General features: G+C 41.7%; 1 protein-coding gene across 3 annotated transcripts; it reads left to right on the top strand.

Annotated features, from left to right (window-relative positions):
• The first annotated feature begins 23,878 nt into the window (after nt 1–23,878).
• Nucleotides 23,879–122,686, top strand: LOC124553811. 3 transcript variants are annotated; one of them, XM_047127794.1, is made up of 8 exons: nt 23,879–23,934; nt 34,294–34,355; nt 51,146–52,830; nt 54,496–54,624; nt 72,158–72,301; nt 105,475–105,723; nt 111,350–111,431; nt 122,458–122,686. In XM_047127794.1, the coding sequence occupies exons 2-8, from the start codon at nt 34,302–34,304 to the stop codon at nt 122,572–122,574; spliced, it is 2,460 nt and encodes an 819-aa protein (XP_046983750.1). In that variant the 5' UTR covers nt 23,879–23,934; nt 34,294–34,301; the 3' UTR covers nt 122,575–122,686. The 3 variants fall into 3 exon arrangements, with proteins under 3 accessions (XP_046983750.1, XP_046983751.1, XP_046983749.1); XM_047127793.1 differs by lacking the exon at nt 23,879–23,934 and adding an exon at nt 24,214–24,445; XM_047127795.1 differs by lacking the exons at nt 23,879–23,934; nt 111,350–111,431 and adding an exon at nt 24,212–24,445.
• Nucleotides 122,687–144,179: the final 21,493 nt, after the last annotated feature.

The following is a 144,179-nucleotide window of genomic DNA, read 5'->3' as shown; positions in this document are numbered from 1 at the left end:
ACACCCAGTGACAGGATGCGGTCTGTTCACAACACGTAAAAACAGGATGCACAATGCTGTCACATCACTGAAACACCGCACTATGAAGAAGACAAGAAAGCAGATCTAGAAAGGGGGGTGGGGGCAGGCAGACAGCAGAGGGGGTAAAGGGGGAGAGGAGAGGAAAAGCAAAAGGGGGAGCCGATGGAGGAAGAGGACACAGAAAAAAAGGGGGCAGGGCAAAGGCGACAAGGAGTGGGGAAGGCAGTGGAGGGAAAAGCAAAAGGATTTGAGGGGCGAGAAAAGGAATCAAAAAGAGGGTAGGTGGGAGAAAACAAACAGGATAGAAGGGGGGAGTAGGAGCTCGGGAAAAGGACAGAGGGAGGGATGGGGAAGCGAGGATCAGAGTTGACAGGGATAAATTGAGGGAGAGAGGGCATCATCTGGGAGGGGGAGTTGACAAGCCACCTTGGGAAAGGAGATGAAGGGTGTAGAGGTGGAGGGTAAGAGGGACACAACAGTGAAGGCAAGGCAGCGAGCGGGCGTCAGAAAGGAGAGGAGCAGTGAGGGGGGGGGGGGGGGGGGGGGATCGAGTCGGCCGGAGGTTTAGAGGACTCAGATATGCTTGAGGAAAAGGAGCAGATTGGGGATAGGATTCAGGTCATAGAGGATCTACTGGGGTAAAGGAGGAATAAACGAAAGGCAAGGTAGACTGCATGGCACTCAAGGATCAGCGGGGACATATAAAATTTGGGGGGGAGGGGGGGGGGGCGCAGATATCCAGGTGGGACTGGCATAACAGAGAATGGGCCAGAACGAGGATTTGTAAGTGTGTAATATGGTAGAGAGAGGCAACCCCAACGTCTGGCCCGAGAGGAGTTTATGCAGATGGAGGCAGTTGTGCGCTCTGGATTGGATAAAGCAGAGATGAGGGATCCAGGTGAGGTGATGGTCAATGGTGAGTCCATGGTAGGTGAGTGTGGGAGAGAGGCAAACAAGATGTTCACAAATGCTCACAGAAAAATCATGGAGCCAGAAGGAGCTAGTGGTACAATCTACGATGATTGCCTGGGTCTTGGAAGAATTGATTCTGAGGACCCACTGGTTACACCATGTGGCAAAAAGTTCAAGGTGATTATGGAGAAGCCATTCATTCCATTGCAGGGTAGGAGGGAGGGCAAGGAAGGCGGTGTTATCGGCATATGCACGAGGTGGACTGGAGGGGAGGGTTTGGGCATATCTACTGTGTACAGGAGATAGAGGAGGGGGGTGTTGGGGGAGGGGAACCTGGTCTGCGTGGAGGGTGGTGATAGACTAATGCCACTGCTGGGGTTCAGCAGGAGCACGGCTGTAGACATTGAGGTCTGCGACAATCACACAGGTGGAGAAGGTGTACTCAGTGTGGGCCAGAATATTATATGGGATGGGGGTATGAGGGTGGATGTAGATGGTGGCAAATGTGACGGAAATGGTGGGTGAGATGCTCAGCTGAGAAGAGTTTGCGGCCAAACAGGGAAGTGCTTGAGGTGAGGAAGGTTTCATTTAGGATGAAGTGATGCACATTGCGTCGATTGAGGGTGTGGAGGAAGAGGAGTTTGTGTGTGGTCAGGGAGCGGATATTATGGTAAACGATACTGTACTGTTGTCACGCCATGGTAGGGGAGATTTAGACGAGGGTAGTCAGACAGGTGATGGTGAAGTGGGACTGGTTGTGAGAGTAGGTGCCATAGGTGGTGAGGTGGAAGACAGAATGGGCAGCGAGGGTGATTTGGGAAAGGGTGTGGGGGCTCTGGAAGGCATGGTAGTTTTGGGAGACAATGGTGACAAAACGGATGATGTCTTCTGCAGTAGGAGGAGGGCGGAGCGAGTTGTTGGGGTGGATGGGGTCGTCGACGGGGCAGACAGGGATGGTGAGCTCTGAGATGGCGGGAGGAGGTTTTGCTTTACATTTAGAGGAGTAGGTAGGATGGGGTTCATTACAGGTGTTACAGGAGGGGAGAGAGGGGAGGTTGGAGTTCTTCGAGTAGTGGGAATCTTTGCAGTGGGGACAGGGAGAGGGGATTTTGCAGGCAACAGTGACGTGGTCATTGTACTTAAGGCAGCGTTAGCAGAGGTAGGATTGGAGAGGGAATGGGAGGGGTCAACTTTGTGACATATATTGTAGATGAGGGCTTCCTCTGTAAGGAGACCGTCAATAGAGGAGGATTCTGTAAATAGGTGCATAAGGTAAGTCTGACTGGGATCATGAAAGATGTGACAGGCTGAGTGGATTTCAATGTCGGGATGGGAATTTAGTTCTGCCAACACCTCAGCCTCCATGATCACGGGGCTAAGCTTCATGATTATGGCGGTGAAGGTCAGTGGATGTTGGGGAGTTTGAGGCTGAGAGGAGACAACTGGGTGTGGCAGGGGGTAAGGGTTGCTCATGGGCCAAATTGGATTCATGGGATTTTGGAGGGGAGATCGGTGTGGAAGGAAGCATTGGGGGATTTAATAAGAATAGAGTGTTTTCAAAGAATGAGAATGGAGATAGGGGCACTTGGGAAGTATTTACAGATTGCAAGGGTGAGGGTGTGGGTGTCGAGGAATTGAGGATCAAGATTGCAGAGGATGAAGGTGTGGATGGAAAGGTTTGTCAGGGGTGGGGCCAGAGTCGCGTGCATGGGGGTGGGTGGGTCGCAGTGATCAGGGGTTTTCTTTGTGGATAGGGTGGGTACAGGGTCAACATTAGGGCATTTAGTAGGTTTCTTGGACAGGACAGGGTAGGAAGAGGGCTGAGGGATCAGTTGCAGGGGAAGGTGGCAGGGTGCAAGTCCTCACTGAGGGGCAGGTGATGCAGGGGCCGATGGCACAGGCATCGCAGAGACTGCGGCACTGTGGGTGGAAATCTGTGCAGGCTGGGAACTGTCATAGCTGATGCAGTGAGTGGTGGGAAGTCTGAAGTTGGCGATGGGGCGACAGCTAAAGGTGAGGGAGAGTCGTGGGAAGTGACAGCCAAAAACGGCACAGGAGTGGGGGGGACGGAGGGAAGGGAGGACGGTGATGGAGTCTGTGGATGAGTTTCATGTGATGGTGGTTGGATTAGCTTAGGGGGAGGTGAAAATGATGGAGTTTGACACATGGTTGTGGTCTGCTAGTGAGGGGTGATGATGGTGAAGGTGCTGACGGCAATGGCAGCAGTGACGAGAAACAGCAGTGGCAGCAAGGACAGTGGTGGTGGCGAAGGACTGCAGCAATGGTGGCAGGAGCAGCGGCGGTGGCGACAAGGGTTCCAAGGCGGGGGGGGGGGGGGGGGGGGGGGGAGGCAGTGATGACTCTAACAGGCAGTGAAGGTGGTCCAGCAAATCCCTCCAGGCAGCGGCTGGACAACAGTGGCAAATGTGGTAGCACAGTATCCTCAGCTGGGGGGCAGTACCAGTGTCGGCGGCAAGCACCGGGTGGTGGCGGTTGACGGACGGACAGACGGACGGCGGCGGCAGCAGTAACTGCCAGCACACGGACAGCGGCAGCAGCCGGGGCAGGGGGCTCTTCCAAATGCTTGATTCCCCCACGAGTGTAGCCCTGGCAGCATAATCTTCTCACTTGGACTCGAGGGGATCAATCCTCAAGAATCCGTATTTCTGTTGGGCAGACTGTTACTTACAGCATCTATCACTTCGGGAGAGCTGAGGAACATAGTGTTAAAAGCACATCACTTTTGGTTTAGCGAACACAAAATTTACCAAAATACATCACAGCTCCGATTTTTAAATGAGCAAAGTATAAGACTCGTGTGGCTACAAATATTCTGGTACTACCAATTGCCAAGTGCTGTAAGCAAAGAGAAGGAGAGAGCCACTACACTTCCTCAGCCAGCATGTCAGGCTGCCATCTGTTGGCTCTGGGGCTTCACACTAAACAATTCGATTTCGCTTTGCAATTAGTTGGAAGTAATAAACACCTCCTTTGCTCCAACTATTTTTAGTCTGCTGCTATAAACGCATATATCTTCCAGTTATTTACAACGATGATACTTAACAGCTAGCAATGTTTGTGGTAGAGTCTTCTATATGTACGACTACTTATCACATTTCCTTTCAACTCCGAATGGCCCAGATTCGAGGGTTGGATCCCCTCAGGTCCAAGTTGAAGAATTATGTTGCCTGGGCTGCACTCAGGGTGTAATTGTCACTTTGGAAGAGCCCCCAGCCATTGCCATCTGTCTGTCTGCCTGCCACTGCCATCCTTCTGTCCGTCTGCTCACCGTTGCTGCTGCTCACCGCCCGGTGCTCGCCACTGCCACCACCACTGCCACCACCACCTGGTCGTCGCCAAGATCACCTCCCGGTGCTCACTGCATCCCAGTGCTTGCCACCACCATCTCCGTCGCCGCCTGATGCTCGCTGTTGCCACCGCCACCCAGTGCCTGCCACCGCCGCTGCCATCCAGTGCCCAACATTGCCACCACTACCCAGTGCCTGTTGTCACCGATGCTATCCAGTGCTTTCCAGCGCCGCACCTCCCAGTGCTCGCTGTCACAACCGCCACCTGGTGCTCGCTGCTGCCGCCTGATGCTCGCCACCTGCATCACCGCATCACTGCTCATCGCTGCAGCCACTGCCGCCAATGCTGCCCCCCGGAGATCGCCACTTCCCAGTGCTCACCGCCGTCGGCCCCTGATTTAGTTCCTTTCCCTCTTCGGCAACTCCTGTCACCAGTGGACACCGCATTCAATAATTGATGCCCTTACTACCACCGTCACCAACACTTCCACTTCCCTTTCACTCACTGTGCCCTCGTGGAGTGCTTCCTCTGAGCTTAACCCATCTACTCCACCTCCCCTCCTCACAGTCTCCTCCCCTTTCATCTCCTCCTCATCCCTGTCGTCCCACCTCTATGTTGCTCCTTCCCCTACTTCTTCCCCTGCTCCTATTCCTCTTCCTTCTCCTGTCCGTTCTCTTGGCCCCCCAACTACAATTGCCCGACAAGATGACTTTGCCCCCCTTCCCACCTGCCCCACTACAACTCTTCCTACTTCACCCACCAAAGGCAATGCCTGCCATGCCACAGTTGCCAACACAGAGAGCCCCACTTCCATTCCTAGTGCCGCCGCCTTCCAAGAGGGGCCTGCCTCCCACCACCTCCTCATCCACTCAGTCCCTCACCCCTCTTCCCAGGCCACACCCACAAAAAAACTCCCAAGTGTCCTAATGCCGACATCATCTCTAACCCCTCCTCCAAAAGAACACTGCTTGCCCCACTTCCCTCTGATCCCGCCATGGATACTAGCCCTTCACCCATTTCCCCAGCCCCAACCCTGTACACTTTCATCGTTGCCAACCCTGATCCGAAATTCCTAGATGTCCGCACATTCACTCTTGAAATCCGAAAATACATCCCCAGTGCCCCATTACCCAACTTACCCCTGGCATAGACTCTGTTCTCATCAAGTACTCCTGTCCCTCTTTCCATACTTATCTTCCCAGTATCATCTTGGCTCCCCATGCGTCTCTCATCCCTCTCATTACATCCTCCTCTCCTCGTCAGCTCCAACCCCCTCATCGTCTTCCAACCCTCACCACCGTGATCACCAAACTCAGCCCTGTGATCACGGAGGCGGAGGTGTTGGCGGAGCTGAATGCCCATCCTGTCCTGGAAATCCGCTCGGCCCGCCATATTTACAACTCCTCTGGCCCTTCCATCCTCATGCATATCTTTACTGTGTCCGCCTCCTCCATCAATCACCTCCTCATACAGGGAGCCCTGATTTTCAACTGCTGCCACCCTGTTGACCAGTCCCATTCCTCTCATCAATCCTACTGTTGCGAGTGCTGTCTCCTGTACAACAACAACCTCACCCAAAACTGCAAGAATCCTCCCACCTGCCCCTATTGTAAAGCCTCCCACTTCCTTAAACAGTGTCCTAATCTCGCCTCTCTCCCTGTTGACAGATTATCCTCGTGCTGTCACGTTCAGTTTGGTGGATCTGCTTACCGCTTAGTACTTGAAGACCCTACTGTGTTAAAAGCACTTGGCTCAGTGATTAGACGGTGTGGTTACTCAAAAGTGGATTAATATTGCAGTAAAGAGATTTGTTTAATTTCGGCCAACCTGCAATGAACCCCACCCCACCTACTCCTCCAAATGCAAAGCCAAATCCTCTCCAACCAACCCTGAGCTCACTGTGCCCATTCACCCCACTGAAGAGCACACCCACCCAACAATTCCATCTGTCCTCCCCTTATGGCTGAAGACATCATATGGTTACTGACCATTTTCCTGCAGAACTTCCACCCCTTCCAACACCCCCACGCCCTCCAGCAGATTTCCCTTTCCGCCTGCTCTGTTTTCCATTTAAATACCTGTGCCACCTACTGCCACAACCAGGCCCACTTTACCATCACCCACCAAGACACCATCGTTTAAGCCCCTCTCTCCTCGTCCCACTTCCTTCCCCACTCCCACCTCCTGGGATGTCAACTGTATCGTCTCCTCTACCTAAACATCCACTACCTCCCTGCCAACAAATACCTCTTCATGCATACCCTATCCCAGCACCAGGTCGACTCCTTCATCCTTAATGAAACCTTCCTCCAGCCTCACCATGTTGTCCACACCTCTCCCTATCTCCTTCATTGCACTGACAATCCCCTCCCCCTCCCCTGAGGCAGGGTCACTATTGGCCACCTCAAGCATTTCCCTTCCCAGCCACATCCCCTCCTCAATGACCTGACTGAAGACCTTCTCATCATCTTTTTTCCCTCCCTCACAATCACCTGTGCCACTATCTATGTTCATCCCGCAGCTCCTCTCCCCTACGACTTCATTTCCCAAGTTGACCGTACCTTCTCCACCTATGTGATCACTACTGACCTCAACATCCACACCCTGCCACCCTTTAGCAGTGGCATTAGTACCTTGCCATCCTTCCTGGTGATCTCGTTCCTCTCCCACAACACACACGTCCTGAAAGTAACCCTACCCTGGATGTTATCCTCGCTTCCCCCAACCGCTTTGGTCATATCATGGTGGATGTCCTCGATCCTATTGGCAGTGACCACCTCCCCGTCCTTATCGCCCTCTCCTCTGCCCATGGACCCCTGCAGCCTTCCGAGCACCTGCCCCTCCAAAGTCCATCCACCTCTTCCCTGACAACCTCAGTAAAGCTAACCATTTAGCTTCCCACCTATCCAAGGTCTTCTACATTCTTGACGATCCCCATTTTGATTAATCCCTCTGCCCACCATCCTTGACAGTATTCATACCTCTGTCCTGCCACTTGCCCCTAGTTTCCAGTATTTGGATCAATTACCCCCTCTGACACCAACACTCCCATCACCGCACACATCACCACACTCATCCAGCTCCTTAACCTTACCCATCTACCCAACATTACTCCCGCCACTTTGGTATCTTTGTTTTCATTGACCTCCAGAACACTTACGACCATGTCTGGCATCTTAGGCTCCCCTTCAAACTCCAGACCTATGATCTCCCCATCAATTTCGTCCATTTCATTGCTTCCTTCTCCTCCCGTCATCCCTCTTATGTCACTATCCACAATTCCAACTCCCATACTTTCTATCCGTCTGCTGGCGTGCCCCAAGGCTCCATCCTTTCCCCTCTCCTCTGTCTCCCCCTCCTCGCCTTCCATATCCACCTTCTGTCACCCACACACATACTCTATGACCTCACCACCTTCCCACACCTTCTCCTTTTCCTTGAATACATCCGCATCCTGTATATCGTTTGCCAACTCGATGCCCCTCACCCCCTGGTGTCCCCCTTCCTCTCCATCCCCAGCCTGTTGCTGCACATTTACTATTGGGCCCCGCCCTCTCTTCATCTTCACACCCTCCATCTCCTACCCCAACGCAACTTCGAGCACCTACCCCTCCCAGATGATGAGCTTTGAACTGACATCTACCCCACCTACCAACTCTAGCCCAACCTTCCTCCCCTATTCCTCAGGGCTCTCTCTCCCCTCCCTTCCCCTTCGCCTGTGCAGTTTTCCACCTCCCCCACCATCTCCCTCTCCCATGCCCTCCAACCCCCCTTCTGTGTCTCTGTGCTCCCTCCTGCATTATCTTCCCTCTTCATTTGCCACACCACCCATCTCCTGCCTCTTGGTGCACCTCCTGCCCACCCTTTATTTCCTCTTCCTCCTGCCCCGCCCCAGCCCCCCTCCCCCCCCCACACACACCTGTTCCTACTCTCCTAGTCCCTCAGCAGTCCCTACCAGCGGTATTTATTCTTCATAAGTGCTCTATCATTTCCAGTGGTTTTTTTTATGTGTTCTACACTAAGTGATTTTAATCATGTGGCTGACTTTTAACTTGTGTTTGCCTCCAGAGTTTTTTAAGTGCACTTTGAATTTCCACCTATGTTCTTTTAAATTTATGTTGACTTTTTAACTGTCCCCCAGTACATGTCCCTGTATTAGTGTATATTTTACCTCCCATCATCTCCATTTACTGTGTTTTTTATGTCCCCCTTTCTCTCCCCCTTCTTACGCAAGAGTCTTCATTTCTGAATTTATTGTAAAGCCATTTGGCTGAAGAGCAGTGAACTGTACCACTGCCAGCCCTCTCCTGCCCATATGGGGCAAAGGACTGAAATTACAATAAAGAAAAAATTTTAAAAAACTGCATATGGCATTCCAGTACTCTCTTTAAACTCCTCACTTACACTGCATATATGCCCAAGCCAGCCCAACTTGTCCACCTCCTGCAATATGCTGATGACATCACCTTCCTGGCTCTCTATCTTAACCTTTAACGGTCCCAACGCACCGTCCAAGCGCACCTTGACAATTTCACCACTTAGTGCAACCAGTGTTTCTTTTGTATCGACCCCTCCAAAACCCTTGAAATCCATAAATACATCCCCAGTGCCACCATCACCCAGCTTATCCCCTGCAGAGACTCTGTTCTCATCAAATCTCCCTCTCCCTCTGTGACATGCCGGGGTGAAGAAGAGTTTGTACCTCTTTAATTCTGGCGAATTTTGCATCAGAACAGGACACACACTCAACCCCCTCCTTACCTACCACCTAATCGATTATGTGCACAACAGTAAAGAAAGGAACTGATAGTGAACCCTGCTAGTTGGTAAAGTAAGAAGTGTACACTCACAATAATTCAATAAAAATAATTATCCACTCAGTAAAGAAAATGGGAATTTTATCATAACGGATGACAGGAAATGGGATTCTACATCTATCTATGAAATGGTATGTGGATTAAATATTACAATGTGATTTATTATAAATCAGAACACAAAGGTACTTGATTGTCAATACAAACTGTACGCTAAAGGTTAGGTCATACTGAACTATTATGAGAATAAGAGTTGGCACGAGAACAAAGGGCCCCTACTCTCTGTGATGTAATAGATTGACAATAATGACTAGAGGTCCTAATGAATCAAATATTACTTCCCCAACTATGTTGCAGTATCACGATTAGTAGTGAGAGCTCAAATGGGATCACATGGAGAAACAAGCAAGGTGGACTTGTAGCAAATCAGGCGCACGTGCTGTTGAGGACTTCAGTATAAAATTGATAGGTCCTACAATGCCAGAGCAGCAAAATACTTTACCAGTCCTGAAATCTGCAGCATGTCATTGGTATGCAGTGTTCTGATGATGTAGGCACTGACTACTGCTGTGCAGCAACTCTGTTTCAAATCCTGGCCTCAAACGCTGTCCGAGAATTCTAAGTTCTGCCGAAAAAGTGTGACTATGTCGCAAGGCCGTCTGACTCCAATGAAGATCAGATCCTAAGAGCCCTGTGCCCACACAATGCAAGAGCGAAGCCAATGTTACTCAACTCCCCACTACCCTCGAAGAACTGCGAATCAGCATTCACTGCTCACTATCTCACACTATCTCAGGATATCATTCACACCAATAGCAACCATTCCGTCCAATTTATGGCTGTGTGCGCCGCCATATTGGCTGTTGACCTTGAACGAGTTTCGCTCTGCCGCCGCTAGGGCTCGGCGGATCGCGCTCTAGTTCTAACTTAGCGTGATCCGCACGAAAAAGGCGCTTCCGGCGCCGCCATTGCGGTTTATCATTGTGCTACTTCCTGCCGCGCCCATTCTTATCAGTGTGTTAATGCGGTATACAGGCAGCTGCACACTCATTTCACTCGAGGCAGCCGCACTAAGCACACAGCCATGCCGTACAGGAGGAGGAGATATACAAGAAGATCAAGAATGCCTGTCTACAAGACTGTTGATACTTTTTCTATGACACCTAAAAATGTTGCCCAAGAAGAACTACTCTCTGGCCCAATTACTTTTTTTGGAGCGAAGATTAATTTTTCTTGTACTACAACAGAAGTTGTTACTGGTAATGGTTGGTTAACTATTGCCATTGTAAGAGGTAGTGATAAACCATTAGAGGGCTTGGAGGCTTATTATGACAGAGACATTGTTGCCTATCGTACCTTCTCTATTGGAGTTAAGGGTGATAGGAATTATGGTACAGCTGTTGTATTAATAGACAAGCCATAAAGGTACTTGATTGTCAATACAAACTGTGCGCTAAAGATTAGGTCATACTGAACTATTATGAGAATAAGAGTTGGCTTGAGAACAAAGGGCTCCTACTCTCTGTGATGTAAGAGATTGACAATAATGACTAGAGGTCCTGCTGAATCAAATATTACTTCCCCGACTATATTGCAGTATCGCAATTAGTAGTGAGAGCTCAAATGGGATCACATGGGGAAACAAGCAAGGTGGACTTGTAGCAAATCAGGCTACCATTATTAGAGCACGCCTTCATCCTCCGGCACCTCTTCTGCATTGGAATCCCCATTTCTGCATCACCGCTGAGCAGTGCCGTGCTGTCTCCTCAGCCAGCCACTAACAGCTTCGCCCATCTCGGTGGCATTCCAAGTGTTGTGTCTGCCCTCAGCTGATCCAGAGCTGTCCACCAGCTGTGCTGCCGCCTTACTTTCACTGCACTGAACAGGTAGGCGGCACACACCTCTGAGTCCTCTGGTGGAGGGAGGATGTTTTGTGACTGACAATTGCCTCCCTCAGGCTTATCCCTGCTGCTCAGGCCCATTTACTCCACACTGACCTCCCTGTAGCATCAGTTCTCGTCCAGCAGTCACTGGTTGTTCCCAGCACCTGCAGAATTAATCAGATGTGGAACAAATGGGAGTTCCCATCTCAGTGACGAGAAACTGGGTAAGAATCCCCTAACAGTGGACATTTACTGTCCAGTGAGACTTACCGGCGTTCTTTGTAAGTTCCTTGAATGAATGGTGAGCAAATGGCTGTGTTAGCCCATTGAGTCTTGGGGCCATTTGGTTGATCTCAGGGCTGTTTTCGCAAAGGCCATTCCACTGTCGATTTGGTTCCTCTGGAGGTCATTGTCCAGATGGCCTTTGTAGGTCACCAGTATCTATCTCATTGTTGTCTTTTTTGACCTACAGAAGGCTTATAACATGACATGGCATCACCACATCCTTACTACGTTACAAAAGTGGTGTCTCCAGGGTCCACTCTCAATTTTTCTCAAGAACTTGTTGTCACGTACATTCTGTGTTCCAGAAGGTGCTTCAGTCAGTACCCCTCCATATCCAAGAAAACAGGGTCATACAGGCCTCTGTCCTGAGCTCCCCCTCTTTCTGGTGGCCATCAGTGCTCTAGCAGTGGCTGTGGGATCTTTGGTGTTGCCCTCCTTATATGCTGTATATACTGATGATTTTTGTTTTTTATTGTTGCTCCTCTAGTATGGGTATTGCTGAGCATCATTTGTAGGTCAACTGCCAAGACTTGTATCATGCTCTCTTGTCACTGACCACCCACACCCAGATCTTTGCCTAACTGAGATGCATTGCTTTTTGGAACTGGTCTTTGATCACTGGCTGATGTGGCTTCCCCACCCAACTTAATTGAAAGTCCTAGCAACAACTCAATACACTTCACTGCCTCAGTAACACTAGCTGGTGTGCAGATCGCTCTACCCTTTTGCATCTCTACAAAGCCCCGATTCTGTCCCGTCTCGACTGTAGGAGTCTTACAGTCTTGCATATAATTCAGGATCACCCTCAGCATTGCCAATACTGGATCCCATTCATCACTGTGCAGTCTGACTTGTGACACGAGCCTTCCAAACTAGCCCTGGGGACAGCTTATAAGTTGAGGCTGGAGTTCCTCCATTACTCATCAGGTGCCAACAACAGCTGCTGAATTACACTATATGTATTTGCAGCTTCCCCGAACATCTCAGCTACTGAGTCCTTTTCCCTGGAAGGAATCTCCATATCCCACAACAAGGAGAACTGAGTTTACAACTGCTGCATGCCTCCAGTGTCTCTGTTCAAACTTCAACTTCCTCCACTGTCACGTGGGGTCTGGGAGACACCGCATCTGGCCCACGGCTTGGGCCCCAACCTAAGATTTGTCTCAGAGTCTCCTTTGGTCCAAAACACTCTGCTGACCCCATGATTTTTCACCAACTGTTCCTGGCTGTCCTTGAGATGTATCCAGGTTCAGAAGTGATAGTCACCAATGGCTCAACACCTGATGGGCGAACAGACTTTGCATACACACATGCATGGTGCAGTGAACTCCACTCACTGCCAAACAGCTGCAGTGTCTTCACTGATGAATTGATGGCCATTAAACTAGTCCTTAGCCATGTTTGTTCTTGGACTGGTAAAAGTATCCTAATCTGCAGTGACTCCCTTAGTAGCCTTCAGCTAATAGACCAGTGCTACTCTCCTCATCCACTGTTTATGGCTGTCCAGCATCTCACCTCTGACCTCCATCAAGCTGGATGGTAAGTCATTTTCACTTGGACTCCCATTCATGTTAGGATTTCGGGAAAAAGAGAGTCCCAGAACCAGACCTTTGTTTATTTATATGTCATCAGTTGTTGGAAGTCTGGAACTCAGAATAGTCTGCATTGGTCCCCCCCCAAAAATTGAGGACACTTAAGAAGTCATGACCATGTGGCAGTCTTTCCCAGCACGCTTCTTGCAGGGAATCCACCGTCCTCTGTTGACTTCACATTGGCCACACTGAGCTGACCTGTGGGTACATTCCACTTACTTATTGACTGCCCTAATTTGGCTGTTTTGAGGTGGCCTCTTAATCTTCCTGACACACTAGCTTTGGTGTTAGCAAATGACACCAAAGCAGCTGACCTGGTGTTACGATTTGCCCCGTGAAGGTGGTTTCTATTCATCCCTGTAAGATGGGGCTTTTTGGCCTCATTGATTGCCTGAGGGTCAATGGTCCCCTGGGAGTTCTTGCTTGGTGGCCCAGGCTGGCCTTTACCCTTCCCACCTTTCTTTTCTCTTTATTATTTCTCATTTCTTGGTTTTAATGCCTTGTATTAACTGATCATTTAATGAATTGTCTGTGCTGTTTTTCTCTGGGCTTTTATCTTTTTATTTTTATGTATTTATTTTTTGAGCTAGTTCCACTAAGGCTGCCCAGGATTTGCATTTCACCTTGTTTAGCACTTAACTGATGAAAGGACTGATGGTCTAGCAATTTAGTCCCTTTCACTCCAAACCACCCAGCCACATTGTGTGATGAAAATTGGTTTTGCACTAACAGGGGTGACCACCATTGCTGAGTATGGTGGGACCTAGGCAGAACCCATTCCTCCAATGCTTAGGAGAGCCACAGCATTTAGCTGAGCCACAGCAGTGTTACACTTCGAATAATATAGTGGGAAGCCATCGGTTCTGACTTCAGGCCGAGGCTAGTAGTGACTGACAGAACTCTGATGGCACAACAGACATCCTGCATCCACATGTGTCATCTCTCATGTAACAGTATAGTAGTGCCATTTATCAACAGGATATGTTCACCCACACATGGCACATGCCTCTGTAACCTGTTTTCTCAATGTTGAGGTACTTCTGTGGACAGCAAAATCCCGAGATCTGTTTGTGAAAGAACATGTATGGGACCAGCTTGGACATCAACTCCACCCCAGTGCCAGTATCCGTGATAATGAGTACTGTTTCCACATTTGTGTGTCATGATGCCTCAGGAGAGGATAAAACACCTGTATGACACACTTCCCAACTGTATCACTGCAGGCATCCAGGCCTGAGGGAGTGCAAATGATCCATGGAACAAGAACCCAACAAACAAATAATTTCCATATACACACTACTGGCCATTAAAATTGCTACACCAAGAAGAAATGCAGATGATAAATGGGTATTGATTGGACAAATATATTATACTAGAACTGACATGTGATTACATTTTTGCACAATTTGGGTGCATAGATCCTCAGAAATCACTACCCAGAACAACCACCTCTGGCCATAATAATGGCCTTGATACGCCTGGGCATTGAGTCAAACAGAGCTTGGATGGCGTGTACAGGTACAGCTGCCCATGCAGCTTCAACATGATACCACAGTTCATCAAGAGTATTGACTGGTGTAATGTGACGAGCCAGTTGCTCGGCCACCATTGACCAGACATTTTCAATTGGTGAGAGATCTGGAGAATGTGCTGGCCAGGGCAGCAGTCGAACATTTTCTGAACCCAGAAAGGCGCGAACAGGACCTCCAACATGTGGTCGTGCATTATCCTGCTGAAATGTAGGGTTTCGCAGGGATCGAATGAAGGGTAGAGCCACGTGTCGTAACACATCTGAAATGTAATGTCCACTGTTCAAAGTGCCGTCAATGCAAACAGAAGGTGACCAAGACGTGTAAACAATGGCACCCCATACCATCACGCTGGGTGATACGCCAGTATGGCGAAGACGATTACACGCTTTCAATGTGCGTTCACCAAGATGCCGCCAAACACGGATGTGACCATCACGATGCTGTAAACAGAACCTGAATTCATCCAAAAAAATTATGTTTTGCCATTCGTGCACCAAGGTTAGTCATGGAGTACACCATCGCAGGCGCTCCTGTCTGTGATGCAGCGTCAAGGGTAACCGCAGCCACGGTCTCTGAGCTTATAGTCCGTGCTGCTTCAGATGTCATCGAACTGTTCGTGCAGATGGTTGTTGTCTTGCAAATGTTCCCATCTGTTGACTCGAGATCAAGACGTGGCTGTACAATCCGTTACAGCCATGCGGTTAAGATACCTGTCATCTGGACTGCTAGTAATATGAGGTCGTCGGGATCCAGCACGGCATTCCGTATTACCCTCCTGAACCCACCGATTCCATATTCTGCTGACAGTCATCGGATCTCGACCAACACGAGCAGCAATGTCATGATACGATAAACCAAAATCGTGATAGGCTACAATTTGACCTTTATCAAAGTCAGAAATGTGATGGTACGCACTTCTCCTCCTAGCACGAGGCATCACAACAACGTTTCACCAGCCAACGCCAGTCAACTGCTGTTTGTGTATGAGGAATCGGTTGGAAACTTTCCTCGTGTCAGCACGTTGTAGGTGTTGCCACCAGCGCCAACCTTGTGTGAATGCTCTGAAAAGCTAATCATTTGTATATCACAGCATCTTATTCCTGTCGGTTAAATTTCACACCTGTAGCACGTCATCTTCGTGGTGTAGTATTTTTAATGGCCAGTAGCGTATTATAAAATCAACTTAAAATACACATCTGTTTTAGTTATTAGCAAAAATTTCTTGGCAGTACATGTAGTTTTGGAGGAAATACCTATTTATGATTCCTAATCAACAAATTTCTGCTTGGTATCATTTGGGAGGAGTTGTAGGGGGAGAGTATTTCCTTCTCATCCTGTCCGGTAGGTCTCCCCTGGCCCGGGGTTATTTTCTGAACTGCACCCCTTCCCCTAAACCTCTGCAGTCCTCATCCTTCACCCCTCTTCCTTCACTTTCAACTCTTCTGCAAGAAGAAGGAGCCACAGGCTCCAAAAGCTTGTAAAAGTTGAACCCTTTTGTGTGCATTTTCCCCTGTGGCCAGTTGGTGAGTAGACTTTTTTATCCATCCGTTTATATTACGTTATCAATAATTGATTATTTTCGTTGTTACACTAAATAGTTAGGTGCTTATTAATTACATTTGCAATAGAAGTACTTCAAAGTGGTGAAGTGTTATAATTTTTTAAATAATATTCTGTTTTTTTTTTAGGAAAGAATGTTTTTTAAAGTTGAAATGGTCATTGCAACTGTTCACTTGAGAACACTACGATAAACCAAAATCGCAGTTGTTAATAAATGCTGTGCAGACAGAATTGTTGACATTTCTAAAGTTGACCGATGACCACGCTGTCTGGTCTCCTTCCCCAAACCAACCAACCAACCTATTTCTAAAGTTAAGAGGTTAATAGGTTAATTGCAGCAATCAGTATATTGTTTGGAAACTGTGACAATAATTTAGGTAATCTGGGTAAGTAGTATTTCCGTAAGGAACTGTGATGTTAAACTGTATCATGGAACAAGTCATACTTGCCATTATCCCTTAGCTGATGAGATGGCTTCATGACCAGTGTGCAGAAGTTGGAGACTATTGTTTCCTGTATACACTTCATCCAAGTCTGGTTTGCCAATACCCATGAAATAGTATGTATTTATATATAAAAACAAAGATGAGGTGACTTACCGAACAAAAGCGCTGGCAGGTCGATAGACACACAAACAAACACAAACACACACACAAAATTCAAGCTTTCGCAACAAACTGTTGCCTCATCAGGAAAGAGGGAAGGAGAGGGGAAGACGAAAGGAAGTGGGTTTTAAGGGAGAGGGTAAGGAGTCATTCCAATCCCGGGAGCGGAAAGACTTACCTTAGGGGGAAAAAAGGACAGGTATACACTCGCACACACGCACATATCCATCAACACATACAGACACAAGCAGACATAGTATGTATTTATATGTTTTGAGAAGATTCCTTTGCAGGCTTGCAGTTTTGTGTTATTTCTGAAGCCAGAGTTTAGCTCCATTATCTGAAAGTAACGACGTGATGGCCGAGATCATTTATTAATTTTCAATTTTATTAGTTTATTTATTTATTGCTTCTTTCCTTGTGGACTCCAGCTAGCTGAGAGTAAGGGCATCACAAGATGTTTCACAGTTTGTTGCTAAGATAAGTAACTGATTATATTTTCCCCATTAGTATGTTTGATGTATGTGCATTACTTTCTATTCACCATGTGTAACTGCATAACATGACAGCATTTCCTTTGACTCCCATGGTAATAAGGTGTCTTCCATTAGGTCATAATGATTCATGCAGTCAGGCACCTTTGACAGGTCCTTCAATATCCCACACAAATTCTATTGCTGTCAAGGGAGCTCAGAACTAAGGCCCGGCAATTCTATTCTTTGTTATCAATTCAGAGTGTTTTGTAGAAGTGATAATAAATGATATTGGCCTGCATTTTCTTTAAGTCACATCTGTTGATTTCCTTAAATTACTTGATTTTACTGATTCTGAAAAAATGCTTTTCTCTATTGTAGCATTCAATAAAGATGTTGAGTCTTTTGGTAGACTTTCCTGCATTCCTTTATGAGAAATGGTGTAACACCACCTAAGCCAGAAAAATGTTTGGCTTTTAGTTGGTTTATTGTGTTCGAAACCTCTGTGTCAATGTTATTAATGCAATGGTAGAATTTTTGCCTCTGTATTCTCTCTGTCTGTTATATGTGGTCTTATTTTATCTGTTACAGTTACAATATATATGTTGAAGGTGTCTGCTATTTCAGGAGGCTCTATTTCACTTTCATTACCTTTCAGTGGGCAGATGTCCTCTGTACTATTTCTTCTCTCCTCATTTTTATTTACCCTGTTAATTTCAGTAAGTAACACATGTGATGTAAGACTGATACTGAATCTTTGGTTTGGTACCCTTGTGGAAGAATCCTCCAGTGGATGTATGCCTGACTACCTATAACCTGACTCAACCTACATGGTTAAATGTGCTCTCTCATGATGGGGTTTGGGGGACATAATGTGTGGGGCATCAAACTGTAACAGATTTTCAGTCAGTTCTCACTATTTCTCCAGCGTCACATGCTTAATTTGAAGTGCACTATTCATTTCATTCTCAAGTACCTACATTGGTGTTGCATCTTTCACAATATTTACCTCAAAATCAGCATTCTTTCAACGGTCAGTCTGAGTTATCATCATTCGAACCTAACCTAACAAATTTGTTTTCTTTGAAACCAATTTATGATAGTGCATCTGAACTGTGAAACTGCAGGTAAGTTAATTAAGAATGTGTACATATTGTAATATTTGTACCATTAGAAATGTATCCATTCAACATGGTGCTGGACTGTTTCAGTGAGTCATCTTTTATTGTACACCTACTGTCTTGGACCTAGAAGTAATCTGTGCAACTGTTTTTATTCTTTCCTCATTTAATGCCCTCAAGATGATTATTGTCCCATTCTCTCAGAGTTTAATTTTCTATGTTTAGTGTAGACTGCACGGTTCCATGTCACCATGCTGGGAGCTCCACAGTATTGCTGCTCCTGATGACAGCCTGGCCTCAAACTGTGTTTTGTGGAGACATTGTCTAGTTTCTGTTCAGTCCTCCCTGCACAGGGGGCTTGTGAGGATGTACCGGGCATCATTCATGTGCCCCTCAAGGAGTTCCCACTTGTTATTTGAGTGAGTTTCCTTACTGTAACACTGTTCTGGACCAGACCTGATGGAGGAAAACATCAGAATTCCACAGACATGTAGTAACATTATTTCACCTTTGCTTTGAGTTGCTACCTACGTCTGTTCACTGGTTGATGTAAGATCCATTTTTACAACTTTCCCTTTTTTTCAGAACACTGACAATTTGTATCATTGTTTAGACTTCACAGTGAAACTATGCCCCCAGTCACTACCAGTACATTGATCCTGTGGCTTTTGATCTCTTACAACAGTGGAGACAGCAAAGAAATCCTTTACTTTTAATTTTTTCCGCAGTGCTAATAGTCTTGGAAATCTAAAATTCAGAGATTTTGTAAGTGTCATTAAAAATGGGCAATTTTGTTAACCAGGAGAACAACGACTCTGTCCCTAGAAAAGGATGCAGTTGGCATTATTTGAAACTGATTTGTATCATTTGCTGTTTATTTTAAATAAATTAAGCTTGCTGATGTGCGCTGAAATCAAATTTTACTCAAAGAAGGAAAGAAGATTATGGTTTAACACCTTGGAGATAATGAAGTCATTAGAGATATAATGCAAACTCTGATTGCACAAGGAGAATTGCCATGTGCTGTTCTTGGGAGTGGTCTCGGTGTTTGCTCCAACTCACTTGAGGAAACTGTGGGAAACCTCAACCCGCATGATCAGACACTTTTCCTGGTCCAGATGCCTCTGCGTGGCAGTCATCTGCCAACTCTACAAATTATTCTCATTGTTTATTTGCGTGCATTAAAAACTGAGATACTAATACATGTGAGGAGGTATTTTTTGTACTTAACAGCACTCAGAAATCTGCAAAATTGTCTTTTTTTGGGATGGGACGGGGGAGGGGGTGTTGACTGCTTTAGGAGTTTTGTGTTCAGGAACTCAACTCTAGACCCTGTAAGTATGGAGATTACCTGAGAGGACCAGTCAGTAGGGAGTTCTTGTTCAGTTGCTCTCATACTGTACTACAAGGTTGTGTAAGCCTCTTTTGTTGCCATAAATGCTTCATCTTACTTTATCATTTAAGTTTGCATGAGCAAGTCACCAAGCAGAGTGTACCATAAATGAAGATGCTCTTAATACCTTCACTCTCTAAACACTGTGAATGTGGCACAAGCATGAGACCCAATGTCTCTATGTTAAGATATACATCTTGACATGTCAGATACCTAACAAACCTGTCCACATGATTTACTGTGTTAGAGGTAGTGAAATCGTTGCAGTAACTGTTTCTTAAACAGATGTAGAGGAATGTTTGATGAGTCGTCGCCTTTGACCTGTGACATAAGAAGCATGCAATGAACACCATTAACAATGTGGTGACTATAACATGATGTTATTGGCAATTTTTTCAAAAACTACAATCAGGATTTTTTAGTGTCACATTCACTGTCTTTGCCAATGCACAACCAAATTTTCACCTTCCAACCCAACTGACACATTGGACACAGCTATAGATCAATCTGTCACCATAGCCACATATTTTTATTATCAAATTCATTAACTTCACCTGCTCACAAGCTACAGATCATTGTGCCACCAATACCAGTTATTTTTCTTTTTTTCCAAATTAGTTGACTTTGCCAACAAACAACGAAAGTGTGAATTCATACACCAAAAGGTGGCATGACAGCAGCCATTAACAGTACATCACTGGCCAGAGCTGATGACTCATGTCGAACACTCTTCTTGACGCTCTTAAACACCCAGTGCTGGCTGTCGAGAGAGCAATGTCTGTTTCTTTCAATGAGTATCATAGCAGTATATTGCCAGGTGATCTTTCACAGAACTAAAAGGAATTCTGGTTGTATGTAAATGCTGTTAGTGGCACCAAGGCTAGTGTCCAGTACCTAGTGAATGAGACAGGAACTGAAGCTGAGGGTAGAAAGCAAAAGCTGAAATGTGTAACTCTGTTTTCAAATGTTGCTTTACAACAGAAAACCCAGAACTGCCCCAATTTAATCCTTGTACCACTCAAAAGATGAATGAAATAAGTATCAGTATCAATGGTATTGAGAAACAGTTGAAATCATTAAAGCTGAACAAAGCTCTTGGGCATGAAAGTATTTCTGTCAGATTCTATACTGAATTTGTGACTGTGTTAGACCCTCTTCTTACTATAACCTATCATACACCCCTTGAACAAAAAACAGTGCCCAATTCTTGGAAAAAGACACAGATCACACTCATTTACAACAAGGGTAGAAGTTATGATCCACAAAACTGCCATCCAATATCCTTGACATTAATTTGTTGCAGAATCTTAGCACATATTCTGAGTTCAAACATAATGAATTATCTTGAACAGAATGACCCCTAAATGCCAACCAGTATGATTTTTTGAAACATCAATCATGTGAAACCCAACTTGCACTTTTCTCACGAAATATTGAAAGCCTGTATTAGTTGATTTCCAAAAAACATTTGACTCAGTACCATGCACACGCTTATTGTCAACATTATGATCATAAGGGTATCAAGTGAAATTTGTGACTGGGTTGATGACTTTTTGGTAGGGATGACACAACATGTTATCGTTGTTGGAGAGTCATGGTCAGATGTACCAGTAACTTCAGGTATACCTCAGGAAAGTGTGTTGGGTCCATTGCTGTTCATGTTGTACATCAATGACCTTGCAGACGACATTAATACTGACAGCAGACTTTTTACAGATGATGCACCAATCTATAGTGAAGAACTATCTGAAAGAAGCTGCATAAATATTCAGTCAGATCTTGATAAGATTTCAAAGTGGTGCAGAGATTGGCAACTTGCTTTAAATGTTCAGCAATGTAAGACACTGCACTTCAAAAAATTAATATCCTATGACTATAATATCCATGAGTCACTGTTGGAAGCAGCCAACTCATACAAATACCTGGTTGATTGGTTGATTTGGGGGAGTGGACCAAACAGCAAGGCCTTTGGTCCTACAAGATTAGAGAAGGAAGTCGCCTGCACCCCTTCAAAGGAACCATACTGGCATTTGTTTAAAGTGACTTGGGGAAATGAGGTAAAATCTATAGCAGGATAGCTGTATGCTAATTTGAACCACCATCCTCCCAAATGCGAGTCCAGTGTGCTAATAACTGCGCCACCTCACTCGGTACAAATACACTTTGTAGGGATATTTATTTATTTATCTTCTGTCCATATAACAAAAAGTTTTCGGAGATTGTCAGGGAAATTTAGACTACATTACACATATACAGTAAAATATTTACATTCTTTCATAACAACATATGGATCAGACACATGTCTGTACACATTATTTTTCAAAAGGGCACTACAAGTAGATTCCTCTATAGTGTAACACAATTTAGCTTATATTTATGATAGTACAGTGCACATTATACAGTGTATAATTACATTCTTTCATACCACTGATAGATTGGAGACATTGTCTATATACATTGTTTTCCAAGATGGCACTACAACTTAAAGTCCTCTATAGAGTAACAACACTTCTCTATTCATAATTGCTTCGGTCTACTCATTAGCATATTTAGATTATAAAATGGCATGATCACATCGGTTCAGTCATGGGCAAAGCAGGTGGTATATTAGAGTTTATTGGAAGAATACTGGGGAAGTGCAGTCTATCTACAAAGGAGATTGCTCACAAATCACTCATGCAGCCCATTCCAGAATATGCTGAAGTGTGTGGGACCCGTACCACATGGGCCTAACGGGGGTTTACTGAACGTATACAGAGAAGGCAGCATGAATGATCACGCATTTGTTTAATCCATGGGTGAGTGTCACAGATATACTGAAGGAACTGAACTGGAAGACTCTTGAAGATTGAAGTAAACTATTCCTAGTCTATTAACAATGTTTCAATAACTAGTCTTAAATGACTGCTCTAGGAATATCCTATAGCCCCTACGTATTGCTCACACAGATGTCATGAAGATAAGGTTAGAATAATTACTGCACGCATAGAGGCATTCAGTCAATCATTCTTGCTGTGCTTCAGATGTGAATGGAACTGGAAGAAACCCTTGTAATTGGTATAATGGGACATACCCTCTCACATGAATCTCACAGTGGTTTGCTGAGTATTAATGTAGATAATATTTCACTCTTTGGATGTTATAGATCGTCATAAAGAATCTCCACACTGGAAAGTGGTTCCAAAAGGGCACGTGTACTTTGTTTCCTAAGTGTCATAAAACAATCCTACAGTGTTCTTCTAGTCTTGGAAAGATAAAATCATAAGTGTGCGAAGTACACTTGATTGTTAATAACTGGCAATACTTGCTACATTGTGTTGTCATGCCTACCTTGTATGTCGTTTGTCACTGGTAGAAATTATGGAGACATCGGTAGCTACAATTAAGTCGTGCGACTGTAATTTACGAATAATTGATGTATTTTTGCCCATGTTGTATAATAAATAACACACTACAGACTTATTACATGAAGTTCAACGAAGAATTTATGCTGAATAATGTACGTAAAAAACATATATTTTTGCTAAAGATTTATCTAATTTTCCTTGAATAAAGCATTCTCAGATGTTTTCTTTGCCATCAAAAGGCCACATTTTACATTATCCAACATTTTTCTGTAATTCCAAACGATACATTTTCAGACTAAATCTTGCACATCTGTCCATTAATTAGAATCGTACGTTATGGCTGCTTAGGAAATACACTTGAGACTTTATTAGTAACCAATATTATTTATTTAATACTGAAACCAATTCAACTCTTCACAACTTTCCAGTGTAGGGGCCAATTGGTGGAAGAACATAGCCATTATTACAAAAATTTTATAACACTTCTCGGACGCTTACAATAAACTACCTTTGTCCTGCATATATTGCTTCCGATTTACAGACGTGCAAGCTCTCTAACCTTTCTCGTTCATTGTAGATCGTCGTTTCACACACTCTTTAAAAGAATGGAGCGAACCATGTTAACTAGGCAGTCTAACCTTCACGATAGTATCAGCAGGGATAAAATTGAAACAATAAAGTTGATGTGTGCCAGACGCGAAATACTTTATAAAACAGCCATAAAAACATTAATGCAGAAAATTAACAGCATTAAGCAAAGAAAAGCTAAAACAAAACTCTCGGAAAATATTATGTTATTTACAACGTGTATCATAAACATTAATAGTAATAATAAATTGCAAACTAATGTCTCCACCGTTTTTCAACAGATAGGCGAGAGTAGAAGTTTAAATCGAAAGCTTTATTTAGTTCCTAAAATTACTGTGCACAACTCCAGCTGCGGCCAAAAAACAAATGAGTACTGAACTAGTGGCAGTTTCGCACGATAGTAAACTGCCAACATCGAAACATCAAAAAGTTTCAGAGACGCTATAAAAATGGAATTTTCCACATTGGCATCTAATAATTAGGACTCTGGATGTTTGAGGTGATAAACTCGTTTTATATCCGGTTAATATCAATTGATGTTATAATATAATGACGATAAGTTATTATTATTTTTAATTAGGTGGGACGTATGTGTGAATGCCTTTCTCCATATGAATTAAATTTCTCCGATATAAGTTTCTCTAGCTACTATTTTGTATAATAATCATTACGTGATTGTGTACACTGAAAATATTTTACGGACTTTTCATTTTCAAATGCTTCTTTGTTGGCAATGGAATGGTGGTGTACTGTGGTGTGTTAACATGTTTGGCGCGTTAATTTTAGTGTTTGAATTGGATTTGGTTATTAAAACAAATAATACTGTAGCTCTCTTTAATAACAGTAATACAACAAGTTTTTGGTTGTCATAATAAAGTAATCGGTGTGCTGCAAGAACAAATATTGTTACGTAACGTGCAGTTGTTCGACATCCGTCTATCGTTTCAGAAGTGCGCCGAAGATATATAAATCTGTGTTAGAATTTTATTTATATTTATAAGAAGCCCCAGGTAAGAATGAGGAACTATGAAATTTCGCATATCCATAACTGTTTGAAGCTGTTGGAAGACAGTAATAATTTCAAATTGCTGCATATTTTTTATGTTGAGAGAATAAGTAGTGATGTTGCCAAATTAATTTTGGTAACTACTTTGTTATAAACACGAGTTCTTCGAGTGCAGGGGGTTATTTGCTAACAGTTTAATGATGCAAATATTCTTTCCTTTTGTTTTAAGCTCTACGGACAGGAAAGTTATCCCAGCGCTCGATAATTGTGTTTACGTGTATATAATATTATACAACAATTAATGAAAATTTCGGGAACTTCTTCTTGTTGAGTATTTGACAAGTTTTTCGGTGCATGTTGCAGTGTTGTTCTTCTTAGTTAAAACGACGTTAGATGGGACGAAAATAGTCTGTTTAATTTTGCCGTTATTTGAATCTTACTCCCAGCACTCCTCCCAAATGACACCAAGGAGATATTTGTTGCTTAGGAGTCATAAATAGGTGTTTGCTCTAAAACTACCCGTACTGCCAAGAGGTGTATGTGCATTTTAAGTTGATTTTATAATATATATGCATGTTATTTGTTTGCTTGCTGGGTTCCTGCTCCATGGTTCCTTTGTACCATAAATCATAATGATGTGGAACGATTAATTTTACAAGCGCACCATAACTTAATTTTTAAAGAGCTGTTTTTCTCTTTTTTTTTTTAATATATTGAGATTGAGTTATTAACTCCTAGCCACCACCCTTTACAAATTATGTTGGCAGAGATAGTTATACACAGTAGCAGGAGGTGTCAAGGAGAAACGGTTTGTTATCGAGAATTAAAATATATTGGTGCCATGGCCATTGCCCTTTTTTAAATTGTATTGGACTAAAGAATTTCATGGTTCTCTCATCTGTGTAACTATCAGTAGGAATTAGTCCAGAAAGAAGAAAGTTGGGGACTCTGTCTAGTGGCAGCCTGCATTTATTTATATTTCCACCTGACTGTTATTTTCCAACTAACGTAAACCCCAGGCCATATGACAGACCTGTCAGTCATCAGAGCCAAGGTTTTGAGGCAGAACACTATCATACTCAAGCCATTATGCATTTTCTTGTGCAATGTTTGTTAATGATATTACAATATAGGCTAGTTGCACTTTTAAGGTGTCCAGATGTGTCTAAAAAAATGTGCTGACTGTCTTAGAATTTCTGGTATGAGGATACATGGATCTGCTCAGGATTGGACAGCACTTCTGCTACTGCTGTAGGCCCTAAGTGGAATATGTTGGCTGTGAAGCCTTTGATCCCTGTAGTGGCTGTCTGAGTGAGAGTTGTACTCAGCAGAGTTGGGACAAGAGATCTCAGGCACTTTGATCTCGGGTGGGTTGCTGGAGTAGAACACACTTATATTCTCTTTCGGAGTAATCCTTTATGTTACTCATAGACCACAGATCCTGTGGAGAGGTGTCTCAAGAGCTGTGGAAAGAAGTCAAAGGTGCATGTATTATCTAAGTTAAATGCAAAATATTGTTAAGACATTATGTTAGAAATGACTGTAGTTTTGCAATGCCAATTCTCGAATGATCAAAAATATTGTATTCGGTATTTTCTGTGACAAATATCTTCAGTGGAGTATAAGGAGTTGCCCAACAGAAACTTCTTTAAATCAGTTTAAACTCAATCACCTTATCGACCCGACATTTAATGTGCCTTGGTAGGTTTTTTAATACTTGAAAACCTGTGTGTGTGTGTGTGTGTGTGGGCGCGCACGCTATTTGTATGCAGTGTCAAGGGTTTGCATTAAATTTGTTTAAATCTGTCACTGCCATAGGTGACACCTCATACCATTTGTTGCTCACATGACAGCTGGTAGGTGCTCCCATTTCTTAGCCAGCTGTGACATTCTACTCTCTGCCTCTGTTGTAAATGTGAAAACGTGTAGAATGTAGTGACAAATCAAAGATTTTTGTACTGGAGGCGCATCAAATTACTTAAAAAAAAAGCTAATAATAATTAACATATTTAAGCAGACATTTCTGAATTTTCAGACATGAACATTTTAACAAGAACATATATAACACTTATGGTCATTTTGCAGCTTGCAATACAATAAATACGATATATTAACAATTTATTATACAATACGTAATCTTTATTGTTTCTTTTATTTTCAAATTGCCAAAGTGTCCTGCATTAATTCTTCGATTGAATAACAACATTTTTCCATTAGTGTATTAAATAACAATGTTTTTAGTGGGTCCAACTCCATATTTAACAGATTTGTGTTATTTAGTTTATTGTAAATTTTTAAGCCCTTGTACAGTGGTCTTTGAGTGTAAAGTTGTAAATTATGAGAGGGAAGGGTGATACTGTGTCTGTGACGAGTACTGTAATTGTGGTTAAAATGAAAATTGTCAAGTGAGTTTTGATTTTTATGTATGAAAATAAAAATTTCGTATATGTACAGAGAAGGAATGTTGAATATTTTTAATTTTTTAAATAATGGGCGATACAATGTTCTTTTTTGAACTAAACCCATGTTTCTTATAATTCTCTTATGAAGTGTAATGGAGAACAGCTCTCATCCACCCTATCCACAAGAAAGGTTTGAAGACAGACCCCAACAATTACAGACTATCACTGCTGGATATAACGTACAAGATTCTTTCTAAAGTCCTTTTGAACAGGGCAGAGCCGCAATTGGATCCACAAATCGGGGAATACCAGGGAGGTTTTAGAAAGGGTAGATCATGTTCGGAACAAATACTAAACCTCAAAAACATCATGGCTTACCAAAAATCAAGGGCAAAGACATACGTAATCTCCTTCATTGATTTCAAAAAAGCATATGATTCGATTGATAGAGAATCTCTGTTATCAGTCCTGGAAGAAATGGGTTTGGATAAGAAAACAACTAATATTATAAAAGCGACCCTTACAAATACATTTTCGAAAGTTAAATTTATGGGCGAACTATCGGAACCCTTTGAAATAAAAACGGGAGTGCGACAGGGTGATGGGCTCTCACCGTTGCTGTTCAATTGTGCTCTTGAGAAAGTAGTCAGAGAATGGAACACAAATATTGAGAGTGGTATAAGACTGGGTTGCAAAAAGAAGAACCTTAAAGTAAATTGCATTGCTTTTGCAGATGATATGGCCCTGTTTGCTGAAACAATGGAAGAAGCACGGGAGCAAATCCTTGAACTAAAGAAACAAGCAGCTAAAATTGGTCTTCACATCTCCTCTGAAAAAACTAAGATATTGACAAACATCAAGCACTCATGTAAATACATCAAAGCTCAAGAACAGAAGATTGAAATAGTAAAAGAATTCAAATATCTCGGAGAATGGATTACTTGGAATGCTGGGGAAAGCAAAGCAATGGAATCCAGAAAAAATAAACATGAATTGGCCTTCCAACTAACAAAAAATACATACAACAAAAAATCCCTTTCATGGGGGTCCAAAATTACACATTACAAGACAGTGATTAAGCCAGAAGCACTGTATGCAGCAGAAACACTTAACATGAATTTCAAAGGCCAAATGGAGAAACTTGAGATAAAGGAAAGAAAAATTTTAAGAAAAATCATTGGGCCAAAATTTCAAGACAATAAGATTATATACATTAAAAATGAAACTATCTACAAGAAAATTGAAAAACTTTCAGATTCTATGCGAAAAAGGAGAATAAATTTTTATGGTCATCTTCTCAGAATGAATTCCAACAGATTAACTAAACAAATCTTTGACTTCTTCCGTAACCGAAAAACGAAGCCCAACTGGTTTAAAGAAACTGAGAAAGACCTAGTGGAATTAAATATTTCAGAAAATTCACTTATTGATCGAACTGCTAAATTAATTACTAAAGATGAAAACATAAGGTTCCAAGACAAATCCACACAAAAGTCCAAATCCTTCATCTCGGAAGAAGAGAGGAGAAGAAGATCAGAAAGAATGAAGAAATACTGGGCCCTAAGAAAAGAACAACGCACAAAGAAATGATTGATCCAGCGTACCCCAAAGAGGGTGAAACGAAAGAAGAAGAAGTAGTGTAATTAATCTTGGGCTGTTCGCAGACTTCCTCAGAAAATTATTCCATATCGAATTATATCCGTACTCTTAAAGTAGCTGTGGTAGACTATGTTCCTGGTATCCATAAGGGTGGAACCAGATAAAATGTTCATCGCATTAGGTAGGCTGTTTAGTTTGTTTGCTAAGAAGTCTGCATGTGCTGTCCAGTTTAAATTTTTGTCAAGATTTGGACCTAGAAATTTTACATAACTTGCTTCAGTCATTTCCTGATTGCTGTGCACTTTTTTCATGGGAGATGCTGATGATGCTTTAGCACTGAACTGCACTGATTGTGTTTTTGTGACTTAAGTTTTAATCCATTTTACTGAAACCATCGGTCTAGGTTTCCCATTATTTTATCCCCAGTATCGTGAATTTGTTCAAAATTGTTATTTTCTATTAAAACTGAGGTATCATCTGTGAATAAACCGGAGTGAACATCAATGCTTAAAGGTAAATCATTTATGTACAGCAGAAAAAGATAAGGCTAAAAAATTAAGGCCTTTGAGACCACTGTACAAATCTTTTTCCAGTCCGAGACCGAGCGAGGTGGCGCAGTGGTTAGCACACTGGACTCGCATTCGGGAGGACGACGGTTCAATCCCGTCTCCAGCCATCCTGATTTAGGTTTTCCGTGATTTCCCTAAATCGTTTCAGGCAAATGCCGGGATGGTTCCTTTCAAAGGGCATGGCCGATTTCCTTCCCCATCCTTCCCTAACCCGAGCTAGCGCTCCATCTCTAATGACCTTGTTGTCGACGGGATGTTAAACAACACTAACCTAACCTAACCCAGTCTGAGAATGATATTTTCCTGTTTGAATTTAGTATAAGTCCCTGGTTTTTTTTTCTGACCAATAAGATTTGAACCACTGTAATGCCCTGTCCACGGTCCCATCTCTCTCTAACTTGTGTAGAAATAGCAAGTAACTGACAGAGTCAAAACCTTTGGTCAAATCACAAAAAATATCTGTGACCTTTTTACCCTTGTCTAAAGCAGAGCTTGTCTTTTCAGTGATTTCCCTGATAGTGTTTATTGTATTTTTCCCTTTTGGAAATCCAAATTGATTTTTAAGTATAACGTCATTTTATATAAGAAAGTTTTCAAGATGTTTTGCAATAATCCTTTCTATCACCTTAGCAGAAACTGGCATCAGGGAAATAGTGCAGCAGTTTCCCATGTCATCTGTTGAGCCTTTCTTGAACAATGGTCTTATTTCAGCATATTTTAACACATCTGGGAAATATCCTGCCTCAAATGTCTGATTAATAATTTCAGCCAATGGATAAGAAATGATGTTATAAACAGCCTTGACTACAGTGGTTGGAATTTCATCCCACCCAGCTGATTTCTTGTTTTTTAAAGGCACTGCAGCATCTTCTACATCTTTTGGGATAATTCTTTTGAATGTTTTAACAGATTTGACAACATCTGAAATAGGCCTTGATTTATTTTCATGTTTACTAATAAACAGGTTGTTATCCAATTTTCTTGCTGCCTGTACAACTTTTTTGAATGTATTCTTATATCTCTTTAGTCAGAATTTTTGTCATGTTTTAACTCATTGTGAAGTTGTCTTTTCCTGGCACTAGAAACTTTTATTCCTTGTGTAATCCAGTTTATTTTGTTGGCCACTCTTTGTTGCCAGGCTTGAGGGGGAAAGTTTAGTTGAAAAATCTAGGAAACCATTTAGGAATGTTTTGAAATTTTTTTCACTTGACACACTATTATCTAGAAGCCTGTTTATAGTTTTTTAGAAAATATATTTACATTCTCTTTCCTTTCAAAACATGTTTTCACACGGTTTGGTTTTCCTATTTTTGGAAACTGATAATATGTGTTTCAGAGTGGCTATTTCTTCTAGTACTTTAAGTGAAATTTAAATTAAAAGCATGTTTCTGAATTAAGTGACAAAGATTTACAATGTCATTATTCTGATTTAATACATTTATATTAAAGTTGGCTGCAATTACTATTTTTTTCTTTCTTTCTGGTTTTCGGAAGTCTTTCTAATAGACATTGAAATTTAGATAAAAAGAATTTTGTTACAGCATTTCCAGGAATTCTGTAAAGAGATACAGTATTTAAATCAATTCGTTCCACAGCACAACTTTCAAAATTACCTTCCTCATTCAAACAATTGAACTCACTGTCTTTAAAATTTATTGAGTCATTTAGAAGCATGCAGCAGCCCCCATGAGACCTTTTACCTCCACAAAAACTACTGACAAGTGTAAAATGTTCAATTTTGTTTAGAATTTCTATACTGCCTTTGTCAGCCAATGTTTAAATTTGAACATTCTGAAAGTAAAACTTGGAAGTTCATCAGTTTTAGAATACTTGGGTTACAACAAATCTGAGGCTATACCATTTATATTTGAATACATTAGAAAATGTTTATCACTGTTTTGAAAGCTTTTAAGTAAATCATATGTTCGAATATATCTACATTTTTTATTTGCAGTTGATTCTTTTGTTTTTAACATCCATTCCACACACTGTCAGTTTCCCTGATAATTGATGATTTTGCAAATGTCGAAAAACATTTTACTCAGTCACTGAGAATAGCCTATTTAGATGTACACAATCTACACCCAGACATTTGTTACTTACAAATTTCTTTGGGTTTATAAATACCACGCCAAGCTGATCACACTGGTCCCATCTACGTAAGAGACAGAGTGCCAATAATAATGGGACAGGAATAATGTGTAATCCACACATTGAGAAGTTAACGGTACAAATTGAAAATGAAGTCACACTTTCTGTCTGTGATGTTTTGTAGTTAATGAAAGTTTGACAGTGAAAGAAGTAAATGGAATAGTGAACATATTCTGTTGTGCTTTCACTGAACTAAATATGGTTTTTGAAACTAAGCTTCTGGTGCATCCGAAATGAAAAGTTTGCATTGGTTGGTCACATTCTGCAGATCTTGTCGAGAAAGAGAATCTTTAGGACAGAAACATGTCGAGGCATACCGGTAAATTTTACCAAAATGGAGGTGAGTCAAAGAAACTTAATGTGTATACTTTGCTAACAATAAACTATCCCTATACTAAACACTGTTCATATTAATACCACCTGACTTTAATCCAAGGCACTGGAACGAAAGCTGCTATTTTGGAAGAAGCTGCTACTTCCTAATTTTTAATATGTAGCTTTGGCTTTCGGCAGCTTACTATTCATTATTATCATTACTATTACAAAGCATTTTTCAAAGAAAATATTTTTACATCCATAAATACTGAGTGTTATTTATAGTACAGTATTACTTGTCATACAGCTTTATCACAAACACTAATATTTACTATATGGCTAACATATCACTGAACCTAGATATTCAGATAGTTGAAAGAGTAGTTAATGAGGTATGTTTTTAATTTTCTTTTGAATTGCCAGGGATTACCAGTTTCTTTCTTTATGTTAGATTGGAATTTGTTGAATATCTTCCATCATAGTACACAACCAGGCAAAGTCTAGATGAAAATTGTTGTCATGTCTTTATTGTGACTGTGTAAGAAACATTTCAGCTAAATCTGATTTTTATTGTCAGCAACAACAACCATTTGGGAGTAAACGTATTGGGAATTGAGTGTCAAGCCTTGTGTAAGATGTACAGTTATCTAATTTATTCAGTAGTTATACTACTTGCTGTTGTACAAACATTTTGCTTAATTACTGTAGGTGCACTCCCCCAGTGTATATAGTAAGTCCACAAGACAACAGGTAGTGACAGTGGGAAAATGAGAAAACACTCTTGTCTTCAGAACAACACAGTGAGAGATGAGAGATGCTTCTAATGATGAAACGCTTTGAACTGAGCTGCTTAATTAGTTTATCTGTGTTTCTTTTTTCTTTTCTGTAATATTTAGCCTGCCTAGTATGGGGTCCACTTTTTCAGGGTTTGGCAAATTTTACTTTGACAAATTTTATTTCCATGTGCTTTATCTTGTAGACAAGAAAAAAAATCATTCTTATTTAGATGTACCAAACATATTTTGCCTATTCATGCTGGACGTCCTCAATGGTATTCATTTTTATGTCCTTGTCACATATCCATACATTCTTTTGCATGTGCTAGGTGCACATAGTAGAGATTTCTTCCTTTTTTTTTTAGGCTGCATTTAAACACTGCACTGCCCATAATATATACTTTGGCACACTGAAAGTGCTCTTACTTATTTAGTACACACAAATAAAACATTCAGTTGCAAAAGACTGATTTTTCATATGTATACAGGGTGTTACAAAAAGGTACGGCCAGACTTTCAGGAAACATTCCTCACACACAAATAAAGAAAAGATGTTATGTGGACTTGTGTCCGGAAATGCTTAATTTCCGTGTTAGAGCTCATTTTAGTTTGTTCTCCCACCTACGCTCAATGGAGCACGTTATCATGATTTAATACAGGATACTCTACCTGTGCTGCTAGAACATGTGCCTTTACAAGTATGACACAACACGTGGTTCGTGCACGATGGAGCTCCTGCACATTTCAGTCGAAGTGTTCGTACGCTTCTCAACAACAGATTCGGTGACCGACCGATTGGTAGAGGCGGACCAATTCCGTGGCCTGCACGCTCTCCTGACCTCAACCCTCTTGACTTTCATTTATGGGGGCATTTGAAAGCTCTTGACTACGCAAACCCGGTACCAAATGTAGAGACTCTTCGTGCTCGTATTGTGGACGGCTGTGATACAATACGCCATTCTTGAGGGCTGCATCAGCGCATCAGGGATTCTGTGCGACGCAGGGTGGATGCACGTATCCTCGCTAATGGAGGACATTTTGAACATTTCCTGTAACAAAGTGTTTGAAGTCACGCTGGTACATTCTGTTGCTGTGTGTTTCCATTCCATGATTAATGTGATTTGAAGAGAACTAATAAAATGAGCTGTAACATGGAAAGTAAGCATTTCCGGACACATGTCCACATAACATATTTTCTTTCTTTGTGTGTGAGGAATGTTTCCTGAAAGTTTGGCCGTACCTTTTTGTAACAGCCTGTATAATGAAGCATAACTGAAGTAGCAACTGAGAAAAAATGGCTGCAGATATAAAGAATATTTTATCTCTGTAGGGGTAAGGGAGACAACTCACTGAAGAAGAACAGCCTTGAGTCATTGACAGACAAACCGAAAATGAAGGAAAACATGCTAGCTTTTGGAATAAATCCTTTTGTTCAGCTGTATTGCACCACCACTCCCCCTCCTCCCGTTCTGTCCCCACGCCCCACCCCTCCCTCCCCCAGTTGCAAGGCTTTGTGAGAGCCACAGTATGCACCAACAGCCTAATTTTTCTTGCTTAGCTCTGCCAGCTCTTCACTTTTGAGGCCTCGTGTTGATTTCTCTGTGGAAAGCTGTTTATGATAGCCATAGTGAGAGGCAGTTAAATAAGTCAGTATTCATCATAGGCCAGTTCTGGAATTGTTAATCTCTGCATTGCACATTCATATCTTGAAACTGGTGGAATAAGATTGTTGTTTTATTTCAAGGTGAGACCAGGATCATTGAAGTTATTTTAGTCATGATTTTCATTTTTTGTAGTTCTTAATTTACTTTTTACAATATTCTAAGTAAGTATCAGTATGTTTTTACTGCATATACTGATAGTGCTAAATGAGGCAACTCGCTCGGTTATTGAACTGTTTATTTGTGGGGGAGAGGTAGGGAGAGGTGCATGCATACACAAGTGCAGGAGAATTGTGTGTTCTACCTGGCACAGATTCAGTTTCTAGAATTGTAATTAAAATTACTGGCCTTTGTCTCTAATGTGTCCCTTTCCTTACAGGCACTAATATGGATGACAAACTGCTTCCGAGAGAAGTGCCAGAGCCGACAAGGTTTCCAAGTGTAAGTAAGTCATAATATTTTTTTTAATTATTAATTTTTTATATCTCTTTATGGAGATAATTAGTTTGGATCATTATTGTCCCATACTTACCAGTGGAGTAGCTTTTAAAACTGTTACACACAGACTGTGGTTTCGAATGTCAACATTGAGTGTTCCAAGTTCAGCTTGCTGCTGAAAACTCAGAAACAATGTAACTTGTGCGTATGGCATGTGTTCCTCGATGTGATATATGCGATTGCAGTGCGCTCCAGTGGCTGTTGTTGGCTGCGTCTCGCTCGCACATCATATTGATTATTAAAGGGATGAGCATAGATTTGCTATGTTAGCTCTGTTAAAATGGACAGTTACTCCCTTGTCCATAGGCTAGTCTTGTTTTGTCTGTAGTATACATAAATAAAAACTTTAATATCCATGAAAATGTTGTAAGGCAAAAAGGAATGTACCATGTTCAGTCAGTAAGAATGGTGGTGTACAAAAGTTCCATTACAAGTAGTGTGATACAAATTTACAATAATTCTCCATGTAAGATAAAAATGATTTTGTTATTCTTACTGTTTAGTAAAATCCTAAGGCCATTCGTACTTGATCACTGTTTCTTCAGCAAGAATCACTACAATATGTGGAATACACTTAAAACAAGAACGTGTAAGTAGTGCATGCTGTTTTGTAGCTAAAACCAAACAAGCAAACAAACTGACTTCCCAGAAAGTGCATGACATGGGATATTGGAGAACATACTTTTATTAATTTAACAAGAAAGTATCAGAACCTGCTAAGAAACGCCACTGTCAGTAAAAAAAAAATTGGCTCCAGGGAGGCGCAGACCAGTGACACATTGACATACACCTTAGAATTCTGTGACGCTACCCATTGTGGTATACCAGCCGTGAGTGTTACATGATCTTAATTTGCATCTTAGCATCTCCTGAAAGTGTTAAACATAGGTGTGTTATTAACTGACAATTGTAACAAATTGTACCAAGAACATTGTGGATTCTCAGTGTGCCATTGCCTTGGCATACTTTAATAATATTCAAGCTACAATAATTTTTTAACCACCAATGTGATGTTTCCAGTCATTTTATCATAACTAATCATACAGTTAACAAAAGGTGTTTGGGACAGGACAATATTGCAGGGTAGCAACATCAAGGTGTGGATAATCATGTGACATTGTTGTAGAGTCTGACTGTTAAGTTACAGAGGCGACCAGAGCGATGGATGCCAACACTGGGTGGAGTAGGTGGGATACAAAAGGGAGGGTATCCAATTTCAGGGCTCAATCGGAGTGTGTGTGGTATGTTCAGTGGAGGCATATCAGATCCTAGGTGATGAGGGTGCTTCTGACAGGAGGGCATTAGTTTGTGAATAATGCCTGTAGGGGTAGTTGTGGGACAGCTTGCCAGTCTGGGGGGGGGGGGGGGGGGCATTTGATGTGGATATGGTGATAACTTTTAAAGTGTAGGTGTTGCTACTTGTCATTTGGTTTTGGGGGACAAGGTTTGAATGAGGGCTTCAGTGCAACAGGGGTTTGACGATCTTAGATTCTCGCACATCAAGGTATTTGCCATTGTTTGTAACGTTTGTTCATAAATGTATCGATCTACTTCATTGCAGAGTGTGTGTGTTCCAGCTACCTCTTGTTTAGCTGAGGTAAGAATTCCACAATAATCACTTCCTGCTGGCTATGAGTGTGATTTTTGTTGCTGGGCACTAGTGCTTGGCATGGTGCAACAGTTAGTCCGAGCATAGCAGTTGGATTGAGATGATGCTCTTGTCAGCATGGGTCGCACGTGCTTGCTAACTGTGTTCACGTGAGACATGCCCTTTCGTAAGAAAGAATTCACTGTAATTATTCACACTGCATTATTTATGTGATAGTGAGTGGGAATAAGTTGAGTTGAGTTCAGACAATGTGCTTACTGACATTGCTCGGTTGTATTTGCTGATTTTCTTTTGTTATTCGTATCGCATTTTGTTTGCTTTGAGAATTGCAAAATGATCAGTGTTGTACGGTGACATGCACAATAGCACTAAAGCCAAGTATCTTAAAAAATGTTTGAAATTACTAATAATTGTGGTAATAAACCATGCTATTGATGATTTGCTAACAATCACTGTTCTTAATCGAACTCATCTTAATTGACTAACTCAAACCGTCAGAAATTGAAATAAACATTTTGTAACTTCTTCGAGTGGAGAGAGGCAGCATTATCGTAATGTGACACACCCTCGTCGAGGAAGGTGGCTTTGAATCTGAAAAAGGACAGGGTTACTTATGTTGGGAAATGAATTTTCCTTTAAATAATTTTTCATTCTCACAGAACTTAGAATTATGTAAAAGATAGTCTACTCCATCCAAAAACAAATAAATATTCTTAAATTGTGCAATGTGGACAACATGGTCTTGTATAGTATGTATTTACAGAATGAGCAATACAAACCTCAGGACTTTATCTGTAAACCTCACCGTGAAACTCAGCACCACTCTTGCAGCACCCACTACTGGAGTTTGTTGAGCATATGTGTAATCTAAAAATGCACTTCTTTGCATCTTCTCTGTTTACTATCAATTTTAGGTGTAAGGATCACAGACAGATGAGCAGTATTCGGGTATTGGTGGAAGGAAGGTTTTGTAAGGCACTTCACTTCTGGGTGGCCCATACATCCTGAGGATTCATCCAGTGAATCTCATTCTGACATCTGCCTTACGTGCAGTTAGTTTTGTGTGGTCATTTCACTTGAAATTCCTCCATCCGCATTCTCTTAGGTATTTAATGGGTGTAATTGCTCTGTAATCATGCAGTCATACAATAATGGGTCTATCTGTCTGTTTAGATACAGTACATTACTTTATTTTTTGTTGAGGGTCAAACAGATGTACATCATCATCATCATGTTTTCAGCTAATAGACCTAGTTGTCTGTTATGACATCCTTGCATCTCGTGTAACAGACGTGGCAGGGAAACAGGCAGTTTTGAAACCTCTGCTAGTGATACAAATTTATTCGCAAAGATATAAAATAAATACAGCATGGATTCACAATGCTTGCAATTTAAAATGCCTATCACTTGAAAATGATATCACTCATGTGGCCACCATTTTCCTTCACAAACATTTCAAGTTGAGGAAGAACCAGTTACTTAATTTACCGTACAGACTAATGAACCTGGCAAAAGAAGATTGGGCATCAAGTTAATGAGAAGTCTGTCCAAAAACTTACAAGCAGAGGTGTGTGACAGCAGAGTCTCTGGTGGACAGTATTAAAGATAACCTAATAGATTAAATCTGTAAATAATGTTCTGTGTAGTCACTAATCAACTGTATTGAGGATTTTTCGGTAGAGAGGATGGAGCACATGGTTGTAGATATAGATTTGTCCACAGATATAGATGTAACTTGAGGTATGCCCCATCAAAATGTTTAAGGATCCTTACTATCCATATTGTGTATAAATGACCTTACAGACAAAATTAATAACCTCACACTTGTTGCAGGCAATGTAGTTATCTATCTGAAAAATAGGCGGAGACATATTCAGTCATATCTTGATAAGGTTTCAAATTGGAGCTAAGATTTGCATCTTGCTTTGAATGTTCAGAAATTTAAAACTGTGCAGTTCATAACTTGCAAAAACATAGTATACTGCAACTAAAATACCAGCAAGTCACGATTTCAGTCAGTAAACTTGTTCGAATACCTAGATGTAACAGTTTGTAGGCATATCAAATGGAACTCCACTTAAAATGGCGCAGTGATCAGCTTAAAAAGACTGCTGATGGACAAAGCTTCTGGATATTGTGTAACTGGTTGTGGACCCAGAGAACAATAAGGATCCTGAAATATGGGTAACCAGTAGCCCAGCCAATCTCATACTATATGGAGGGGTCAGCCCGTCGTGAGTACCACCTTCCGGTTTCTTCACCCAGTGCAGTCTCCAAGGTCGCCTCTCAGCATCTGTCGTCCTGCACCGGCCCATCTCATCTGTTCTGATTTGTGTACAGGTTGATTGGAGAAAGCGTCTCATATTTTTACAGGGGGCACTGCTAGTCAAAACAGCAAAAATTTTGCCATCAACATGACTGCAACACACACAGATCACATGAAACCCATGTCACACTTCTGTTACATGACATTCTGAAAGCTTTGGATCAAGGCAGGCAGGTAATGCAGTATCTCTTAATTTCTGAAAAGCATTTGACTCAGTACCACATCTATTTTTATTGTCAAAAGTACGATTATATAGGATATCAAGTGAAATTTGTGACTGGATTGAAGACTTTTGGTACATAGGATGCAGGTTATTATCTTGGTTGTAGAGTCATCGTCAGATGTAGAAATAACTTTGGGTATGCTCCAGGGTGGTGTGTGAGGACCGTTGCTGTTCATGTTGCATATTTGCAGTTCTCTATAATGGAGTGCTACATGAAAGATACTGAATAAACATCAGTCAGATCTTGATAAGATGTCAAAGTACTGCAAAGGTTGGCAACTTGCTTTAAAGATGATGGCTTTGAAGATGGCATAGTGGAATGCTGAAACTGGTTGTTGTCAAAATAAAAAAAAAATTTAAAAAAATCATCATCTTAGTTACACAGCTGTTGGAGTATTTCATTGATATTGACAACTGCTTAACCAGCTGATGTCCCCTGTCCATGAGGGACCAATAGAGACTTGCTTTAAATGTTCAAAAATGTAAAGTTATACACTTCGTATAGTGAAAAAAATGTAATATCCTACGACTATTATGTCAGTGAGTCACTATTGGAATCGGCCAACTCATACAAATACCTGGGTGTGACACTCTGTAGGAATATGAAATGAAATAATCACATAGGATCAGTCGTGGGTGAAACAGGAAGTAGATTTCGGTTTATTGGTAGAATACTGGGGAAGTGCAGTCAGTCTACAAAGGGGACTGCTTACAAATCACTCGTACAACCAGTTCTGGAATATTGCTGATGTGTGTGAAACCCTTACCAATAGGACTAAATGGGAATGTTGAATATATACGCAGAAGGGCAACACGAATGGTCACAGGTTTGTTTGACATGTGGGATAGAGTCACAGAGCTACTGAAGGAACTGAACTGGCAGACCTTTGAAGGTAGACGTAAAATACCCAAGAAAGTCTACTAACGAAGTTTCAAGAACTGGTTTTAAACAATGATCTTAGCAATGTGCTACAACCCCGTATGTATTGCTCACACAGGGCTTGTGGGGATAAGATTAGAACAATTACAGTCTGCACAGAGACATTAAAATTATATTTATTCCTGTGCTTCATACGTAAGTGGAACAGAAAGAAACCCTGATTACTGTTAATATGGAACATACCCTCTGCCATGCACTTTGCAGTGGTTTGCAGAGTATAGTTGTATATGTAGATTAATCTAGTTACACCCCAGGCTGTCGTACAACAGGCACCTGTACTTCCAACATTCCTTGTGGTTTCCATTTGTTGTCACACACCCTTCAGCTCTCCTCCTCACAGAGTCACAAATTTGTGTAGACACATGCTCAGATTTGGTGTTACACATGTGCACATTGTTGATGGCTGCAGAATACACCAATATCTTTAAAACTTTGAAGAAGAGCAACGTAGCTTGTACATCGCATAGATTTTGCTTGAAAAAGACGAGCAACGTATCTCCGCTGGCTGTTTCTCAGCTCTGTTAATATATTCCAAATTTTGTGTTGCATCTGTCGGGTGTATAAAGGTACCCTATGATGCCTGTACTATAATGAAAAAACATAGATGGCAGCACCTGTCACTTGTATTGACTGGTGAGGAATCCAGACATTGTGTATCACTTGCTTTGCAGCTTTTACGTTCATCGTGTTGCAACGCGCCGTGTCTCATGATATTACATGTATTGGAAAAATGCATCAATTGTAGTCTGCTAAAAGCTTTGTATTTATTTTCAAAATGATCTTATAGTACACTACTGGAAAATGGAAAAGGGCTAGCTAACAGTCCAGTTGTCCAAAAGCTGGTAGCAACATTAGGAATAACAGAAAAATCTGTATTTTGCATTGTAATAAAAACAATGCAGTGACCAGCTAATGGGCTGCTACCCTTTTGAGATGAAGTAAATAAAGTGGTGGAATAAAGCTTTTTTCACATTTTCATGATAACAATTGTAACTTCATTTGCCTATTAGTAGACATCATCTTGAATTCATTACTAAATTGAAGTGGCTTTGATACACAAAGGAGGCTTTCCCACAAGGTGGTTCACTTGTAAACAGACTCAATGGAAGATATTTTCCTATACTGAAGCTGGTTACAGAAATGTCACAGAGGCCCCAGAGAAGATGTTACGTTTGTGCAGAATGAATCGAGGCATGATCTGGAAAAGTGACAAGAAAATGTACCAGGTTCTATTGAGAAGTACGTGAGGTGGGACTTTGCTTTCCAAAATCCTTCAAAAGTTTTAATGCTAAGTAGTTTTCAATAAAAACTATATTTTCAAAAAGATTTATTTTTAGTACCAACAGTTTCTAATTCTGTCTGCAATAAGGAAAGAAAAGATGAAAAAAAATGTTTTGTTTTATTAAAACAACACATTATTTTTATTTCAGTATAAAAAATGATCACTGTGTAGGTCTTATGTTTCTTTGCAGTATCTCAGAGAAAAGATCTTCTTTCAAATGCAATAACCTGACATAATTTTTCCGCAGTAGAATCTACTAAACAAAATTCTAAAAAGGCTTTGAAAAAGCACAGTACGAGTTTGTTGAATGACGCCAAAGGTGCCCAGTCCTCAAAATGTTAAATGTCCGCACAGCTGGAAATTCAAAGGATTGAAGGCAGTTGAACCTCTACCAATCTGTTGCTTACCAAATGTCGACGATAGGTACTTTTGCACGTGGCATAGAATGTGCAGCGGTGCCCTGTAGTGCTTAAATCCTGTCCGTCATCTTTTGGTGAGAATGCTGTGGGTAGTTTATTATTGCAGTTTGGCGATAAAGGGCAGCTGTTAATATGTCTGGCAAAGTATGATAAATGAATCGTACAACAATGCCGAAGGTGTGAGTTTGACGTTAAACAAACTGTACTACTCAGTGTGCATGGGTGTACAGATGTGATACTGCTAGTTACATAAGCCCAGCCACCACGGCAAGGTCATATCATATTGGATGGTAAAAATCGGTTTTTAATTTTCCTGAGGCCAAAAACCTCATAAAAAGCATCACTCAGATCAGTTTTTAACCGTCCTGAGGCTAAAACCGCAATCAAAATCAAATCGCATTATTAATTTCCGTGTGACTTTAACAAAACATGTTCGGTATGCTGTCCACTGTTTTCTGTAACAAGTTGAAATCGAAAAACAGCATGTTCCATAACTGATCGAAGTGTTTCCAGGGTCACGTTCAGAATGTGTTGGGCAATGCGTGCCTTCAATGCAACTAAGTCTTCAATCAAAACATTGAACACAACATCTTTCAGATAGCTCCACAGCCAGAAGTCACACAGATTAAGATCAGGTGACTGGGATGGCCAGCCTGTAGGGAAATGATGGCTGATAATTCTAGCATTTCTGAAATGGCGCTTGAGCAGCAGCTTAACTGGATTTGCAATGTGCGGAGGTGAACCATCTTGCTTAAAATGATCCCATTCACACATCCATGCTGTTGGAGAGCTGGAATGACGTGGTTGTGCGAAAGACACTCGTAGCATTTACCAGTGACGGTACAGGTAACAGGACCGGAAACACATCTCTTCGAAATAATATGGCCCTATGATAAATGATGCCATAAACCCGCACCACACAGTGACCTTTTCAGGATGAAGTGGTACTGGTTGATTTGCCTATGGATTTTCTGTTGCCCATATTCGACAATTCTGTGTATTGACATATCCTGTTAGATGAAAGTGGGCTTCGTCTGCCCACAAAATCTTTCACGGCCAATCATTGTCTACCTCCATGCGAGCAAGAAATTCTAAAGCAAAGGTCTGTCTTGCTGACAGGTCAATAGGAAGCAACTTGTGCACATGGGTAATTTTTAATGGATCGCAAAGAAGGAGGTTTTTTAGGATTTTACGCACCATGCTCACAGGTATGTCCAATGTTCAGGCAATTCTCCGTGCACTACGCGTTTGCACATCACTACTTGTCTCCTCCTGCATTGCTGTGGCCACTGCTTCCACTGACGTCAGATTAATTCGTTTTCTCCATCTACCAGGTTTCACACCAAAAGAACCTGTCTTTTTGAATTTCCGAATAATTTTCTCCAGACCCATGGTAGTCATCGGACCAACGCCTTTCTTCAAATCCTTCAGTGTCTGGAACTTCTGCAGAACAAGGTGTGCACAGTCATCATTTGTGTAATACAGCTTTACAAGCAGAGCAAAATCCTGCATTGAGACAGTCATGGCGAACATTGCAGGCGCGAAAGGAGGAAAAGCCGTGTACCTGGTGTGTTTATACCAACTTCAGTGGGTCGTGCGCGTGACAGGTGTATTCATTTACATATTCTGATACATACAGTGCCATCTATTGATCAATTTTCACATTATTTCTTTTTTCTGCCATACATTTTCCCCCTTCTCCAATAATATTGTGTTGCAATTTGACGTCATTCTGACCAACGGTGTTATGTGTGCAGTGTTTTGAAAGTTTAACTTTAATTACAATCACCCTGTATTATACTTCTCTATGTGAGTGGTACCTTATCTGTAAATAAAATGAGAGTTTTGAAGTGTAGCTCTTCTAATGTAACATGAGGGTATTGTAGCCCGAGAACTCGTGCACGCTGCAAGTGGAATGGAAAGAGTGATTTCCCAGGCAAGTGTGACCCCACAAGACCACTGTTACAGTTCCCTGCACATTTCACATTTGTTTCGAGGTGTAAAATGCTCTTCCAATAACTTACATCGATAATGACATATCCACTATGTGGGTGTTCGTCATTTTTGAGTGAAGTTGAAATGCGTACCCACTTTGATGAGTTTAGAATTTTGCTACTTAGCTCATTCTTTTACTAATCTCATTCACTTTTCTCCAGGATATCAATTTTTCAATGAGTTTCATCAGTACAAAGAAATTGTACTACTTCATCTGGGAGACTCTATGTACAAGTTATAAAGATCATTTCACTTTAACTCGTGTGTCTTTTGAAACAACTCTTTAACAGTGAAGTATAACATGTCTCTTCATTACAATTCAGTTTCCAAGACTTTCTGCCTTTGTTTTACAACAATTAAAATATAATGTCTTCTCACACGCTAAGACACAACTTATCTTAAGACAACTAAAATGTCACTGTTCTGTCTCTTCCCACATTGCATGAGCAGGCCAGACAGAGATACCGTAATAATGTACATGTAGGCTGAAGAGTTTAGTCATTTGCAAAGATATTCAACAAAGGTGTTTAAATTGTTCTTACATAAATTGACACGTAAACATTACAAAAGGTAGCATCAACATGTATGCTGTTGACTTTACTAAAATGGGCATATTTGTATCTTTGTTAATGTAACTGCACAGATGTTAAATTTGTGTCTAGTGAAATGGTAGTTCACAAGCCATAAAGATTGTGTAAAAATCAAAGTTTCTATTTTCTTTTTCTAAATTTTTTTATTTTTTTCACACACAAAGTTACTGGTACGCACCAGTATCAGAGATTTCATACTACATATTAGGCTCGATTACAAGACAGGTTTCAATCTTCTGTTCGTCACAGTATCCCCTCCTGCGTATCTGGTGTATGAATTGTGTTATGTCTGTCACGATCCTTAGTCCTCGTGGTATATCGTTCCATGATTGGGAGTTGCTGAAATAACTTGCAGAAAACTTTTTTCAGTAAGAATGTGATGCTGAGGATCTTGTGCTGCTACAGTTTAGCTGACGGTGTATTCACCAGGCGGGTATTACGTACACTGAACAAGATCCTTAGCATCACATTCTGGGTGAAAAAAAGTTTTCTGCAAGTTATTTCGGCAACTCCCAGACATGGAACAGTATGCTACGAGGACTAAGGATCATGACAGACGTCACACAGTTAATACACCAGATATGCGGGAGGGGATACTGTGACAAATAGAAGACTGAATCCTGTCATGTAATTGAGCCTAATACTTAGTATTAAATCTCTGATACTGGTGTGTATCAGTAACTTTGTGTATGTGGGGGGGGGGGGGGGGGGGGAGGGATTAAAAATTTAAAATAAAAAAAAAAACAAAAAAAAACAAAACAAAACAAAACACTGTGCAGTTACATTAACAAAGATATAAATATGCCTATTTGAGTAAAGTCGACTGCATACATGTTTATGCAAACTTTTGTAATATTTTCGTGTCAATTTATTTAAGAACGATATAAACACTTTTGTTGAATATCTTTGCAAATGATTAAACTCTTTGGTCTACATGTACATTATTACGGTATCTCTGTTTAGCCTGCTTGCGTGATGTGGGAAGAGAGAGAGCAGCCACATTTTAGTTGTCTTAAGAAGTTGTGTCCTAGTGAAAGAAGACATTATATTTTAATTGTTGTAAAACAAAGGCAGAAAGTCTTGGAAATTGAATTGTAATGAAGAGATTTGTTATGCTTCATTGTTAAAGAGTGGTTTCAAAAGACACATGAGTTAAAGTGAGATGTTTTTTATAACTTGAACATAGAGTCCCCCAGAGGAAGATGTACAATTTCTTTGTACTGATGAAACTAATTGAAAAACTAATACCCCAGAGAAAAGGGAATGAGACCAGTAAAAGAATAAGCTAAGTAGAAAAAATTTTAATTCATCAAAAGATGACGAACATCCACATAGTGGATATCTCATTATTGATGTAAGTTATTGGAAGAGCATTTTACATCTCAAAACAAATGTGCATGGAACTGAAACTGCCAATGGCATTGACAATGGTCTTCTGGGATCACACTTGCATGAGCAATCACTCTCTCCATATCACTTGCAGCGTGCACGAGCTCTCGGGCTAAAATGCCGTCATGCCACCTTAGAAGATCTACACTTCAAAGCTCGTATTTTATTTACAGATAAGGTACCATGGACATTGCCGTTGGTGGGGAGGCTTGCGTGCCTCAGCGATACAGATAGCCGTACCGTAAGAGCAACCGCAATGGAGGGGTATCTGTTGAGAGGCCAGACAAACGTATGGTTCCTGAAGAGGGGCAGCAGCCTTTTCAGTAGTTGCAGGGGCAACAGTCTGGATGATTGACTGATCTGGCCTTGTAACACTAACCAAAACAGCCTTGCTGTGCTGGTACTGTGAACAGTTGAAAGCAAGGGGAAACTACAGCCGTAATTTTTCCCGAGGGCATGCAACTTTACTGTATGGTGAAATGATGATGGCATCCTTTTGGATAAAATATTCCGGAGGTAAAATAGTCCCCCATTCGGATCTCCGGGCGGAGACTAATCAAGAGGACTTCGTTATCAGGAGAAAGAAAACTAGCATTCTACGGATTGAAGCGTGGAATGTCAGATCCCTTAATCGGGCAGGTAGGTTAGAAAATTTAAAAAGGGAAATGGATAGGTTAAAGTTAGTTATAGTGGGAATTAGTGAAGTTCGGTGGTGGGAGGAACAAGACTTTTGGTCAGGTGAATACAGGGTTATAAATACAAAATCAAATAGGGGTAATGCAGGAGTAGGTTTAATAATGAATAAAAAAATAGGAATGCGGGTAAGCTACTACAAACAGCATAGTGAACGCATTATTGTGGCCAAGATAGACACGAAGCCCATGCCTACTACAGTAGTACAAGTTTATATGCCAACTAGCTCTGCAGATGATGAAGAAATTGATGATATGTATGATGAAATAAAACAACTTATTCAGATAGTGAAGGGTGACAAAAGTTTAATAGTCATGGGTGACTGGAATTCGGTAGTAGGAAAAAGGAGAGAAGGAAACGTAGTAGGTGACTATGGATGGGGGGGGGGGGGGGGGTAAGAAATGAAAGAGGAAGCCGCCTGGTAGAATTTTGCACAGAGCACAACTTAATCATAGCTAACACTTGGTTGAAGAATCGTGAAAGAAGGTTGTATACATGGAAGAAGCCTGGAGATACTGACAGGTTTCAGATAGATTATATAATGGTAAGACAGAGATTTAGAAACCAGGTTTTAAATTGTAAGACATTTCCAGAGGCAGATGTGGACTCTGACCACAATCTGTTAGTTATGAACTGTAGATTAAAACTGAGGAAACTGCAAAAAGGTGGGAATTTAAGGAGATGGGACCTGGATAAACTGACTAAACCAGAGGTTGTACAGAGTTTCGGGAAGAGCATAGGAGAACAATTGACAGGAATGGGGGAAAGAAATACGGTAGTAGAAGAATGGGTAGCTCTGACGGATGAAGTAGTGAAGTCAGCAGAGGATCAAGTAGGTAAAAAGACGAGGGCTAGTAGAAATCCTTGGAACAGAAGAAATATTGAATTTAATTGATGAAACGAGAAAATATAAAAATGCAGTAAATGAATACAAACGTCTCAAAAATGATATCGACAGGAAGTGCAAAATGGCTAAGCAGGGATGGCTAGAGGACAAATGTAAGGATGTAGAGGCTGATCTCACTGGGGGTAAGATAGATGCTGCCTACAGGAAAATTAGAGACCTTTGGAGAAAAGAGAACCACTTGTATGAATATCAAGAGCTCAGATGGAAACCCAGTTCTAAACAAAGAAGGGAAAGCAGAAAGGTGGAAGGAGTATGTAGAGGGTCTATACAAGGGCGATGTTCTTGAGGACAATATTATGGAAATGGAAGAGAATTTAGATGAAGATGAAATGGGAGATACGATACTGCGTGAAGAGTTTGACAGAACACTGAAAGACCTGAGTCGAAACAAGGCCCCGTGAGTAGACAACATTCCATTGTAACTACTGACAGCCTTGGGAGAGCCTCTCCTGACAAAACTCTACCATCTGTTGAGCAAGATGTATGAGACAGGCGAAATACCCTCAGACTTCAAGAAGAATATAATAATTCCAATCCCAAAGAAAGCAGGTGTTGACAGATGTGAAAATTACCGAACTATCAATTTAATAAGTCACAGCTGAGAAATACTAACTCGTATTCTTTACAGATGAATGGAAAAACTGGTAGAAGCCGACCTCGGGGAAGATCAGTTTGGATTCTGTAGAAATGTTGGAACACGTGAGGCAATAATTACCCTTAGACTTATCTTAGAATAAAGATTAAGGAAAGGCATACCTACGTTTCTAACATTTGTAGACTTAGAGAAAGCTTTTGACAGTGTTGACTGGAATACTCTCTTTCAAATTCTGAAGGTGGCAGGGGTAAAATACAGGGAGCAAAAGGCAATTTACAATTTGTACAGAAACCAGATGGCAGTTATAAGAGTCGAGGGACATGAAAGGGAAGCTGTGGTTGGGAAGGAAGTGAGACAGGGTTGTAGCCTCTCCCCGATGTTATTCAATCTGTATATTGAGCAAGCAGTAAAGGAAACAGAAGAAAAATTTGGAGTAGGTATTAAAACCCATGGAGAAGAAGTGAAAACTTCGAGGTTCGCCGATGACATTGTAATTCTGTCAGAGACAGCAAAGGACCTGGAAGAGCAGCTGAACGGAATGGACAGTGTCTTGAAAGGAGGGTATAAGATGAACATCAACAAAAGCAAAACGAGGATAATGGAATGTAGTTGAATTAAGTCGGGCGATGCTGAGGGAATTAGATTAGGAAATGGGACACTTAAAGTAGTAAAGGAGTTTTGCTATTTGGGGAGCAAAATAACTGATGATGGTCGAAGTAGAGAGGATATAAAATGTAGACTGGCAATGGCAAGGACAGCGTTTCTGAAGAAGAGAAATTTGTTAACATCGAGTATAGATTTAAGTGTCAGGAAGTCGTTTCTGAAAGTATTTGTATGGAGAGTAGCCATGTGTGGAAGTGAAACATGGACGATAAATAGCTTGTACAAGAAGAGAATAGAAGCTTTCGAAATGTTGTGCTACAGAAGAATGCTGAAGATTAGATGGGTAGGTCACATAACTAATGAGGAGGTATTGAATAGGATTGGGGAGAAGAGAAGTTTGTGGCACAACTTGACTAGAAGAAGGGATCGGTTGGTATGACATGTTCTGAGGCATCAAGGGATCACCAATTTAGTATTGGAGGGCAGCGTGGAGGGTAAAAATTGTAGAGGGAGACCAAGAGATGAATACACTAAGCAGATTCAGAAGGATGTAGGTTGCAGTAGGTACTGGGAAATGAAGAAGCTTGCCCAGGATAGAGTAGCATGGAGAGCTGCATCAAACCAGTCTCAGGACTGAAGGCCACAACAACAACAAGGTACCATTCACATAGAGAAGTATAATACGGGGTGATTATAATTAAAGTTAAACTTTCGAAGCACTAGAAATAAGACCACTGGTCAGAATGACGTCAGATTGCAGTGGAATATTATCGGAGAAGGGGGAAAACGTATGGAAGAAGAAAAAAAATATTGTGAAAATTGATAATAGATGGCGCTGTACATGTCAGGATACGTAAATGAAAACACCTGTCATGCGCACGAGCTTTTGAAGTTGGTATACACACACCGGGTACACAGCTTGTCATCGTTTCATGGCTGTGATGTTCACCATGACTGTCTCAATGCAGGATTGTGCTCTGCTTCTAAAGCTGTATTGTTTTCCATCATTGCGTGGAACAGTAGGACTCCATATTACTATCTACGTTTTTCACTAACTGCAGCAACATTGGTCTTCTGCTCAGGCCTGCACAACTTGAAATGATGCATATGGAATGACTCTTGTTGGAGACAGTTGCAAATGCCAAGTCTGACAAGAATATCATAGTCGGAGGGCCAGAAACAGAGTTGAACCCAGCCAACATAGCTTACACCATTGATTGCTGACTGCTCACCACACAAGCAGTATGGCCTGTATCTCAACGAGTATTAGTTCATAGGTATAAGTTTATAGGACACTACTTTTTTTCCAATTTGTAGTCATTATTGTCTTCTCTCTCTCTCTCTCTCTCTCTCTCTCTCTCTCTCTCTCTCTCTGTGTGTGTGTGTGTGTGTGTGTGTGTGTGTGTGTGTCCGTTCCCTCCCAGTTATTTTTGATGTGTTTTGTGACCTCACAGGTTTCCTCAGCCTTCCTGAATAGCAGTGTACTTCTGGGTGGCTCAGCTGAATTCTGTCCATTTTATACCCAATATTTTGACGACTGACCCACTTGTCTTCTTCAGGTGCTGCGAATTGTGCCGCCTTGTGTAATTGCTGCCCGAGCTCCAACCACACTATGAACTGTATTTGGTCTCATGTCGCTATTCGTACCCGATTGTGAGTCGACTCTTGATGCCCACTGTGTCTTTTGACTTTCCCGAGTTTTTCAAACTGTGCGCTGTTAGGTTAAGTTCACATTCTTGCAGCTTTTCGTAGAAATGATAGATGATAGCCAGCAAGATCTCACTGAATTGAGTGTCTAGCCCCAAACCTTGTTAAAATTAAGGTATCCATACCCATTTATTAGTTTGTCTGACGTCTTTGTTTCAGTAGTCTCCTTAATTACATTGCCTCAGAAGCTTGGTGTTTGCACCACGATACTCGTCTGGTGATGAGTGTATTTGAGACAGTGCTTGGCAACCATCGATTTGTACAGTTGTTTTAGTCTGGTGTATCCGTGACGTTCCTCGAACCTCTCATCAACTGTTCTAATAGCTTGCACCGTGTAAGACATTTGTGTGGAATGCAGTACACACTTGGCTCTGAGACCTAGAGCGTCTTTAACATTACAAAGAAGACTTTTTATCTTTGTTGACGATAGTGAAAGACACTGAAATCCATATTTCTGTAGGAGTCCCCAGTCACTCCAGATACTGGGCCAGTGCGAGGTAGATAAGTGATTCTTAGTTCTCTTTTTCTGTGTGTCTCAACCTCTTTCTTTTGCAATCTTGATGTTGACTGCAAAGCCTGTTGAATGAGTCTGCATCCCTTAGGGAGACTGTTCGAGGGTGTGTAATACTTTCATAAGCCACTCCTTGTCTGCTAGTGTAAAGAACTTCATAGACCAGAGTCTTCAGCATCAATTTTGTCTGTGAGGAGTGGTGACAGCTTGAGGTGTAGAGATATAAAAAATTGTGTGCATGTTTACTATGTACACTGTGACCCAGGGATTTTGCCCAGTTTTGTCTTAACCAACAAATTAAGGATAGATAGCCAGCCTCTTTTTTCTAAGCTCTGTCATAAATTTTATATAAGAATGGATATAGTTAAGATATTCCAAACACTCTTAAAGGTTTTCCTTTCCATGCGGTCACATGACAAACATGTCATGCATGTAAGAACAGATTCATTGGTTTGAACTTTGCAGATTCTAGTGCCTTTGCTTCAAAATGTTCCATGTGTGGATTTGTGACTTCAGGCATAAGGGCTAACTGCTGCAACACCAACAGTATGTTAATAATAATTTGTGGCATAAAGGAAAGAAGTTGATGTCAGAATATGCCTAAAAAGTTATGTGAAACAATTGATTGCTTCCAAGGATTTACAAAGTGGGACTATTGTGAAGAGGGAAACTACGATGGGGCTGAGTTTCCAGAAGTACACCATTAATTCTATGAGTGTTACTAGCAATGTACGCTGTCTTGTCTTTTCTGTTCACTTGACCTACACTCCTTTTTCTGTTTAGATTTTAATGTGATTTTTCTGACAAGAATTGAGAAGAGGTGGTGATGTAACCTCGTTGTGACCTTGCTATCTATGACAGTCTTTACAGCTCAGCATACAAAAACTCAGTCATGTTGAGCATAAACTGTACCTTGTTCACTTACAAACATTTGTTTCTTTTAGATCCTCTTCGAGCCATGTGTGCCAGACGCATCTCTAGTTTTTGGATGTGGGCTGTTCGAAGCACCAAAGGCATCTGCCAAAGTGATGAAAACTCCACACGAAACTTCGAACACAGAAGATATTTTACGCTATGGCATACAAGAGAAAGCTGTCCCTTCATGGATAAAGGCATACAAAGTGGAGACAAATACAGTTGTCGATCCCAGCAACTTTGAGCAGAGTGATCACCAGCGCATATCAGCTGACTTCAGTGAGAGGAGACCAGATTTCGAGGAGTTTGAAGAGCGAAGTGCTGAGAATTTTTCAGGAAGGACCAGTTCAGGGCCCGTTGGGGCAGGGAATATGTGTGTGGGACAGAAGACGGGGGACGGAACTCGTAAAGCCGATCGACTCGGGTATAAGAACTCGGTTGCAGTGCAGGAAATGAGAGAAAGAGGTGAGTCATTTGGAAAAAGTACCACCGATAATTTCCTCGATTCTGACACAGACCCGTTTGCAAAAAAATACCAATATGGTCTCAAAAGGAGCAAAGTGACAAATTCTCAGACTCGTGTTGAGATGTCGGATCGGCACTATGCTGAGCTGCAGGAAGGCACTGCTGCAGTGCCACATAAGCGTCTCGGGGATGTTGTGGACTGTACGGGACGTCCCACACAGGATTTGCCCGACATTACGGGCGTCCAGTGTGACAGTACCGTTTCGGCGACAGTCACTGCACCTGGAGGAGAGATACAGGGTGTGGAGGAGGAGCGTGGCAGCTTTCCACCGGGTCACTCGGACCGACAGGGAGGAATCGCTCGCTACGTCGATTCGTCCGATCGGGTCGCACTCAGAGGGGCGGGGTACGTCGCCTCGGATGTAAGTGGCCTGCGGGTACCCCAGGCTTTCGGCTTTCAGAAGGAAAGAGAAAAATCTACAGGGCCACACAAAGGTTTTATTTCGTCAGACTGCAGCCTAAGTGACGGTTCTCCTCTCAGTTTGGGAAGACGCAGACGGAAGTGGAAAAACAGACTGGTGAAAGAAAGTGACCCGGGATCAGTTCCGTGCAAAAATCTTGGAATAAATGTGAGGGAGAGAGAACTCCTCACAGTCGGCAATTCTGAAACGCGCGACAGTCCCAGGCGTGCAAAGAGGGGGAGCTCCGCGGGATCGCCCCTCACGGACTTCGGAAACGCACGCACTGCGGAGGGGCTCGGAGGGTCGCGGGTCCCAGTGTCGGACCCTCTTATAAGGGCACTGTTCCACCTGCAGAACCGCCACACAGAGCTGCTGCTAAAGCTGGCGGCAGATGTGGGTGAGGTGGCTCACAAGCAGAGGAGGATGTTTGACGTCTTCCAGAAACTGCAGAGTGCCTTCTGTGACAGTGGCACCCGGACTGCCGCCGAGGTGCCTGTGGGGAGTGGCGGGGTCCAGAGGAGGCACTGCGACAAGTGCACCCAGACGAGCTGTGACGGTGGCGACCGGGTACCAGTGGCTGTGACGGATGCCTGGACGCAGTCGGGCAGTACGGGAGACACGGAAGGTAGCAGTTACAGGGCAGGTCATCTGGAAAGTGGGGTCGTGGCTGTGACTGAGACTGAGAGCGGAGGCTCGCACAAGACACGTGAAGGTCTCGGTGGAGCAGTGTGTGCTGTGAGTGAAGGGACAGGACATCTGGCCGAGAGTGGAACCTGCATCGGTGATAGGTATGTTTTCCTGTTGTCACTGGGTATCGCATGAGTTTTAAATGTATTCATCTTTGCATTTTGTGGTAGAGATCCCGTACACACTTTGTCATTTGTTGTGAAGTCTCCATTCAGTTGAATACATACACCATTTTGCTCATTGTCAGTCAAGACTTCATTTGCTTTAATGTTTGGAGCACACTCTCACTGAAGCGGTGGTTTAAAATACAATGTTTCCTGGATAGAAATGTGTTTTATTTTGTCTAATTTATGTAATAATTCTTGTGCTATTTTAATTTAAAGATTTAATTTGTTATTTAACAATGTAACAAAGAACACTACTTTAATTTCACACCAATAAAGCAGGTCCTGTGTAATTAGTGTTTTAAAAATGTTTGAATTACTGGGAGGTACAAGGAAATATGTTTTGATTAATCATGTTATTAATCAAAATTATGCCAGCATAAAACTATGTGAAATAAGCCCATTTAAATGATTTTTGAAGCAGTGGTGTACAGTCCAATTTGACGATACACAGAAGTGTGAAATTTAAGATAATGGAATGCAGTCAAATTAAATGAGACATTGCCGAGGCAATTAGATTGTGAAATGACACAGTAAAAGTAGTCAGTGACTTTTGCTATGTGGCCAGTAGAATGACTGATGACGGCCAGTGTAGAGAGGATATTAAATGCAGACACAGATACTCTGAAATAGTTAAATTTGCTAACATGGAATATAAATTTTCATCAGAAAGTTTGTTCTGCAGGTGTCTGTCTGCAGTGTAGGCTCCTACAGAAGTTTGACACCGACAGAAAGCACGTCAGACTAGGGAGAACAAAACCTTCTGAAGCGTGGTGCTGACGATAATATGGGTAGATCAGACGACGAATGAAGATGTGCCAAAGGGAATTAGTGAGAAAAGAAATTTATGGCAGAAGTTGACTAAAGGAACGGATAAATTAATAGGACACATCCTCGGGCATCTAGGAATCATCAGTTTGGTAATGGATCGAGTACGAGGATAAAGTAGCGAGTGACCAACGTTTGAATACAGTAGCAGATTCAAGTGGATTAGGTTACTTTAGCTGTGCATGTCTCTTGATATTTATTAGAGAGTCACATGTACAGTAAAAGTTATGTACTGTGCCGGGTGATTGATCGATTTTGTTGTTTAATTTTTTAAAATTATTTTCAAAAGAATCACATGAATTTTTCACGGTTTTGTAAGGAATTGGGACGAGACAGTGTCTGTCTTCAGACTGTGATAGATAAAAAGTGGAGACAAGAATCATCACAGAACCTGTAACTGCTGCCAAGTAACCATGTACAGTTGTCATTCATGCTGTCTTTCTTTGGTAGTTTACTTCTTATTTGTGATTAATGTTTATCATTCTCAGGTGATTTTATCCGTAGCAATTAGTATTATTGACAATGTGTGGGGAATATTAAATCATCAGTTGCACCATGTGTCTTTAGGTATAACTATATTCTTATTTATCAAGAAGTAGATAGTTACTTGACTGAGTTTATATGTTCTGCAATAATCCTTTGTCTCCTTGTTTTTTTTACTTACCGGAAGTCTGTGGAACACGGCCACGAGACTGAGAAATGGTTGTGTGACTGTTTGTGTAAAATAAAAAATGATAAAGACAGTATACAGCTGACGAGAGATGTCTCTTGCAGGTTGGAGACAACAGAGGTCAGAGCGAGGGTAGGCTCAGGTGCCACCCGGGGAGGCAAGGACTCTGGCAAGGCAGCAAATCCTGGTGATGTGTGGAGGCTTATAGGAGCCGTGCGGAGCATCGCTGCCAGGTACAACGAGTGTTGGTGTGGAGGGTGTCGTTAGTTGGTAGCACTACTACAGAAACCGTATAAACAGAATATGAGCTTGAATTGAATTATTTGTGCACGCCCATGTAATATATAGAGTTGGTGCATAAGTTTGTAGTGCTTTTCCATGGGTCTTTGTGTATCTGCTGTATTTATACAAAGACTTTAGTCTTATAATATATTCTCTTTGACTACTTGCAACAGTTTGCTAACACTGGGTTAACTGTCTGATTCTGCAGCTTTTGATTCATGTGTTTTTGAGGCAAAGAACTCGTTAAGTCACGTTCAGAGTGCATTCCCATCCAGAAAAGAAGATCTTTGACGCTTGTTTGATGGAGAGCAGAAAAGGTGAAAATCTGAGGGTGCGACATCAGGTGAATAAGGTGGCTACGGAATGACTTCCCAACCCAACTCCTGTATAGCGTTTTTCGTCAGTCAAGAGGAATGTGGACGGGCATTACTGTGGCATAGCATCACTTTTCACAGTGTTCTTGGTCATCGTTCTCAGATTGCATGTGCAAGATGTCTCAGTTGTTGACAATAAATGTGAGCAGTGATGGTTACATCTCAGGGAAGCAGTTTGTAGTGCAACACCATCACTGTTCCACCAGAAGCATAATGTTATCTTTTCTGGAAGCGTGCAGGTCTTTGTACGGGGAGTTGCTACTTTGTTTGGGTTCAACCATTTCTCACCACCAGTGACAATATGGGATAGGAATGGTTGGTGTTGTTCACAAGCCAAATGATGACGAGCAAGCAGAGATGAACATACGGCCACCCACTGATTTTTATGATTTTGACTTAGAGCATTCGGTACCCGTACACCTAGTTTTTGAACATTCCCCATTGCATGCAAATGTCACATGATGCTGCAGTGATCACAGTTCATCACATTTTCCATTTATTGAGTGCACTGGTGTGGATAATTGTGAATTAATGCGTTTAAACAATCTTTGTCAAACCTTGAAGGTCTTCCTGAATGTGGAGAGTCACTGATGTCAAAATGATCCTTCTCAAAATGAGAATAGCATTTTCTTCCCATGCTTTATCCAATGGCATTATCCCCATACACAGTGCAAATGTTTCTGGCTGTTTCCACTGCTGTCATCCCTTGTTGAACTCAAACAAAAGAATATGTGTGAAATATTCTGATTTCTTCATTTGGCACTCTATAAAATAGCGTCCACAGCTTCACTTATTTGGTCGAAAAGACAAAATGTATGTAAACTCAGATAGCAACATTAAACTATAAATGAAAAGAAAAAAATTCAGTCAATAAATAAAACCATAGCAACTGGAATATAAACATGCGAAACAAAAATGCTATGAACTTATGCCTCAACCTAATAATAATAATAATAATAATAATAATAATAATAACTACCAATGCCGGCAGCTTTGCAAGTGTAGCATTAAGTATCTACAGCCAGACAACTTGCCTGCCATAATGAGAATAAATGATATACACAAACCTTCGTCATGATTTAGTCTGTGCTAGTGAAAATTGTATAAAAAAACCCTACAGTAGTTCTTGAGAGTTATCTTCACAAACAGACAGAAAAATATGATTTTGGGAAGGGGGGGAGAGGAGGGCTTTAATTCAATAATAGACGTATAATACTTGAGCAAGCTAGTTTCCATAGCAGATTTGGCAAACTTCAACATAGTTTTTTCTGCAGAAATTAAACAAATATGGATGCCTCTATGGTAGATTTAGTGAATTTTGTAAAGGCCTTGGACTGAATTAGCTATCAAGTTGTGCAAGCCATAGCTGAGTGAGGGGTTAGAGGTGGCTTATGGTAAAGCCCTGTAGCACATATACAAAACCTACATCTTTCATTAATCTCAGAGAACCTACTTGGGACTTTCCAATCAAAGAGGAGTAAAATAAGGTGAGTTCATCTTTCCTAATCTGTTCTGTCATACTGGAAATGGCTGTGATGAAATTAAACTGGAAAGAAAAATGAATTTTATTCAGTAGGAAGATAATTAACAACCTGAGATTTAACAGTAGACATTGGGCACTTGGCAAACAGTTTTGAAGAACTACAGATGTCGGTATTGCATCTCGCCTCGGAATGTGAGGCAGCTGGACTGAACTAGACCTTTCCTAGACAGAAGCTATGCCTAATAAGTGGAGAATGGTAAGAAATGTACAGTTTAGAAATACACTACTGTACACTTCCAGCGACTACATCTATGCCGGCCAGCTCATAAATACGACTGGAGACCTAATATCTGAAATGTTTCGACACATTGATCTATGCTGGCAAGCATTTGGAAGACATTCAAGTATCTTCAAGTGAAACTTGGTAGTAAAACTGAAAAAATCGTTTGTGTCCAGAATGTCCTCCCCATGTTGACTTTCAGCTGCTAGGTCTGGAGACTTCAAAATACACCATGAAGCATGGAAAGGTTGGAATCACAAGAAAGGACAAAAAGGAGGACAGAAGGCATCAGATACATTACTGACATCAAATACATCCTGGATATAATAGGTACCGTATTTACTCGAATCTAAGCCACACTTTTTTTCCGGTTTTTGTAATCCAAAAAACCGCCTGCGGCTTAGAATCGAGTGCAAAGTAAGTGGAAGTACTGAAAAATGTTGGTAGGTGCCGCCACAACTAACTTCTGCCGTCAAATATATGTAGCACTACACAGGCACGCTTTGCAGGCACAAAAATAAATACTGGCGCCAAAAACTCTGTGTCAGTAAATAAATTTTAAAAAAGGAGGAAGTCGAGCTTTTTTTCTCCGCCCCGAGTTTCGACCACTGCATTTTCATACGTTATCCAACGAAGTAAATGCAAATTCCATATTCTTCATCTTCGAATGTAGCAGCATTTCAATGTACTACGAAAATCCGACTGGCAAGACTGTTTGGGATGTTTGTCAATATGGCCAATTCTATGTTCTGAATTTTTTCCCACCTTTGAGAAGAGATGGTTGCTAATAGGAACTTTTATGAATTGTGAATCACATGCAGTATTCTCTTTACCATAAGAATAATCCGAATATAAACATTTTTCCATGTATTCCTTTGTGTTTGCTGCTATCTCATTTAAATCCTGTCTGCCTAATAAACTACGAAACTAGAGTGAGACAACAGCAAATGCGGAAGACTATACATATTATGTCACGTTTATATTCGTGTTATTCTTATGCCTAATAGTGATATAGTCAGAAATGAAGCATGGCAATTGACTAGATTTTTAAATCTAAGATGACTAATTTCTGTGCAGAATGTAATGTACTAAAGAGGTGCCTGCAAAGATTGTCAAACGGCGAAAAATTTTCACTAAACTCTTGTTCAGAAAATCTTCTATCATATGCAGTCTATTATTTGGTTCTTGTTGATCATTATCAAAGAAAGCAGCAGTGTAAGTAACAACAAATAGCGTTCTCTTGCCATTGTTTCGCTAATGAGAGAATTCCTCTCTCTTTTTTTTTTTTAATTGTAAACGGCGGTAGTGTGCACAAAAGCAAGCTATGCCGCGAGCGGCGACAGGTCGTAAACACCCAATATCAGAATAACACAAACAATGGATGACACAGTACAGTAATGCATTTTCAGCTTGGAGTGACGTAAACACCTATAACAAAGAGAACGGCACTTATCAGATCAAAGAAAAATAAGCAATCAATTCAAACCAGACGAAGCACGTGAAAAAGGAAGGGAACCCGTATGAATACGGACGGAGCGAATGACGCATATTGGCTACCTGGTAAAGCTTAACTGCTAAGCTTACGACTCGAACCAAACTACTGTAGCTGTATCGTCATTCATTCGACCTAAATTGTTTCTCATATTACTGTGGACCAACTTTGTTTCGATGTGGAGGTGCGGCCTAAAACTTTTCTCTTCCCTTGAATTTCGAGTCTCAAATTTCAGGTGCGGCTTAGATTCGGGAAATTTTTTTTTTTCCTTGATTTCGAGTCTCATTTTTCAGGTGTGGCTTAGATTCGAGTAAATATGGTACTGTGAAATGGCAGTGGGTTGGCGTGTTGCCGGAAGAATAATGACTGATAGATGAGGACTGTGCTGGAATGGAATCCGAGAGACAGACCATAAGGAGGACTGCCAGACTGATGGGACAAAGACCTGTTGACGTTATTGGAGCCAGCTGGCAGAATATTGCCCAAGGCTGTTGAAGTTGCAGACACCAATAAGCTCAGTACACGAATACCACATCATTTAATAATAATGATGATAATAATAATAGTAGTAGTAATGGTGATGTTGGTGAATAGTAATACACTCCTGGAAATGGAAAAAAGAACACATTGACACCGGTGTGTCAGACCCACCATACTTGCTCCAGACACTGCGAGAGGGCTGTACAAGCAATGATCACACGCACGGCACAGCGGACACACCAGGAACCGCGGTGTTGGCCGTCGAATGGCGCTAGCTGCGCAGCATTTGTGCACCGCCGCCGTCAGTGTCAGCCAGTTTGCCGTGGCATACGGAGCTCCATCGCAGTCTTCAACACTGGTAGCATGCCGCGACAGCGTGGACGTGAACCGTATGTGCAGTTGACGGACTTTGAGCGAGGGCGTATAGTGGGCATGCGGGAGGCCGGGTGGACGTACCGCCGAATTGCTCAACACGTGGGGCGTGAGGTCTCCACGGTACATCGATGTTGTCGCCAGTGGTCAGCGGAAGGTGCACGTGCCCGTCGACCTGGGACCGGACCACAGCGACGCACGAATGCACGCGAAGACCGTAGGATCCTACGCAGTGCTGTAGGGGACCGCACCGCCACTTCCCAGCAAATTAGGGACACTGTTGCTCCTGGGGTATCGGCGAGGACCATTCGCAACCGTCTCCATGAAGCTGGGCTACGGTCCCGCACACCGTTAGGCCGTCTTCCGCTCACGCCCCAACATCGTGCAGCCCGCCTCCAGTGGTGTCGCGACAGGCGTGAATGGAGGGACGAATGGAGACGTGTCGTCTTGAGCGATGAGAGTCGCTTCTGCCTTGGTGCCAATGATGGTCGTATGCGTGTTTGGCGCCGTGCAGGTGAGCGCCACAATCAGGACTGCATACGACTGAGGCACACAGGGCCAACACCCGGCATCATGGTGTGGGGAGCGATCCCCTACACTGGCCGTACACCACTGGTGATCGTCGAGGGGACAATGAATAGTGCACGGTACATCCAAACCGTCATCGAACCCATCGTTCTACCATTCCTAGACCGGCAAGGGAACTTGCTGTTCCAATAGGACAATGCACGTCTGCATGTATCCCGTGCCACCCAACGTGCTCTAGAAGGTGTAAGTCAACTACCCTGGCCAGCAAGATCTCCGGATCTGTCCCCCATTGAGCATGTTTGGGACTGGATGAAGCGTCGTCTCACGCGGTCTGCACGTCCAGCACGAACGCTGGTCCAACTGAGGAGCCAGGTGTAAATGGCATGGCAAGCCGTTCCACAGGACTACATCCAGCATCTCTACGATCGTCTCCATGGGAGAATAGCAGCCTGCATTGCTGTGAAAGGTGGATATACACTGTACTAGTGCCGACATTGTGCATGCTCTGTTGCCTGTGTCTATGTGCCTGTGGTTCTGTCAGTGTGATCATGTGATGTATCTGACCCCAGGAATGTGTCAATAAAGTTTCCCCTTCCTGGGACAATGAATTCACGGTGTTCTTATTTCAATTTCCAGGAGTGTATAAGGTATTACAACAAATGAAGTCAGTTGTGCAGTATCCATGTTCTTTCTGTTCATACAATTGAACAACTTTTGGTCCAGGGACATCTGAATTTATGTCTTGAATGAGGTATCTGACTACAGATAAAGAAATCAATAGATAACAGGCTAAAGGCAAATGTCAGAACTGAAAGTAATTATGTATGTGCAAGTGATAGTCATTCTGTAGCCTTCAAAAGTCTGAGAATATGTCAGACGCACATGCGGCATACAGCAACACTAGTCAGATTATTTAAGTTTGTGTTTGTTGTGCGTGTGAGTGCAAAGCCAGTGTGTATTTATACTAGCTGTATGGCAAGTAATGTGCATGTACTCAGCCTCGTATACATAAACTCTGCAGTAAGGAAAAATAAGGATCAAAGGTGTATGGAAAGACATGCCATATTTAAATAAAATTTGGAAAGGAGTAGGTAGTAAAGTTTATACTGGATTATATACATCAATAGAGCAATTAATATCTTTTTGTGACCAATTGATGCATTTAACAACAAAAAATTTGTTTCTCATGTTTCATCTTTATGAGGGCTGATGATTGTCAAGGTGATGTGTTTTGTAAGAATGGACCCATATTTCTTCACCCCTCATTCAGCCTGCTAGTTGGCAGAAAACCATCCTTGGATCCCGTACTGTGAATACTTTCGTTTCTGGCATGAAAACTGTGGACCTTTCCACAACATTGAAAATAGTTGTCTAAATTGCAAGCTCCGTTACTGTTGCCCAGGAGGTCTTTAAATGATTCCAGCCCACTATCAGAGATATATATATCACTCTTTGCCTTTACACATGTCTGCTTGTGTGTGTGTGTGTGTGTGTGTGTGTGTGTGTGTGTGTGTGTGTGTGTGTTAGTGTTTCTATCAACATACCAACACTTTCGTTTGGTAAGTTTTTAGATATATTTTTCCCACGTGGAATAAAAAATATCTGAAACAAATAAAGATAACCCCTGATAGCCACTTCTGAAAAGTATACTGACAACAAATTATGACTAGTGCTAACCTCCTCGCACTCATAATTATGCAAATTACTTCTGAATTATTTCATACAGATTTTAAAAAAATTTGGAAAAAAGCCAGCTTTCCAAAAAAATATATGTATAGTTTAGAATCTAGTAACTGGTCATTGTGTTGTGTTTTTCACTGAGAAATTGTACTATAATTGTAAAACTCCCTTATTCCAGATTGTAGCAAGAGGTTTTGACTATGATGTGACGTGCAATCCAAATAGCTAACCAGTCACTAACAGCTGCCTATATACTGGCAGAGCTTATTTTTGTTTTATATACAACATGGAATTTGGAGAAATTTGAATTTTTGATTCCAAATATTATGACTACATTATTCTTTTATTTTGTTTTTAAGTGTTTAGGGGTCCACTGGCAGAGTGTTACAGACTTTTGCACCAGAATATAAAACTCCACTCTTAATATTAGAGAATGAGGTATGGCCTGTACAAAAATTGTTCGTACTTGTAGTGTTGCGGTTGTGAATTGCTGAGTTGGTTCCAAGTTGTCTCTTATTATTAATCACAAAAATTTATTATCATGTAAGTGCAGGAGTTCTTAGGCCCCCGAAGAGGCTTTGGCAAGGTGTTTGGTTTCCTTATACGCAGAATATTCTTACTGCACACTTGTGTAAAATAAATAGTTGTTTGGTGTTAGCCGCAATGCCATAGGACAGAAGTGACCGAAAGTATGCGGAATATGCCAACAGTACTGTCTGCAGGTCAGCACAATGAGAGAGGTTTCTACTTCTCCATCTATACTTATAATGTTATTAAGCTAGTTTATATTTTACAAAGTACAAGCTAGCACATACACACTTCACAATTTTTGGCAGTGACAGCAGCTTTTCAGGGCACTTTCACGAACTAGCTCTGACTGACAAGTATCACAATATTTGTTTTGGTTAAATTGTTTTGATATAACACTACAGATTGTCTAAAGTATACTCAACCTGCCATGTCAATTCAGGATGAAAACTCGTAAATTCAGGATAGAACCTTGCCCTTTTGAGGATTGCCTCCATTGCCTGAGTCAGGAGTAACTGACTGTCAAAACTACTACTGTGGTGACACATAGCAGAGAGACAGCTTCTGATTGCTTGATAATTACATCGTGCTGTCGCAGATGTTGTCACTGTCCAGAGTGGTGGTTCCATCACTCCTGCCGTAGCATAAAAATTGCGACGCATGTTGCTGGCTCTTCTCTGCATCGAGAGCTTGCTTTTGTGCACCACTAAGATTACACCTGTTGTCAAGATTCGAGGTTGTCTCACACTTTCTTATTTCCATGGCCCCTTTAATTACAGAATCGAATTATGTGGGAGCCTGAACAATATTTTATGTTTGTTTGTGGGGCTCTGTTCAGTAACAGCAGATCTCTCCAGTTCTCAACTTTTAATGTGCCATTCAAGTTCTGCATGGCAGTCGGAAATGGTGCAAATGGACTGATTCATGTAATTCTATCCACACTTACAAGTGATGTTATAAATCCCAGGAATCGTGAGTCTGAGACTTCTTAGGAGGTCAAACAATAGATCTGATAGGTCATCTTCCCAGGACTCTGCCTGTTTTGCTGAATGTAGCACTGCAGAAGGGAAGGAATGCAACCAGTTGATCATCATATGATTGTTCAATATTTTCACGTTTCCTTTGCTTGGAGAATACTGACTTTATATCATGTGACTCATAGCCACTCTTTCTTAATGCTGGCTGCTAACTAGATGCCAACTTTTATACTTAGATGCTAATCTAAGTTCCATTGTGGAGATACTACCCGGGTGACAGCTAAGCATGAATTTTTTACACCTAAGAGTGGACACTGACACACAGGTATTAACAGATTGAATTCTAGCAGCCAAATGACTACTCAGTAAGGGGTGTATAAAAACAGGCATTTGAATAAGTAACAACATCAGTAATTTCATTTCACTTCATGATTATGTAAGATTCAAATTTACTTATGGGGTCAACCAATTGAGCCCAATGGTAGTTTTAATTTATTTTAGACTATTAGAAAAGTATTAAAGGTAGAAGTCAGTGTGTTTAACTTTAAAGCTTTTCTATTTGTGTGTTCTTATGTGGTGGATTCCTGGGTTGCATGTTAAATTCTCATGTTTGTAATTTCTCTAATTTACTCAATTTCATTATTAGTGGCTTATTCAGATAATGAAAGGTATCTTGTTCAGAAAAATTAGGACAGCAAAAGCGTAGCATCAGATGAAATTAAATGAACTTGAAGGCTCAAATAACGAAAGTACTCCTTATGTCAGCAAAATTTCAGGACAGGTTGTTTTTTTTGGGAGTTTGCAATGCTATAAAGGAACAAATGTTATATTACCTGCAGCCTTGAAATGACCTCGGCCGTGCAAACTCACTAGGTTGCACGGCTGTGCTTAGCAACTCATTGTTTGGTTTCTTGACACATCAATTACTGTGACATGATGGGTGCTTATGGTGAGCAAAGAGTGAACATTAAGTTCTGCGTTAAGCTCGGGAAAACCCGTAGTGAAACATGGACAATGATTAAGTGAGCATATGCAGGTGAGGCACTTTCAAGATGTCGTGTTTTCAAGAGGCACAAAAGGCTTCATGAAGGCAGAGATGAACGAGTACCAGGTAGAAGGATTGGTGGCGTGCGTAAACACGTTCAGAGCGCACAGGGACAGGTACAAAAGCACACGTGTTAACACATCTAGAGCATTTAAAGGATTAAGGAAGTCCGATCCCAATGTTGGATTTCTGCCGAGTATTAACTGGGAAAAAGCTACTTCTTCTTGGGAATAAGCTAATATTGGTAACAAGAAATGATAGTAAAGAATATCTATATTAAGAGGCCAGTGTCAAAATACCCAGGCTAGTGAACAGGGGTTGACAAGGGTTTCATGAACTCACACCACTTATTTCCCGTTTCTGAGCCAAAAATATCCATTTAGAATGGGAAGAGCTACCCCAAAATGTAACACCATACGACATAAGCGAATGAAAATAAGCGAAGTAGACTAATTTTCATGTCAAATGATCACTTCAGATACCGTTCGAATCGTAAAAATGGCAGCATTAAGTCTTCGAACAAGATCCTGAACGTGGTCTTTCCATGACAGTTTACTATTTATCTGAACACCCAGAAATTTGAACAGTTCAGTTTCACTAATCATATGCCCATTCTGTGAAATTAAAATGTCGGGTTTTGTTGAATTGCATGTTAGAAACTGTAAAAACTGAGTCTTACTGTGATTTATTGTTACTTTATGTTCTACAAGCCAGTAACTTAGGTCTTGAACTGCACTGTTTGAAACAGAGCCAATGTTGCTCACGATGTCCTTTACTACCGAGCTAATGTCATTATCAAACAGAAATATTTTGCAATTACCTGTAATACTATAGGGCATATCATTTAAATAAATAAGAAACTGATATCTGAGGCACCCCCCCCCCCCCCCCCCCCCCCCCAATTTAGTCGTATCCCACTCAGACCCCACATCAGGGCCATTCTCAACACTGTGAATAATGACCTTTTGCTGTCCGTTGTTAAAGTAAGAGGTGAACCAATTGTGAGCTACTCCCCGTATTCCGTAATGGTCCAACTTCTGGAGCAATTTTTTGTGGTTAACACAACCAAACGCCAGAGTTAAATAAAAAAAAATATACCTAGCATTCAAAACCTTTTGTTTAACCCATCCAGTACCTGACAGGAAAGAGACTATAGCATTTTCAGTTGTTAAATGACTTCTAATGCGGATGAGCCATGTGTGGCTCGTGTTCGTGCCATATCTCATTTGTCGTCCTGTTTTTACTGTACTACCACCTCGTTCTGTTAATTTCAATCACTGGTGTCACTGAGTTGCCGCCTTGCCTGCCCGTGAGCAGCAGCAGCGGCGCTTATCGATATAAGCCCTGGCGTATTATCTTTTCTGTCTGCTATTACTTCCCAGTTGTCGTGTGTTTGGAGTTAGTTCAGATCTGCCAGTGAGTTGGGAGGCACTAGCAGTGCGTTCTGACCTTGCAGTATTTGACTGGGAGGGGGGGGGGGGGAGGAGGAGGAGGAGGAGGAGGAGGAGGAGGAGGAGGAGGAGGAGGAGGAATCAGTCAGGATGCGGCTGCAGTGAGATCCGGACAGCCACGACTCGCCCGACAGTTGCCGATACATGTCACTTGAGTGCGGACCACCTCAATTGTTCGTCGGTTGGTCGTCTTGTCGGACGACGTGTATGTTGGCTGGCGATGCTTATGGGTTGTCTGCGTGTACCGACTCGTGATTCGTCATCGTTATTGCACAGTCGCTGCCATCAGTATTGTCTAGTCATTTGTGTAAGTGTTCATGAAACTGTGTGTAGCTTGTGATGTCAACTAATCAGTTATTTTAGTGCTGTCCCCGTGCTGATGTGTGACAGTTGGTCGGTTGGCGTGGAGCAGCGAGGAAATCTCTGCGGGGTGTTGTTTGGCCGGGCCCGCTGGCGGTCTCTACGCAACGTCGGAGTGTGTGGGGCCGTTCCCATTGCTACGAGGTCCGTGGCTCACCGACCCTGGACACGAAAGTTGAATTTGGATTTAATTTACCAGCAAGTCAAGACTGTTCTCATTGTGCCATTTGGTTCTCATTGTTGGCTGTTGGGACATTCCCGTGAGCAACAACATGTGTGTTAGAGTTTGCGAAAGTTTAGCCACCGTCCGGTGGAGTCTAACTCTATTTGGTTATTTGCAATTGAAGTGCACCAGCGGAATTTTCTGCCTTGTGACTGTTAACGTTCCGGTTACCTGCCCTGGCCGTTAACGCAAATTTAGGCATTGTCCTTTCCTCACCGTGTTGTCGCTGTCCGGCACGGTGTGTAGCTCGACAGCTTAATGTGTGCTCGGTTGTGGGCGTCCGTGCCTTTTACGTTTGCATTGAACTCCCGGTTGTGTGCTGGTCGAGTGGAGCGCAAGTTACCTTGTCGGTGGGTCCGTTGACTGTCAGTTGGTTGGGTTGTCGTCGGATCGAGAATGGTTGGGCCGACTGTCTGTCTCACCTAATTAGTATTTCAAGTGCTGGCCAATGCCTGAAACTTCTGAGCACCATTAGCTGCACTGCCTTTTCTTATTTTCTGTTGTGTGTATTTCTATGGCTCATAGCCGATGGTTTTCAATTAAAGGTGAATTGTTTTAGTGGTGTTTTAAGTTGTTGGCCTTCACCCGCTTTAAAATTAAAGTTCTTTGATTTTCAAGTGTTACATTTTTGGGCCTTCAGCCAAATTATAGAACTTACTTAATGTGAGGCCTTCTGCCTTCTAAATATTCTTTTTGGTGTCTGAATTTTAAGTTAATGGCTTTTAGCCTTCTTAAAAAAAAAAATTAAAGTTGTTGTGGCCTTAAGTTATAAGATAGTGTGGTGTATTCAGCCGATAACTAAGTTCAAGAATTTGTACTGTAATATTTGGTCAAATAAATAAAGTTCTATGTGTTGAAGTGTAATTGACAGCCACTCATTTTGGCCCCTTTGCACAATTCCAACTACCTGTCCTGTCCTTTGAGTTTAGCAGGGTGTCTCAGCGGAACTGTACATTTGATAGCAAATTATGTGATATAAAATGATCAATTAACCTTACATACACAGACTTTTCAATAACGTTAGCAAATACTGATGGCATAGAAATAGGTGTAAAATTGTATACATGATCCCTTTCTCCCTTTTTATAAAGTGGCTTTACTACTGATGCTTTAATCATTCAGGAAACTGATCTTTCCTAAAGGAAAAATTAAAAATATGGCTAAGTACAGGGCTGACATGTGCAGCAATGTACTTTAATATTCTGCTATGCACTCCATCATATCCATGAGAGTCCTTAGTCTCCAGTGATTTAATTTTTGAGTCAGTCTCGGAAAGGCATTTTCCAAGAGAGTTACATGATTCCCTTCAGAAACTAAATCTTTATTTAATTCACTAACAATGCTCAGAAAATGATTGTTAAATACTGTAAATATATATCTGATTCATCAGTAACAGAATATTTTTACTACGAACTGATTGTATATCGTCGACCTTATGCCGTTGATCACACTTCCTTCACAACTGACCCTGTGGTTTTAATTTTATCCTATGAATTAGCTATTCTATTTGGACACCAAATACTCTTTGCTGTCAAAATAATATTTTAAGCACTTTAAAATACTGTTTGTAATAGGCTTGATTGTGACTATTTCTAACATTTTGATATAATTCCCGCTTTCTTCTACAGGATATCCTTATCCCACTAGTCAGCCTCCCAGGCTACATTTTACTGCTAATATCCCATTTAGAATGTTCTAATGGACGGCAACTCTCAAAGAGCATGAGAAATGTGTTAAGGAAAGTATTAATATTTGTCATGTATATTATTGGCACTATAAACATCCTGCCACTCTTGTTCCTTGACAAGGTTTTTTTTTTAAAAAAAAAGAACCTTTCTGTTGCTGCTGGATTAACTTTCCTACATAGTTTGTAATTATATGTGACATTTGTTTGAGTACAAAAGCATTTTAGTGTTAAAATTTTGTATCATGGTCTGAACGGCCATTCACCCTTTTACTAACAGAATGCCCATTTAGTAATAAAGAATGAATAAAAATATTGTCTATGGCTGTGCTACTGTTCCCTTGGCCTCTAGTTGGAAAACAACACAGTCTGCATCAGATCATATGAATTAAGGAGTTCTACTGACATCCTTTTTCTTGCACTGTCATGTACAAAATTTATATTGAAGTCACCACATATAACTCATTTCTGGTACTTCCTACAAAGTGAACCAAGAACCCTGTCTAGCTTGAGCAGAAATGCTCTGAAGTCAGAGTTAGGGGACCTATAAACAACAACAATTAGAAGTTTGGTTTCACTAAATTCAACTGCTGCTGCAACAGCATTCCAATATCTTTTCAGTGCAGTGTCATGGAATGTCTGTGGACTCAAATGGAATACTGTTTGTTACATACATAGCCACTCCTCCACCCCGCAAGGAACTCCTTGAAAAACAGCCAGATAATCTGTATTCTGGTAAAGGAAGCCTCTGAATTATCAAATTATTTAAGTGGTGCTCCGACTTACCAACAATTTCGGAGTCAACGTCTATAAGCAGTTTATTAACTTTATCTCTAATACCTCTTATATTTTGATGAAACATACTAATTCCTTCTCCACTTAGGAACATGACGTCCTCTGAAGGTGAGCCCTTAGAGGGACTTCCTTTAAGCAGGTATACCTATCAGCTGACTTCAATCTAAAAAAGGCGCAGCTATAACACCAACTACTACAGGAATTTTTCCATGAGATATCCCCCTCCCCCGCACACACTACACTGTCACCTATAAGCTTTGCCAGCCTCCCTTTCCCATACCTATTGAGCTGCAGGCCATGCCTAGTGAAATCCGATCTACTGATGTACTGATGATGGACTCAACTGGCGCTGTGACCCATGTCCTCTGCCATCAATGCCTCCTCCAGCCTCATGATAACGTGCCTCACAGCCACATTAAGATGAGCCCAATCATGATACTGAAAAAGTTGCACAAATGCACATTAGTGTCACCAGTTCGAGTAGCTACTTTATCTGTTACCAAGTAGTTGGCCAGACATTCTGTTGTTGCCAACCCACAACTGTTGTATTCTCCTGACCTCTCTCCTTGTAATTTTGTCTTGTTTCCATGAGTGAAATGGTGACTACAAGGAAATTTACATCAAGATATCGCAGACATGCAACGGGCTGTGATAAATGAGTTTAGAAGCATCAAAGTTGAAAATTTCCCTGTTTGCTTCTAAGACCTCTAGAAACACCGGCAACTGTGTGTACATAGCCAAGGGGACTACTTTGATTGGAGCTAGGATCATTACCTGGTTTTCTATTTTTTAAGGAACCTGACTTGGAGCTTTTCTGACAGAGGGAGTGTTTTCAGATGGGTGGAAACTTTAGTCAAAAATAATTTATTAGTTAATGAATTTTCACAGAAACTAAACTGATTATTAAAAGGAGTGAAATTGGGCCTATCTAATGAGCTGGGTGCTTTTTGAATAAATTGTAGCTTTCACAATTTTACTAACAAGTGGCATTGGGACAAGTTCAATCACAGATTTATCATAAAAATATTTTATGAAAACTAATTATGTCACTGGAATAAGCAGCAAACAGACAACCCAGTCAACTATAAATTGTAATAGGTTTCAGCATCTATAGGAATTTTGATGCAATTTTGGAATTAGCCAAATGAATATGTTGCTATGAAACCTGATGTCATATTACAATCTTTAATTATTATAGATCTTCCATTTGTGGTAGCAAATATGAAGAGCTGCATTTAAATGATTCCAGCAATCAAATTTTGGGCTTTATATATGAATCATAAAATACAGAGGGGTCCAGGAAAATGTAGACACTCTTTGATAGCCAGTATTCATGAAACAGAATTACATATCATTACAATTCTTGCATGGGAGAAAGGTTATTTCGTGTGTTCAAATTGACCCCAAATTAACAGCCACACAATATCAATGCCATTGAAGTGTTGCCGAACTACGGCTGTCAGTGTTGCTGGCGTGATAGCTGCACAGTACACCCAATGGTTTCTAGAAGCTCATTTGGTGTAGCTGACTTCTGTTGATAAACTTCATTTTTCGAGGTCTGTCATAGGTAGAAGTCAAGAGGTGTAATATCTGGAGACGGTAGTGAGTACTCGACAGCTCCTTTTTGACCGCTCCATCATCGAGGTAGGCTCTGACATATCTGTGGTGGTGAGGCAGAGCGCCATTTTGTTGTAGGTAAAATCTCTCATTTCCAAACACCTCTCTGATGGCAGGTAAAGTCAGTGTTTGCAGCATATGAAGACACACCTCATTTGTTACAGTACCATCAAAGAAGCGTGGGCCATTCAATGACAGACCACACCTCACATTAACTCCCGGTAGATTAACATGTTTGTCCACATGAATGTGAGGATTTTCAGGAGCCCAGTATACACAGTTGTGGCAGTTTACATTACTGTTCAGTTTTAATTGCGCCTGATCAGATCAGATAACCATCCCTGCAAACTTTCATCCTCACGAAGCGTGCCTTCAAACCACTTGCAGTACTCCGTCCTTCAATCCCTGTCGTCGTCATTCATAAGCAGCGATCTCGGAATGTACACTTCCCAGTTTGGCGGCCGTCGGAAATGGTTGTACGCTTGAATGGCTTACCCCGCTTTCATGTGCACCCTGCTTCACAGATTTTTGAGGTGGCTTATTAAAATGTTGCCAAACAGCAGTGCTGGAATCTTAACTTGTTGATGTTTTTGGTCGGCCAGACCTTTCCTTACCCACATCCTGCGCGGTACCATCAGCTTCACATTTATCCCGAATATGATAAATTATAATAGAAGGAAACATTCCACGTGGGAAAAATTATATATAAAAACAAAGATGAGGTGACTTACCGAACGAAAGCGCTGGCAGGTCGATAGACACACAAACATACACACAAAATTCAAGCTTTCGCAACAAACTATTGCCTCATCAGGAAAGAGGGAAGGAGGGGGGAAGACGAAAGGAAGTGGGTTTTAAGGGAGAGGGTAAGGAGTCATTCCAATCCCGGGAGCGGAAAGACTTACCTTAGGGGGAAAAAAAGGACAGGTATACACTCGCACACACGCATGGGAGCGGAAAGACTTACCTTAGGGGGAAAAAAGGACAGGTATACACTCGCACGATAGTCCCAGTATATGTATTTTGTTTGTCAAATAAATTGTGACTAAGAAATTAGTATTTGAAATGTTAAACAAGATCCAAAGATTATCATTTAGCTTACCGAGGTTTTCTAAAGATAGTTGCAGTTTCTGTTGAACTGCAGCTCTCCTTTTCTTTGGCCTCGGAGATAGTGATGGTGATGGTGGTGATGATGATAACGAGGAATCCATGCTCTTTTCGGGTATGTAATCATCTGATGAACCCGAACTAAGCACTTTGAAATCATTACAATCTTCTTCAGTTAACTCTTGCAGTCGTTTCACTTCGGAACAGTTTTGTATTGCAAACGAGATTTCACCATTCTTTTCTTCTGCTTCTGTAATTTCTACAATACGGTATACAAACAATGAATGGGAATCAAACCAATCAAACTAACGGTCTGTATCTCCGTGGATGATTATCTCATAGATAAATTTAATAGTAATTCATGTAGGCCCACTTCCTTTCGTCTTCCCCCCTCCTTCCCTCTTTCCTGATGAGGCAACAGTTTGTTGCGAAAGCTTGAATTTTGTGTGTATGTTTGTGTTTGTTTGTGTGAATATGATAAATTGTTGCACATGTTGTGCCTGGGTTCTGTGCACATTCTGCCAGTGTTGTTGTACCTCCAACATGTTTTCATACTTCCACTACCACTTCAGTACGGCCTTGCATTGCTCGAATGACGATCTTTACTTCATTCGGTGCTGCACTATCATCTGCTGGAAAACACTTGCCAAAATCTGTTGAGAAAATAATATACTTTGCCACCATGCAAAATAGCAACACTATGTCATTTTGTTCCAAAGATATTAACTATCAGAGAGTGTCTACATTTTTCTGGACCCCTCTGTACAATTCAGGATTATATAGCACCTTTGGAATCATCAAAGTAGTGCTATTTTGTAAACATATCTTATGTGTGAAGAAATGGAATTTTGTTATCAGTTTAGGCTAGGGTCAGCGAGTGTCACTAGCGGTCGATTAACTTTGCTCTAATAATCGATGGTCGGCTATGAAATTGTAGTACACTATGCAGAATATTTTCTCCTCAGTATCTGAAAATTTGTACAATCTGCTAGGGCAATTTGTTTTCAGGGTTGAGGAGTCTGGATCGAAAACGAGACATCCCTCCGGGGAGGCGGGCACCGGCAGTGACAAGGCAGAGGAGGAATGTGGTGACCGCTCGAGGCAGGTGGAGGTGGCCGGCCTCGTCGCAGCCATGCGGAGTGCTGTGTTGAGGTGAGTGGGGGCGAGGCAGCCGTGGCTACTGCCACTGTATTCTGCCTGCGTTGACTCTCGACTGTCACGAGTGGGCACTTTTATTTACACACCAGCCATGGGATCGCATGAGCTGTGACTGAGGTTCTGACGAGCAATGAGTGCAGACTTTAGTAATGATTGAAGAAAAATTCACAGTCTCTGTTTACGACAGAAGCGTACGATAATTTCTCGACACTACTGATTACAGGGAATAGGAAACAAGTCGTACAAACATTTTGAAATGTCATTGTTTTAGTTGCTCCTGTAAATAAATGTCTACAAACATATCAAACTGTATTTAGAAGGCAGTACTCAGAGCATTTCTACTTTATCCTTGCTGTCTCAGTTTCTTTCAGAGTATCAGATATAGCCGTTTTCACTGTTGAAATAATTTTCACTAACCCTTTGGGCACGTCTGCATCAGTTAGCCGCAAGATTTAGTTTTCTGTTAGTGTCACAGATAGAGTTATAGTTGGAGGCATGTCCAAATACATATTTGTCATTCATTACAGCTGTCACCACTTACTACATTTGCGCAATTCACGCTAAAAGCAATTTGGTCGCTATTGTTTGGAAAGTGGATATTGTGTTTACAGTGTGTTTGCTGCTATGCACCTTGTAATGTAAGTACTTTCTATACTTACGTTTTTCTCACTTCCCAAGGCAATCTTTCTATTATTTTAGTATGTAATGAATATTTGAATTGAATCAAAGTTCCCATATGCAACTTGTGTTACTTTTTAAAATCTTTGATATTGTCTTGCAACAATATCTTACTGTTCTAAACATTTGTATCATTTGGTCTCATAAAAGTATGGAAATGGGGGAAAAAGAAGACATTTCACAGGCACTCTCAAATTTTATGTCCTAAAGACTATGAGACAATATTACAGAAATTGTCAGAAGAATTATCAGATCATATGAATCACAGTTAGAAGAGGAAGTTATTGAAAAAGAAAACCACAGTAGTAACTCCGAACAATCAACAGAGGAAACAGTCTGTAGGAGCTGATCATTCATTTGCTCCTGGGATTCCTGAGCCTGGGACTGGAAAGCACCGCTGTTTGGTCACCATAAACTGTATGCATGCTTCACCGATCACCGTGGCAGTGGAACAATGTGTGTGACAGGGAATGGGAATCGTAGCATGAACACCCAGGTCATGATAACGGAATAAACTTCTATTAAAAGAAAGAAAGAAACTGTAAATCTCAAGGTGTGCTGCGCACAGGTGAGATGAATAGCAGTTGAGTTGTCACAGTCGTTAACGGACAACCTGGGGGGACCCTGCCGCACCTCAGTTGTATAATGCTTACTCAGCCATGTGGGTCTCAGTCTGAGTGGACCCTTATTTCCCCCGCTACTCATGGGATAAAAATGGAACCCTTGGAGATTTCTCCTTATTGTCCCAATGGCAAGAGTGGGCTGCTGGTAGGTACTAACACCCAATCAAATAAGAGGGGTCATGTAGCCACTCTTCCAGACATGGGGGCTACACAGAATTTGTGCACGAATAGTAACGGAATGCATGCTGCAGGTCAGAATGTGTTTATAATTGTGAAACAGAAAGAGGGCAGTTTGGAAAAAGTTTCGCCTTTTTATGCTCAAGGAGGTTTGGAGCGCATTACAGGTTCAATGAAATCCGTCAAGCGATTGTGTAATGATATGCTGTTGGTTGAAACTGCTAGCTCCCAACAATCAATATGCCTCCGGAAAGATAGAGGCCTTGTAGAATATGCCGTCGAAATGGAGCTCCGCAATACCTTGAGCTATACCAAACGTGTTGTGTTGTGTAGAGATCTGGTAGACATACATAAGGAGAAATTGAAAGATGAGTGGGCTCAAGAAGGATCAGCAATCTGCTGAATATGCTGAAAAGGGTGGATGGGAATCTGGTGATATCTGACTCCTTCAATTACATGAAACTCCCAGAGCATATCAAGGCAGGTTTTCTTCATCTAAGCGTACGGCCGTATGTCCCTAACCCAGTGCACTGTTTTAAATGTCAGTATTTTGGTCACACACCTGTGGCAAATGTAGCCAATGCCTTGATGGCATTGGCTGCTCCTCCCCTCCAGAGTGTGTAAATTGCTCTGGGGATCACCCTGTCTGGAGTAGGGATTGCAGTGTCTCCCTTGAAGAGCGAAAGATACAGGAGATTAAGATTTTGAAATGCATCCCATACGGAGAAGCCAAGAACATCTATAAGGCCAAGCAGCCTTCCACATTCACATCTTTTGCATTCCCCTTAAAAAGCATAGTTTGACAGCCAACACTTCTTCACAAATGGAGATTGCTAGTGTCAGCACTAGTACCTGCATGTGTCACTGTACTTGTCAAGTAGTTTCAGAGCTCATAGCCCCTCCGAGAACGCAAGTGGAAGCCACGGTTACCACCACTGCGGAGCTTGTGGTACCTCAAAAGGCAGAGTCTTGTAAAAGTCCAGCTCCGCCTCTGCCAGTGTTGTAGTCCCCAGAAAGCCCTTCCAGGTCAAGAAAGCAAACGGACTCGAACCACAGTCAAAAGCAGGTGATAGACTGTTAGACCGAGACAATGTAATTCAACTTGATGGCTCTGCTGCTTCTGCTTCAGAGCCTACGGACTGCGAAGTCTGCCCGGGGCAACCATCTTTCCCCAAAGCTGAAACTCCAATCATTGTCGGCTCCCCACCCCAGTGGAAAGGCGGAAAGACAGGGTGAAAGTCCAAACACCATGATAAATGGCTCCCATACTACAGCGGAACATGAACGGGTTCAGGACTCTTGTGGAGGAACTGAAACTCTTGGTGCAAGCACAGCCCCTGTGCTTGTGTTTACAGGAAACACATTTCAAAGCTGATGATGCCCCTGTGCTATCGTGCTATACCCTCCACCGTGAGAATGACCTGATTGGGGAATGAGCTGAGGGAGATGTTGCTGTGTTTGTCAATAACACACACCACTCCTCTGCTCTCCCCTTAGTTACTGATCTAGAAGCAGTGGCCATTGCAGTTCATGCAAGTCCGATGATCACTATCTGCTCTATGCACTTGCCTTCACAGGAAACAATGGACTCTGAGGCTCTCGCAAGCCTAATTGAACAACTTTCCCACCCATTTCTCCTACTGGTTGATTTCAATGCCTGCAATGTATTATGGGACTTGCACTTGACTTGCCCCAGGGGTCAAGTGTTGGAGAACATCATGATGTCTCAGGAGCTGTGCACTGTCAACATGTCCCGTGCATTTCTCAGCTACTCCTGGGTCATCTTCAGCCATCGAACTGTCTTGCTCTCCAGGCCGCGCACACTAAGCACAGTGAGAAGCAACTGATTACTTTCATTCCAGTGACCACTTCCCACAGTGGATCCACGTACCGGATGGAGGATTGCTGGAACAGAAGCCACCAAAATGGATGATCAGCAGGACTAACGGGGTGCTGTTCAGCCAGTTGGCTGTGTTTGAACACCGTGACAGCATCCTGGAATAGGTGGATCACATCATACGTGTGATCCGTCATGCCACTGACCTATCCATACCACAGTCTTTAGGTCATCTTAGGGGGTGACTTGCACCTTGGTGAACAGATAAGTGCCGTTCAGCCGCCTGGGAGAGGCATGCGGCCCTTAAACAGTTTAAATGCCTCTCGACAGCAGACAACCTCACAGCCTTTCGAGTTGAGTGCCGAGGCTTGACTCGTCATTATGGAGAGCGAAAAAAGGTCGTGGGAAACATTCCTGGACTCCATCAACCGTTCCACTTGTTCTACAAAAGTGCAGGAAGCCATCTGGAGGATTTCCAATAAACATAGTCGATTATTGATAGCAGCGGTACTGAAAAAGGGGTGTCTCCAAATGGCACCCAGAGCCATCGTTCAGATGCTGGCTGACCATTTTGCAAAAACTACAGCCGATGCAAGTCAGGATCCAGCATTTTTTCGCTACCGTGCAGCTGTAGAGAGGGGCAAGTTGGACTTCAGATCCAACAGTTTTGAGGCCTATAACTCTCTATGTGGGAGCTCGAAACGTCTCTGTCTGATACTCGTGACTCTACATATGGTCACGACCAACTCTGTTACCGCATGCTTCGACATTTGCCAATATTGTGAAAGGAAATCCTCCTAAAATGTTTTAATCTTATCTGGCAGACAGGCAATTCATGGAGGGAGACAATTCTGATACTTCTCCTAAAACCAGGAAAGGAGTACACATCTCCCAGTAGTTACAGGAATGTCACCTTAACGAGCTGTGTAGGAAAGACTGGAGTGAATGGTTAACTGTCGTCTAGCCTGGCTGTTAGAGACCAGGCAACGCCTTAGCCACTCTAATTGTGGATTGGGGAGATTTCGGCCCTCCATCGACAACCTGACCGTGCTAGAGGCGGCTGTTCAGCAGTCTTTCCTACATACCCATCACTGTGTGGGTATATTCTTCGATATTAGAAAGGCTTTGATACTACTTTGAGAAACTGTATTATTGCACAACTGCATCCTTGGGGATTTCATGGTCACCTCCCCATCTTCATAGGATCTTCCCTGTTTCAATGGTTTTTTAGGACCCTAGTTGGTGACTCTGCAGCTCGTTGTGAACAGGAGAATGGTGTCCCTCAGGGCAGTGTTTCAAATGTTACCCTCTTTGCCATAGCCATAAACAGTAGCACCTATACAGTAAGGAGTCCTGTACAGTGTTCCTTATTTGTGGACTTTTTTGCTGTTTTCTGTTACTCCTCCAGTGTTGCAACTTAAAGTGCAGAGGTTACAGGGAGCTGCCAAGATGGGTGTACAGTTTTCTGCAGATAAGAAGTGTGTGTGTTTTCATTTTAATCAGTCTTGTTATATTTTTAATTTTAGCTGCCATGCATATGAGGAACACCATCCTACATTTTAGAGACTCAGATGGGTTTCTGGGCCTCATTTATGACTTCAAGTAGACTGAGATACCTTAGAGCGAGAACCCTGTAGGGACTCAATACCTTAAAGTGCAATTAAAGCAATAACAGCCCTCGGTCACAAAAATTACATCTTTTGACCTGATTTCGGCACTACTATGAGTGCCTTCATCAGAAGTAAGACATTGAAACTGGCTTATAACATAAGTACAAAAATCACCGCAAATACAAATAGGCTACTTAACATTCAAAATGTAGACAGATGAATATTATGATGAACATTCCAGAATGAGATTTTCACTCTGCAGCGGAGTGTGCGCTGATATGAAACTTCCTGGCAGATTAAAACTGTGTGCCCGACCGAGACTCGAACTCGGGACCTTTGCCTTTCGCGGGCAAGTGCTCTACCAACTGAGCTACCGAAGCAGGACTCACGCCCGGTACTCACAGCTTTACTTCTGCCAGTACCTCGTCTCCTACCTTCCAAACTTTACAGAAGCTCTCCTGCGAACCTTGCAGAACTAGCACTCCTGAAAGAAAGGATATTGCGGAGACATGGCTTAGCCACAGCCTGGGGGATGTTTCCGGAATGAGATTTTCACTCTGGAGCGGAGTGTGCGCTGATATGAAACTTCCTGGCAGCTTCGGTAGCTCAGTTGGTAGAGCACTTGCCCGCGAAAGGCAAATGTCCCGAGTTCGAGTCTCGGTCGGGCACACAGTTTTAATCTGCCAGGAAGTTTCATATCAGCGCACACTCCGCTGCAGAGTGAAAATCTCAGTCTGGAAACATCCCCCAGGCTGTGGCTAAGCCATGTCTCCGCAATATCCTTTCTTTCAGGAGTGCTAGTTCTGCAAGGTTCGCAGGAGAGCTTCTGTAAAGTTTGGAAGGTAGGAGATGAGGTACTGGCAGAAGTAAAGCTGTGAGTACCGGGCGTGAGTCATGCTTCGGTAGCTCAGTTGGTAGAGCACATGCCCGCGAAAGGCAAAGGTCCCGAGTTCGAGTCTCGGTCGGGCACACAGTTTTAATCTGCCAGGAAGTTTCATGATGAACATTATTTAGTACATGAAGTAAAACACAATGTTTTATTTGACAGCAGCATACATAGTAACTTTTTGTCTATGTAAGAGTTTAGAAGTGCTGTTTAAAGGCGGAAAACTAACAGTGCAGGAAAGAAATAGTACTTACATGTCACGTATAAACTAAATATCAAGCGCTAAAGCCTTAGTCGCAAAATTTTTTATGAAATAACACATGGGAAGCAAACTACTATGGGCTGCTCGCACGTCATGCCATAGCTAGCAAAAGACTGAGGTGCCCGCGTTAACAACTGTGTGCAGGAGAACATTACACCAAGATAGCCATCTAGTAGCCACAAATACAAACTGGATACTTAACATCCAATATATAGACAGACAAATATTATGATGTACATGAAGTAAATGGCAATATTTTGTTTGACAGCAGCAGACAGGTTAACATTTTGTTATACATTAGAGCTTAGAAATACAGTTTAAAGATTGAAAATGCCATTATAGAATTACAAAGGGGCTGAATAAGAGCATGTAGAAAAACAATATGACATGAAAAGCAACCAGTATAAACCATTTAATAGACAAAAAGTATGACTCCACTTGATAGAAAAAAAAAAACATTTCGGTAACTGCGTGAAGAAACACAAAATCAAATATCAAGTAATGACTTTATACCGTTAAAGACGTTTTTATTACGTAATTATAGCTGCTTCTTAGGAATGAAGCCATCGTTTTGAGAAAGATGTTCAAAAATTTCTAATTCTTCAAGAATATTTAATCTATGCCCATTTTGCTCAGTGTGCAAAATGTTGATGTCGTGAACACCTTTAGGCATGTAACCCGTAATCAAAAGATGGTTGGCAAAAGACGAATTTTGGGCAGTAGTGCCATTTTTTCTTAAAAGATGTTCTTTGTATCTGATTGTAAAGACAAGTCCTGTTTGTCCTATGCAGTAAGAAGAACAGATGTCGAGTAGGAAGAACAGATGTCGCAGAAAATCTAACGAAAGCCAGTTTTCCAAACGGGAACAAGTCAGTTTTAAATTATGAATAAATTTTTTTTCCAACTATTATTGGTTGAAAAGACGGCATTACAATTGTTTTTATTACGAAGAAGGTGTTGAATCTGATAGGAGATGGGCCTCAAGAAAGGAATAGAAAAAAACTTTTTTAGGATGGATTCAGTGATGGAAGTGCTGAGAGTAGTAACTATTTTAACAGTTTTCGTTCTAAGGATGTCATCTACTCTGCCAGGTTCATATTCATTATTAACTGCTACTGTTTTGATTAAATTAATTTCTTCATTGAATTTTTCTCTTGAGAGTGGAATAGAAGTAGCTCTACGAATAGCAGAGTGAAAGAAAGCATTTTTATGAGAGTGTGGATGCATGGAACATGCAAGTACGATCTGATTGGTGTATTTTTCTGTACAAAAAATATTGAATGAGATTTTATTTTCTTGTCTGTAAGGGTCAAGTTGTTGTTGTTGTTGTTGTGGTGGTGGTCTTCAGTCCTGAGACTGGTTTGATGCAGCTCTCCATGCTACTCTATCCTGTGCAAGCGTCTTCATCTCCCAGTACCTACTGCATCCTACATGCTTCTGAATCTGCTTACTGTATTCATCTCTTGGTCTCCCTTTACGATTTTCACCCTCCACGCTGCCCCCCAGTACTAAATTTGTGATCCCTTGATGCCTCAGAACATGTCATACCAACCGATCCCTTCTTCTAGTCAAGTTGTGCCACAAACTTCTCTTCTCCCCAATCCTATTCAATACCTTCTCATTAGTTATGTGATCTACCCATCTAATCTTCAGCATTCTTCTGTAGCACCACATTTTGAAAGCTTCTATTCTCTTCTTGTCCAAACTATTTATCGTCCACGTTTCACTTCCATTCATGGCTACACGCCATACAAATACTTTCAGAAACAACTTCCTGACACTTAAATCTATACTTGATGTTAACAAATTTCTCTTGCCTTCCTTGCCATTGCCAGTCTACATTTTATATCCTCTCTACTTCGGCCATCATCAGTTATTTTACTCCCCAAATAGCAAAACTCCTTTACTACTTTAAGTGTCTCATTTCCTAATCTAATTCCCTCAGCATCACCTGACTTAATTCGACTACATTTCATTATCCTTGTTTTGCTTTTGTTGATGTTCATCTTGTACCCTCCTTTCATGACACTGTCCATTCCATTCAACTGCTCTTCGAAGTCCTTTGCTGTCTCTGACGGAATTACAATGTCATCGGCGAACCTCAAAGTTTTTATTTCTTCTCCCTGGATTTTAATATCTACTCCGAATTTTTCTTTTGTTTTCTTTACTGCTTGCTCAATATACAGATTGAATAGCATCGGGGAGAGCCTACAACCCCGTCTCACTCCCTTCCCAACCACTGCTTCCCTTTCGTGTCCCTCGACTCTTATAACTGCCATCTGCTTTCTGGTCAAATGTAAATAGCCTTTCGCTCCCTGTATTTTACCCCTGCCACCTTCAGAATTTGAAAGAGAGTATTCCAGTCAACATTGTCAGAAGCTTTCTCTAAGTCTACAAACACTAGAAATGTAGGTTTGCCTTTCCTTAATCTTTCTTCTAAGATAAGTCGTAAGGTCAGTATTGCCTCACGTGTTTCAACATTTCTTCGAAATGCAAACTGATCTTCCCCGAGGTCAGCTTTTACCAGTTTTTCCATTCATCTGTAAAGAATTCGCGTTAGTATTTTGCAGCTACATCTACATCTACATCTACATTGATACTCCGCAAGCCACCCAACGGTGTGTGGCGGAGGGCAGTTTACGTGCCACTGTCATTACCTCCCTTTCCTGTTCCAGTCGCGTATGGTTCGCGGGAAGAACGACTGTCTGAAAGCCTCCGTGCGCGCTCTAATCTCTCTAATTTTACATTCGTGATCTCCTCGGGAGGTATAAGTAGGGGGAAGCAATATATTCGCACCCTCTCGAAACCTGGCGAGCAAGCTACACCGCGATGCAGAGCGCCTCTCTTGCAGAGTCTGCCACTTGAGTTTATTAAACATCTCCGTAACGCTATCACGGTTACCAAATAACCCTGTGACGAAACGCGCCGCTCTTCTTTGGATCTTCTCTATCTCCTCCGTCAGACCGATCTGGTACGGATCCCACACTGATGAGCAATACTCAAGTATAGGTCGAACGAGTGTCTTGTAAGCCACCTCCTTTGTTGATGGACTACATTTTCTAAGCACTCTCCCAATGAATCTCAACCTGGTACCCGCCTTACCAACAATTAATTTTATATGATCATTCCACTTCAAATCGTTCCGCACGCATACTCTCAGATATTTTACAGAAGTAACTGCTACCAGTGTTTGTTCCGCTATCATATAATCATACAATAAAGGATCCTTCTTTGTATGTATTCGCAATACATTACATTTGTCTATGTTAAGGGTCAGTTGCCACTCCCTGCATCAAGTGCCTATCCGCTGCAGATCTTCCTGCATTTCGCTACAATTTTCTAATGCTGCAACTTCTCTGTATAGTACAGCATCATCCGCGAAAAGATGCATGGAACTTCCGACACTATCTACTAAGCTGTGTTTATTAAACTGATAGTTCGGTAATTTTCACATCTGTCAACACCTGCTTTCTTTATGATTGGAATTATTATATTCTTCTTTAAGTCTGAGGGTATGTAACCTGTCTCATATATCTTGCTCACCAGAAGGAAGAGTTTTGTCAGGAGTGGCTCTCCCAAGGCCGTCAGTAGTTCTAATGGAATGTTGTCTACTCCCGGGGCCTTGTTTCGACTCAGGTCTTTCAGTGCTCTGTAAAACTCTTCACACAGTATCGTATCTCGCATTTCATCCTCATCTACATCCTCTTCCATTTCCATAATATTGTCCTCAAGTACATCGCCCTTATATAGACTCTCTATATACTCCTTCCACCTTTCTGCTTGCCCTTCTTTGTTTAGAACTGGGTTTCCATCTGAGCTATTGATATTCATACAAGTGGTCCTCTTTTCTCCAAAGGTCTCTTTAATTTTCCTATAGGCAGCATCTATCTTACCCCCAGTGAGATCAGCCTCTGCATCCATACATTTGTCCTCTAGCCATCCCTGCTTAGCCATTTTGCACTTCCTGTCGATCTCATTTTTGAGACGTTTGTATTCATTTACTGCATTTTTATATTTTCTCGTTTCATCAATTAAATTCAATATTTCTTCTGTTACCCAAGGATTTCTACTAGCCCTTGTCTTTTTACCTACTTGATCCTCTGCTGCCTTCACTACTTCATCCGTCAGAGCTACCCATTCTTCTTCTACTGTATTTCTTTCCCCCATTCCTGTCAATTGTTCTCTTATGCTCTCCCTGAAACTCTGTACAACCTCTGGTTTAGTCAGTTTATCCAGGTCCCATTCCACCTTTTTGCAGTTTCTTCAGTTTTAATCTATAGTTCATAACCAATAGATTGTGGTCAGAGTTCACATCTGCCCCTGGAAATGTCTTATAATTTAAAACCTGGTTCCTAGATCTCTGTCGTACCATTATATAATCTATCTGATACCTTCTAGTATCTCCAGGGTTCTTCCATGTATACAACCTTCTCTCATGATTCTTGAACCAAGTGTTAGCTATGATTAAGTTATGCCCTGTACAAAATTCTACCAGACGGCTTCCTCTTTCATTTCTTACCCCCAATCCCTGTTCACCAACTATGTTTCCTTCTCTCCCATTTCCTACTCTTGAATTCCAGTCACCCATGACTATTAAATTTTCGTCTCCCTTCACTACTTGAATAATTTCTTTTATCTCATCATACATTTCATCAATTTCTTGCATCATCTGCAGAGCTAGTTGGCATATAAAATTGTACTACTGTAGCAGGCATGGGCTTCGTGTCTATCTTGGCCATAATAATGCGTTCACTATGGTGTTTGTAGTAGCTTACCCGCATTCTAATTTTTTTATTCATTATTAAACTTACTCCTGCATTACCCCCTTTTGATTTTGTATTTATAACCCTGTATTCACCTGACCAAAAGTCTTGTTCCTCCTGCCATATCTAACTTTAACCTATCCATATCCCTTTTTAAATTTTCTAACCTCCCTGCCCGATTAAGGGATCTGACATTCCACGCTCCAATCCGTAGAACGCTAGTTTTCTTTCTCCTGGTAACGAAGTCCTCTTGATTAGTCTCCGCCCGGAGATCCGAATGGGGGACTATTTTACCTCCGGAATATTTTACCCAAGAGGACGCCATCATCATTTCACCATACAGTAATGCTGCATACCCTCGGGAAAAATTACGGCTGTATTTTCCCCTTGCTTTCAGCCGTTCGGAGTACCAGCACAGCAAGGCCGTTTTGGTTAGTGTAACAAGGCCAGATCAATCAATCATCCAGACTGTTGCCCCTGCAACTACTGAAAAGGCTGCTGCCCCTCTTCAGGAACCACACGTTTGTCTGGCCTCTCAACAGATACCCCTCCGTTGTGGTTGCACCTACCGTACGGCTATCTGTATCGCTGAGGCACGCAAGCTTCCCCTCCAACGGCAAGGTCCATGGTTCATGGGGGGAAGTAGGGAAGATATAAATGGTAATAACAAGACAAGCATTTCTTAAGAAGAGGAATGTGTTAACACCGAGTATAGATTTGAGTGTTAGGAAGTCTTTCCTGATGGTGTCTGTCTAGAAGGTAGACATGTATGGGACTGAAACGTGGGCAATAAACAGTTTAGATAAAAAGAGAATAGAAGCTTTTGAAATGTGGTACTACAGAAACACGCTGAAGATTAGATGGGCCGATTATGTAACTAATGAGGATGTACTGAATAGAATTGGGGAAACAAGAAATTTGTGGCACAACTTGACCAAAAGAAGGGATCGGTTGATGGAACACATTCTGAGCCATCGAGGGATCACCAATTTGGTATTGGAGGGAAGTGTGTGGGGTGAAAATTGTAGAGGGAGATCAGGAGATGAATACAGTAAGCAGATTCAGAAGAATGGAGGTTGCTGCAGTTATTCACAGATGAAGAGGCTTGCACAGGATAGAGTGGCATGGAGAGCTGCATCAAATCAGTCTTTGGACTGAAGACCACAACAAACAACAAATTCATATTATGGAGCTCATAGATGACAATTATCAGTCGTACATCACAGATTATTTGTTATTGATAAGTTTTATAGATCTTGCCTCACTGAACATAGATGGTAGTTTATATAGGTCATAGAGCATAAATAATTGAACGTTTGTGAAAGTTTAATTGAACTTATACTCTAGACACTGAATTGTACATCATCTGTAACAAGAACAATGTTGAGAACATGAGGTGTCACAATGGGAATTGCAGTTTGCAAGAAAGTGGCACCTGAATATGGTGGAGGAAGCTTCACTGCACAAAAGACGTCTGTGTCAGTCAGATGCTGCGTGTCGGATAAGATGCCATTGGGTCTGACAACTGTACAGCTTTAATGGTGTTAGTTTCGTGAAAACTCTGAATTCTTTCCCCATGTTTATGATGGTTCCTTCCCTCACTGGCAGAGGCAGGTTGATGTGTGATCCTGGGCCACTGGAGTTATCTTATTTTGGAACGGTGGTAAATGCGGACTCCACTCATGGTAGTCCATCTACTGAGCCCCGAGCTGTTTGGAATGCTTAGCTCTTTTCATCTTTCATTTACTGGTTTGTTATTAATGTCTCAGAATTGTGTCTCAGAAAAATCTGAAGTTTGTGCTTTGGGAAAACGGTGAGCACTTTGTGTCAGGGGTTGTGTGTAAATCGTTCATTAAATGCAGCAAGTGACTTGTTTTGAAGAGCTTCTGTAACTTGTGTATTGTACATTAAACGTCTGTAACTTGGAAACAGAACTTCTCTCGATCCTTACGCGTATAAGAGGGCAAGTCAAAATTAATAAACACTATTCTCTAGAAAGTAGTTGTTATTTCGAAAAACAACCTTGCCAGTAACATAATTTCTCTACTTAATCTCCCTTGTCCTCTGTGAGCACTCTAACATAAATATCCATTTTTTTTATCTTATAATTAACAGACTTTTGCAAAAATATAAATTTTAGTGCCATTTGGCAGGTGATTTCACAGTACATGAACCCAATACACATCACTACACACCCCAAATTAATTGGATACCATCAAAACAAAAATACTTATCTTCCATGCTGAATAAGCAGGCCCAGTGGTGGTATATACCCTCTAATTTATTCCTTCCCAGTGTAACTGATGAATTCAGAATTTTTTACAGTCGTAGGTTCCATTTTGCTGATAAATCTACATACAGTCTTTGACATCACAATGCAATACAAAATATGACAATTGAGAGAGACAAAAACTGAGACACAACAAAAGTGAGACAGGTGATGTGACTAGAAGCTGTACAGGAAAAGTGTGATCAGATTATATAATTGGAACAGTACTGCACAAATGCCTCTGGCAGCTATGTATGTAACATAAAAGTTCTGGTCATCTGTACAACTTGGTGTATCTGATACTGATGAAGGGGTATCCCGAAACGCACAATATGAAAAGTCATTCTTTAACAATTTGATGATGTTTTTCTAAGTGCCCTTTCAGCATTTGTGCAGTACTGTTCCAATTAAACTGAGTCTGCCTGTGTGGTCACAGCCACAGTCATTTATATATCATCTTGACAGTGCAGTAAATTTTAGGTGTTACTACAATTAATAATATATGTAAATTCACATAAAAACAGATGAATATAAATAATTTCACATGTAATATTCAGTTTAGCAGAGAACAAAGACATCTTTTAAACAAATTGTTTCATTAAAGGCAGAACTTCCTTATGTCAAATTTTGTAAGATGAATATTTTTAACAGTTAATACTACAGTATGTAAGATTTCATTATAAAAAAACAACTAATATGTTACTTGCCTTAAATAGTGGTGACTACATCATGATCGTGCATATATGTTTATGTAAAGAAATTATGTATCCTGAAGTGAAGTGTATTGGTTATGTGTGTGGTGGTGTTAGAGTGGCAAATCTCGGTCTGTTCCATTACGTCTCATTCCATCTGACGAGCTTCTGAATGCTGACCCAGCAGAAACTTTGCACCACAATCTCGTCATCTGACTGAAGCTCGGATTCATGCAGTTGCTCCTTTGTCAGACTGGAATGGTGACACTCACTTGGAGCTAGGCCGGGGCTGTATGCTGGGCGCTCCAGAAGGTGTAGTTTGTTCCTTTCTCAGCAGTATGAGGGTGGTCATTATCGTAAAGCAAAATGACATATTTGAAAAATTTGCCTCTGCTCTTCATTTTGATTTTGCGTTTCAGATTTCATAGTATCTGTCACTATGTTCTGTTTGACCTTAAGGAGTGGAATGAATCAGCAGTGGTACTTTTATATCACAAAACAGTAATCAAATTTCCTGCAGGAGCTTGGCTCTTGGCTGCTTCCACGTCTACACTCTTACTCCACAATCCACTTGCACAGGGTAGTGTACCGTGTACCATTACTAGCCATTTCCTTTCTTGTTCCAGTTGCTTAGAGAGCGAGGGAAAAACAACTGTCTATGTGCCTCTGCGTGAGCCCTAATTTCTTCTACCTTCATGGTCTTTATGCCAAATATATGTTGGTGGCAGTAAAATCATTCTGCAGTCAGCCTCAAATGCCGATTCTCTGAATTTTCTCGATAGTGTTTCGTGAAAATCCCTTCAGGGATTCTCATTTGAATTCGGGAAGTATGTCCATAATACTCGCTCTTGGATTGACCTACCAGTAACAAGTTTAGCAGCCCACCTGCAAATTGCTTTGATGTCTTCCTTTAATTCAACCTGGAGGGGATCCCAAATACTTGAGCAGTACTCAAGAATGGATTGCGCTAATGTCCTATTTGTGGTCTCCTTTATAGATAGCTACACTTTCTTAAAATTCTCCCAGTAAACCGAAATCTGCTAGTTACCTTCCCTACTGCAGTCCTTACGAGTTTGTTCCATTTCATACTGCTTTGCAACATTACACCTAGATACGAGGGTTGGAACTCTAATAGTGGCAACTATTTATTTACAGCTCATACAAAATAGACACGTGTTCCAAAGTTTTACTGACCTTCAAAGTAGTCACCAGAATTATGTATAACCCGTTGTCAGCAATGTGGAAGTCGTAGGATGCTCTAAGCAGTACCAGTTGTGTTGACAGTTCGAGTGGTGTGGTCTAATGCCCAACGAATTTGTAGCAGTTCTGAAGCGAATGCCGTGAAGTGATTCCTTCAGTTTAGAAATCGAATTGAACTCACGAGGGCTTAAGTGAGGGGAGTGTAGTAGGTGGTATAGCACTCAGCAGCCCCATCAGTCAAACAAATCAGTAATAGCTTGCACTGTACGTGCTTGAGTATTGTCCTGCAAAATTATGGTCACGTCCTGCAGAGAGTGTTATCACTTCTGTCTCTATGCTGTTCATTTTTGGAACACAACCTATGACCAGCTTATATGCAGGACAAACCTCAGGTACGTACAGTGCAAGCTTTTACTGATTTATTTGGCTGATGGGGCTGCTAAGTGCTATACCACCTACTGCACTCCCTTGACTTAAGCCCTCGTGAGTTCAACTCTATTTCTAAACTGAAGGAAACATTTCACAGTATTCGCTTCAGAACTGCTACAAATTTGTCAGGCATTAAACTGCACCACTCGAACTGTCAACACAGCTGGCACTGCTAAGAGTATCCTATGACTTCCACATCGCTGGCAACGGGTTATACACAATGCTGGTGACAATTTTGAAGGTCAGCAAAACTTTGAATCACGTATCTATTTTGTACGAGCTGTAAATAAATAATTGCCACTACTAAAGTTCCAACCCTCGTATTCAAGTGACGTGACTGCATCTAGCAGCACACTACTAATACATTTAGATCAAGCTGTCATTCATTGTATCTACTAGAAATTTGCTCTATAGCTGATTCTCGAGAGCTGGGATGAAGCAAAAACACTTTTATGTGACTGACCAGTACCTGTTCCAGTGAAAGCATTCAGTTTTCACATGGTACCTAGCTGTGTCGGAAATCCTTGCATCCTTGCACGCTATGCACTTGGCCACCAGACTGACATGACAGTGAAATGTGTGTAGCTTGTGAGAAAGCCTGTATTATATTTTGTATGTTTTTTTTTTCTTTTCTGCAACATAGCCTTTGATTATGGGCGTAACTAATTCGTTATCATTCAATTTGCAGTGGTGTGGAGGAATCTGAAGAACAGCTTTCCCTTCATTCTTAGCCTTTTTACCCATTACATGTTCATTGATCACTACTCTGTGCTTTTTAATGATATGTAATAGTTCTTTCAACAACATACCATCTTCAGAAGTAATATTTTTAGATGTGAAATAAATTCATTGAATGAGCGTATTTCTGTTGAAAGTTATCAACGCTTTCTGAAAGCTTCTGTCATGGTTTTTCTTTCTTAGGAGAGTTCAGAGAGTGCATAGCCCGGTACTCATTCACCACACAATACAGTGAAGAACGACCAACGCCTGTACATGCAGCTGTTCTCAGAACTATATCAGTCATTGACTACTTTGCGTGCAATAGCTCCAGTTTATACAAGCTAAGAACGATGTGTTTCTCTGAATAACTTAATTATTTCTTTTCTGATCACTTCCTGAGTGGACTCAAAGCTGACATGTTGACCTCGCTCACTCTCCTGTGGATGAAGTAATGGCTTACCTGTATGTGCTGCTATTGGATGGGCACAGAAACAGTGAATGCTGTGTGTGTGATCACACTAGTACTTATGTTAATAATCAACAACTGGTTTTTCGAACATCTTAAAAGATGAATATTACAATCAGATTCTAAAATCACCGTTTTGTGTCAACACACACTAATGAGCTTACACCTGCAACAGGCGTGGTCACAATGACGAACACCTGTTGTGTTGTTCACCTCCCCCATAGCACCACTATGGTCTCTCACCTTTGTGTGTATTCGGGCCGTCTCTTGTTTTGGTGAGTGGAGTGTAAGTCATCTCATATCCCCCCTGCAGTCCCTCGACAGTGATACCTTCCCGTACACCACAGCATCATCTGGAAACAGCCACAGATTGCTGCTCACCACACCTTTCAAATCATTTGTATGTGTAGGACACTCCTGATGATGCCCTTGTCTCTGACCAACACTCTCAGCCTTTTCTAGCTCTTTTCAGACAGTGCATTGCTGCTGTGGTTTCTAGTGACAGACCTAGATCACAGAATAAAGTATACAGGATAGAAACTCGAGTGAAATTCAAGCAACAAAATTTAGTGTGCATCCATGAAGTCTGCCACATCGAAACTGTGTAAACAGCTGTGTTTAAAGCCAAAAGCAAATTGATACATTTTGTTTGTTTTCTTAATTGATATGTTAGCTGTTAGCATATTGACATGTGAACATTTGTTTGACGTACTGTAATAGTTAAAAACTTGTAATGAGTGGTAGTAAGAGAAAAGACTAGACAGGAGAGCAATGAGCGATTCCCCAAAGTGGCTGATAGCAGTACGTGAGAAAAATGAGTTTTTCCATTTCTTGCTGTGAATAGTTAGAACCTCATTAAACTGTAGAAAACACTGTGTAAACGAAGCTACATAAACTCCTGTAGAGGTTCTCCTTTGCTTTTAAAAAAATAAAAACTATGTCTTTCACATTTGCTTGTCTTCTTGACTACTGTATATACCTGTCATTTGATCTTGAAGAAAATAATTGGCACATAAAACTGCTTTCTTTTATGTCTTGTAGTTTCATGTCATAACTTGATGATGAAGTGTCTATTCTTTCATTATGGATCATAGTTACTGTAATACTTAATATCCAAGTACTCTGTAGCACGAAATTTGAAGGGTTTGCAGTGAAAACTGCGGTTGCTGGCTGCTTTACGTTTGGTTCATTTTAGCTGCACATTGCTGTATACTAAATGTAGGTAACATATCGTAACTGTTTTTATAGCTGGAAGGAAAGCCAACCTCAGTCATTGTGGAGAAAAGAGAAGTTAAAAGCATTTTATTTGAGTGGGCTGCCTGAGTGCACCACACACAAGTAGCCTTTAGCACACAGGGGAACCGCACTTACTCGTCATCATTGATTTTGTTCAAATTTATGTTATATGCAAGGCTTGGCAAGAAATAAAAGGGACAGAAATGGGAACTCCATATGGCTGGGCACTTAGAAGAAAATAGCATTTCTGACACAGCTGAGGTAACGGATGAGGCATGTATGGTAGTACAACTTGTAACCTTTGTGTGGCATATGGGAAGAGTGTGGTATAATAAATCAAGGGTTTGGGTTTTGGCTTTGAGTCCAATAGTGAACACTATTTTATCTTTCCTATTTTCAGTTTTTACTTATCTTACACTGCAGAATAAATAGAAATAATGTTTAATGCATTCTATTCATTAATATGTTAATAACGGGTATGAAAAGGAAAGGCAAACAAAAATTTGCGGTTGCATATAACTTTCCAGGAAGCCAGAATGAGATTTTCACTCTGCAGCGGAGTGTGCGCTGATACGAAACTTCCTGGTAGGTTAAAACTGTGTGCCGGACCGAGACTTGAACTCAGGTCCCGAGTTTGAATCTCGGTCCGGCACACAGTTTTAAGCTGCCAGGAAGTTTCTTTCCAAGAAGCGATTGTATGCTGTCCACAAGAACGTCTTATATAAAATTAGATGCTTTCATTATTTTACAGTTGACGACTTGCACTTACTTGGGTCATATTTTCTGGAAGTCGTGAGCAGTTCCTGGAAGTAGAAGCATGTTTCTCAAACTGGTGATGATGATTTATTGTACTACTTATTGCTGGAAGAAAACGATGAAGACGACGACGTTCTACACCAACACTTACATAATAGAAAAGCTGAACACATCTCATATTTAGGACAAAGTTGGACATAAGTTTCTTTATGACCTTTATCTGTCATCATTTATTAAACGAATATGCTTCATATTATGTAAAATGTTAGTGAACTTAATGATCTGGGCCTAATTCAAAACATTTGTGTAAATTACGTTTCAGTCACCTTCATTTAAAGTAATGCCCATGCATCAGTTTCTGATTGAAAACATGAATGAAAATTCGAGGACTGATGCATACCCTGAAACTCCTGCAGAGTGTTCAATAACAGCTGTTTCTGTTGGAAGTGAATTTGATTTATTAGTTCACAGTCCCAGAAATGAAAAGTTATGGAGTAAAATAAAATTGCTGTAAGGCAAGAACCGATATTTGCAAAAAATGTAGCTACATTGCTATCTGAAGCTAAAAGCAGTGGCAGTCCACAGCTTTTATATGAGAACATAAATTAATTTCAAAATTCATGTGATAAATATTTAACTAAAGGTGTGTCACACTTTGTCTCTTCAGTGTTTCCTTCCATAAAAGTTTTCATTTAGTCTGTTGGATTAGTTCTTTTCTTAAGGACGTCCGTTTCGATCCATAGTAGTAAGCAGCTATTGTTTTGCATTTACTTGGTTTCAGGGTATGCGTGAGGGTTGGCGTGAGGTGCATTGCTTGGCTTCATACAAATCAAAGGGGCCGCCCTCAGCTTTCCTTTCTGTATGTTCTCTGTTCTGTGCCCACATTACGTTGGCAATTGGTATCCAACTGACAAAGTTTCCCTTCAGAACTCCATAAATACAATTTCGCCACTTTCAGACATTCCTACATGTTCTGCAATTTTTGGATTAGCATCTGGGATAATAGTAGTTCTTGTTTCAAAATTTTGGGTTCTTGTTCCAAAATTTTGCTTGCCAACATTTCAGCCTTTCTCAAGGTGAGTCACTTGCAAGATTTTTAAATCGCTTAACACAATATTATGGAGTAAATGCACATGCATGAGAGAGAACACTAAGAACATTAGACATTAAACATTACTTACAAAGAATAAAGTGCAAGTCAATTTCACATTGATTTCTGTCCAAGAGAGGTAGCTTGTCTTTTACTTATTGCACTAGGAATTTTAAACAACACCAACTTGTCAGAAAGGGAAGCATCTTCTTGCTGTTCCAAGTAGTCCTGAAACTCTTCGGCCCATTGAAATGCTGATGCATGACCGATTATTAATTTTGGAATTAAAGGAATGTTGTTATCTTCCACTCTCATTCACCTTCTTGGATTTCCCTTGTATTCTCTGAGCAATAGCGCCAACACTTGAGCTCCGATGACCTGGCTCAGTGCATGCCATATCAAACCATTCAGAAATATTCTCTTCATTAAAAGTTTCGCACCCTGGAATACTTTCCAAAACAACAGCTAATGTTGCTAATGAGCTGTCTTATTTGTCGCCAGAATAACTGATGCTATCAAGTTTGAGATTAGTGTTTTTCTATGACTTGGTCGTGGTTGATTGTTCAATCCTGGTTGATTGCTTTGTCTGAGACACTTTGTTGTGGACTGGTAAGACAGCCAATCCACTAGGACGGGAAGCCGAGAGGCACGCGTTTAAGCTCACGCAGGCTGGCGTGAGGTCTGGGAACAGGACAAGGTATTTATAGTAGCAAAAATAGTCCGTAGCTTCTGGAATACTTAACTTTAATCCATAATTGGTGAACATCGGTCTGACGGTGCATGCATCACAAGATAAATAGCAAATGATAATGGCGCCTTGCTAGGTCGTAGCAAATGACGTAGCTGAAGGCTATGCTAACTATCGTCTCGGCAATTGAGAGCGTAATTTGTCAGTGAACCATCGCTACCAAAGTCGGCTGTACAACTGGGGCAAGTGCTAGGAAGTCTCTCTAGACCTGCCGTGTGGCGGCGCTCGGTCTGCAATCACTGACAGTGGCGACACGCGGGTCTGACGTATACTAGCTACCACCTAGCAAGTGTGGTGTCTGGCGGTGACACCACATTCCTCCCCCACAAATCGGCGTGCGGTTGTGTTATAAGGCTTCAGCCCGCCGTGGGGAGGACCCCATGTTGACGTATGCGACGAGGTGGGGAGCCTAACAACAGGCGAGGCTGTACCACCCGCACTCTGCCATTCGGTCCGAGGGGAGCTAGGAAACGCCTGAAAACCTACTCCAGAGTGCACGCCAACATGCGGTGTATGCGCCCGTAGAGAGACAGGAGGGGCCGAAGGGCCGACCTCCATCGGGTTGGGGCACCCGACGGGCGAAGACGTCCTATGGTCCGGAGTGGGAAAGAGTTCCATGGTGGAGGACAGCTGGTCACGGGAAGCGATCGGTGGCGCGTGACCCAGGGAGGCGCCCGGCGGTTGCAGCGACGCGTCCACTGCGGGCGTCGCCGGCGGGACAACAGGCGGCGGCGGCGGTGTGTCGCCATGGGGCAAAATGGAAGGCAGCGTCGGTAACACCTGGGGCTGAGGTGAGCCAGTAGATGGGTCCCCAGGGCGCCGACCGGACGGCACCGTCGCTGAAAGCAGACGGGGAGCGACAGAGGCGCAGCTGATTGAGATGCCGACACACCTCACCAGAGGCCCCTAACACCAAATACATAGCACGGCCGAGGCAGCGAAGAATGCACCCTTCGAGCCAACGCCGTGATCCTCGATGGGTACGATAGTAGACAACGTTGCCCGGAGCAAAAGCAGGTGTCTGCCGCTGCACAGGAACCTGATGCGGCGGATGTAGCAAAGACATCAAGGTTCGATGAGGACGACCGTGGAGCAACTCAGCCGGCGAGCGACCATCTCGGGGCTGAGAGCGATAAGAGGACAAAAAGAGCAATAACGTGTCCTCCCGAGAATGCGACTCTTTCAACTTCAACATCTGGGACTTGAAAGTCCGGACCAATCGTTCAGCGGCACCGTTTGACTGTGGCGAAAACGGCGCGGACGTCAGATATTGAATACCATTGGGCTTGCAGAATGACTGAAATTCTGCGGACATGAATTGTGGGCCATTGTCGGAAACAATAGTCTGTGGAAGACCTTCAATGCAAAAGATAGCAGATAACGCTTGGATGGTGGCAAATGACGTCGTGGAAGACATCCGGACAACATAAGTAAAATTACTGAATGAATCTACCACAACCAACCATCGAGCATTCCAGAATGGACCAGCAAAATCGATGTGCAAGCGTTGCCAAGGGGAAGTGGCTTTTGGCCATGCAAAGAATTTCCGCAGTGGTGCGGATTGTTGTTCGGCACACGCCATGCAAGAAGAGCACATATTCGTAATCGCAGCATCGATTCCGAACCAAGTACAGTGCTGACGAGCAAGTTGTTTCGTTCGCACTATACCCCAATGTCCTTGGTGGAGAAGCTGTAAGACAGAGGACTGTAACGAACGTGGTACCACGACCCTGGACTGATCATTTTCTGAACGCAACAGCAAAACACCACGTCATACAAAAAGTCTCTCCTTGTGAGCAAAAAATCGGCGAACCAACGGATCCTCGATCCGCGACTTCGACAAAGGCCATTGCGTAGCAACAAAACGCAGAATCGTAGCAAGGACAGGGTCAGCAGCTGTGGCTGTAGCTACACGACGAAAATCAATCGGAAACGATTCGACCACATCATCGGTTTCCGCATCAATGAACATACAAGCAACTTCGGAGGAATCGAATGCTCTGTCCTCAGCAACAGGCAAACGGGACAACGCATCGGCGTTTCCGTCCTTAGCAGGGGACCGATACAAGATATCGTAGCGGTACTGCGAGAGGAAAATAGACCAGCGAATGAATTTCTGCGCTGTACGTGGAGGTACAGGCTTGGTCGGATGAAAAAGCGACGTCAAAGGTTTGTGGTCTGTGATGATGGTAAAGTGACGACCATACAAGAAATCATGAAATTTAGTAACACCAAATACGAGAGCCAATGCTTCTTTCTCGATCTGTGAATAATTTCTTTGCGCAGACAAGAGCAATTTGGACGCAAAGGCAATAGGGCGATCATGCGATCCATCTTTGTGCGCAAGCACAGCACCGATCTCGAAATCCGATGCATCCACCATCAACAAAAGGGGTTTCTACGGATCGAATGGCGTAAGGCAAGTATTGGAAAGCAACGCCGATTTCAACTGGCGAAAGGCGCGTTCGCATTCCGTCGTCTAGACGAACGGAACACCTTTACGGCGTAAACGATGAAGCGGAGCTGAAATGGAAGATGTGTGGCGCACATAGCGATGATAATAATTGATTTTTCCCAGCACACTCTGTAGCTGCTTCAAATTCTGCGGCGAAGGCAAGTCTTGTATGGCATGGAGGTGCTCGGGACTGGGATGTATGCCTTGGCCAGGTAGTGTAAGTCATGAGCAAAAAACATACATTTGTCTTTCCGCAAGCGAAGACCATTTTGTCGCATGACCTGAAATAATGTTCTGAGATTGGCTAAATGTTCTTCTTCCGTCTTTCCGGAGATCACAATATCGTCCAGATAGTTTGCTGCAGTAGGGACCGACACACAAACAGTTTTCAGATATTGCTGAAACAATGCAGGGGCGGATGCACACCCGAATGGCAGTCTTTTGAATCGATACAAACCAAGATGCGTGTTAACCACCAAAATGCGCTGGGATTCTTCGTCCACCGGTATTTGCAAGTACGCATCTGCTAGGTCCAACTTCGAAAAATATTTACCCGGGCACAGTTTGTCAAAAAGATCTTCCAGGCGGGGTAAAGGAAAAGTTGCAATCACTAGTTGTGGATTCACGGTAGCTTTGAAGTCCACACAAAGTCTCAATTTTCCAGAAGGTTTTGGCAAAATTACTAAGGGTGATGCCCAGAGAGAAGCCTGCACATGTTAAATCACAACTTGTGATTCCAAATCGTGTAATGTTTTTGCGACCTCATCACACAATGCGTGGGGAACATTGCGCGCTCTGAAAAATTTCGGTTGCGCGTTTACTTTCAGTTCCAAATGTGCTTTATAGTTCTTAGCGCAACCAAGGCCCGGTGCAAAAATGTCTGCAAACTCTTCACGTAGACGAGAACCACTGTCTGAAGGCCCAGTCTGGTTCACTGATAGGACCTGATTGACTATAGACAAGTTAAACAACTGAAATAAATCGAAACCAAACAAGTTCACTGCAGAAGAAGAACGAAGGACGTACAATGACACAAGTTTTGCTTGTCCCTTGTGTGTTGCAAGAAGGCTGCACTGTCCTAACACAAGGATAGCTTGTCCTGAATAACTATTTAACTTGACATTTGTGGCACACAACGGAGGTGTGCCCAGCTGTTTGTACGTGTCGTGATTGATCAGTGAAACTGCAGCTCCGATATCGAGCTGGAACGGTATCACTTTGCCGTTAATGTCCAAAGCTACAAAAAGTTTATTGTCCTGTTGACGACAAGAGCGACTGTCACGTGCAACGTTAACTGACACTGGTACAAAATCACTTGTGACATGACGGGATTTCTGTCGATGTTTACGCACACTATTTGTGGGACGAACACGGTCACTGTTAGAGAGAGTGGCACTGGGCGGAGTGGAATGAACTGCATGAATTTCCACGGGCGAAGGTTCACGAGCCTGAGTATTCTTGGTTTGATTCTGGCGCGAAGCAAAAGGCCTAGAATGGTTGTGAGTGTCCGTTCTGAGCTTTTTCTGGCAAGCACTTTGAACATGTCCTTTTTTATTACAGAAAAAGCAAATAGCTTGGCGTGACGGGCAATTCTCACGCGAATGTCTAGTAGCACACCGCGGGCATGATTTCACTGCATTTGCTTGCTTGCGCGGCACATGTGGCAGAGAGCTTGGCGGCAGCTGCGCGGACGGGCGCGAGGGCTGTTTACTGTTCCGTGCAGCGCGCCCGTCGGGCTGGTTAACGTGACACACGGCCGGTGAAATTTCAAATGATTTCTGAGCAAAGTCAAGTGTGTCCTGTCGATCCAATATGTCCATCACTTGTTGAAGGGAGGGATTGACTAGTTTCAAAATCTGTTCCCGTATACGAACATCAGAAACGTTCTGTGCAATTGCATCACGCACCATAGTATCTGAATAAGGGAGTCCACATTGACACTCAAAAGCACAATCCCTAGTAAGGCCTTGCAAGGTTGCAACCCACGCTCTATTAGTTTGACCGGCCGTACGTTTTGTACGAAAGAACGTATACCGTTTGGCAACTACATTGACTGATTCTTTGAAATATGCATCTAATGCAGACAAAATTTCGTCGTAGGACAGAGTTGCTACGTCGCGTCAAGGAAATAATTTGACTATCACACGGAACGTGTGGACGCCGACGGACGAAAGGAGATAAGGCTGCCGCTCATTACCTTGAATTCTGTAGGTGGCGAGATGGAATCCAAATTGGCGTGACCACTCCGTCCAGCTTTCCAGTGCCGCATCAAACGGACGAAAAGTTGGTGCAACAGCGTGTTGTGGCTGCGGTAGCGGTGGAGCGGCGGCCGCCGCATTGTTTTGCATTGCACGTTGACCCTGGACGAGCTGTCCAAGGGCATCCAGTAAGGCCTGCGTCTGCTGATTCTGCAAGCGATAAAATTTGGACAGTACATCTGGAGATTGTGGCGAAGCCATTACACAAGTAAATCAGGGCAATATAGGTACGAACGCGATTTGGGCTCGTCGCCAACTATTGTGGACTGGCAAGACAGCCAATCCACTAGGACGGGAAGCCGAGAGGCACGCGTTTAAGCTCACGCAGGCTGGCGTGAGGTCTGGGAACAGGACAAGGTATTTATAGTAGCAAAAATAGTACGTAGCTTCTGGAATACTTAACTTTAATCCATAATTGGTGAACATTGGTCTGACGGTACATGCATCACAAGATAAATAGCAAATGATAATGGTGCCTTGCTAGGTCGTAACAAATGACGTAGCTGAAGGCTATGCTAACTATCGTCTCGGCAATTGAGAGCGTAGTTTGTCAGTGAATCATCGCTACCAAAGTCGGCTGTACAACTGGGGCAAGTGCTAGGAAGTCTCTCTAGACCTGCCGTGTGGTGGCACTCGGTCTGCAATCACTGACAGTGGCGACACGCGGGTCCGACGTATACTAGCGGACCGCGGCCAATTTAAAGGCTACCACCTAGCAAGTGTGGTGTCTGGCGGTGACACCACACACTTCATAAATTGCATCTAGCACAGTCAATTGTTTCCAGAATGTTTGAAGATTGCTGATCTCATCAGTAAGCTTTCGTAGCAGATTTCCTCTTCATTCAGATGCACTGCTGCACTGTCCAGTAGTGCAGTGTCCTTGCAGGTAGACCCTCCAGTGTTAAATGCTCCATGGCACAAAGCAGTTATGGAGCCATGTCAGAAATATTGTGTGGTCCATCCAGGCTCCTTTCTGGTGAAAATAATGGACAGGTAAATTGTGCATTTCTTTTGCTCTGAAACAATGTCATTTTTTAGCTGTAACTATTTCAACACACTCAACTTTATACGAGTATGATCCTGTAACCTTAGCACAACAAAACCCAGTTATCTTGCTCTTACAGTACACAGTTTATAACCGTGTGCACTACACTCTGTCTCGAGCTAAAGTCTTTGTCGGTAGACATTTCCAAAATGGCCCAGTTTCGTCTGTGTTGTTTATTGGCTCTAGCTCTAAATTTTCTGGTGCAATAAATTCCTGGAAATCTACATAATTCAGAAGGAGCTTTATTATCTGCTCTTAACCTTTCTCCTTGGAACACACTTTCACATATACTGTAATGCTGTTGAAATCTTGTTAGCCAGCCGGAAGATGCATTAAAATCTCCTTCAATCCCCAAGGTTTCGAAGAAAAACTGAGCCTATTTGGCACATATTGATCCAGATTCTTGTGTGCCCTCTGCTCTTTTCTGCTGAAACCATTCCAACACAGCTTTATCCAGTTCTGCATACATTGACGTTTTCATAGTCTTCCACTTTAGCAAACCTATAGATGAGTCAGATCTGTTAGAAAATTGAATTATTTTGTCTTTATTTTTCCAAATATCACGGATTATTGGTTCATACATGTAGTAAATCAGTGCCAGATTCCGCGAATCAATACTGCATTCTTAGAGTTTGTGTATTATTTCCAGTTTCAGCTGTATTGTTAGCGCAAAACGTTTTTGCTCATCAGACCATGTTCAGCCCTAAAAGAAGAGGGGGGGGGCCGGGGGGGGGGGGGTGGGGGGGGGGTGGGGGGGGAGAATGACTACAGTATCGATCACAACAATATAATTTGGCACTTGACGTGCTTGAGCAACACATTGTGTACTACAGTCATGTCGTAATATGACACCGGCGTTCCACCGACGTCCACTTCCAGGTAAAAGGAAAATTTTCAGCAACTTAATCACCAAAGCAGATAATCTGCAAAGCAGATTGAGAGCTTACAGTATATCATTTTCATAGGATTTAGACAAGACTAGTAGATTCAGCTGTTATAACCAATAGGTCGTTAAAAGTGATGTTGTCGTTGTAGCATATTGACCATATTTGGTCAAATAATATGCCAGAGCGGAAGTGAGTTGCAACAGAGCCAGCCACAGATGTGCGAGAGTGTTATGCATTGCAAAGCAAAACATGGCCGACTGGTGTTGCGAAGCAGATCCAGTTTGGCATGGTATAAGGACAGCCAACACTGCAATATGCTAACAGAAGAACGGAAGCGTTTCCTCATTTGCCACCAAGGAAGTGTTTATTTCCTCATTTGCCACCACGGAAGTGTTTATTTCCTCATTTGCCACCACGGAAGTGTTTAGAGTACGTGCCTTAAGCCCTAAAGGAACATAGTCTCGAGCATATAAGACTCAGCAGCTCTTGTACTAAATGATTATCGTCTCAGTATCACAGCCTACACTACAATCCTGCGACACCCGGGGAGACATCCCAGAATGCAGTTCAGGTCTGCTGTTTGAGTATGAGACAGGGCAACCTGTAACGAGGGAGCTGACCGCTCGCCGGAGGAAGTTCACGGCCATTGTCAGCTGTGCTGTCGCACTGTCATCGTGGTCGTGGCCAAAGATTTTGCTGACAGTGGCATTCGAGTGGCGCCACACTCGGCCCCACTCCTTGCACTGTGAGCAATGTTGGGCGTCAGCATGAGAGGTGGCTGGATGCCTCACTAAGTTTTTCCTGATGTATTATGGCCGAGGGCTGAATAAAGTAATCAATTTATCAAATCTATTGTCTTCATGACATCTCATTTCACTCTCCACTGGTGACAACGTGAGGGGCATTAAACACTGTAAACAGTATTGACTATATTACAGTTAGAAACTGTATTTTATTTGAGAGCACCTAGCGACTTCCAAAAAACTGTAAGTATAATTTGAAACATTTGCTAAATGTTTCCCCATTTATATGCTTAACGTCAAATGTTTAACACATTAACTATTTGTAAAGTAATGGGATGTTTGAAGCTGTTTTATAAGTGAGAGTTTAATTCCTGAAAGAGTGGGGCTACTGGTTGTTACTAGACCCTGTATATGACACGAAGGAAAATCATCATTTATTTTATCTAAGGTGGCCTGTAAAGCCCACAGTTTTGTGTACAAGTTTACCTTCAGACTGCCAAATACTTATGCCAATTTTACTATTCTCTCTTGTAGACAGAAGAAATCTCTGTGTAAAACAGCACAAAGTAGAAACTATGTGCCTGTCTTATACTTCAAAATGGCAGACATCTCGCAATTTGTGCTCTGTGCAGTTTTGTATGGGAAGCACTTTCTCTTTAAGATAGAAACAAACAATTTTCAGAAGAAAATTATTCAGTCATGCGAAGATGGAGCTAGGACGAAAACTAGTTATCGGAAAATAAATTGTCGAATTAGTAACAGGTACGGCTAGTTTATATGGTTCAAATCGCTCTGAACACTATGGGACTTAACATCTGAGGTCATCAGTTCCCTAGAACTTGGAACTACTTAAACCTAACTAACCTAAGGACATCACGCACATCCATTCCGGAGGCAGGATTCGAACCTGCGACCATAGCGGTCGCGTGGTTCCAGGTGGCTAGTTTATAGCATATTTTTTTGTTGGTAGTTCCTGTAGTATTTTACCACACCCTTTGCAGCCCTTCTATTTGTTGGTAATCAAATTTTAAAAAATTCCCCCTCAAATATTGCACCTGCTCAGCTGTATTAACATAACACGTGTTACATGCAAAAATACATGGACCAGAAAGAAACACAAATAATGTAACTTAGTTGCTGCTACTTGTGTTTGATGTACCCGGTGATACAATATTACAGACACACAGACACTACAGTTTAGTTTAGACTTCCCGACATAGTGTTAAGGGTTCAGGCTATGATGTCAGTGCTTTCCATCTGAGCTATCTGAACAATTTCTGTGAAATAGTTAAACTTCTCTCCCATTTTGTTGTTATATGTGTGCAGTTGGATTTTGGAATGTCACAGAATTTTATAATTGATGACATGTAGATTTGTATTACAGTTTATTTTCCACCACTATTGCAATTTCAGCAGTAATTATTATGAAATGTAATCCTGTGAAAACAGAAGTATAAATCACAATCAATTGCTCAATGATAGTGAGGTGTTTTGAACAGAAAGACCCCTCCAAGCCAACTGATATTTAGTCCAAAAATGTTGATTGTCCAAATCCAACTTGTGTTTTTCTCTTATGACATCCTGAAAGCCACTAATCTTAGACAGGCGGGTTGTGCAATAATTATTGTCTTCCCAAAATCATTTGATGTGGTACCAAGCCAGCATTTATAAACAACAGTAGGATCATATGGGTATAAAACAAAATTTATGACTGGATTGAGGATTTTGTGGCCGGGAGGACACAGCAAGTTATCTGAGATGGAGCATCAGCGGCAGAAATAGAAGTAACTTCAGGTGCACCCCAGGCATGTGTATTGGGACTGTTGTGTAATAACAACCTGACAAACTATATTACTGGCCACCAAAAACTTTTTGCAGACAGTGCAGTTAGCTACACCGCAGTCTTCTTCTTCTTCTTCTTCTTCTTCTTCCTCCTCCTCCTCCTTCTAGTGTTTGTCCCATCTATTATGGAGTCTGCATTTTCAGGATTTGGTGAATTTTTATTTCAATATTTTAATCCTATAGCCAGATGCCCTTCTGATGCCACAGTCCTCCAGGTAACCTGAGCAAGAGAAGTCTTATGTGCCATCTGAGCATGAATTGTGTAATCTTTGTTCTGTGTGTTATCATATTCAGCCGTTTTTGTATTGTACTCTTTGGGATGGTAGTTTTGGACCAGCCCATAATTTGCCTAAGTAATTATGGGAACCTCCCTAAAGACCATATGCAGGCCAGCCAGTGAACCAGTCCACCGTGTGAATTTGGCCTGGATCTGGTCCATTCCCTGCCTTCGCAAGCTAATGGGCTAATCACGCTACGAAAGCGAGTAGTTACGTGTAATGCAGTACTGTGTGAAAAAATCTTCATGAGTATTCAGTCATATCTAAATAAGGTTTTAAAGTGGTGCAAAGAGTGGCAGTTTCCTTTGATGAATAGAAATGTAAATTTGTGCACTTCATGAAATGTAATAACCCATGACTGCAATATCAGTGAGTCACAGTTGGAAGTGGTCACCTTTGCAACTATATTAGGTGTAATTTGTAGGGGTATGAAATGGAATGATAAAATAGGCACATTCATAAGTAAATCAGGTGGCAGATAGCGATTCATTGGTAGAATACAAGGGAAATGTAGTCAGTCTGCAAAGGAACAGTTTACAAAACACTTGTGTGACCGTTCCTGGAATATTGCTAAAGTGTGCAGGATGCAGAGCAAATAGCTCTGACAGGGAGTGTTGCAGTTTACAAAGAAGGAGTGTTTGTGTTATCCTCATCATTTCATCATCATTCATGAAAGTGACTAGATTGGATTGAGTAAAGATTGGGAATTTGTACGGGCACTGATAACTGTGCAGTTGAGCGCTCCAAAAACCAAACATTATCATCACAGTTTTGTTTGACCAGTGGAAGTGTCTCACAGGAATAGTGAAAAACAAGAACTGGCCGATGCCTGAAGACAAACTATCCTGTGAAGCCTATTTGCAAACAGTACTAAGTGGTGAATCTCGGAATATACTACAGCCCCATACAGTTAATGCTACAGATGCAATAAGACAAGACGAGACTAAACACAACACACGGACAGAGGCATTTATGGAGTCATTCCTCCTGCACTCCACAAGTGAGTGGAATGGGATAAATCTGAAATCTGAAATATCCTCTGCCATGCATCTCACAGTGGTGTGCAGACTACAGCAGATGTGGATGTAGAATGCAAAAACAGAGTCTCGTGCACTCAGTTTTGAAAATCTATTTCGTAGTTAATACAGTTCATATGATGCGCACCTTTGATATTCCAGTATGCCACTCGATGATTTGTAACTGAAATTGCAGTAGTATTGGAAAATGAATTGTGAGACATGTACGAGCTGATACTGTTATGATTTTTGTAATCTTTGAGCCTGTGTTCCTTAATCATTAATGAGGTGGCGCAGTGGTTAGACACTGGACTCGCATTCGGGAGGACGACGGTTCAATCCCGCGTCCGGCCAATCTGCCTAAATCGCTCCAGACAAATGCCGGGATGGTTCCTATCAAAGGGCACGGCCGACTTCCTTCCCCGTCCTTCCCTAATCCGATGAGACCGATGACCTCGCTGTCTGGTCTCCTTCCCCAAAACAACCAACCAACCATTAGTGACTTGTATGTTTATTTGAGTGGTAGTCTTCTGTAAAGACTGTTGTTATACAACAGTAACAAATATCATTTTGCTTTGCCTATCACAGGCATTCTGCAAATTAGTTCCTCTTGTTGCTCTTGCCATTTGCATAGAGTGTGGGAAAAAAAAAATTGCTGACACTTTCATTTTATACTTTTTCAAAAAAGAAAAAAGTGTCCTTAGAAGCTAATGTTTCCTTTAACTGTATTGGTTCTCATGTGCAATGCAGTTTATTTTGTTTGTTTTGCAATGGGTATTGTGTATGTTGCTTGAAAGGAAAACATTTTTCTTTGAATTCTGTGGGCAGAAGCAATACACATCTCAATACTTGTGAGGTCATATCTTGTGAACTAAGAGTCATACAGTGATGTAATTTTGCAGGTACTTTCAGTGGTATTGTGCATACTGTCTACAAAGTGTGGTATGAATAGAGTTCGTAATAAATTACAATGTTATGCCTCATGCAGAAGTTTTACTGTCTCAAAATTGAAAATGTAATAAATGTTGAAATTTTATCCTATAGTCAATTTTTTTTTTTTTTTTTGGGGGGGGGGGGGGGGGGGGGGGTCAGCCAAAAAAAGTTTCGTAAAGATTTGAAAACATGTTAAACTTCATTGGAAGTTATTCTCAAATACTGAATGAATATAGTGGATAGTTTTCGCACCTTGAGTCACAGTACCTCAAGACACGCACACACGCGCACACACACACACACACACACACACACACACACACACACACACACACACAGTTTCTTACTGTAATATGTGTCTTCCTCTTAAACTTTTTAATATAAGAATATAGCTCTTAATGAGTGGAATGTAACACCATTTAAAGTTCTAAATTTGGGTTATAATTACGTAGAATACGGGAAATCAAATTTTTGCTGACCCTGGAATCCATTAGATAAGCAACCTGAAACTGGGGCCATACACCATGAAGTGAGTTTGCTGTTTAATAGTGTAGATAACCAATCAGATGCATGTTTGGGTTATTTAACAGACAGAACTACTGTTTCTGGGCCCCTGAACAGCTTTGTGTAGTACTTGAAAGACATCTCCACTCCCCAGGTGTGCCAGGTGTTGTGTGCCCTAGCTGCTGTCAGTGTACTTGGGCCTTATTTTCTCGAGGATGCCGGCATAATTGTGACAATAGAGTCCAAACATTTTGCGTGCATGCTTAATACATTCTCCTGTCAGAATTGCATAGAGGACAGATAAACGGGAGGAGTCTGTATTTTCAGCATGACGGTGAGACATCTCATCACAGTGAATGTGTCCTGTTCAGTTGCTGGTCACCTCATTTCTTATTTCAGTCATATGCTGTGGCCACAAATGTGACAAAACTTGTGCGCTGCTTGGGTATTTGCTAAGTCTTCCTATACAACAAACCCCAAAGCTTAACAGAGTAGAAAGCTGTTGTTAAAGAAGAGGTGGGTTTGATTGACCAATACCTAACTTCCAGCAGTGTTGAAAATGCAAGAAAATGGGTACCACTAGGATAACATAATTTTTTTGAGAGTGATCACGTAGATTGACATGCTACTGTTCACATTTCCTCTATAGCTCACCCTGTACGAATTAGCTCCATGTTTACCAGATTATGTTTCATATTTGTCATCTAATTGCCAATTAGCGTGTACTGCATGCCTTTGTTGTGTGATGCCACTGTTGTCCACAGGTATGAGAACAACGAGTTCATAAAAGCGCCCAAGTTGGAGGATGTAGCCGAAGTATCGGAGAACTCTTCAGACTCAGAAGACGGTGAGGCATCTGAGGTGGGCGACGAGTCATTGACAATTGGCGACCTTAGCCTCGTTCCTCAGAACGTGTCGCTGTCGCCTGACCCGTCGCTCCGGATTGACCCGGGGGGCTTGGAAATCTCTTCGGATGCACTCGCTACTGGGAGCGATGATAGTGAGACCGAAGTGTGAGTGTGCAACAACCTGTATTCTGATTCCTTCTTTTTTTCCATTTCTTTTTTTTTTTTGATTCTAGAAAGCAAATATGATAAGGCTACCGTATTTACTTGAATCTAAGCCGCACCTGAAAAATGAGACTCGAAATCAAGGAAAAAAAATTTTCCCAAATCTAAACCACACCTGAAATTTGAGACTCGAAATTCAATGGGGGGGAGAAAAGTTTTAGGCCGCGCCTCCAAATCGAAACAAAGTTGGTCTATTGTAATACGAGACACAATTTAGGTAGAATAAATGACGATACAGCTACAGTAGTTTGGATCCAGTCGTAAGCTTAGCAGTTAAGCTTTACCAGGTAGCCATTGCTATGTGTCAGGCGTGCTTCGTCTGGTTTGAATCGGTCGCTTATTTTTCTTTGATCTGATAAGTGCCGTTCTCTTTGTTATGGGTGTTTAGGTCACTCTTGGCTGAAAATGCATTATTGTACTGTGTCATGCTTTGTTTGTCGCATTCTAATAATAAGTGTTTACGACCTGTCGCCGCTCGCGGCATGGCTTGCTTTTGTGCGCGCGTGCTTTTGAAAATCTTTGCACACGTCTCTTTTGTACATTACATTCTGCACAGAAATTAGAGTCATCTTAGATTTAAAAATCTAGTCAACTGCCGTGCTTCATTTCTGATTGTATCACAAGTAGGCATAAGAATAATACGAATATAAACATGACATAATATGTATATTCTTCCGCATTTGCTGCTGTCTCACACTAGTTTCGTAGGTTATTAGGCAGACAGGATTTAAATGAGATAGCAGCAAACACGAAAGAATACATGGCAAAATGTTTATATTCATATTATTCTTATGTTGAAGAGAATACTGCATGTGATTTGCAATTCATAAAAGTTCCTATTAGCAACCATCTCTTCTCACAGGTAGGAAAAAATTCAGAACGTAGAGTTGGCCATATTGACAAACATCCCAAATAGTCTTGCCAGTCGGATTTTCGTAGTACATTGAAATGCTGCTACATTCGAAGATGAACAACACGGAATTTGTATTTACTTCGTTGGATAATATATGAAAATGCAATGGTCGAAACTCGGGGCGGAGGAAAAAGCTCTTCTTACACTTTTTTTAAAATTTATTTACTGATGCAGAGGTTTTGGCACCAGTATTTATCTTTGTGCCTGCAAAGCGTGCCTGTGTAGCGCTACATATATTCAACGGCAGAAGTTAATTGTGGCGGCACCTACCAACATTTTTCAGAACTTCCGCTTACTTTGCACTCGATTCTAAGCCGCAGGCGGGTTTTTGGAATACAAAAACCGGAAAAAAAGTGCGGCTTAGATTCGAGTAAATACGGTATGCTGTGGCCTCCATATGATTATAAATTGAAAGTACAAATTACTGTAAGCAGTCGCATTTCTTGTTTTGCCCACTACACATTTGTTTCGGATAACTATACCCTCTCATCAACAGATTTATGTCAATTAATAAGGTGACTTCTGAGAAATCTGTGGTCTCAGGATTCTTTTTTCCCAGTCCTGTTTATGTGAGATACAACACTGAAAGATAGTGCCACAAATTCAGTACAATCAATCTCACATACAAATTTTCCAGGTCTTATTAAATGACATAAATCCACCTGAGGGGAAAGGGGTGTAATTCTACAAAATGCCTAGTATGAAGAATAAGAAATGTGTTGGCCGAAGTAATCTGTATCTTTAACTTATTCTAGAAACTGCCAAACCATACCTTGAACAACAAGGCCGCTCTCCCCAATTGAGATCATTTGGAGCAATATGGACAGGTCCCTCCAACCGGCACAGGATTTTGACTATCTAACATGCCACTTGGACAGAATTTGGCACAATATCCCTCAGGAACGACATACAGCAAGTCTATCAGTCACTGCCAAGCAGAATAGCTGCTTTCGTAAGGGCCAAAGATGTGCCAGTGCAGTATTGACTTTCTCAGTTTTTGAAGCTCTTTCTCTTGAATAAATCATAAAATTTTCTGAAATCGTAATCGTGTGTTTGTCTGTACATGTACATCACATCTATCGATTTCTGTCCCATTTGGATAATTCCTTCATAGTGCCCTTTTTTCCTCAGATTGTATTTTGCTGTTTAAATAAAAACAATATGTAAAGCTTTGTACAGGGTGTTCAAAAAAGTCTCTCCGCAGTGCCATATGATTGTTCGTGCGCCTGGGTTACTTCCCTTCAAGTGGACTCCAACATTCCACTGTTCCATTTATCTCAGCCAGCATCAGTAGTGTCGTTGGTGTGTGTTGTTAGTGTTGACGTGAACGTTTAAGTTTCGTTCATTTGTTTTGTTTTTGTTGCAACCACACATACTGCTCGTGTTTCAATGTCACTGCTTACTGATGTTTCTGGTGATCACATAATTTCACAGGGATTTTTGCCTCCACGATCGCCTGACCTAACACCACCCGACTTTTTCGTCAGCGAAAGCAACCGACTATAAAAACCGTCAAAATCCATCGATGAATTTAAAACTGCAATATCCACTTTCACTGCTTCTGTTACAGAAGAATTATTAAAGCTTGTGTTTGGAAACATGATTAGACGAATAGAGTTTTGTATTCAACAACAGGGGGACACTTTCAGCATTTAATGTGAAAATTTGTAAGTAAAAATGAATATTCAATAAATTAATAATTTGTATTTCACTGAGTTTCATTTCGGTATATTCACTGCGGTTAACAATCATATGGCACTGCAGAGAGACTTTTTGAACACCCCATACATATAAGCTTAATCATTGTAGGGCAAAATCAGAAAAATTTCTAAAAGAAAACGACTGAGTGTGTAGCACTCAGAATCTACACCATTTGATCAAAAGTATTCGGGCACCACCAAAAACATATGTTTTTCATATTAGGTGAGTTGTGCTGCCACCTACTGCCAGGTACTCCATATCAGTGACATTGGTAGTCGTGAGAGAGCAGAATGGGGCACTCTGCAGAACTCACAGACTTCAAACGTGGTCAGGTGATAGGGTGTCACGTGTCACACATCTGTATGCAAAATTTCCACACTCCTAAACATCCCTATGTCCATTGTTTCCGATGTGATAGTGAAGTGGAAACGTGAAGGGACACGTACAGCACAGAAGCGTACAGGCCGATCTCGTCTGTTGACTGACAGAGACTGCCGACAGTTGAAGTTGGTCGTAATGTGAAATAGCCAGACATCTGTCAGACCATCACACAGAAATTACAAACTGCATCAGGATCCACTGCAAGTACTATGACAGTTAGGCGGGAGGTGAGAAAACTTGGATTTCACGGTCGAGTGGCTGCTCATAAGCCACACATCACACCAGTACATGCCAAACGATGCCTTGCTTGGTCTGAGGAGCGTAAACATTTGACAGTTGAACAGTGGAGATGTTGTGTGGAGTAACGAATCATGGTACACAATGTGGCGATGTGATGGCAGGATGTGGGTATGGCGAATGCCCGGTGAACGTGAACGTCATCTGCCAGCGTGTGTAGTGCCAACAGTAAAAGTCGGAGGCGATGATGTTATGGTGTGGTCATGTTTTTCATGGAGGGAGCTTGCACCCTTTGTTGTTTTGTTTGGCACTATCACAGCACAGGCCTACATTGATGTTTTAAGCACCTTCTCGCTTCCCACTGCTGAAGAGCAATTCAAGGATGGCGATTGCATCTTTCAACGTGATCGAGCACATGTTCATAATACACAGCCTGTGGTGTAGTGGTTACGCATCAATAACATCCCTGTAATGGACTGGCCTGGACAGAGTCCTGACGTGAATCCTGTAGAACACCTTTGGGATGTTTTGGAATGCCGACTTTGTACCAGGCCTCTCCTCAGTGCAGCACTCCATGAAGAATGGGCTGCCATTGCCCAAGAAACCATCCAGCACCTGATTGAACATATGCCTGTGAGAACGGAAGCTGTCATCAAGGCTAACGGTGGGCCAGCACCATATTGAATTCCAGCATTACTGATGGAGGCTGCCACGAACTTGTAAGTCATTTTCAGCTAGGTGTCTGGATACTTTTGATCGCATAGTGTAAGTTCTACTCTTGCGAACTACAATTTTTTTTTTTTTTTTTTTTTTTTTTTTTCACTTAAAAGTGCTGTTTGCTACTCATTATTTGTGTAAATCCAAACAGATTTGAAAAACACACATCTTTAGTTTTCTGAGAAAATAAAACATATCTGGTATAAATTCTACACTGTGGCATTGTTTGAGTCTTGGCAAACATCACTGTGGTAGAAGAAAAACTAGTGACAAGTCATAATCACTATCTTGTCCTTTGAAGAACGTTTGTATAAACTTTAACTGCATTTGACTCATTTGCCTGCAGTACAATCTCCGCAATATCCAAAGGTTGTGTTTATTTTTCAGAAACTATGCCACTGCTGCAAAAAGCACACATCCTGTTACACAAAGTACTAAATCTTTGCTATAGTATTGTTTGTACACTACCCAAGATTTTTCAATATTTTTGTTATTAATTGTCCACAATATTATTGCACCTGGGAGCGGGAGCTTATCTTCAGTCAGTGCGTAATTGGCATTGGTAGTGTGTGTACAATTGACTTTAAAGCATTGACAGTGCGATGTGTTTTCCTTAGTCAGCATTGTATTTGTTTACTGTAATATCACCATGTAGTTCCAAAATAATGCTGAATTGCAATGATATGATTGAGTAGTATGTAGTTTGTCGGTGGTGGTGGTGGTGGTGGTGGTCGTGGTGGTGGTGTAATCGTCTCTCCCCCTACAATTTTTACCCCCCTCCCTCCACGGTTTCCTCCTTTACACGCCCGGATGTGTAATATCAACCAATCCCTTCTTTTAATAAAGTTGTGCCGTAAATTCCTTTTTTCCTGAATTTGATCCAGTACCACCTCATTGGTTACTCGATCTACACATCTGATCTTGCGCATTCTTCTGCAGCACTGCATTTCAAAACTTGTAGTCACTTGTCAGAACTGTTTATTGTCCACTTTTCACTTCTGTACAAGGTTGCATTCCAGACAAATACCCGCAGAAAAGATTTCCTAACATATTTATCTTCAATGTTAACAAATTTATGTTTTTCGGAAATGTCTTTCTTCCTTTTTCCAGTCTGTCTTTTATATCCTTCGACCGTCATCAGTATATTTTACTGCCAAAATACAAAATTTATCTATGAGTTTGTCTCATTTCTTAATATAACAATTTGTCTGAACTATAAATCTTTTTACTAAATTCTTCTTGCTTTCCTTCAGACCTCCTTCAGTGTAGAGGTGGAATAGCATCAGAGGCAGGGTTGTACCCTATCTCATTCCCTTCTTAACTACTGCTCCCCTTCCATATCCTTAGAGTATTATAGCTTATTGAATTGATATGTACATAATTTGCCAGCCGTTACTGGTGTATCATTTTTATAGTGAACCAACGTAGTGATCCATCTGGGCCAACTTTATTGTTGTTTTCGTATACTTCTCGTGAACCAATCTACCAAAATACCAGAATAACGACTAGTTACATTTCTTTACATCTCTGTCCACAGCATACATTACACCTTAATTTAAGAAAAAATAGGACTTCAGTTTCAGTGAAAGTTAGTCATTTGCTTTCTTGTTCTATGTGCAGGTCAGCCCACTCTTCTAAAATGAAAGAAGGCCATTCCGAAAACACTGACATGACGGCCGTATACCTGTACAGAAATATTTTTGTAAGTACCTATGTTTTATGTCAGTGACTGTTTCAAACATCTTTTCTTTTGTAGAAGGGACCAATGTTAAGTGTTGTGCTCCACTTATTCTGCAAGTATTTGGCATTATTAGGGGCTTTATATTTATAATATTTTCTGGCTGTAATCACTTTCCATAAAATTGTGTCGATCTGTAGACTACAAAATGTTGGAAAATGTTGAACCAACATTTTGGCAACCTCTCCAAGTGGCGTTCATCAGGGTACATTATGTATTTTGGCAGTGCTGGAACACAGGAGAGTTTTACAAAAACTAACTGGAGATTTCCTGTGTGGAAATTCCAGACACCACAAGTGAAAGTGCATTTGGGTTTGAAATTGTAGAGAGTGTTAATCGGGGAGAGAGAGAGAGAGAGAGAGAGAGAGAGAGAGAGAGAGAAACATGGACACATGGCTTTATAAATCTTATATACTAAACACTAACACAGTTTCGAAATACGTGAACTGTAATAGTAATTCAGTGTTCTGTTACACATTCATGCACAGAATGCTGTAATAATTAAGGATACAAAATAAATATAATATAAAAGTAACCAGCCCTGATGTTGAGGATCATTTACTTCACTTACCCATTGATAAAAGGCACTACTTTTTGATGTCATTATACTATCCAGCCTTCATATTCAATAAAATTCTCCATCTTCTAAGAGAGTTGCCATTTATAATTTATTTAACAAAAGTTTAAGCTTTGGATACTTCCTTTAAAAATCGAAGTATAGGAAGTCTAAGAACATCACTGTCTTTGGTAAGGTTTGGACTTCAGTATTATCACAACAGAATTTTGAAATATTACAAGGCGCAACAGTGGTCATTTGCTTGAAATTGTATTGTAATTAACTAATAGATTTTCAATTACAGGCATTTAAGCTAAACTAATCACTTTTTGAGATTGTGAAAAATGGGTCTACAGTGTTAACTTTCTCTCTCTCTCTCTCTCTCTCTCTCTCTCTCTCTCTCTTTAGGTTTCAATTTTGAAGTACACATTTTTGTATGGTACCGTCTTTATAATGTCTTCAGATCCTGTTGTCTCCTGAATTAACAAATTTTAAGTGGTCTAGGGATAGTGTCTGTGACTTGTAATCAAAACGTCTTACTTGTAATCAAAACATATTCGGTCACAGGTTTGAAACCTGTCACCATTTAAATTTTGATTAATAATTGGCATTGGTGGCCGGAGACTTCAGACAGAAGTCACCCTCATTCTGCCAAGCCTTGACAAGGAGGGCAGAGGGGCAGGCAGAGGTTCAGGGCACTCTCTTGTCCTTGGAGTGGGAAACTGCCCCTGAAGGTGGAAGAAACAGCAATGATCAATGGTATGTGGATGCAGAAGGCAATGGAAACCACTTCATTAGAAACACACGACATGTATCCACAGGACATGTGGCCTGTAATTGAAAAAAGTGTCATGATGATCTCTCCATTGACAAAAGATTCCGAAATAGCCTCCCAGAAGAGACTGCCTAGGGGGTGACCATGAGAAAAACATTGAATAACCAATGAAAGGATGACATTCTACAAGTCGGAGTGTGGAATGTTAGAAGCTTGAATGTGTTAGGGAAGCTAGAAAACCTGTAAAGAGAAATGAAAAGGCTCAATCTAGATAGAGTAGGTGGCAGTGAAGTAAAATGGAATGGAGACAAGGATAGTCAGATGAGTATAGTGCAATATCAACAGTAGCAGAAAATTGTATAACTGCAGTAGAATTTGTTATGAATAGGAAAGTGGGGCAGAGAGTGTTTTACTCTGAACAGTTCAGTGATAGGATTGTTCTTGTCAGAATTGACAGCAAACCAACACCGACAACAATAGTTCAGGTATACAAGCCGACGTCACAAGCTGAAGAGATAAGAGAAAGTATATGAGAATATTGGAAGGGTAATACAGTATGTAAAGGGAGATGAAAATCTAATAGTCATTGGGGGACTGGAATGCTAGGGGAAGGAGTAGAAGAAACGATTATTGGAGAGTTGGGCTTGGGACAAGGAATGAGAGAGGGAAAGGCTGATTGAGTTCTGTAATAAATTTCGGCTAGTAATAGCGAATACTCTGTTCAAGAATCACTAGAAGAGGAAGTATAGTGCACAGCTTGTGGCCTAGGGGCTAGCGTTGCTGCCTCTGGATCATGGAGTCCCGGGTTTAATTCCTGGCCGGGTTCGGGATTTTCTCTGCCCGGGGACTGTGTGTTTATGTTGTCATCATCATCATCATTTGTGAGAGTGACTAGATTGGATTGTGGGAAAGAATGGACTGTGTAGAAATTGGGACTTTGTACAAGTGCTGATGATCACGCAGGATGACGATGATTGTTTTGCGGTGTACTCAACCCCACGGAACAATCATCATCAGAAGGAAGTATACTTGGAAAAGGCCAGGTGATACAGAAAGAGTTCAGTTAGATTACATCATGGTCAGACAGACTTTCCGAAATCAGATACTGGTTTGTAATGCGTACCAAGGAGTAGATACAGATTCAGATCACAATGTAGTAGGGATGAAGAGTAGGCTGAAGTTTGAATGATTAGTCATAAAGAATCAATATGCAAAAAGATGAGATACAGAAGTACTAAGGAATGACGAGATAAGTTTGAAGTTCACTAAGGCAATAGACATAGCAATAAGCAATAGCACAGTAGGCAATACTGTTGAAAAGGAATGGACAATGCTAAAAAGGGCAGTCACAGAAGTTGGAAGGAAAAACATAGGTACAAAGAAGTTAACTGTGAAGAAACTGTGGGCAACAGAAGGTATACTTCAGTTGTTCGATGAAGGAGGAAAGTACAAAAATCTTCAGGGAGATTCAGGAATACAGAAATAAAAGTAGCTGAGGAATGAAATAAATAGGAAATGCAGGAAAGCTAAGTAGAAATGGCTGCATGAAAAATGTGAAGAAATTGAAAGAGAAATTATTGTTGGAAGGACTGACTCAGCATATAGGAAAGTCAAAACAACCTTCAGTGAAATTAAATGCAAGGGTGGTAACATTGAGGGTGCAATGGGAGTTCCACTGTAAAATGCAGAGGAGAGAGCAGAGAGGTGGAAAGAGTACACTGAAACCTATATGAGGGGGAAGATTTGTCTGATATGTTAGAAGAAGAAGATTTATAAGAGATAGGCATCCAGGATTAGACTCAAAATTTAGTAGAGTTTTGTAGGACTTAAGACCAAATAAGGCAGAAGGGATAGACAACATTTCATCAAAATTTCTAAAATCATTGGGGGGAGTTCCAACAAAATGACTATTCATGTTGTGTAGAATGTATGAGTCCGGCAACATACCATGGGACTTTTGGAAAAATATCATTCACCTATTCCAAAGACTGCAAGTGCTGAAAAGTGGGAGAATTATTGCACATGCAGCCTAACAGCTCATGTGTTCAAGCAACTGACAATAATAATGTACGAAGAATGGAAAAGAAAATTGAGGACGTGTTGAGATGACCAGGTTGGCTTTAAGAAAGGTAAAGGCACTAGAGGGGCAATTCTGACATTGTGCTTGATAATGGAAGCAAGACTAAAGGACAATCAAGACACATTCATAGGATTTTTCAGCCTGGAAAAAGACAATGAAAAATGGTGTAAGCTGTTCGAAATTCTGAGAAAAATAGGCGGAACTTGTAAGGAAAGACTGTAATACACAATACACACAAAAGGGAACAATAAGAGTGGAAGATCAAGAACAAAGTGCTCAGATGGGAAAGGGTGTAAGACAGGGATGTAGTCTTTCGCCCTTACTGTTCAATCTGTACATTGAAGAAGCAATGATGAGATAAAAGAAAGGTTCTGGGGTGGATTAAAATTCAAGGTGAGAGGATACAATTCACTGATGACATTGCTACCCTGAGCAAAAGTCAAGAAGTTTCAAGAAGAATTACATGATCTGCTGAATGGAATGAACAGTTTAATGAATGCAGAATGTGGATTGAGAGTAAATCGAAGAAAGATGAAAGTAATGAGAAGTAGCAGATATGAGAATATCAGGATTGACAGTCATGAAGTAGATGAAGTTAAGGAATTCTGCTACTTAATCAGCAAAATAACCAATGATGGATGGAGCAAGGAGGAGATCAAAAGCAGACTAGCCAAGAAAAGTCTACTAGTATCAAACATAGGTCTTAATTTGAGGATGAAATTTCTGAGATTGTACGTTTGGAGTGCAGTGCTGTGTGGTAATGAAACACGGACTGCTGTAAAACCAGAAAAGAAGAGAATTGAAGCATTTGAGATGTCATGCTACAGATTAATGTTGATAAGGTGAAGAATGAGGAGATTCTGTGCAGAATTGGAGAGGAAAGGGAAATATGGAAAACACTGACAAGGAGAAAGGACAGGATGATAGGACATCTGTTAAGACGTTAGGGAATCACTTCTGTACTAGAGGGAGCTGTAAAGGATAAAAACTGTAGAGGAAGACTGAATTTGGAATACATCCAGCACATAATTGAGTATGTAGGAGAGGAATTCGGTACTAGAGGGAGCTGAAAAGGGCAAAAACTGTAGAGGAAGACTGAATTTGGAATACGTCCAGCACATAATTGAGTATGTAGGAGAGGAATGCAGCCCGCCAGTCAGAAGACTGATGATTAAAAGAAAAGTGGAAACAATTAGACCACAGTCTAATTAGATAGAATATTTATGTGATAATAATAAGAATGAGAGATACTTCACCAAATGTGAAAGTTGATAAATTTGTGTACACTTGTGGGGTAGTCATGATTCTGTATTTGTGATAGTCCTGGAGCACATTAAGTGGTTGTATTAAACATATGACCCCCCCCAGGTTTTGGCGTCTTCAGTACACACATGATTATAGAGTTCTCCTGTTGTACCTTTCCTCCTCGGGTCACACTTTCAGGTGTCGTTTCTGATTCTGATTTCCAGCAAGTCATCAGGTTGTCCATTTAAAAGGAAAGAAAATGGTGGTAGTTCTATACCAGCAAACTGAATTATAATCTTAATACAGTATAACCCTGCTTTTACGTTTCCGGAATTAACGTTTTCCTGCTGTTTACGACATTTCTTATCGGTCCCATCAAATTTCCTATGCCCACAATGTTAATTTGATTTTGCGTCAACATATTTTTAACTTTCCAGCGATTTACGCCATATGAAAACATGTTTGTGGACAAAATATGATGCTGGCATGATGTTGGCTGTCCAGTAGTGTTTACAAATATTAAGTGTTTAAGTTTCTTGACACCAGGGCACTCTTCTACTCAGCGGATTTGAACTGGTAAATGAGTAAAAGTTGTCTCAATTCGTGCCGTATCTCCCGCCGTTGCCAAACTCTAATGGTGTGGTGGCTGATGGAGTAACTGGGTTTATTCGAATGAAGATATCGTGACCAATCACAACCATTCTCAAACTGTTTCTACTGCGCAAATGCAGCTTTGTGATTGTTGTGATCATTGGGACAGCTTTTTCGAACCATATTTAGCGTGTTTTGGCTTATGGCCACTTGGAGCACTAGTTGACGCAGTCATTCACTTTGCGTTGCTCAAATGTTTTAATGTATACACAGCGACGGTTATGTATTGTATCCATGCTGAGCAAAACGTGTATTGAGAATTTATTCTCGTTGTCAAGTGCAGTATTTATGTATGTATTTTTTTGTGATGTTACACAAACAAACAATGAGAGTGATAGTTTGTGTGTGTGTGTGTGTGTGGTTTCCTACATAACTGATGAGGCACAGTATCTCATAACCTCAAAACGACAACTGCAGTGCAAGAGACACAGAATAACACACATTCAAACACCATACAAAATACATATTTGCACTTGACAACGAGAAAAAATTCTCAAAACGTGTCATGCTAAGCATGAAAAAACATGTAACTAGTGCAGTATTTCATTATTTAAATAAAGAATGACATGTACAGGCCTTCAAAAACATTGATTGTGACATGAAATTGAGTCAAATGTTCTTACTTCCCAGACAGTTATCAGTTTCAGTTACATCAGTGGTTTTTATTAGGTAATAAACTTTCATTAGATAGTGAAAAAGTCCCTGACAAGTCATTTGATGCCTGTTATGTACATATATCATACATAAAGTGCAAGTGGGTATCCTATACGTAACTTTTACAGCTTAAAATGTTATTTCCCACATTTTACTTTTTCCAGCGGTTTACACCATTTTTTTGAAGTTTGAAAAGTGTAAAAGCAGGGGTTTCACTGTATCTTCTAACCCAACTACATGCACTTGAATACATTACATGCAGACTCATGAAAGTACAGTTGGTTGGTTGGTTAGATTATACTCACAATGGTGGCAGTTCTGAACATAAGAGTCAAAAGAAGAATGAGTATTTGCTTTTCAATATTCCTGATCTTCTTTCATAATTTTCAAAACCAGCAACTTGGTAATGTCTACCAACGTTGAATGACAACTCCTCTTATTTTAGTCCTCTGGTTGATGCAGCTTTGTGCCTTTCAACATTTTCAGTAGTGAAATCCGTGGGTATAATAGTCCAAGGAATAAAGTATTTCTTCTGTTTCTGAATGTTGATGAACTTTTGTGACATATGTGTGAGTACAAACATTGTGTTCAATCAGTTTCTCACATTAAAAGTTTATTATTTTTTATTCATTAGCATTGTTGTCTAGCACATACATGGAATTATGTAGGAATGGAGTACTCTGAGATCCTGCTTGACACACTGTGATGTCGGTAGCTCTGTGCAACACGTCACCTGAAAAATACCTCAGAAAATAATAAAAATACAAAACAAATATCTGAACTTATACAGGTTATTATCTACCTATAAAAATACTTTTCTTGATTACTCACCTCTCATTTAATTATTATTAAAATTATAATAAAATTTGGTGTACATATGCTTGCTCATGTATAGACAATGAGGGTACAGAAAATTTTGCTTGTCTAATGCCTATGAGACACTTCCTGGAATTAAAGCAGCTGCATTCGGTACCCTCTCAACAATAAACATAGAGATGTGGAATGTATTAACAGGACAAACAAAGAACACAAAAAAATAAATGGCTGTATTCTGGCCATCAGCTGGTTTTTCTGTGAAATTGACATGATTTATATTCAAGAGTTTGCCCGTGGTGTAGGAGGAGTTATTAAGGAGGAATATCTTTAATCTGCATTTGAAAAATACTGCTATTATCTGTGAGGCATGTACAATTTCCACAGATTTCTACTTCTTTCTGTGCCAAAGTCCTTGTCATTAAAGGGTAATGCAGATCATTTTCCCTTCCACCATTGTACTTGTGAATTTCTGTGTTACTCTCAAACACAGCTGTATTGTTGACAAATTTTTTTACAGGGGAACAGATGTAATGTGAGGCACTGATTAATATTCCCAGCTTCTTAATGAGATGCCTGCAAGATGTACATGGGCGAACATAATTCTAATTACTTTCTTAATGTGATGAATACTTTTTGATTAAGTGAGAAGTTGCCCCAGAAATTATCCCATAGGATGTCAGTGAGTGAAAATATGCAAATTGTTATTTTACTGACTTCCACCAGCTCGCACATGTCTAATTGTAGCTAGATTGATGAGTTCTGTGGTGTACACTTGCAGCCACTGGCTACCAGTTTGCCACTTTTGGATCACATTTCTAGTTGGGCATTATTAAACCCACACATATGTGCACTGTGCAGCATGCTGAGAAGTTACACCACTATTTTACTAATTTTTGTTTTGGGAAGGACACATAATTCAATCAGTTTTGTTTTCCATTTATTTTTTCTTATATTTGCAATTTTTAGTATCACATTGTGAACTGTAGTCTTCAGTTATAACAGTCAGAGAGCAGACATGTTTACACTGAGTGGCTCTCCTGGCCTGATCAGCTAGTCTGTGACAAGTTACTGTGTAATGGATTCTATTGCTTGTAGTTCTTAGAATGAAGTTTTCATGAAGCAGTGGAGTATGCACTGATATGGAACTTTGTGTCAGATTAAAATTGTTTGCAAGCTGTGACGCAAATTCAGGACCATTGTCTGTCTGCAAGTGCTCTACAAACTGAGCTACCCGACCATGACTTGTGACCTATCCTCACTGCCTTACTTTGGCCAGTAGCTTGCATCCTGCTTTTCAAACTATCAGCACACACCCCAAATTTGATGATCCCTCTGTTCTTGACCAAGCTGTGTCTCCGCAATATCAGTTTTTTCAGGAGTGCTAGTGCTACAATTTTCACAGGAGGATGTCTGTGAAGTTTTAAAGGTAGAAGATGTACTGGCGAAAGAAAGGCTCTGGTGACTGGTTGTGTGTCATTCTCTGATAGCTCAGTTGGTAGAGCACTTGTCCACAAAAAGCAAAGGTCCCTGGTTTGAGTCCTAGTTCAGCACATGGTTTTAATAATTTTTGAGAATTTGACTGGAGTGGGCATTGTAACTCCACAAATGTTAGCTGCACAAAATAAACGTTTTTTTTTTTTCAGTTCAAATTGCTTATGTTGATTTTTAAAACACAGTTTGAATCTCCCAAGAAGTTTCACGTAATAGTTCTTTTTCAAACATTCGAGTGTGAGTTGCAGTAACCTGTGTGGATTAGTTTCATACGGTAACGGTAAGTGCAAGTCTGGGCTGAAGCTCGATAGGGTTGAAATTGTAGTTGTCCTTAATTATAGAATTTAAGACGCTCACTTTCATTTATCTGCTAAGTGGTAGATTGGAAATGGGAGATGGGATTACTGCTAGGCACACGACTGAAGTGCTTAACCTGCCATCATTTACCTGTATGCAGGTTCTGCACTCCCAACTAAACATTTTCCAGTTGCTTTCAATTAAATTTGTGAGTGTTAATGTTCACTGAAATATCAGCAAGATGGGATGGACAGTTACGGTGTGCACACTTCCTTGCATATACTGACAAGAGTGTGTTGTCTGTATTGTCATTGCCAGCATTTCAAATGTCTAATGTGTCTCCGCAGCGCTCCATCTCAAAAGGATTACTTTTGAGGAAGACTTCCTCTCACTAAGCATTTAGTTCATATTCTGCAGGGGCACTGGTAATTAGTGTGTATATGTAGATATAATTATGCTGTATAGTGCCATGAAAGCATTGTTGTAGCCTGTCATTAAGGTGGTGAATAGCACAGTTCATCCTAAATTCAGTCTTGTTAATAGTGAGAGAGATAATTAAAGAATATATGTGTTGGCGTGGGAGTGTAAAAATCTCTAGGCCCTTGAAGGTTCTGTGAGATGTTTGGTTATCCAGCCAAATGCAAAATATGCTCAATTTTATTGGGAGGCCAATATGTATTTTCTTCATTTGTTTTAATGTTTGAAAATGTGTTTTGTTGCCTAAGTGTTAGAACAGTGTGTGTGTGTGTGTGTGTGTGTGTGTGTGTGTGTGTGTGTGTGTGTGTGTGAGAGAGAGAGAGAGAGAGAGAGAGAGAGAGAGAGAGAGAGAGAGAGAGAGAGAGAGAGAGAGAGGTATTAATACAATGTCTTCTTTTTGTAATACAATTTTTCTGAGCATGTAAATGTTTCTATCTGTTTGAGTTGCCCTTTCTACTTCTGTAAGCATTGCCTCTGCAACTGCCTCATTGTCACTGATACCAGCTTAAGTGTGGATGTCCTCAGAGAGGTCAGCTCTTCTTTGTTCTCATTAGTTGCTAAATATATCCAGACTGTCTGATCTCTGGACAACAGGAACTGTAAGGTCTCTCATAGGTCGAAAATGTCAAGAATCCAATGGCATCCTGCCGGGTCTCCGTACCCGTTTAAGTTTCTGCAATTGGCCACTGAATGGTGCTATTGAAATTTAACATTACTGCTGTTCGAAAATTAACATTTTGGTGTAGTTAAAACATTTGCAGTTCAGAAACTGGCCAACTATATTGTCTGCAGGGAGTGTTTAAAGAAACAGTGCTCAGGAAATGGATTATATCTGAGTGGTTTCGTCGAATGACTTAAGATTTGCGTGAAAGTCTAACTCGATAACAGTACCTCAAATAGATTTGTTCACCTTTGCTAATGAGACACTTCCAGAAAAGACTACTCACAACTGCTTTGCAGAATCTGGTTGTGGCCGTGCTTCTGTTACCGGTTTATTTCTCGAAGGCTGACCAAAATCAGTTGTTTCAAAAAACATGTGTGGTGTGTGCAACACGATTGAAGGCGGTCTGCATTGGCTTCCCATGAGGTAGAGCCATCCTTAGGCATATTAGAGACTGTAGCACATTTGATTTTGCGTCAACATTTAGTAGCTGTGAATAAGATCTGTTCCCACTGGCTTTCACACAATTTGGCCAAAGTCTGAAAACAGGCTTGTGTCACTTTGTGTGAGAAATGCTTTAGGAAATTCAGCTGAGGAAAACAAAATCTGTTTATAACGTTATAGCGGGAGACGAAAACTGGTTGTATTTGTAAGAATCGGAAACAAAGAAGTGGTCATCTGTTTGGGTGTCCTCAGGTGAACCAAAACCAAAAGAGGGTCCTGGAAGCATTTTGCTTTCAATTTTGGTTACACTCAGCACATTGTAACCTTTGCTAAAAGAAGGATTGAAGAACAGCTAATGCTGAATGGTACACAACAATTTCTTTGGCACAAATCATTGATGGAATCGTGTAAAAAACAACTGAAAACATCACATCATTCTTCATCACTCAATGTCAGTTCTTGCACATCACATAAGTTATTTACTGGAGCAAAATCCATCAAATTAATGGCTCATTGTCCACATTCACTTGATTTATTGCCAAATAATTCCGTTTTGTTCCCTTGTGTCAAACAAAAAATACTCGGACAGCAATTTTGTGCCAATACTGGAGTGGAAATTTTTTTTTTCAGAATTGGTTCAAATATGTGCAGAATTGAATAAATTTAAAGGCAACTGTTTTGAGAGACAGTAAAATTATTTTTACAAAAAGGTGTTTTTCTTCCGTTGTTTTTGAAAAAACTTGAAAGGCAGCCGCTGCACATCATTTTGGTACTATAGCATCATAATAAATGACTGAGTGCTGCCAGAAAGCCTCTACTTTTTTATGGTTTTATCGTTTTCAGAGCAAAGTGCAGGAGATATTGGACCATAGTAAAACAGCTTCAGAGGGCAGGAGAGACAGTTCTGGGAAGAAACCCTCAACATCTGAAGCAGAAAATGGAAGAACGAAGAACAGATAGCATTAATTTCCATATGGTGATGCATAAGGTGGATGTAGACAGTTAGGTTATCTGACTTAAAAGGTAAAATGTTTGATGGTATTAAAAATGTAAATAATAGAACATAATAATAGAGTGCTATTAACTGTGTACCAGTGTGTCGGGGGTACTTATTACGTTCCCATTAGTCATCCCATCCATTCCAGTCAAGTCCAGAATGGAGCCATCGAGTCATTCTGATGCCCACTGCATCTGTCGTTAATTACAACATTGCTCTCTGTCAGATGGATCTTCTTAAGTGTCATTTATCCCAGATTGTATGAAAGCAAATATGGACGTATGAGCATGTGCTGACAATTCACTGTTGTTTGCTTGTATCTGTGGCTAGTTGTACACACTGAAGGGACCAGGAGAGAACACAGTAAAGTAAGCTTATATGTTTTTTCACTGAGTGCCATACAGGTGTGACTCAATAGAATTCTGGTTACGGTTCTGGTATAAAACTCTGAGATTGACATAGGACTATTTTGCATGGTGGGTGTGTTGTTCTTGATTCAGCAAGCAAAATGTAACAGGAAAAGAAAAATGTATTAATAGATGTCCAAATTTCTATGCAGGTGTGCAGCGCTTCTCTGAACTGCAGCTCCGTTCTTCCTTAGAATTATTCCATTATCTTGCAAGTACTTTAATTGACACTTCAAGCTGGCTTCTTGTTAGAGCTGAGGAGAAAATTTAAAAGTAGAACATTAATTACTGACATGCACAATTAAGACACTTACATAAAGCTTTTGGCCACAGTCTTCATCAGTAAAAGATAGACATGCACCATTTTCACACACAAGCAGGCACACCTCATGCACACACGACTGCCAACCCCAGCATCTCACGCCGGACTGCATTTCAGTCCGAGATGCTGAAGTTTGCGGTCGTGTGTATGAGGTGTGTTTGCTTGTGTGTGTTTGTGTGTTGTATGTTGTATGTTTCTCTTTTACTGATTAAGGCTGTGGGCTGAAGCTTCATATTAGTGTCTTTTGATTGTGCCTGTCTGCAACTTGATGTGTCTTCTTTGTGGTAAGTAGCAATCTGTCTTTTCTTACATTGATGATATTCCTGCCTGGAGTTTCCATTTTTTGAATGGCAATTACTGACAAGCGACATAGCCTAAAGAATAGATAGCATTTACACACTGCAAATGGAGAAATTTACAAATGCCCTAAATAGTTCCTGATGTTTGCAGTGATATATGTAAAGCACAGATTTCATTAATGTACATGTAAGGAAGATAATGTCACTAAAGTACAATTATTGAAATGTGAAATATACACTCCTGGAAATTGAAATAAGAACACCGTGAATTCTTTGTCCCAGGAAGGGGAAACTTTATTGACACATTCCTGGGGTCAGATACGTCACATGATCACACTGACAGAACCACAGGCACATAGACACAGGCAACAGAGCATGCACAATGTCGGCACTAGTACAGTGTATATCCACCTTTCGCAGCAATGCAGGCTGCTATTCTCCCATGGAGACGATCGTAGAGATGCTGGATGTAGTCCTGTGGAACGGCTTGCCATGTCATTTCCACCTGGCGCCTCAGTTGGACCAGCGTTCGTGCTGGACGTGCAGACCGCGTGAGACGACGCTTCATCCAGTCCCAAACATGCTCAATGGGGGACAGATCCGGAGATCTTGCTGGCCAGGGTAGTTGACTTACACCTTCTAGAGCACGTTGGGTGGCACGGGATACATGCGGACATGCATTGTCCTGTTGGAACAGCAAGTTCCCTTGCCGGTCTAGGAATGGTAGAACGATGGGTTCGATGACGGTTTGGATGTACCGTGCACTATTCAGTGTCCCCTCGACGATCACCAGTGGTGTACGGCCAGTGTAGGAGATCGCTCCCCACACCATGATGCCGGGTGTTGGCCCTGTGTGCCTCGGTCGTATGCAGTCCTGATTGTGGTGCTCACCTGCACGGCGCCAAACACGCATACGACCATCATTGGCACCAAGGCAGAAGCGACTCTCATCGCTGAAGACGACACGTCTCCATTCGTCCCTCCATTCACGCCTGTCGCGACACCACTGGAGGCGGGCTGCACGATGTTGGGGCGTGAGCGGAAGACGGCCTAACGGTGTGCGGGACCGTAGCCCAGCTTCATGGAGACGGTTGCGAATGGTCCTCGCCGATACCCCAGGAGCAACAGTGTCCCTAATTTGCTGGGAAGTGGCGGTGCGGTCCCCTACAGCACTGCGTAGGATCCTACGGTCTTGGCGTGCATCCGTGCGTCGCTGCGGTCCGATCCCAGGTCGACGGGCACGTGCACCTTCCGCCGACCACTGGCGACAACATCGATGTACTGTGGAGACCTCACGCCCCACGTGTTGAGCAATTCGGCGGTACGTCCACCCGGCCTCCCGCATGCCCACTATACGCTCTCTCTCAAAGTCCGTCAACTGCACATACGGTTCACGTCCACGCTGTCGCGGCATGCTACCAGTGTTAAAGACTGCGATGGAGCTCCGTATGCCACGGAAAACTGGCTGACACTGACGGCGGCGGTGCACAAATGCTGCGCAGCTAGCGCCATTCGACGGCCAACACCGCGGTTCCTGGTGTGTCCGCTGTGCCGTGCGTGTGATCATTACTTGTACAGCCCTCTCGCAGTGTCCGGAGCAAGTATGGTGGGTCTGACACACCGGTGTCAATGTGTTCTTTTTTCCATTTCCAGGAGTGTATATACAAGGGGTGGTCAAAAAGTTTCTAGCCTGAGATAGTTACCGTAATGTCTCACACAAACACCACCTACTTTTATTGTGGGTATGCAAGTTAAATTTAGCAGCTCCAGCTTCATTAGTTTTGGCACTAGGATGCGTTGTATACCATAGTCTAAGCAAAATGGTGACTATCAAAGAAACAGGAACTGTACTGTGATTGAATATCTTAATTTGAAGGGAATGACGCAGAAGGAAATTGTGGAGGACATGTTGAATACACTTAAGAACAGTGCTCTGTCTTATGCAACAGTGAAAAACTGGGTGTCCGACTTGAAATGTGGAAAACGAGTGTGGAAGATATGCCTAGGAGCGTGTAGTGGGAATTCTGCCACCGAATGTATCAGGATGACCAAATGGAGTGGGAAGAGGTAGAAGGCACCGTATTAAGACTCATCCAAGCTTTCCAAATGATTTATTGTTTCCAACTACAGTGCTGTGTTCCCCTGTATCACCGAGTCCTGCAATGCTGAGGACACCACTTCGCTGTCTGCGGAACGGATTGGCGCGGAAGGGCTGCCTCAGCAACCTGTACATGTACTGTGTGTCGCCCTTGTATGTCAGCGGAGTTGCGTCGTCGTCAGGATGCCGGCAGTTGACTCAGCGGTCGGCGTCCCTGCCGACTCAGCGCAATTCTGTGTGAGCCACAGGCGGCCAGCTGCGCGCTTCTCGCCGGTGTGCCTGAGATCGTGGTGACAAGAAGCGAATTCAGTCCGGCGTCCGAATCTGCGACCCTTGCCTCGGGATGACTCCAGCGTGTGTTGGAAGCCAGGACAACTGCCCGTGGTAGTGAGCCGTGGCGTGGCCTGCCGCTGACTGGCTACGGACCCTGCGTCGGCCTCGGAGGGTCGAACCAGCGACCTATTGTGTTACACTTAGTTCCATTGATTAAAATCCCGCTCCCCTCGAGCTCTATATGTTTCGCTTCTGCAAATACTCCCCTCTCAAAACAACTTGCTACTACTACCAAATTCTCATAGGTGGAAAAGATCCAATGCATCCCAACCCGTTGCAAGCTCAATTTTGGCTCCACGATGTCCCTTGGACAGTCATTCCTTTCCGCTGGCTAAAAATAACTGCACCGTGCATGTGTCCTGATTGGTACTTACCACTCTGACTGGACATACTGTTGCCTTCCCTCTATGGCAGCTTCGTAATTCCTCCCTTGCCATCTCGGCATACCGGTTTCTAGTTGCCGAGATCAGCAATAACTCTTTAGTTTTCACTTCCACGAACTTGCTCAACGCTCCCCACTTTACTGGATATGAATGGACCATGTAACACTGAAACCTCGCATTCTTCCCCATAACCCGGAATTGGACCAAAATATACGCTCATGCTGACCAGTTGTTCCCTTACTGTTGTGACATGGTAGAAAAATGGCAAATTTTGCTCACTGGGCTCCATTATTATATATAACCCCGACAGTAGTTCCTTTTGCGCCTTGCGCAACCCGCGTAAATATTGGTCCGGCGGTAACAAATCGGTACTTATCTGGCCTGCATGATGCAGCACTTCTTGCAGATTCGTTATTACTCCTTGTACATCCCACACACTGTCAGCTACTCCTTGCAAAAGTCTGGTTAACACCACCCTGCTATCTAGTACTACTAGATGCCGCTGTAGGGTTCCCAGGTTATGATTTATTATGTCTTCCAACGCCTTAGGGTATTCCACTACCTGCTCTGCTAATGTGCGTAGCAACCGTGTGTTATTCAGGACTTCCCCTTCTAATGTCCCTATCGGAGTTGTATGCCAAGTTCCTGCTGCCCTACCTTCATCTGTGAGTTGCCTCACCGCTTCCACCGTGTTGTTCAGTTCCGTTATATTGCTTCCGTCTGTGGTTCCAAAAATTGTCTTTAAAATTTTTCCCCCTGTGTTCAGCCATCCTCGTTTCCGTCTTTCCCATGGCACTGCTTCCTCCATCCGTCCTGCCTGCTTCCGTAGCGTCTTATAAGCCTCGTGCAATTTCTTATACTCCCCTGCAACTTCCTCCAGTATTCCCTTGCTCTCTGCACATTGCCTAAGCTCTTCGAACACTTCCTCAAGCCTCCTTACATCATTCTGTATTTCCCATACACTCCATACCAACCTTAATGCCCACTGGTGACTTGACACCAAATCTTCCTGCCTTGAGTAAAGCACACCCCCATCCAGGTGCTGCACCTGTAAGGCGTCCACTCCAATGATGAAGAGATGAATCACTGCCAACGCTCCCCCTTTCAGTGACCTGAGGACAGGGATCACCATCACCATTCCTCCCTCTTCAAAAGGACTGCTGTCTGCAGCAGGCTATATTCGAAAATACATACAACATATGAAAATACAATGCCTAATTACTCTAAGCAAACCCAGTGATACATGGCACGAAAACGAAAAGACTACAAATACTCTACTACTTTCTGGATCGTAAAGCATACAGTACTTACTGCTGTATTCTATCTTCATTATTTTCTGTGTGCTTAGCACCTCTCTTCCCTCTCTCTTTCTTCCTGTTTCCTTCCTGTGACATGCCTGAAATCACATCCGGGCAACCCTTAAATGGCCGTCCCCGCCCAATGTGTACTATCGTCGTTCTAGTTGGATGCTGAAGCTTAACATTAATTCGGGATGTGGTTTTAACAACTTGGTATGGCCCTTGATACATCGTGAGGAACTTCTTCCTTTTCCCTTTTTGTGCATAGGGGGGCTGGACAGCATTACCCATTGCCCCACTCTGTACTGTGGTAAACTTCCTTTCCGCTTTACTGCATCTTCCTGCCTTTCCAAAGCCTTTGTATTTGGCTTTTGTATCTGTTTCCAAACATCCTGATTTGTTCTCGCGAATTGATATACTGATTCACCAGTCCTTCCTTTCTGTAGCTTCACTAAATCAAACGGTGATGGCATTTTTCACCCATACACTACCTCATATGGAGACAAACCGGAATTTGTATGGACTTTTGCATTGTATGTGCATACAATATCCTTCAAATACTCGTCCCACTGACAGTGATGAGAATCGACATAAAAATTCAGCATCTGTCCTTCCGTTGGCCTGTGGATGCAACACACTCGTCCGCAACTTCTTTACGTTCAACAATTCACACAGTTCCTTCATTAAATCCAACATGAAGTTGATCCCCTGGTCAGTAATTATTGTCTCCGGTACACAAAACTTCAAAATCCAGTTGTTTACTAACACTTGCGCGACCATTGCTGCCTGTTGATTTGGCATAGCCACCATCTCCACATACCTCGAAAAATGGTCTATTATTGTGAGAACAAATCTGTTCCCCAATGGTATTCGCCTAAAAGATCCTAAGACATCAATCCCCAACATAGAAAATGGACATGTTGCTTCCTCGAATCGTTGTAGCTGCATCTGTTTCCAACTAAAATCCGCTCTCTGCGCACATGGTATACAATTCTTCACATACTGATCCACATCTACTTTCCTACCTCTCCACCAATACCTCTCCGTCATTCTCCTATTTGTCGCTCTACACCCTCCATGACCAGGTAACATGTGATCATGTGCTTCCTTTAAAACCTCATCCCTTAACTTCGCTAGCACTACTACTACTACCCGTGGCCCTAACTTCATTACCCTGCACAGAAGACCATCATACATATTTTTTTGGCTGTGTCCAGTTCGATTTGCAATCGTTGTCCGTGTCCTGTAGTTCTTGCCTTACTGCTAGGTCATAACCTATGACTTCTACTATTGCCACCTTTCCTACTTACTGCATCCGCATTACTGTGCTTCTTCCCAGGCTTGTGCACCTTCTTGTAGTCAAATTCACTGAGTCTCACAGCCCATCTAGCGAGTCTAGTGAACTGATCCTTCAACCCCAACAACCACTTCAATGCAGCATAACCTGTCATTACTTGTAATCTTCTCCAATATAATATCATTTGAAATATGAGATTCCATAGATAACGCTAAGCATCTCCCTCTCGATTGTTGAGATTCCTCTCTGTTTCATTCAACTGCCTAGACGCGTAGGCTAAAGGATGAGATTTTCACTCTGCAGCGGAGTGTGCGCTGATATGAAACTTCCTGGCAGATTAAAACTGTGTGCCAGACCGAGACTCGAACTCGGGACCTTTGCCTTTTGTGGGCAAGTGCTCTACCAACTGAGCTACCCAAACACGACTCATGCCCCGTCCTCGGAGCCTGCTCCCCAGCAATTATAACTATGCTCTATAATACCATTCGCAAGCCAACACTACAATTTCTTCACGGCTTTTGGAACCTATGGATGATCGTGAATCTTTTTTCTAGCGCTTTGCGGGACTTTCTTGAGGTCGTCAATTATGAATGACGTCCTCCTCTGCTGTTAATGCTAGCTGTTCGCAAATCGTGTGGTATGACTCGTTCGAATTTTTTTTCCAAAAACGAGTGGTATTGTGGGGCCTAATTTTGTGATTCCCTTGCCCAACACTAGGCGGTTTTCTCTTCTTATTAGGTGATTGAGACTATTAAAGCCAATCTTAGCGCATCCATTTGGTTAGTGCTGTATTACCTGTAGAATTTTCTTTCTGTTTAATTTTGCTTATTGTGGATGTCAGCAGTGTTTCTCTGTGTTATGTTATTTCCTCCTTAAGGCCGTTTCCAGCTATAGCAGGTTGCAGTGATTGCACTATTTGTTGTTTATAATATCATAAGTGGTTTCAATAGCTGATACGTTGGGTTTTGTGCTTAAACGTCTCAATCTGAATTTTTTTTATGATCCGATTTCGGGAGTCTATGGTGGTTCCAATTTTCTCCTGCTTTTTGTGATTTATAGCTGTGGTTCATATAGTGTCAGGTAGGCCTACTCATTAGCCATGCTGTCGCCAAATTCAGTCTCACTTAAGTATGTGGGTACCTATAGTGTACATATTATGTGATCTGAGAGAGAAGTGCCATAGTCATTTCTGAGTCTGTGTGACAAGAAGTTTACCATTTTTCTTGTTCTATTTTTTTTCAGCAAATATTGTGGATATTTGCTGAGTCTCCTGTGACTTTAGCTCGGCCGAGTAGGAGTATGTAATTAACGAGATCAATTGGCAGTTGCTCGGCAGGAGGTACACATATTGCTGTGTCTCTTATACTGTGCTCTAATTTTTAACACGATCGCGTGGTGAATGTTTAGATTTTACGGCAGGTTGGGTAGTATTGCAGCTAGGTGTTTGCTATGAAGGACTGCAATGCATCTATTTCAGCTTCTGCCACAGTCTTGTTAGGGTTTGTCAAGTTGGTGACAGATATAGTTGTGTAGATTGATTTCTCTGCCTCAGCGTCAGGTATGTGCTATGACTATAATGCTAGTAACTTCTCTTTCTCGTACTAAGTCTTCAAGTAGTTTCTTTTTCGTGCAGAAACCCAATGTGTTGACAAAGCAGTTAGTGGAAATATCTGTCTCAGGCTTGTTCGTGGTGTCTCGTGCTAGATTAGTTTTGGGCCTCCTTGTCCATCAGCTTGGCGATATAGATGTGGATCCGTATGTGAAGTACACAGTGCAGTCTGAAATGGTGGCAAGTACCTTGTCTGTTGGTTGTTTGTGACTATAGATAACTCGAACTTTTCAATAGGTCCTGGAATGATGTCTGAAATTATGAGCGCGGAATTTTGCTTTAGTTTCCCAGTGCTTTTAGCTCCTTTTCAGTATTTTCGTTTGCTATATCGCGGCCAACCTCGGTTATCACAATGGTGAACGGGAATCCATGTGATTCCTCTTTTGCTTACAGTTTGGCATGCGGTGTTATTGGTGTGATGGTTGCTTCAGATTGGTAAGTAACACGAACCGTTTTCTCGGGTCTCGAAATATGGTGGGTGTGCTTTAATGTTAGCAGAGATATTTCGGGATTTTTGGTGAACGTCTTGGTGTACTAGGCAATTGTTTTAGTGCAGGTTACAGCGATTTGCATGTTTCTTTGCCGCCTTCTTCGTTTTTTGTTTACTGTAAGGTTTGTTAAAGTGCCATAAAGGTATGTTAGATGTACTGGAGCCCATCCGCATCCAAACAGTTCTAAACTTCGTTCTTCATGAAAGTAGGTTTATGTAGTGGAAAGTTGTTTTTTTAAAAGTTCTCGATAAGATGTAGATTGGTGAGTGCGAACATTTTGTATTTAGAGTATCATGTTTGTGGCTGCTTTGCCTGTTTACTGTGGCTTTGTTGTCTGGGTTTTCGGTTCGTTCCTATAGTTTTGTGTTGTTGGAGATCTAGTGCAGATGGAGTCCTTTGCTTTAGTTTGGTGTGTTGAAAGCTGTTGCTGCATATTGGGAACAGGACGATCTGTATTTCCCACGCCCTGCTTGCGAACCGTCGCACTTGGCCTCGAGTTCTGCGCCTTTAGCCTCGCCAGATGCGGGTTGGTCGTCCCTCGCTGTCTGTCGCCAAGTATGACTGTGCAGACTGCTGATCCCAAATCTGAAACGCTCTGACAATGCACACAATCGGTGCTGTATTTGAAAGGAGTGGCGCGAGTTACACACGATGTAGTTGACAGCAGTTATGTCTGAGTAACACGTGTGTTCCGTAACAACCAAATACATCTTTTCGAGTAATTTCGCATGTGAGAATGCTTCTAAAGTAGTTCGTTTCCATAATATCATAGGAAAGGTTTTAATATGTGTATTGGTTCCAGAAATTAATGCTTGGTACTCCATGAGTGAATACGTCGTAACATAAGATTTCCTGGCCACCAATGTGTGCTAGCTCGTTCGCCTCTAAAGATCGGGACGTGAAAGAAGCGGCTGTAAGCAGCAGCAGGGAGTGGCCAATGGTGGGGCTTTCAGACCTCTCCTGGTTCTGGCTGGCTGAAAGGCCCACGTGTTGAGTGATTTCGTGGAGAGGCTAGGAGCTCGGGAAATCGACAAGGTGGCCGTCGGTGTTCCTAAGGTTGATGTGGATGGTCGCAGGCTCTCTGGAGCGGAGTTTGTGTTGTCAAGCGGTTATCACTTCAGAGTTCTGGAGTGAAGGATCGTACACTATCAAGAGAGTTACGATTTCGGCACAGAAAGCGGACATGACATTCCAAAGTGTGATCTCGTTGACGTGCATCGATTACTGCTGTTGTTCTCTGCGGATGTTGCAGAATAATGAGTGGACATTTTTGCCAAGCTGTGTCTCACGGAACGGTCAGTGATACTAGCTAAGTGGCAGTGTTGGTAAGGTTAGAATTGGCTGATTTGGCTGGGATAATTTGATGCGATAATCTTAATTTGTTATCTAACAAATTTGGGGGTGATGTTTCTTGAGTGACCGTTTCCGTATTGTCTCTGAACTGTATATTTTGTACAGTCAGTCGAACATAATTTACTGAACTTGGCTGTGAATGTTCCCGGTCCTGTGACCAGATCTTGCTGGAGGTAAGTAGGTGGCGACAGGGCTATTAATTACTGAATCTTGAGTGATGAGGTTTGATCCTGTCTGGTTGGCGACACTTTTTTCGGACTGACTTTATGCGTGTATCGATGCAGGACACTTATCTGGGTCCGCCAGTAAGCGTCTCAAGGTGCCATGTGACGGTTCAGGCGCGCCTCGCGCCACCAGGAGTGCTGTGACATGGAGCGCGGATAAGGGTAAGCTGCTTCATATGAACAGCGCAGTGAACGCATTATCGTAGCCGAGATAGACACGAAACCCACGCCTACCACAGTAGCACAAGTTTATATGCCAACTATCTCCGCAGATGACGAAGAGATTGAACAAATGTATGATGCATAAAAGAAATTATTCAGATAGTCAAGGGAAACGAAAATTTAATAGTCGTAGGAGACTGGAATTCGATAGTAGGAAAAGGAAGAGAAGGAAAAATAGTAGGCGAATATGGAATGTGGGTACGGAATGAAAGAGGAAGCCGCCTGGTAGAATTTTGCACAGAGCATAACTTAATCAAAGCTGACACTTGGTTTAAGAATCATGAAAGAAGGTTGTGTATGTGGAAGACGCCTGGAGACACTGTAAGGTTTCAGATAGATTATATAATGGTAAGACAGGGATTTAGGAACCAGGTTTTAAATTGTAAGACATTTCCAGAGGCAGATTTGGACTCTGACCACAATCTATTGGTTATGAACTGTAGATTAAAACTGAAGAAACTGCAAAAAAGGGAATTTGAGTAGATGGAACCTAGATAAACTGAAAGAACCAGAGGTTATAGAGAGCTTCAGGGAGAGCATTAGGGAACGATTGACAGTAATGGGGGAAAGAAATACAGTAGGAGAAGAATGGGTAGCTTTGAGAGACGAAATAGGAATGCCAGTAGAGGATCGAGTAGGTAAAAAGACGGTGGCTTGTAGAAATCCTTGGGTAACGGAAGAGATATTGAACTTAATTGATGAAAGGATAAAATATAAAAATGCAGTATTGATGTGGGCATTGCACGGTCCATATATGTTGTCACCTTGCAAGTAACTTTACCACATTTCTTAATTACTTTCTGTAAACGGAAATATTTACAAATCTGGTAACGCTTTCTGTGCCAATGAAAACAGACTAAAGAGCTGTTGCTACCTGAGTGGATAAGACACATATTGATTCATGATGTAAAGTGGTAGAGACGAATGGTAAACTTGAGTGGGAAACGCCCTTTACCTCCTTACAGGCCTTAACCCTTAACTACTCTAGTGAAATGCTCTTACGCTAAAACTCAAGTGGGGACTTGGAATATCCCAGTAAGTAACTGAGACAATAATGTAAAGAACTTTTATCTGAAATTGAACTTTTATAGTTGAGTACTTCAACCTTTTTACACATTATAGCTGCAATTAGAAACAGTTCTGATATACTAGAAATCTGTTATAGGGACAAACATGTTCTGAGAATTTTTTGCACCTGTTTTTGGTTTTCTTGTCTGCAAATCTTTGCACGCATGCAGCATATTGCTTTCCTCATGAGTTGTGGCTCAGAAGATGTTGAGGCAAGAGGAATACCTCCAAGTTTAATAACATCATCTCTCAGTTCACGACTTAGAGGTTGGCCATCTTGACATTGTGTGTGGAGTTCTACTAAACCAATTTTGAGCCTCTGTAGCAATTACCTTCTTTTTAATCATCAATTTGATCATCTTCTTTTTGGTGAACTGAAGTAAAACAGTAGCACTGACACCTACTGTGCACAATAAATAGACACTGAACACCTGTGTGTTCGCCATGATACCAAATAGTTGGCATGCAGTTGGTTCAGTCCATTCAATCTTACTTTTGTGCCATTGTAATCACTGATCACTTCAGGTATGTTCTTTTGAGTTCTAAGGTTCTGATCGTGGTGCACATATGAAAGTAACAAGACTGCTCGACCTTTCTAAGAGACAAAATGATGAGAGTTATTCAATGAGGATATTCACTGGTCATCATCACTGAGCTGTGTGCTCACTCTGATGTCGTTTCTGGTGCTCTTTGGTTCTGTTGATAAGTTGTGGACTGTAGGGCGTGGCTTTGTGGTGGTGCATTTGCAGCACACAGTTTGTAGTTAGGTTGTCTGTTCAGGGGCCGTTTGATGCATGTATATTGATGCCGGAATTGGTCGTTGGCCATTGGGCGGACTCAGAATCGTGCCGAGATGTCACAGTGGGCTGCTCCCTGTGTCTGGATCGCTGGTCTTTTTTTTTTTTCCCCGCAGACCACACCTTCGCCTTCTGGAGACTTGAGGCCTTAGTGAGGTGACGAAGCCAGCCACCAGTTTGCTTTAGTGAGCTCCCCACTGCCTTGATTGGTGGACATGCCGGTGTACATCGTCCATGATGCTCCTGTTGATAACTGAAAGGTTGAAATTCTGTCGTAGCATTCTACTCCGCCTGCTATACAGACATGCCTAATTAATTTTTCTTTCAATTTTTTACTAGTCTCCTGCTCTGTCTGCTTCACAGATAAGTATAATTTGTTTCTTAAGTGTTCGATTGTTTTACCTGTTAGTTTTAGTACTGAACATAGAAACGTAGAACATTCTACTTTGCTTCACAAACGTGTATGTAAGGTTATTCTTTTAGAAGTTTGTATTAACAATTCCTCTGTCTGCTTCACAATGGAGTATAATTTATTGTCTTTTTAAATTTTGTGTGTTAATGGTGTCCCCCCCCCCCCCTCCGCCCCCATGAACCATGGACCTTGCCGTTGGCGGGGAGGCTTGCGTGCCTCAGCGATACAGATAGCCGTACCGTAGGTGCAGCCACAACGGAGGGGTATCCGTTGAGAGGCCAGACAAATGCGTGCTTCCTGAAGAGGGGCAGCAGCCTTTTCAGTAGTTGCAGTCTGGTTGATTGACTGATCTGGCCTTGTAACACTAACCAAAACGGCCTTGCCGTGCTGGTACTGCAAACGGTTGAAAGCAAGGGGAAACTACAGCCGTAATTTTTCCCGAGGGTATGCAGCTCTACTGTATGGTTAAATTATGATGGCGTCCTCTTGGGTACAATATTCCGGAGGTAAAATAGTCCCCCATTCGGATCTCCGTGGGGGGGGGGGGGGGGGGACTGCTCAAGAGGATATCGTTATCAGGAGAAAGAAAACTGGCGTTCTACAGATCGGAGTGTGGAATGTCAGATCCCTTAATCGGGCAGGTAGGTTAGAAAATTTAAAAAGGGGAATGCATAGGTTAAAGTTAGATATAGTGGGAATTAGTGAAGTTCGGTAGCAGGAGGAACAAGACTTTTGGTCAGGCGAATACAGGGTTATAAATACAAAGTCAAATAGGGGTAATTCAGGAGCAGGTTTAATAATGAATAAAAAATAGGAATGCGGGTAAGCTACTACAAACAGCATAGTGAACGCATTATTGTGGCCAAGATAGACACGAAGCCCACGCCTACTACAGTAGTACAAGTTTATATGCCAACTAGCTCTGCAGATGACGAAGAAATTGAAGAAATGTATGATGAAATAAAAGAAATTATTCAGATAGTGAAGGGAGACAAAAATTTAATAGTCATGGTGACTGGAATTCGGTAGTAGGAAAAGGGAGACAAGGAAACATAGCATATGAATATGGATGGGGGATAAGAAATGAAAGAGGAAGCCGCCTGGTAGAACTTTGCACAGAGCACAACTTAATCATAGCTAACACTTGGTTCAAGAATAATGAAAGAAGGTTGTATACATGGAAGAAGCCTGGAGATACTAGGAGGTTTCAGATAGATTATATAATGGTAAGACAGAGATTTAGGAACCAGGTTTTAAATTGTAAGACATTTCCAGAGGCAGATGTGGACTCTGACCACAATCTATTGGTTATGAACTGTAGATTAAAACTGAAGAAACTGCAAAAAAGGGAATTTGAGTAGATGGAACCTAGATAAACTGAAAGAGCCAGAGGTTATAGGCTTCAGGGAGAGCATTAGGGAACGATTGACAGGAATGGGGGAAAGAAATACAGTAGAAGAAGAATGGGTAGCTTTGAGGTATGAAGTATTGAAGGCAGCAGAGGATCAAGTGGGTAAAAAGACGAGAGCTAGTAGAAATCCTTGGGTAACAGAAGAAATACTGAATTTAATTGATGAAAGGAGAAAATATAAAAATGCAGTAAATGAAGCAGAATACAAACGTCTCAGAAACGAGATCGACGGGAAGTGCAAAATGGATAAGCAGGGATGGCTAGAGGACAAATGTAAGGATGTAGAGGTTGATCTCACTGGGGGTAAGATAGATGCTGCCTACAGGAAAATTAGAGAGACCTTTGGAGAAAAGAGAACCACTTGTATGAATATCAAGAGCTCAGATGGAAACACAGTTCTAAGCAAAGAAGGGAAAGCAGAAAGGTGGAGGGAGTATATAGAGGGCCTATACAAGGACAATGTGCTTGAGGACAGTATTATGGAAATGGAAGTGGATGTAGATGAAGATGAAATGGGAGATATGATACTGCGTGAAGAGTTTGACAGAGCACTGAAAGACCTGAGTCGAAACAAGGCCCCCAGGAGTAGACAACATTCCATTAGAACTACTGATGGCCTTGGGAGAGCCAGTCCTGACAAAACTCTAGCATCTGGTGAGCAAGATGTATGAGATAGGCGAAATACCCTCAGACTTCAAGAAGAATATAATAATTCCAAACCCAAAGAAAGCAGGTGTTGACAGATGTGAAAATTACCGAACTATCAGTTTAATAAGTCACGGCTACAAAATACTAACGCCAATTCTTTACAAACAAATGGAAAAACTAATAGAAGCTGACCTTGGGGAAGATCAGTTTGGATTCTGTAGAAATATTGGAACACGTGAGGCAATACTGACCCTACGGCTTGTCTTAGAAGCTAGATTAAGGAAAGGCAAACCTACATTTCTAGCATTTGTAGACTTAGAGAGAGCTTTTGACAATGTTGACTGGAATACTCTCTTTCAAATTCTGAAGGTGGCAGGGGTAAAATACAGGGAGCGAAAGGCTATTTACATTTCACCAGAAAGCAGATGGCAGTTATATGAGTCGAGGGACACGAAAGGGAAGCAGTGGTTGGGAAGGGAGTGAGACGGGGTTGTAGGCTCTCCCCGATGCTATTCAATCTGTATATTGAGCAAGCAGTAAAGGAAACAAAAGATAAGTTCCGAGTAGGTATTGAAATCCATGGAGAAGAAATAAAAACTTTGAGGTTCGCCGATGACATTGTAATTCTGTCAGAGACAGCAAAGGACCTGCAAGAGCAGTTGAACGGAATGGATAGTGTCTTGAAGGGAGGGTATAAGACGAACATCAACAAAAGCAAAACGAGGATAATGGAATGTAGTCAAAGTAAGTCAGGCGATGTTGAGGGTAATTAGATTAGGAAATGAGACACTTAAAGGAGTTTTGCTATTTGGGGAGCAAAATAACTGATGATGGTCGAAGTAGAGAGGATATAAAATGTAGACTGGCAATGGGAAGGAAAGCGTTTCTGAACAAGAGAAATTTGTTCACATCGAGTATTGATTTAAATGTCAGGAAGTCGTTTTTGGAAGTATTTGTATGGAGTGTAGCCATGTATGGAAGTGAAGCATGGACGATAAATAGTTTAGACAAGAAGAGAATAGAAGCTTTCGAAATGTGGTGCTACAGAAGAATGCTGAATATTAGATGGGTAGAGCACATAACTAATGAGGAGGTGTTGAATAGGATTGGGGAGAAGAGAAGTTTGTGGCACAACTTGACTAGAAGAAGGGATCAGTTGGTAGGACATGTTCTGAGGCATCAAGGGATCACAAATTTAGCATTGGAGGGCAACGTGGAGGGTAAAAATCGTAGAGGGAGACCAAGAGACGAATACACGAAGCAGATTCAGAAGGATGTAGGTTGCAGTAAGTACTGGGAGATTAAAGAGCTTGCACAGGATAGAGTAGCATGGAGAGCTGCATCAAACCAGTCTCAGGACTGAAGACCACAACAACAACAACAACAACACAACAACAACAACATGTTAATGGTAATAGTGGTAGCTTTATTCATCCGTAGATCTCTTTTTACAAGGATATTTTAAATGTCAGAGTATTTACAGGTTTAGACCAATTTAAAATAAGCTAATTTGTATACACATACATTTGCAGGCTTTTACTAGAGACAATCATTAGATTTACTTGTGGTATACAATACTTCTTCTACAAATAACTTATTAAATAATGTAATGCCACGCTATTCACTCGGATCTCACTATCAGTCACTGGACACACTATACACACATTGTTTCATAACACTTCACTCATTACACACACACACACACACACACACACACACACACACACACACACTGGTGATGTCTGGGCCATTTTCTGTACCACATCTTCCAATTTGCTACCATTAAAAATTGAGTCAGCGTCCCTCTATAATGAGGGAGATCTTGAGTTCAGAAAGAGGAAGAGGTGTTAGTATTGTTCTATAAATAGCTGGGGCGTAAGTTTTTCTAGAAGAGGAAAAAAGAAGGAAAAAACACAGTGTGAAGGTGTTATGTGGAATGTTGGATGTTTTATAGTCATTTATTATTTATTATACAAATTTTTATAATCATTTTTACTGTTGTTTATTTGTATAACATTGTTTTTACCAAACCCCAACTCTGTTTTATCTAAGTACTCCTTTGATGTATAAAATTTATTACGTAACAGGCACTTTTTAGCTGCCTATTTAAGTAAGTGTATTTTTGCAATTTCTTTAATCTCTTTTGGTATTTTATTGTAGAGTGTGTTATTCCTTGGTAGAAAATGCTGTATTGGGTTTTATGTCTATTTTTTCTTGGTAAACGTAAGTTGAGTCTAGCTCTCGTTCGATGGTCATGACAAAGCTGTTTGTGGAGTAATTACCAGTGTTATTTTTGACGTGTGCAACTGCTTGGTAAATGTATTAACATGGAGCAGCTAAAATCCCCAGTGTTTTGAACAGATCTTTACAATGAGCTCGACTACTATTTTTGGTTATTATTCTTATGGCTCTTTTCAGGAGTTTAAAAATTGTGTTCATATTTTGTGCACTTGTTCACCGTAAAACAATGCCATAGCTAGGAACTGAGGGTACATATGAATAGCATGTAACTAAAAGACACTGCTTGTTACACACTGATGATAGGATTCTAAGGGCATAAAACATGCTGATGACATTCTGTTTGTAAGTACCTTTGTGTGTTCACACCACTTCGACTGAGAATCAATATTCATTCCTAGAAATTTTGCATTTGTTACACTGTCTTTAGAGGTGCCACCTACATTTAATTTAACATTGTAATTTTCCCTCTTCAAACTGAAATTCATAGCCTTAGTTTTATTTATGTTCAATGTCACTTTTTTTCAACTTGTGCTTCAATAATTCCTGAACGTACTGTTGACTCTCCTTTACAAATAGGTGCAAGTAGCTGATTTTAAAACTTATTTTGCATTAATGCTTTTATTGTCTGCTCCACATAAGTTTATAGCACTTTCAGTATCAGCTACCTGTAAATTTTTATCACAGTGGTCACTACTAAAATCTATTTTGTTCAATACTTGTGTATTTATCAGTATCGAAAGATTTGTTTTCGATTGGCTGATCGTTGTAATGAAAAGTTTGCCTCTTGTGGTTAGTAAGTATTACCTGTTCTTGTAAGATTGGCCTCTGGGGTAAGTAACTAACTTTTTTAATTATTTCATTTCCGCTCAGCATCTTACTACTGCTAGGTCCTAGCTCCCTACCAGTTCAGTGGTGGCGGAGAGTGGATCTAATTGACTGGCAGTGTTCTGATCCTGTGTATTGGTAGGGAGGAGTGTTTTATTTTGGCGAAGTGTGCTTGTAATTGGTGGATTCAGCCATGTGCCAGCGATCAGTCTCCGGAATATCATACCTAACTGAAAATCAATTGCATTATGCAGAAGTCTGCATGGTGCATCGGACCATCAGATCAACATCACTCCTGGTATCATTGGTGAGGTGGGTGATGCCTGCGCCTTATATGGTAGCTTGCTGTCTGGTATCCAAACGAGTATAGAACTTTTACAAAGTGGTGCGGATTTGCTGTCGTAGCGTTTTAGGATTAAGGACTGTATAAATCATTTGACTCACTGTATTCAGGACCGATCAAGCTCCTCTTCTTGAGGAGCTGCTTGGTACAATCATTCATTTACAGCTTGATGACAGTTTGTTAATTTGGCAAGATGCTTGATACTTAAGGAGTGGGGGATGGGGGAAGTGTCCTAAGAGAGAGGGTCCTCTGGCTGAACCAGCTGCTGGAGGTGAGGGGGTTGGAACTTCAAATAGGAATAGCAAAGACGAGTGGAAATTGTGTAACAAACTACTTAATAAAGCTTTTGCCAATAACGCAGAGCATTGACAATTTATCAATTGATACAGTCGATCAGATTATAAATCTTTTATGGTTAACCATTCGTTTTCAAGATCAAGCTGAAGTTTTGCCAGTTGGTCATTCTATCATTTTACAGGGTATTTACCTGTTGACTGGTGCTAAATTAGAGGTGAGGCTATTCATAAGTAGTTGGTTGACTGCTGAGAAGCTTGGTAGAGGATAACTGACCAAGTACAATTAGGAATGAGTTAGTCTGACAACACTTCTATCATGATCAGAATTACAGTGTACTACTCGCTCGCTATACTGAGGATGTTAAGACAGCTATGTCGGCTCTTTTTCTTAGCGTTATCGAGCTGGAAGCTGTAAACAATATTTTGGAAGATATACGTTGGGAAGATCGGCCGTATCTTCTCTTCACTAATAAGCCTGAAAACTTTCCTGAGCTGGATAGATTGGTAGCGAGTATAGGACACATTCGATTTAGTGAGGAACGCTGTGGATTCCTGGACTGTAGACCAGAAAACTTTAAACTACAAGCCACATGTTACGACTGCAAACCTAAGCATGTGTCCGCTGGTAAAGCATGTTTTTGGTGCAATCATTCGGCTCATTCAGTGCGGGATTGTCTTTCATCCCAAGAAAGTGTAAAATGGTGCTAACGGCACTGGGTGATGGTTCATTGTAGGAAGTGCTGGGGACAGGATAATGGTCAACTCCTCCAGTGTGGGCCTGGAGAACACCAGATGATATAACTATCATACACAGTGTGCGAACGGAACAACATATGGTGCTTGTGTTCTCGGCACACATCGGTGAAGTTACCCCTTCTAACATGGTGTGTTGCATGCGGAGTTTCCTATTATATTTTGTGAGGCACAGAGAAAGAGAGCATAGAATACCCCACCAAAGCACACACATCAAAAAAAAGTTTTGCATCACCCCAGTTCCCAGAACTCCTGAATACAGACGTTCGCTATGGATATTGTATCACAGACACAGTGCCTTTGACTGTTCGGAGATGTCACTAAACCCGCCCAAAAACGTAAACAACCATGCATGAGCAGCACCTATTAGAGGGAGGGGTTCCGACAACTGATCAGTTCCAGTCTTTGCACCAGGAAAGAGGTACACGGCTCATGTTGTCTGTAGTTCAACCATGCCTAGAGCGTCAATACCGTGGTTCGATCGCGTCCGCATTGTTACTTTGTGCCAGGAAGGGCTCTCAACAACGGAAGTGTCCCAAGCATCTCTGAGTGAACCAAAGCAATGTTGTTCGGACATGGAGGAGATACAGAGAGACAGAAAATGTTGATGACATGCCTCGCTCAGGCCGCCCAAGGGCTATTACTGCAGTGCATGACCGCTACCTACAGAATATGTCTCGGAGAAACTCTGACAGCAACGTCACCGTGTTGAATAATGCTTTTCATGCAGCAACAGGACATAGTGTTATGACTCCAACTATGCGCAATAGGCTTCATGATGTGCACCCGACGTCCATGGCGAGGTCCATCTTTGCAACCACATCACCATGCAGTGCGGTACAGATGGGCCCAACAACATGCCGAATGAACTGCTCAGGATTGGCATCACATTCTCTTCACCGATGAGTGTTGCGTATGCCTTCAGCCAGACAATTGTCGGAGATGTGTTTGGAGGCAACGTGGTCAGGCTCAACACCTTAGACACATTGTCCAGGGAGTGCAAGAAGGTGGAGGTTCCTTCTGTTTTGGGGTGCCATTATGTGGGGCCGACACATGCCGCTGGTGGTCGTGGAAGGTGCCGTAATGGCTGTATGATATGTGAATGCCATCCTCCAACTGATAGTGCAACCATAGTGGCAGCATATTGGCGAGGCATTAGTTTTCATGAATGACAATTCGCACCCCCATCGTGCACATCTTGCAAATGACTTCCTTCAGGATAACGACATCGCTCGACCAGAATGGCCAGCATGTTCTCCAGACAGGAACCCTATCGAAGATGCGTGGGATTGATTGAAAAGGGCTGTTTATGGACGATTGACCCACCAACCACTCTGAGGGATCCACGCCGAATCGCCGTTGAGGAGTGGGACAATCTGGACCAACAGTGCCTTGATGAACTTGTGGATAGTATGCCACAACGAATACAGCCATGCATCAATGCAAGAGGACGTGCTACTGGGTATTAGAGGTACTGGTGTGTACAGCAATCTGGACCACCACCTCTGAAGTTCTCATTGTATGGTGGTACAACATAGAGTGTGTGGTTTTGATAAGCAATAAAAAAGGCGCGACAGATGTTTATGTTGATCTCTATTCTAATTTTCTGTGCAGGTTCCGGAACTCTCGGAACCAAGGTGATGCAAAACTTTTTTGATGTGTGTATTTACATAAGTTACTTTCATTCTCTGTATTAGTGTTTTAGGCGATTGAAGTCCTCGAGCACCTCAGAATGAGTAAAATAGCAATGAGAACCTCAGTACTGAAGGTAATGTATGAATGCATTATTTCTCAGGATGGCAACATCAAAGTCATTCATGAAAGTCATTAACAGATCACAAGCGGAAAAGTGTAGTGAATGATCCTGCTTATTTCCAACTTGATAAGTAGAGCACAACAGATATAGATGAATTTATACTAACTGATTCCACATGTAAAATTACATCAGAAAGTAGTAGTAATGAACCAGATGAGGAATCATGTAATATGTAAAGTTACATCAGAAAGTAGTTGTGAAGAACCAGATGAAGAAGCATGTAAAGTGCCTTTGGCTGACAAATATTGTTTTGGCGAAAAACAGTGCTACACGTGATCAAGTGAAGCATCTTCTGCAACTCGTATACGTGGCCACAATGTAGACATGAATCATAAACGCTTGAGTCAACTGACATATTACTGATTGGGCATTGCTCATTACTGAAGATTTAATACAAATAATACTCACCTATACAAACGTCAAGACACATGTCATTGCAAACAAATAGATTTCCTAGACCAGCATTAATCAAACCCCTGCATACAAAAGAATGGTGAGAATTTCTAGATCTGCTTTGTTTATCTGAACTCTGGAGTAATTAAAATGTTGTTCGACTTTTTGATAGTGATGGATCTGGTCGTGATGTGTTTCGTGCTTCCTATGTCCACCAAAGCAACGTTTG

Source organism: Schistocerca americana, chromosome 11 (genome assembly GCF_021461395.2).
Source record: "Schistocerca americana isolate TAMUIC-IGC-003095 chromosome 11, iqSchAmer2.1, whole genome shotgun sequence".
In the NCBI taxonomy this organism is placed as follows: Eukaryota; Metazoa; Arthropoda; class Insecta; order Orthoptera; family Acrididae; genus Schistocerca; species Schistocerca americana.
The sequence above is the reverse complement of the archived record's forward strand: the minus strand, read 5'-3'. Positions and strand labels throughout refer to the sequence as shown.

Coding starts and splice junctions, on each gene's coding strand:
- LOC124553811 (XM_047127794.1), top strand. CDS start 34,302: ATGGATGACAAACTGCTTCCGAGAGAAGTGCCAGAGCCGACAAGGTTT. Junction 34,356..51,145: donor AGCCGACAAGGTTTCCAAGT/GTAAGTAAGTCA, acceptor TGTTTCTTTTAG/ATCCTCTTCGAGCCATGTGT. Junction 52,831..54,495: donor GGAACCTGCATCGGTGATAG/GTATGTTTTCCT, acceptor TGTCTCTTGCAG/GTTGGAGACAACAGAGGTCA.